Source organism: Mesoplodon bidens (genome assembly GCF_964165515.1).
Source record: "Mesoplodon bidens genome assembly, contig: HAP1_SCAFFOLD_458, whole genome shotgun sequence".
In the NCBI taxonomy this organism is placed as follows: Eukaryota; Metazoa; Chordata; class Mammalia; order Artiodactyla; family Ziphiidae; genus Mesoplodon; species Mesoplodon bidens.
This window is the reverse complement of record NW_027671285.1, coordinates 208,920-353,098: the sequence shown is the minus strand read 5'-3', so window position 1 is coordinate 353,098 and position 144,179 is coordinate 208,920. Positions and strand designations below refer to the sequence as shown.

Genomic DNA, 144,179 nt, shown 5'->3' with positions numbered 1-144,179 from the left:
TACAGTGCCATGGGCCACAATACGAAAACAGTTCATATGCAGGCGTGGTGACCGAGCATCCCAGATCTGTCCACTTACATTTGCCATTTTGTGATGCTATCTTCAGAACATTACCTATGGGATTTCTGTAATATCTAGATCTATAAGAGAAAAACTCAATGCTACTGTTGTACTGCTTGATAACAAAGGCATCAATATGTCTTTTGTTTCCCATCTTTGAGGAATTTTTCCCATACTTGGGGAGCAAGGTAAAAGAAAGCTCTGGGTTGTTTCTTCACTTGTAGTTGTAAAGGATACTAGATATCTTGATTACATCAGGAATTCTTTAAATGTATGCTGAAAACTTGTTCAATATGTCATAATTAGTGTACATGCATATTTTATTGGGTTAAAATATCAACATTACTATAGGCAAGGAGACATTACATTAAGATTAAATGGAAGACTGTGTCTATATCACTTTTAGAGTTAAACATTGACAATAAGAGTATATAACAATAATTTCAAGGTTCTCACCTTTTTCATATTAGTCACCAAGTTCTGTCAATTTTGCATGTAATTACACATTTTCCATTCATATAACTTAGCTCACTCTAACATTTCATCCCCACTTTCACCACAGTTTTTTACATATTGTAAACATAAGTTACTTGTACTGCATAGCAAATAATGACTAAGTCATAATTATCCAAGACCTGTGTATGAGTTGATTTTTGGTTTGCAATGTGTATCTCACCACCTTCACATGAAATTCTTAGTTACACTTCAAGAATCAGCTTGTGTTTCACTCTTATTATCCTCACATTTACCTTCTACCTTGTCCTCCATGGCACTAAAAGTAATTTCAACATAAATCAAGTGTCCCTTTCCAAGAAATTTTGGATTCTGTTGTCCGATTGTGGGATTGGTCTTAGTCTTTATGTTCTACTATTACTAATGGGCAAATAATTTAACCTCTCAATTTTCAACTGTGTAACAGGGATGATAAATGCATTGTGATGATTAAATTAGGTAATGATTAAGCTTAGGAACATTAGAAGGTCTGATGACTACTGTTAATAGTGTTATACATCTATTTAGTTTATTGTAATATGATTATTGATTTTTCCTGTCTTCCACTTCTGAGACATTGTGAGCTCATTAAGGAAGATTCTGAGTTGTTCATGACTTGTTAGGGTCAGGCCAGTTTTCATGTAGTCTAAACCTAAGGCAATGCCTAGTGCTAAAATTGTGTTTACTAATCTTTATAATAAATAGACTCTACCTAATCAGATGGTTATACTGAAGGCTCAGATAGAGTTAATATTTTAGCAGAATACAAAATGTTATACAAATGTGTATATATACATATAATACCAAAATTTACTTTGCAGTTTTCCTCTCCAATCTCTAAAAAGAAGGAAAAAAATGATATTTTTCTTTCTTCATGAAAATTGGATGAGTAATGCTGGCAAATTTAAGACAAATTCTGAAAAACTTTTGAAATGGGCTCTCTGGAGAAAATATGCAAAAACCACCATATGTTCTGCTGTTTTTACCTTTCATGATTCATGAGCCCATAGGTAGTCGTTACAGACATAAACTCCATATGAAACTAGACAACTTATTTATTTTCAATAAGAAAAATGGTTAGTGCCTCACGTTAGCAGCTTTTAGGGCATTGAGGAAATGTTTCCTGAACTCTATTCTCCCCAGTACGTATACTCACCTGTGATATTATAAGAAAAACATTTTAGGGCTTCTCTGGTGGCACAGTCGTTGAGAGTCTGCCTGCCGATGCAGGGGACACGGGTTCGTGACCCGGTCCGGGAAGATCCCACATGCCGCGGAGCGGCTGGGCCCATGAGCCATGGCCGCTGAGCCTGCGCGTCCGGAGCCTGTGCTCTGCAACGGGAGAGGCCACAGCAGTGTGAGGCCCGCGTACTGAAAAAAAAAATTAATAATACCATACTAAGTACTCACAAATATTTGATAATTATAAAAGTCACATACATACTTAAGTATCCTAATAATATAGTCACAATTTTCAAACAGATTGAAGGTACTTACATATAACTGCTTATAAACATTAAATATACTTTTATGTACCAAGAAAATTATATGAGTAAAAAATGTAATGACTATATTTGAGTAATATATTTGAAGATATCCAGGGTGGCACAGCTGCCTAGAATATATAAAGTAGAGTTTTGTGCCAAATTCTTAATATTCTATAATATTCTAAGGAACTACAGCTCAAAAAAGAGAAAGAAATTGTGAGCAGGTGGTAATTTTACTCTTTATTATATTATTCTCTGGTTTCTTCCCTTTGGCTACCATTTCCTACCAGATGTGCTTTTGATCTTTACTTTTAATTTAAAATAGACTTTAATGTGATCTATATCTTTACTTGGCTTCATACCCCAGAAAAAAATGTAAGCTTATATACTATTTAATAACCATGATAAGAAAATATTGTAGAGTTAAAGGAAATAATAATAAGTTAGTGAAACATGTAGAAAATAATTCTTCAATAAATATTGTATACATTGGATATTTTCTTAAAAAGAAAAAAAATTGGAACCACAAAACCACTTTTAAATTTCAGGTTACAACATAGTTAATAGTCAACATATTTCTAAGAGTCAAAAAATACAATTATGTCACTGTATATCAGCCTTCCGATGGTAGATGGAATACATTTTCAACATTAAAATGGTCTCAGTATCTGTACATGATATGCCTCTAAAATATGTAGACTTAGTAATTTTATTCTCTTTTGGAAATAGTTTCATGACAGAATCATAATTTAATTATTTCTCTTAAATAGTGGAAGATTGAGGAAAAATCTTCTTAAAGAAGTCACAACCCTTAACAGGGTTTATTTTCTATTTAGATTAAATGTAGATAAGTTAGCCATTATTTTAATCATACTTTTTAATGCAAATATTCATAAATTAGAAAGCCAAATATAAAAGCATATAGTGAACGTAACAGTGGCCAACTGTGTTAGATCCCATAACTATCCAGAAATAAACAACCATTCCTTGGCCACAGGGGACATGGAGCAGAGGTAAATGGAAGGAAGGATTCCATATCTAAAGCTTGAATAGAATGATGACAAATGTAATGTCTGAGTGTTACTGAGCCCTAAATAAAAATGTGACCCAAACTAAAGGATTAAGGAAAATATCCCATAGAAAATAAGAATGGTTTTTATCTTGAAACTTGCAAAAATTTTTTTCAATATAAATTAATGGAAGGGAGTGATTTATGAGGGAGTTCTGGGACAGGGCATTCCTAGAAGTTGAAGGATTTCTTATTGTTTAAAGGTGTGGCAAGAATAGGAAACATAGAAGCTGCTAAAATTACAATATGTTTTCTAACTCCTACACACACACAGAGAGACACACATACACACATATACACATACACACACACACTCCCCTTTTTTATACTGTGACCAAAATAAATGAACAATTGAATAGAGATAAGGAAGAAAATCTTTTTGTCATTTAGACATGGGGGTATATAACGAGATGACCACCGTGATTAGATGTTTATCTATTTCCGTGTAACAGATGCGATTTTAGACTAAACACACACACACATGTCCTTCAAAACAATAAAAAGCATAGTTCTCCTTGCACTGGAGATGCAATATTGGTTCCTAAAATGCTCAAAGAGCATGAACATCAGAGTGAAAATCCACTTCTATCATAGCACAATACTTTTGCAGAGCCTGCAATCCTGTCTTGTTGCACGGCCTCAACTTCTCCTTCTATATCCACCCACTCCTTTAAATTTAGAAACACCGACTGTCTAGAGCTGTCCTGACATTGCAGTGAGGGTGCATGGACCCATGCATCCCATATAGTGCATTTATGAGGGAGTTCTGGGACAGGGCATTCCTAGAAGTTGAAGGATCTCAGTATGGAGGTTCCTGAAAAAACTAAAAATAGAACTACCATATGACCCAGCAATCCCACTACTGGGCATATACCCAGAGAAAAACATAATTCAAAAAGAAACGTGCATCTCAGTGTTCACTGCAGCGCTATTTACAATAGCCAAGACATGGAAACAACCTAAATGCCCATCAATAGAGGAATGCATAAAGAAGATGTGGTACATATATGCAATGGAATATTACTCAGACATAAAAATGAACAAAATTGGGTCATTTGTAGAGACGTGGGTGGATCTAGAGACTGTCATACAGAGTGAAGTAAGTCAGAAAGAGAAAAACAAATATCATATATTAACGCATGTATGTGGAACCTAGAAAAATGGTACAGATGAACCGGTTTGCAGGGCAGAAGTTGAGACACAGATGTAGAGAACAAATGTATGGACACCAAGGGGGGAAAGCCGTGGAGGGGTGGTGGTGGGATGAATTGGGAGATTGGGATTGACGCATATACACTATTGATACTATGCATAAAATAGATAACTAATGAAAACCTGTATAGCACAGGGAACTCTACTCAGTGCTCTGTGATGATCTAAATGGGAAGGAAATCCAAAACAGAGGGGATATATGAATACGTATAGCTGATTCACTTTGCTGTACAGTAGAAACTAATGCAACATTGTAAAGCAACTATACTCCAATAAAAATTAATTTTAAAAAAAACAGGCATTCTTGGGAAAGACCCTACTTAAGCTTGCAGCTATCATTAGTGTTCACCTGACAATTGTATTCAAGTATCCATGAATTCTGATCTGTTTGTTTAACAGTAAGTACTACCTAGTCAAATACCTTATCTTAGAACTAAGAAAAACAAGGAGCAGACTTGTGACATTTGTTTATAAAGTCTCACAGCAAATTGGAATGCATTATTGAGACAATAAAAATTTATAAGTAAATTGATACAATTTTTTAACATTAAGCATTGTAGATAAACTGAAAAACTCCTACATTAACCGTTAAAACTTATATTCAAATTTAAGTAACTGTGTTATAATTTTTTAACCTGATTATTTCTTACCTAGTACTGTACCCTGTGATTGGATTACTCCCATCAGATAAGTCAGTTTTAAGAAAACATAATTTGATAACAGTATGTAATGGCTGCTTCTATGTATTGATACTATTTTACTAAGGCCTTTAAATATCTCTGGGAGGAAAATCTACTTTATCAAAATAATAGCTCGATGGTGCATAAATTTCGTTTACTCTTTGTCTGCAACGTCAGTTATGCTGACTTTGCTATTAACATAAATCTCCATTACTTACAACAGTGCTCAGTCTATGCAAAACAAATTACATATTCTGCTACCTCATTATCCTAAACTAATGTCAGCCTTGAATTCTCCTGGATAACAACCTTTAACTGTGTTAGGCAAATTAGGTAAGATAGCAGTGTATAGCTGACTTACCAAGCAATAAATAATAGCCTGTTTTATTTTGGTTGGGCTATGTGATTTAAAAAAGAAAAGGTTTAGAAACACCCCATAAAGCAGTTATTTTCTGCATTATACTGATGTTCTGAAATAAAGGTTTAGTCAGTACGTTTTCAGAAGAGGGAATGTAAGCAAGACTTCCACTTAAAGGTGACAGATTAAATACATTAATTTGGCTCCACTTACCCCCAAATTCAAATGTAATGAACATAATGTAATTTTTTAATGCATAAACTTATAAGAACAAAAAGCACGGAAGGGATAAAAATAACAAAAGGAGCAACAGCAAAAATGATCCCAGGTGGAAAGCAGGACTAGTGACAGTTACTAGCTCACTATGTGTTTTCTAAGTGGGAATGAGCATTCTCCAATTCTTACGTTTCTTTCTATGAAAATGAGATATCTTGTTTTAAAATCTGCTCTTTGATACATGCTTACTCCTTTTCAGAGAACTAAAGTGCTTTGCATCATTTCTCAATCAGGGCCCTTGGTGTCTCTTTCTCTCACCTGGACAAGTGTGAGTCCTGACCTTTTACAAGGTCTATATAGACACAGGAATCTTACAGAAAAATATACTCTAGCTTTGTAGAGAGGCACAAGTGATACTCTGTTCTTCTACTTGGTCACACTTTTGTCTTATTTCAGAACTTGGTTCAGATCCTGAGTGATCAACAGAAGTGCTATTTTATTTTGCCTTTTCAGTTACTTTACTTTTCATCATAAAAATGAATTTAATTATACTTGTAAAGTTAATTCTGTATTATTTCTTCTTTATATTTTCTCTTGTGTACAGGAATAATAATAACTACTTTTACAGCTGTTAGATGTACCAGCGGTTTTAAGCACACACACATAATTTACTCTTCACAACTCTGTGAAATAGATGTTATTATTTCCCAGATTAGGAAGATAATATAAAAAGTATAACTAACCATTCCTAGGTTACAGACCAAATAAATGATAAAATAGGGATTCACACTCAAGCAGCCTAATTTCAGAGTTCATGTTTTTAAATTTACTTTATATATCACATAAAGTTTTTACTAAAGTCTTCATTAAAATTGTATACAATATAAAATAAAACAAAATAATTTTTTTCAAACTACTGATGTTGTACTTACTTTTTATTAAAAGCCAAGAGTCAAAGTTAAGTGATTTTTCACAACATAAAGCAAGTTCAGAAAAGGACATTAAGTATGTAATAATATATAGGAAGTAGTTTGTTTTGTATTTTATTAACTGTATTTTATGTGCACATAATAACTACCTTTATACAAATATATTAAAAAAGTAAAATAAATATATTAAAAACCTGTCAACAAATCACATGATTAACAATAAAGTCCCCTGAAGTACTGAACTACTTATTAATTATAACTGCAAGAGAGAAAGAGTGGGGGAATTGATTTCTGAATTAATATACTAATTAAAATTTATGAACTAGACTTCTGCTTCTGGCAATATCAAATAAAATAGCCAGACTTAACCTCCACCACAAACAAGTGGAGAATAGGGAAAAAAACACAAACAAAAACAAACAAACAAAAATAGACCTTGGACAATTGACAGCACAGGCCTGGGATTCCCCAAAGTGAGAAAATAAGTAGTGTGAGAAATAAAATTGTCTAGAGACACATTATGAACCACAAGGCAGAGAAAGAGATCCCAAGTAGAGCACAGTAATATCACTGAGCTAAGCATAAAGAGATTGAAGTTCAGGAGCACTGAGGTAGTTGTAAGCTGTAAGGCATAGTTCGACATAGGAGGAACCTATATAGAAAAAGAGCACCAAAACCCTGAACAGTAATTGCACTGAGTCTTTGCAGAATACTAAACTGCATATGTGGACAATGCAATGAAAGTTTATGAGATTAGGAAAAATGACAGGATGGTGGTAAACACTAGAAAATTCTCAGAGATTACATGGGGTGCAGAGATATGAAAGATCCAACCAACATTACTGGAGAATCAATTGTCATAACCTAGGACATTCCGTAAAGTTCCCAGAAGGTTAATATTTTAGTAGTAAAATAATTACAGTAGTAAGCCTAATATTTCTAGCCTAGAAATAAGACTACTAGTAGTAATAAGCCTAAATTTGCTCCAGCGTAAAACCTATTTTACCCTCAAATTAGCAATGCTTCAAAATAAGTCTTGAGAAAAACCAACCTGATATGTGAATAATTTAATTGCCTTCTAGAAAAAAAGTCAGCACTCTTTAAAGGAGGAAAATAAATTTTAGACATTCAGCAATGTAGTAGTTATACTGTCCTGCATCCAATTAAGAAAATTCCTAGACATGCCAAGAATCAGGAAAATGTGACTTATAAGCAGGAGAATAATAGTCAATAGAAGAACTAGAATTGGAAGAAATGATGAAAGTACCAAAGAAGGACTTTGTGTATTTGTGTGTTGTAGGACTCAAGAAACTAAAGGCAAATTAGAATGAGGGAAAGTAGCTATAAGGGAGATATTATCGAAAAGAAGTTATAAGATGATATTAAAAGATTAACACACTTGAAGAATATCAGTAGGGTTTATCCAAAATAGAGTATAGAGACAAAAAATAGATTAGTGGTTACCAGTAGGGAGGAGAGGGAATAGTGGGAAGAGACTGCTAAAGGGTACTAAGTTGCTTTTGGTGTTGAAGAAAATGTTTTGAAATTAAGTAGTGGTAATATTTGCACAACTTTGTAGATACAGTTGACCCTTGAATAACACAGGTTGGAAATGTACAGGTTCATTTATATATGGATCTTTTTTCAATAGTAAATACTACAGTACCACACGGTCCATGGTTGGTTGGATCCGTGGATGCAGAGGAACCCTGGATACAGAGGACTGACTATAAATTATACACAGATCAACCCCTCGTTGTTCAAGGGTCAACTGTATGCTAAAAACCGCTGGATTGTACATTTAAAAGGGGTGAATTTTATGGTATGTCAAATTATCTCAATATAAAAGTAACCAAAAAAGACATTAAAAATACTACCTAACAAAACTCTTCTTGAACTTAGCCACAAAAATCCTTAACGACATATTAGAAAATTAAATCCAGCAATACATAAATGTATTAATTCCCCATGAAAAGATAAGTTTATTTCCAAGAATGCAAGGTTGGTTTCACTTTTGAAAATCAATCAATGCGATTTTCATAGTAATCAGACTAAAAGCGCCAATCATACTGTCATCTCTGTGGAAACAGATAAGGCGTCTGACAAGATGTAACACAAATTTGTCATAAAAATCTTCAGCAAATTAGGAATAGATGATGGAGTTGCATATTGTCCCTCCAAAATCATGTCTACCCTAAGCCTCAGAATGTGACCATATCTGGAAATAGGGTCTATATTGATAGAATTAGTTGAGATATGGTCATACTAGATTAGGGAGGGCCCTAAATCCAAGTACTCATGTCTTTATAAGAAGAGAAGGGGATACACAGTGACAACACACACGCAGGGGACAGCATTGTGTGAAGACGGAGGTAGACATAAAAGAGATGCATGAACCAGCCAAGGAAGAGCAAGAATTGTCTACAAGGGGCTTCCCTGGTGGTGCAGTGGTTAAGAATCTGCCTGCCAATGCAAGGGACATGGGTTCGAGCTCTGGTCTGGAAGATCGCACATGCCACGGAGCAACTAAGCCCTTGCGCCACAATTACTGAGTCTGTGCCCTAGAGCCCGTGGGCCACAACGAATGAAGCCCAAGTGCCTAGAGCCCGTGCTCTGCCACAAGAGAAGCCACCGCAATGAGAAGCCTGTGCACCGCCATGAAGAGTAGCTCCCGCTCGCTGCAACTAGAGAAAAGCCCGCACGCAGCAACGAAGACCCAATGCAGCCAAAAATAAATATATTAAATAAATAAATTTTAAAAAAAATAAAAAAAAGAATTGTCTACAACCACCAGAAGGCAGGAAAGAGTCAGCCATGAGATGATTTCTCCCTCAGCACCACACAGGGAGCCAACCTTATATTCATCTTGATTTTTTTTATGCTTATCCAGTTTCTTTTTTTTATTAGTTTCTGCTTTATAACACAGTGAATCAGTCATACATATACATCTGTTCCCACATCCCTTCCCTCATGCATCTCCCTCCCTCCCACCCTCCCCATCCCACCCCTCCAGGCGGTCACAAAGCACCGAGCTGATCTCCCTGTGGTATGCGGCTGCTTCCCACTATCTATCTACCTTACGTTTGGTAGTGTATATATGTCCAGGCCCCTCTTTCGCTTTCTCACAGCTTAGCCTTCCCCCTCCCCATATCCTCAAGTCCATTCTCAAGTAGATCTGTGTCTTTATTCCCGTTTTACCCCTAGGTTCTTCATGACATTTTTTTTTAATTCCATATATATGTGTTAGCATACAGTATTTGTCTTTCTCTTTCTGACTTACTTCACTCTGTATGACAGACACTAGGTCTATCCACCTCATTACAAATGGCTCAGTTTCGTTTCTTTTTATGGCTGAGTAATATTCCATTGTATATATGTGCCACATCTTCTTTATCCATTCATCCGATGATGGACACTTAGGTTGTTTCCAGCTCCGGGCTATTGTGAATAGAGCTGCAATGAACATTTTGGTACTTGTCTCTTTTTGAATTATGGTTCTCTCAGGGTGTATGCCTAGTAGTGGGATTGCTGGGTCATATGGTACTTCTATTTTTAGTTTTTTAAGGAACTTCCATACTGTTCTCCATAGTGGCTGTACCAATTCACATTCCCACCAGCAGAGCAAGAGTGTTCCCTTTTCTCCACACCCTCTCCAGCATTTATTGTTTCTAGATTTTTTGATGATGGCCATTCTGACTGGTGTGAGATGATATCTCTTTGTAGTTTTGATTTGCATTTCTCTAATGATTAATGATCTTGAGCATTCTTTCATGTGTTTGTTGGCAGTCTGTATATCTTCTTTGGAGAAATGCCTATTTAAGTCTTCTGCCCATTTTTGGATTGGGTTGTTTGTTTTTTTGCTATTGAGCTGCATGAGCTGCTTATAAATTTTGGAGATTAATCCTTTGTCAGTTGCTTCATTTGCAAATATCTTCTCCCATTCTGAGGGTTGTCTTTTGGTCTTGTTTATGGTTTCCTTTGCTGTGCAAAAGCTTTGAAGTTTCATTAGGTCCCATTTGTTTATCTTTGTTTTTATTTCCATTTCTCTAGGAGGTGGGTCCAAAAGGATCTTGCTGTGATTGATGTCATAGAGTGTTCTGCCTATGTTTTCCTCTAAGAGTTTGATAGTTTCTGGCCTTACATTTAGGTCTTTAATCCATTTTGAGCTTATTTTTGTGTATGGTGTTAGGGAATGATCTAATCTCATACTTTTACATGTCCCTGTCCAGTTTTCCCAGCACCACTTATTGAAGAGGCTGTCCTTTCTCCACTGTACATTCCTGCCTCTTTTATCAAAGATAAGTTGACCATATGTGCGTGGGTTTATCTCTGGGCTTTCTATCCTGTTCCATTGATCTATATTTCTGTTTTTGTGCCAGTACCACACTGTCTTGATTACTGTAGCTTTGTAGTATAGTCTGAAGTCAGGGAGCCTGATTCCTCCAGCTCCGTTTTTCGTTCTCTAGATTGCTTTGGCTATTCGGGGTCTTTTGTTTTTCCAAACAAATTTTGAAAGTTTTTGTTCTAGTTCTGTGAAAAATGCCAGTGGTAGTTTGATAGGGATTGCATTGAATCTGTAGATTGCTTTGGGTAGTAGAGTCATTTTCACAATATTGGTTCTTCCAATCCAGGAGCATGGTATATCTCTCCATCTATTTGTATCATCTTTAATTTCTTTCATCAGTGTCTTATAATTTTCTGCATACAGGTCTTTTGTCTCCTTAGGTAGGTTTATTCCTAGATAGTTTATTCTTTTTGTTGCAATGGTAAATGCGAGTGTTTTCTTGATTTCATTTTCAGATTTTTCATCATTAGTGTACAGGAATGCCAGAGATTTCTGTGCATTAATTTTGTATCCTGCTACTTTACCAAATCCATTGATTAGCTCTAGTAGTTTTCTGGTAGCATCTTTAGGATTCTATATGTATAGTATCATGTCATCTGCAAACAGTGACAGCTTTACTTCTTCTTTTCCAATTTGGATTCCTTTTAATTCCTTTTCTTCTCTGATTGCTGTGGCTAAAACTTCCAAAACTAAGTTGAATAAGAGTGGTGAGAGTGGGCAGCCTGGTCTTGTTCCTGATCTTAGTGGAAATGGTTTCAGTTTTTCACCATTGAGGACAATGTTGGCTGTGGGTTTGTCATATATGGCCTTTATTATGTTGAGGAAAGTTCCCTCTATGCCTACTTTCTGCAGGGTTTTTATCATAAAAGGGTGTTGAATTTTGTCGAAAGCTTTCTCTGCATCTATTGAGATGATGATATGGTTTTTCTCCTTCAACTTGTTAATATGGTGTATCACATTGATTGATTTGCATATATTGAAGAATCCTTGTATTCCTGGAATAAACCCCACTTGATCATGGTGTATGATCCTTTTAATGTGCTGTTGGATTCTGTTTGCTAGTATTTTGTTGAGGATTTTTGCATCTATGTTCATCAGTGATATTGGCCTGTGGTTTTGTTTCTTTGTGACATCCTTGCCTGGTTTTGGTATCAAGGTGATGGTGGCCTTGCAGAATGAGTTTGGGAGTGTTCCTTCCTCTGCTATATTTTGGAAGAGTTTGAGAAGGATGGGTGTTAGCTCTTCTCTAAATGTTTGATAGAATTCACCTGTGAAGCCATCTGGTCCTGGGCTTTTGTTTGTTGGAAGATTTTTAATCACAGTTTCAATTTTAGTGCTTGTGATTGGTCTCTTCATATTTTCTATTTCTTCCTGATTCAGTCTGGGCAGGTTGTGCATTTCTAAGAATTTGTCCATTTCTTCCAGGTTGTCCATTTTATTGGCATAGAGTTGCTTGTAGTAATCTCTCATGATCTTTTGTATTTCTGCAGTGTCAGTTGTTACTTCTCCTTTTTCATTTCTAATTCTATTGATTTGAGTCTTCTCCCTTCTTTTCTTCAAGAGTCTGGCTAATGGTTTGTCAATTTTGCTTATCTTCTCAAAGAACCAGCTTTTAGTTTTATTGATCTTTGCTATCGTTTCCTTCATTTCTTTTTCATTTATTTCTGATCTGATCTTTATGATTTCTTTCCTTCTGCTAACTTTGGGGGCCTTTTGTTCTTCTTTCTCTAATTGCTTTAGGTGCAGGGTCAGGTTGTTTACTACAAATGTTTCCTGTTTCTTAAGGTGGGATTGTATTGCTATAAACTTCCCCCTTAGAACTGTTTTTGCTTCATCCCATAGGTTTTGGGTCGTCGTGTCTCCATTGTCATTTGTTTCTAGGTATTTTTTTATTTCCTCTTTGATTTCTTCAGTGATCACTTCGTTATTGAGTAGTGTATTGTTTAGCCTCCATGTGTTTGTATTTTTTACAGATCTTTTCCTGTAATTGATGTCTAGTCTCATAGCATTGTGGTCGGAAAAGATACTTGATACAATTTCAATTTTCTTAAATTTACCAAGGCTTGATTTGTGACCCAAGATATGATCTATCCTGGAGAATGTTCCATGAGCACTTGAGAAAAATGTGTATTCTGTTGTTTTTGGATGGAATGTCCTATAAATATCAACTAAGTCCATCTTGTTTAATGTATCATTTCAAGCTTGTGTTTCCTTATTTATTTTCATTTTGGATGATCTGTCCATTGGTGAAAGTGGGCTGTTAAAGTCCCCTACTATGAGTGTGTTACTGTCGATTTCCCCTTTTATGGCTGTTAGTATTTGCCTTATGTATTGAGGTGCTCCTATGTTGGGTGCATAAATATTTACAATTCTTATATCTTCTTCTTGGATCGATCCCTTGATCATTATGTAGTGTCCTTCTTTGTCTCTTCTAGTAGTCTTTATTTTAAAGACTATTTTGTCTGATATGAGAATTGCTACTCCAGCTTTCTTTTGGTTTCCATTTGCATGGAATATCTTTTTCCATCCCCTTACTTTCAGTCTGTATGTGTCTCTAGGTCTGAAGTGGGTCTCTTGTAGACAGCATATATATGGGTCTTGTTTTTGTATCCATTCAGCCAATCTGTGTCTTTTGGTGGGAGCATTTAGTCCATTTACATTTAAGGTAATTGTTGATATGTATGTTCCTATTCCCATTTCCTTAATTGCTTTGGGTTCCTTATTGTAGGTATATTCCTTCTGTTGTGTTTCTTGCCTAGAGAAGTTCCTTTAGCATTTGTTGTAAAGCTGGTTTGGTGGTGCTGAACTCTCTCAGCTTTTGCTTGTTTGTAAAGGTTTTAATTTCTCCATCAAATCTGAATGAGATCCTTGCTGGGTAGAGTAATCTTGGTTGCAGGTTTCTCTCCTTCATCACTTTAATTATGTCCTGCCACTCCCTTCTGGCTTGTAGAGTTTCTGCTGAGAGATCAGCTGTTAACCTGATGGGGATTCCCTTGTGTGTTATTTGTTGCTTTTCCCTTGCTGCTTTTAATATGATTTCTTTGTGTTTAATTTTTGACAGTTTGATTAATATGTGTCTTGATGTATTTCTCCTTGGATTTATTCTGTATGGGACTCTCTGTGCCTCCTGGACTTGATTAACTATTTCCTTTCCCATATTAGGGAAGTTTTCAACTATAATCTCTTCAAATCTTTTCTCAGTCCCTTTCTTTTTCTCTTCTTCTTCTGGAACCCCTATAATTCGAATGTTGGTGCGTTTAATGTTGTCCCAGAGGTCTCTGAGACTGTCCTCTGTTCTTTTCATTCTCTTTTCTTTATTTTGCTCTGCATCAGTTATTTCCACTATTTTATCTTCCACCTCACTTATCCGTTCTTCTGCCTCAGTTATTCTGCTATTGATCCCATCTAGAGTATTTTTCATTTCATTTATTGTGTTTTTAATCGATGCTTGATTCATCTTTAGTTCTTCTAGGTCCTTGTTAACTGTTTCCTGCATTTTGTCTATTCTAGATCCAAGATTTTGGATCTTGGAAATAGAATCTTGGATCATCTTTACTATCATTATTCTGAATTCTTTTTCAGGTACGCTGCCTATTACCTCTTCATTTGTTAGGTCTGGTAGGTTTTTATCTTGCTCCTTCACCTGCTGTGTGTTTTTCTGCCTTCTCATTTTGCTTATCTTACTGTGTTTGGGGTCTCCTTTTTGCAGGCTGCAGATTCGTAGTTCCCGTTGTTTTTGGTGTCTGTCCCCAGTGGCTAAGGTTGTTTCAGTAGGTTGTGTAGGCTTCCTGGTGGGGGGGACTAATGCCTGTGTTCTGGTGGTTAAGTCTCGATATTGTCTCTCTGGTGGGCAGTTCCACGTCTGGTGGTGTGTTTTGGGGTGCCTGTGGCCTTATTATGTTTTTAGGTAGCCTCTCTGCTAGTGGGTGGGGTTGTGTTCCTGCCTTGCTAGTTGCTTGGCATAGGGTGACCAGCACTGTAGCTTGCTGGTCGTTGACTGAAGCTGGGTGCTGGTGTTGAGATGGAGATCTCTGGGAGATTTTTGCTGCTTGATATTATGTGGAGCTGGGAGGTCTCTTGTGGCCCCGTGTCCTGAAGTTGGCTCTCCCACTTCAGAGGCACAGCACTGACTCCTGGCTGCAGCACCAAGAGCCTTTCATCCACCCGGCTCAGAATAACAGGGAGAAAAAGTAGAAAGAAAGAATTAGTAGAAGAAAGAAAGAGAGAGGGAAAGAAAGGAAGAAGGGAAGAAAGGAAGGAAGGAAGGAAGAAAGAGAGAAAGGAGGGAGGGAGGGAGGAAGGATGGAAAGAAAGAAAGGAGGGAGGGAGGGAGTGAGGAATGAAAGCAAAAGGAAGAGTGAATGGAAGAAGGGAGGGAGGGAGGAAGGAAGGAACGAAAGAAAGAAAGACAGGAGGGAGGGAGGGAGGAAGGAAAGGAAAAGAAAGTGGGAAGAAGAATGGTGGGAGGGCGGGAGGGAGGAAAGAAAAAGAAAGAAGGAAAGGAGGAGCGGAGGGTGGGAGGGAGGAAGGAAAGAAAAAGAAAGTGGGAAGAAGAACGGTGGGAGGGCGGGAGGGAGGAAAGAAAAAGAAAGAAGGAAAGGAGGAGCGGAGGGTGGGAGGGAGGAAGGGAAGGTAGGAAAAAAAGAAAGAGCAGGTAAAGTAAAATAGAATAAAGTATGAAATATAGTAGCGTTATTAAAATTAAAAAGTTATTATTGAAAAAAAAAACGGACAGATAGAACCCTGGGACATATGGTGGAAGCAAAGCTATACAGAGAGAATCTTACACAGAAGATTACACATACACATTCACTAAAAGAGAGCAGGGGGGAAAATCAAAACTCTTGCTCTCCAAGTCCACCTCCTCAATTTGGGATAATTCGTTGTAAAAAGAGGAAAAGGGCGAGAAGTCTGAAATCTTGCTCTCTAAGTCCACCTCCTTAATTTGGGATAATTCGTTGTAAAAAGAGGAAAAGGGGGGAAAGTCTTAAATGTTGTCCTCAAATTCCACTTCCTAAATTTGGGATGATTCGCTGTCCATTTATGCACTCCACAGACGCAGGGCACATCAAATGGACCGTGCAGCTTTATTCCGCTGCCTCCGAGGCTGCACAGAGGGATTTCCCTGTCTCTGCTCTCACAGCTCCCGGGTCTCAGCCTTGGACCTGGCCCCGCCTCTGCGTGTAGGTCGCTGGAGGGCGTCCGTTCTTCGCTCAGACAGGATGAGTTTAAAGGAGCCGCTGATTCGGGGGCTCTGGCTCACTCAGGCAGAGGGGAGGGAGGGGCGCGCAGTGTGGGGCGGGGCTGTGGCGGCAGAGGCCGGCGTGACGTTGCAGCAGCCCGAGGCGCTCCGTGCGCTTTCCCGGGAAAACCGTCCCCGGGTCCCGGGACCCCGTCAGTGGTGGGGTGCACAGGCCCCCCGGAAGGCGGGGCGGACAGTGACCCGCGCTCGCACACAGGCCCAGCGGTGGCGGCGGCAGCAGCAGCCCCAGGGTCCCACGCCCGTCTCCGAGGTCCGCGCCTTTAGCCGCGGCTCGCGCCCGTCTCCGGTGCTTCCCCAAGCAGCCCTCTTAATGCCCTCTCCTGGCACACCAGGAAACAAAAGGGAAAAAAGTCTCTTGCCTCTTCGGCAGCTCCAGACCCTTTCCCCGGACTCCCTCCGGGCTAGCCGTGGTGCACTAACCCCTTCAGGCTCTCGTCCTTTCGCCAGCCCCAGTCCTCTCCCTGCGCTCCGACTGAAAGCCGATACCCGAGCCTCAGCTCCCAGCCCCGCCCGCCCCGGCGGCCAAGCAGACAAGCCTCTCGGGCTGGTGTGTGCCTGAGGGCACCGATCCTCTGTGCCGGAATCTCTCCGCTTTGCCCTCCACAACCCTGTTGCTGTGCTCTCCTCCGCTACTCCTAAGCTTTCCCCCTCCGCCACCTGCAGTCTCCGCCCGCGAAGGGGCTTGTAGTGTGTGGAAACCTTTCCTCCTTCACGGCTCCCTCCCACTGGTGCAGGTCCCGTCCCTATCCTATTGTCTCTGTTTATTCTTTTCTTCTTTTGCCCTACCCAGGTATGTGGGGAGTTTCTTGCCTTTTGGGGGGTGTGAGGTCTTCTGTCAGCGTTCAGTAGGTTTTCTGTAGGAGTTGTTCCACGTGTAGTTGAATTTCTGATGTATCTGTGGGGAGGAAGGTGATCTCCGCGTCTTACTCTTCCGCCATCTTCCCAAGCTCTATCTTGATTACTTCAAATTTTTGGCAATTATGAATAAAGCTGCTCTAAAAATCTGTGTATAGGCTTTCATGTTTTGCATTTGGATAATTAACTAGGAGTGTGACTGCTGGATTGTATGATAGGTAAGCCTATATTTAGCTTCATAAGAAATTTACAAAGTGCTTGTACCATTTTGCATTCCAACAGCAATTAACGAGCTTTCCTGTTGCTCTATATCTTCACCAATATTTGGTGTTTTCCATGTTTTGGAGTTTAGCCATTCTGATAAGTGCTTAGTGGTTTCTCGTGAAATGAAGTTTTCTTTTTTTTAATAAATTTATTTTATTTTTGGCTGCGATGGGTCTTTGTTGCTGCGCGCGGGCTTTAGTTGCGGTGAGCTCGGGCTACTCTTCATTGCGGTGCACGGGCTTCTCATTGCGGTGGCTTCTCTTGTTGCGGAGCTCGGGCTCTAGGCGCGCGGGCTTCAGTAGCTGTGGCACGTGGGCTCAGTAGGTGAGGCTCACAGGCCCTAGAGCGCAGGCTCAGTAGTTTTGGCGCACGAGCTTAGTTGCTCTGTGGCATGTGAGATCTTCCCAGACCAGGGCTCGAACCCATGTCCCCTGCATTGGCAGGTGGATTCTTAACCACTGCGCCACCAGGGAAGCCCAGAAATGGAATTGTATTAATTCTGTTTTACTTTAATTTGGATGCAGACCCTATTTATTTATTTATTTATTTAGTAATGTAGCTATAGTCTAGTACCTGAAAACGTTTATCCTAGAACCAGATTGTCTAGATTCAAATTCTAACCCTACATTTTGCTCCTTGTGAGACATAGGCTAACTACTTAGCATGTGCTTCAGTAGCCTTATAGATAAGATGGAGATAATAATACCATCTACCTCACAGAATTGTTAAAATTCAGTTAGATTATCATGGAACATATAAATAACAATAAGAGTATCTGGCCTATAGTAAACTCTTTTACCTTTAATTGTATATAATAATTTCATTCTTTTCTTTTATCAAGGGGAAGGAATTTAGAATGTAATTCCAAATATTGATAGAACTAGGGTAATTATTTTAATTTTAAATTAATTAAAAAAACTCAGTTACATAAAGATAGAATTCCTCTATTTCTGCATCATTACCATATTTAGCTTTCAGCACACTATTTAAATTTCAATTCAGTAACTTCACAGTTGTACGTCTTTTTACAAACTTTCAATATTGAGAACAGTGGCCTGAAGAATTTTTAAGCTGTTTTTTTTTTTTTTTTTTTTGGTGGGAGGGAGAAGAAGGATAAGTTTTAACCCCACTATTTTGTAATTTAGTTTGGTCATGACTCTGATTTGATGAAACTGAGATCAGTATGATAAATGAAATTGCAAAGTTCAAGACTTTGCTCCACTGTTTATTGTTAACTATTCAAATGAACTGAATTCTTAAAATTTCAGTTGTTTCCAGAACATGCCGCTTCTGAAGCATCTTAATCTCAATGTGTAAGCAGATTGTTATTATTCATCTAATCCATCAACCATAACTGCATTGTCAGTGGTCTGGCCCTAGGAGGGCACAAAGTTCATAGACTTAATTATTACAAACAGTATGTCTTCTATTTTAATTTTCTAGTGGAGGGTAACTCTGGGTCAGTCATGCAAGGAACTGACTTAAGTTCCATGTCCTTGAAAAATGTTGCCACCTCAGTTTAAATTAATGGTCTAACAGCTTCGACCATTTGGGGAGCACTCTCAGTAGTCATATGGCCTAAATTTGACTACTTTCATATTAGCATTGTTAAGACATTATGGGAATTCCCTGGCAGTCCAGTGGTTAGGACTCCACGCTTTCACTACTGACGACCTGCGTTCAATCCCTGGTTGGGGAACTAAGATCCCACAAGCCATGCAGTGTGCCAAAAAAAAAAAAAGAGTTAATTAAACACCAGAACACAGTCGTGCTTGTCATGGGCATCATGTTTAAGAGTTCTTCTCGATATACAGACTGCCAACAAACACATGAAAGGATGCTCAACATCTTTACTCATTAGAGAAATGCAAATCAAAACTACAATGAGATATCATCTCACACCAGTCAGAATGGCCATCATCAAAAAATCTAGAAACAATAAATGCTGGAGAGGGTGTGGAGAAAAGGGAACACTCTTGCACTGCTGGTGGGAATGTGAATTGGTACAGCCGCTATGGAGAACGGTATGGAGGTTCCTTAAAAAACTACAAATAGAACTACCATATGACCCAGCAATCCCACTACTGGGCATATACCCTGAGAAAACCATAATTCAAAAAGAGACATGTACCAAAATGTTCACAGCAGCCCTATTTACAATAGCCCGGAGATGGAAACAACCTAAGTGTCCATCATCGGATGAATGGATAAAGAAGATGTGGCACATATATACAATGGAATATTACTCAGCCATAAAAAGAAATGAAATTGAGCTATTTGTAATGAGGTGGATAGACCTAGAGTCTGTCATACAGAGTGAAGTAAGTCAGAAAGAGAAAGATAAATACTGTATGCTAACACATATATATGGAATTTAAGAAAAAAAATGTCATGAAGAACATAGGGGTAAGACAGGAATAAAGACACAGACCCACTAGAAAAAAAAAAGCGTTCTTCTGTCACATCAAAATTTTCTTGGACACCAACCACCACATGATAGATCTAATTGGATGGTAATATATATACATATATGTAGCTGAGCTCTCTTCCACTGCAATAGAAACGCCATAAATGATTTAACTTTTTCATAGAATTTGTCCTGTGAATTCTCAGCCTTATCTTCATTACACTGAATAATGGTGTTTGCCTTTGATAATGCTATTTTTGGTTATGGAGTGTGGGGCATGATTTTTCTCCTGCATTCAAGAGATAATCCTTTATAAACTCTCCATTCCTAAAAAAAGTTTTAACGGAGAAAGGGTATTTTTCAATTCCTATGTGATTGGATTTTGCAGCATAATCATTTATTATACATTTAATATTAATGTTTTATAAATCTGGGGAATTTCCAACTCTGCTGAGAAATTCCACTGGGAAAAAGAAAAGAAAAAGAATAATAAAATAAAATGTCCCTGTACTACTCAGTGCTCCTTTCTTGGTAGTGGAAAACACATTTCTAAGAAAAGTGGAAACTTTAACAACTCAAATATCTTCAAGATAAATATTGCCCTAAAACTTGCCTTATCATAAAACCATACAAAAATTAGACAGATTTTAAAAAAGGGAGTCAGAATTGTTTATCTAATTGATCAGAGCCAAAGGGCCAGTGATTCTTTTTTAATATTGAAATAATATAAAAAATAAGGTGAAACATACCTTGTGGTCCATAAGTCAAAGGGATTCCTTAAAAGATATTGTATTTATCATAACTAAATTTAAAAACTCTAGTTTGCAAACAATATTGAAAGCAGAGAGATTAAGAAAAATTACCAATTTTTGAAACCTTTTGGACATTTTTAAAAAAATAATAACAAATGGTATTTTATTAAATTTTAATAAACTGTGTACAACATAGAAATACTTGCCATATACACCATTCTTGGACATTTTCTTACAATTGTAAATATTCAGAGCACTTTACTATATTCCACAACAGCATTTTTTAAGGTTTATTTTTCATAAAGGAACAACTGTGTAAAAGATCAAGCAGCATCAATTGTCTGTTTCATTGCCCTCCAAGGCAATCTGTGGAATTAAATAATTGCAATTTTGACCTCTACTGCAAATGATCAATCAGCTGAGGCTTCTACTAAAAGTCCTTAATATGACAAAGACAAAAGAAGAAAATACAATTGTCAGATGAAGTGGCCAGAGATTTACTGATCTTATTTTTTAAAGTCTTTATTTGCACAGTAACAAATATAAATATTTGATTATTTCATTAAGTTTATCCAGTGAGTACTTATTTATCAGCTAAGAGGCCCTAGGCACTAATCTAGCCATTTGGGATCTAGAAGTAAATAAAACATAAAGAGACCCCTTTACCTTATGGTACAAGAATTCTTTTGAGAAGACAGATATTTATGGGGAAAAAAAAGTAAACATGTTGTGTGTTAGATTGTGATGAAAGTTAGGGGGACAAACATAAGTTAGGGTAACAGTCCCTGTGGTGAGATGTGGTGAGCTATTTTAATAGAATAATGTAGGGTGACTTCTCTAATAAAGCTACCTTTGAAAAGGCATTGGAAGAAATTAAATGAACAAGCCAAGGCTCCAGGATAAACTTGGCAGGCAGAGCGGATACCTAAAGCAAAGGTCCTGAACCTTCCTGCTGGTCCAGTGGTAAAGAATCTGCCTTCCAATGCAGGGGACACACGTTCGATCCCTGGTCGGGGAGCTAAGATCCCACACGCTGCGGGGCAACTAAGCCCGTGCACCTCAAATACTGAGCTTGCGTGCTTCAACTAGAGAGCCTGAGGGCCGCAAACTACAGACCCCATGCACCCTGGTGCCCGTGAGCCACAACTAGAGAGAAGCCCACACTCCACAACGAAAAGATCACGCCTGCTGCAACTAGGACCTGACGCAGCCAAAAAAATACGGGAACTAAATAAATAAATAAGTAAATAGACAAATAAATAAAGAGAAGACCTAAGATAGATAAATAAATAAATGAATAGAAGGCCTAAGATAGATAAATAAAGAGAAGGCCTAAGATAGATAGATAAATAAATAAGTAAATAAGTAAAGAGAAGGCGTAAGATAGATAGACAGGTGAATAAAGAGAAGGCCTAAGATAGATAGATAAATAAACCAATAAATAAATAGATTAAATCAATCAATCAATCAATAAAGTAAAGGCCCCAAGGGGCATTGTGTGTGCCTGGAAGTGTGAGGAAGTCAATGTAGTGGATGAAGACAAAGTAAGGTGGTAGGCAGTGAAGTTGGAGGGGTCACCAAAAGGACAACTGGCAGTGACTTAATTTGCTGTGTGTGTATGTATTTACCTTGAACCAGGAACTCTGCGTTCAGGCCACACACCTCAACTCTCCATCCCTAAGTGATACTTTAGAATTTGTTTTTTAATGAGAAAGAGGGAAGAGAAATAACAGGTGTGTATCTATTTGCGTGTGTGTGTTTATTCTTTCCTAAAAACAGTACTAAATTCTTTGATTTTATTATTTAAAAGAACTGTTAGGAATTTTTATTTCTATTATACAGTTGAAGAAATGGTCCACAAATTCTGTTTTTTTCTGCTTCCTAAACATATCCTCTTGCTACCTGCCCAAACAGTCATTCTGGGATCCCAGGGTGGCCAACAAAAAGTGCTAATGTATGCCTTCAAAGAAACACAAGGTAGAAATGACTTGGAAGTTGGCCCCAGATTTATCTGGGTTTGAATTCTAGTACTGCTACTCGTTGGCTAGGTTAACTTGTTAACATAGTCATGCAAATATCCCAGGCACTTATTAGTTTCATTTGCCTGTAAAATGAGTATAATAATATCATGTATGTAAAGATTAACATATATAAGGAAGCTAGCCTAGAATCCCCAGATGAAAATAATAAATATTAGTTCCCGTCTTCTCCCTTCCTTCAATTAGGAGATGGAGATCAAGTGGGGATTCAACCTGGTTTGGGGAAATTGATGGACAGAAAGAAAGCATGTGCAGGACCTGCCTTGTGAGGCAAAGCTCACTTCCCAGTGGAGAGTGGAGGTGTGTGGTCTGATCCCTTGAAGAGTTCCTGGTTCAAGGCCTGAAAAGAACTGAAGGTAAGGAAAGGGTGAGAAAGAGGGAAAGGGAAGTAGCAGCTGTGTATCTATTAAAATAATTAACAGCTAACGCTATTAAAATAATTCAGGGGAGGGCTTCCCTGGTGGCACAGTGGTTGAGAGTCCGCCTGCCGATGCAGGGGACACGGGTTCGTGCCCCGGTCCGGGATCCCACATGCTGCGGTGCGGCTGGGCCCATGAGCTATGGCCGCTGAGCCTGCGCGTCCGGAGCCTGTGCTCCGCAACGGGAGAGGCCACAACAGTGAGAGGCCCGCATACCGCAAAATAAATAAATAAATAAAAATAATTCAGGGGAGATTTGAATTTAGAATTGGTAGAGGTGGAGGTGGGGATGGTGGTGATATTCTGATGGTTGAACTAGCAGATGTGAAATAGGAAGTGAAAGAAAGTGAGGGGTTAATCATGATTATCAGCTTTTTGCCAAAACCCCCCCCCAAAAAATCTGTAAGGCGTCTGTGGGACTATGGAGTGAAGCAAATTGGGGCAGAGAAAGATCCCTTCTGTTGAGTAGACAACACAATTGATATGACTCAAAAGTTTGAAGGAGAAGATTCAGGAACACAAACAAATTGGTATGTAAATCTGTGAGACCAAAAGAAAAAAAAAAGAAACAAACAAAAAAAACCGCATTAATTGCTTATACAATAAGATGAAATCATTTTTCATTTTATATTTACTCACTCAAATATTGTTCGAATTTAAGAAATGCTAAGGGTTTATCCATTTTGAAATTTTCCATTTAAAGAAAAAAATAATATTCTCACAGACATATTCATCAAGAATGAGATGACCAGAACTTGAGGAAAGTAAAAATAATAATAATGTTTTGTGAATTTTATGCAAGTGAACTTTCTCGAGATGCTTTTGACTATTAATTTCTCTTCCTATTTTCTCTGCCCTTAGATTTGTTTCATGAACCACTGCTGAGAATGAGCTTAATGAGTAGTTTATTGGAGTTGGAAGTCACAAGAAAAACATACCAGGAGAAAATAAGATTTATGAATATGTACATCATTGCACTCTAGATTATTTCACTTATTAGTCAATACAATCTATTATAATTATAAACTATAATAATAACTAAGGAAATTTAGATTCAAAGAGGTCATGTAAAATGTTTTAAGGTCTTGTCTTAGTTTGCTAGGGCTGCCATCACAAAATACCACAGACTAAGCTGTTCAAAAGACAGAACTCTTATTTTCTCTGGAGGCTGAAGTACAAGATTGAGTTGGTTTCTCCTGAGCCCTCTATCCTTGGCTTGGAGAGGGCTGCCTTCTCACTGGGTTCTCTAGTGGCTTTTTCTCTGTGCAGATACATCCCTAGTGACTCTTCCTCTTCCTATAAGGACACCAGTCACATTGCATTAGGGCCCACCCATATAACCTCATTGAATCTTAATTTTCTCTTTAAAGGCCCTATCGAGAAATACAGTCACATTGTAAGCTATTAGGAATTAAGACTTCAACAAAAAAATTTAGGAGGACAATATTAAGTTCATAACACTCACATGGCTATTAAAAAAATAAAACTGAGATTTTCATACTCTCAGACTCCAAAATCCACCCTCTTTCCAATATACTGTGCACTGTTTGACATTAGACCTAGGCCTGAGACTAAAGATAGAGGTAGGAACACAGAGCTGATAGGGAGCAGAGATCATTCGAAGAGGCTTATGTAGTGGAGTTATATAAATTTTGATACTTCAGTTATTGCTCACTCTACCTTGAGTCAAATTACCTGTATGCCATTTAGAGCTTTTTGGTTTCTTTTTTAATTAATTAATTAATTTTTATTGAAGTATAGTTGATTTACAATGTTGTGTTAGCTTTAGGTATACAGCAAAGTGATTCAGTTATACATACATATATACCTAATTTTTTTCAGATTCTTTTCCCTTATAAGTTATTAAAAATTATTGAGTATAGTTCTCTGTGGTATATAGTAGGGCCTTGTTAGTTGTATAATTTATATATGGTGGTGTGTATATTTTAATCCCCAACTCCTAATTTATTCCCTCCCTCTTTCCCCTTTGGTAACCATAAGTTTGTTTTCCATGTCTGTGGGTCTGCTTCTGTTTCATATATAAGTTCATTTGTATCTTCTTTTTTTTGATTCCACATATAAGCAATATCTTATACTTGTCTTTCTCTGTCTGGCTTCACTTAGTATGACAACCTCTAGGTCCATCCATGTTGCTCCAAAATACAGCTGGATTAAAATCTCAGCAAGGCTCTTCGTTAATCGCTTACCAAAGGTAGACTCCTTGACTTTTAATTTACAGTTCTTCATCTCTAACTGGGAAAATCCTGTTTACTTTTCAGAGCTATTGTGATGTGTAAATGAAGCGGTAGGCTGCAGCAGGGTAGCTTTTCAGTAAATGCTATCTCATCCTGTCACTAGAGATTCTGGAAATTTTTAACCCTTGGGTCAAGCGTCTCAGTGTCTTTCATGACTACAAATATACTTTGAGTGGCCCCAACACAAACTATCAAATAATAAGGTATCTTAAACCTGTTACAAGTTTGTTTAATATAGTGTTTGAGATTGGAACAAAAGAACAGTTTCAATATGGAACCATCTGTAGAAGTGAAAGGAAGTTTGTGCCAAAAATATTTCCTCTGGCTAAGTGATGAATGCTTTGATCTAGAAGTTGACTTAATATAAAATTGCCTAATTTGTATGCTGAGAGAGAGAGGAGGTACAGAGCACTGTTAGAGAAGCGTTAGATTTTCCTGAGTTTAGTGTTTTATCAATTGATGCAATTAATTGTTTCTAGTCTATGTGTGTATGTATATGTATTTTATGTGTATATATATATATATATATATGTTTCTAGTCTATGTATATATACACATATACATCATAAGACTATATATAAATACATATTTGTAGTATATATAAAATATATAAAAATATATGTAAGGAAATATAACATTTTCTTATTGAAAAGGGGGAAATTAGTAAAGAACAATTATTGTATAGTTAAACTTATGTAATATATGAGTATACCCTAGAAAAAAGATCAATTCATATTTGTCTGATATATACATATGTATAAGACAGTTATTACTTGTCCTATATAGAAAGAAAACTTACTACATTTGAGATAGTATTTAACATGTTTGGAATGACTCCAAAAATGATTTGAAATAACGTGAATATTAGATGAAAATTGCCCTTTGAATATATTACCTACTGTGTGTAATTGTTACTACTGTAAGAAACTTATCACTAGTATTATAAGCATCCTTAATTGTAAGTTATTGTTTTAAACCCAATTTTACATAAGATAATGCATTGCAGTGCATGTTGGTGTCAGTCCTTCTGATTTCAGACAGATCTTGAGTGCAGATGGGGACTGAGGAATGAGTTGAGGACACAGAGCTGAGAGTTCAGAGAAACCAAGACTAGAATTCGTAGGTCAGAGGAACAGTGACAGGGCTGCACAGAGAGAGAATTCCAGATGGCAGCAGAGTGCTCCCCTCCAGCATTTGGCTAAGTGCTGATCAGGGCATGTGTCTGAGGTTAGGGAAAACCACCTCAAGGATTGGGTGTAACAAGGCATGGCATTCACACAAAGACAGTCATAGTGCATGTTCTCACCCCACCTTCCCGACTGGAAAACCTCAAAGTTTACAGGGTGCTGTACACAGAAGGGTTTTGCCTCAGTAGTGGGAAAAAATTAGCCTAAAACAAAACTGCAAAAGTTCCAAATAACAAATCTTATAAACCAGATCCAGAGGATCAAAACATTCCTAAGGAATTTTAATAAATCTCAAAATTAAGCATAAGAATGTTTATAGAAATAAATATATCTAACACTCACTATGTAAAATTCACAGTGTTAGAAAACCAATGAAAAGTTACCAAGGAAGTGTTAGAAGTAGTAAGCACTGATATTAAAACAATTATTATACCTGTACTGCCTATGTCCAAAAGGAAGTAGAAACAAAGAAGATAAAAAGTAATGCAAAACAGACTTTCAAATTTCTAGAGATGAAAATTACAATGTCCAAGATGAAAATAAATTGGATATAATTAAAGACAAACTAAATATGGTCAAAAAAAGTTTAATGAACAATAAGCAAAGGGGTAAATAAACTGTACTATATTCATAAAAAGTAATAAAATGACAAAAAGGAATGAATTATTGACATACACAACATGAATAAATCTCACATATGCTGACAGAAAGAAGACAGACAAAAAGGGTATATATGGTGGAATTGAACATATACGAAATTCTAGAAAAATGCAAATTATTGCATGGTGACAACAGATTAGTTGTTGCCCGGGATTAGAGGGGTAGGTAGAGTTGGAAAGAATACATTAAAAAGACCACGAGGAAACTTTTTTGTCAACAGATCTGTTTATTATTTTGATTGTGGTGATAGTTTCATGGTTTTATACATACATCAAAACTCATCAAATTGCATACTATAATATGTGCATTTTATTATATAAACAACTTAATAAAGCTGTTTTAATATTAATTTACATGAAAGTATGAAAGAGCATGTAATGGATTTTCCTATCTCTTCAAACTTGTGTTTTAAAGACTTGAAATTACCACTGTAATGTTCAAAGGAGCAGTTTTACAGGGTTCACCACTGTAAAAATTTATATAGCCTCATTTTTCTTCAAATTAAAAAAATAACATTGATTTAATGGCAAGAATGAGGTTTCATTTTTTATTATCTATAAAATTGCAACCACGTGTGGTAAAAAAAATCTCTCTGGGTCTCTTATGTATTTTCTGATCTTGAGAGTAGAGGCAGTGACTTCTAATTTTCCAGATTATCTTTTCAAAGACTCACCATTCAGTCTAAGAACTGAACATGACTCTTAACTTGATATCACTTTCATGACTCTGGTGACCTTTCCTCTTTTCTGATCCCCTCAGAGGTAACCACTATCTTCAGTTTTGCATTTAAAATTTGTTTGCTATGAATTTAAGCTTTACCAAATAAATTGAGAGAATTTATGGGTTATTTTTCTGTTTTTTTTGACATATCTCCTAGTGTTAAATATGCAAGAATAGTTAGGCAAACAACTAATAACAATGTCTGCATCATAGTGTCATATTTTCAGTTTTTAAAAATTCGATTGTGCCAAATTATTTTCTTGGGGCTTCCCTGGTGGCTCAGTGGTTGAGAGTCCGCCTGCCGATGCAGGGGACACGGGTTCGTGCCCCAGTCCGGGAAGATCCCGCGTGCCGCGGAGCGGCTGGGCCCGTGAGCCATGGCCGCTGAGCCTGCACGTCCGGAGCCTGTGCTCCGCAACGGGAGAGGCCACAACAGTGAGAGGCCCGCGTACCGCAAAAAATAAATAAATAAATAAATAAAATAAAAAAGGCTCTGCTTTCCCCCATTTAAAAAAAAAAAAATTGGGCTTCCCTGGTGGTGCAGTGGTTGGGAGTCCGCCTGCCGATGCGGGGGGCGCGGGTTCGTGCCCCGGTCTGGGAGGATCCCGCGTGCTGCGGAGCGGCTGGGCCTGTGAGCCATGGCTGGTGGGCCTGCGCGTCCGGAGCCTGTGCTTTGCAGCGGGAGAGGCCGCAGCAGTGAGAGGCCCACATACCGCCAAAAAAAAAAAAAAAAAAAAAAATTTTTTTCTTAATCTCTTGGATCACCATATTCACCCAACAGAACACTAATGTGTGTAACAGTTGCGCTACTTCCCTGCCATCTCTTAGTGATATCTCTCTGTGCTTTCAATTTGTACGTTCCTTATCATTAGTGACACTAATCACTTTTTCATATGGTAATGATTCTTTAAATTTTTCCCCCTAAATCCCTGATTTTTTCCCCATATTTTTCTATTTTTAATTAAAAAAATTTATTGGAATATAGTTGCTTTACACTCTTGTGTTAGTTTCAGGTGTACAGCAAAGTGAATCAGCTATACCTATACATATATCCCCTCTATTTTGGATTTCCTTCCCATTTAGGTCACCACAGAGAACTGAGTAGAGTTCCCTGTGCTATACAGTAGGTTCTCATTAGGTATCTATTTTATACATAGTATCAATAGTATATGTATGTCAATCCCAATCTCCCAATTCGTCTCACTCCCTGCTTCTCCCTTGGTATCCATATATTTTTTCTCTATGTCTGTGTTTCTATTTCTCCTTTGCAAATAAGATCATCTATATCATTTTTTAGATTCCACATACATGTGTTAGTATACAATATTTGTTTTTCTCTTTCTGACTTACTTCACTCTGTATGACACACTCTAGGTCCATCCACGTCTCTACAAATGACCCGTTTTCGTTCCATTTTATGGCTGAGTAATATTCTATTGTATATATGTACCACTTCTTCTTTATCCATTCCTCTGTTGATGGACACTTAGTTTGCTTCCGTGTCCTGGCTATTGTAAGTAGTGCTGCAGTGAACATTGGGGTGCATGCATCTTTTTGAATTATGGTTTTCTCTGGGTATATGCCCAATAGTGGGATTGTTGGGTAATATAGTAGTTCTATTTTTAGTTTTTTAGGAACCTCCATACTGTTCTCCATAGTGGCTGTATCAATTTACATTCCCACCAATAGTGCAAGAGGGATCCCTTTTCTCCACACCCTCTCCAGTATTTATTGTTTGTACATTTTGTGATGATGACCATTCTGACTAATGTGAGGTGATACCTCATTGTAGTTTTGATTTGCATTTCTCTAATGGGAAAATGAAATGTTTTATCTGGGCATTTTTGTGTGTGTGTGTGTGGTATGTGGGCCTCTCACTGTTGTGGCCTCTCCTGTTGCAGAGCACAGGCTCCGGACGTGCAGGCTCAGTGGCCATGGCTCACGGGACCAGCCGCTCCGCGGCATGTGGGATCTTCCCAGACCAGGGCATGAACCCGTGTCCCCTGCATCGGCAGGCGGACTCTCAACCACTGCGCCACCAGGGAAGCCCGCGGAAAAGCTTTGATGCCTAAAAATGTCTTCTCATCTACTAACTGATGGTTGGCACTCAACTCTCATCCTTTTATCTCGGAATCTCATCCCTTTAGCTTAAATCTTTTTTTCCCATTAAAATTCAAATACTGGTTGTGCTTTAAGATCGTAGTCATTTTTACCTCAGCCTGAATGATCCAAAAGCAAGTTTTGATGATGTGCAAGAGGGAAGAGAACTTGAGGGCATAAGTGTTCTGCAGAGGGTATTAGGGAATAGAGAAGACAGAGCAATAAGTAGACTCACAGGGGAAACTCAGAAAGTGGAGCTTGATGAAACAAGCAAACATCACGGTTTTGCTAAGGTCTATTCTAATTAGTTGTTATTCGTGTGTAAAAGTTTGCCTAAAAAGCATAACCTATGAGTGATTTGTGCCCCTGCATATTACGGATGTATAATAAAATTCTAACAGTGCAAGGAACACACAGATGACCACATGGCCTCAGCCATGCTCCATTTTGTAGTCTGCCCACTTTGAGCATCAGAAAATGGATTGTAGAAATCTGGTTCATCTTATTTTAAACTTCTCATTCCCCAAATTTGAAATAGTATTTATTTAAAAACCAGGTTCTTTATAAAGATCGCAAAAACACTATAAAGTATTCATTGAAAAGAACCTAACATTTACTACTGTAGTACATTATGTACAATTTAATGACTATTTCTACTGAATATACATGTATGTATTACATAATCTAACATTTATATTAAGTATAACTATAATATGATTTTTTTTTAAATTTATTTTATTTGTTTATTTTTGGCTGTGTTGGGTCTTCATTGTTGTGTGCGGGCTCCCTCTAGTTGTAGCGAGCAAGGGCTACTCTTCGTTGCGGTGCGCGGGCCTCTCATTGCTGTGGCTTCTCCTGTTGCGGAGCACGGGCTCTAGGCACACGGGCTTCAGCAGTTGTGGCACATGGGCTCAGTAGTTGTGGCTCGCGGGCTCTAGAGCGCAGGCTCAGCAGTTGTGGCGCACGGGCTTAGTTGCTCCGTGGCATGCGGGATCTTCCCGGACCAGGGCTCGAACCCGTGTTCCCTGCATCGGCAGGCGGACTCTCAACCACTGCGCCACCAGGGAAGCCCCTATAATATGATTCTTGTGTCAACCCTGACAAAGCTGGTGAAATCCTTTGCTACAAAAATATGTCTCTGCCTTATATTTTTGTTTCAGTATTAGTTTCCACATTTGCCAGCAAGATACTTTTCATCCTACTAAACTAATAGGCCACTTAGTTGAATACTGGATAAAATACAAATGGCAGAGAATTCTCCATTTCTGTTTATAATTTTAAAAGTTTCAACTAAAAGTGCAAAGCTTTTATCAATTTCTGTAGCTTGCTCTCTTCCTAAGCCTACTTGATTCTTCCATCAATATTTAAGTTTCTGGTTTTAAATAACTGTGACTCTCCTTTAATGTGTTCTCTGTTAAAGGCTTTCTCTCCCTTTAGAATTGTTAGTAGGAGAAGTGGTATTTTTGTGGGAAGAAAACTGCATCTTCTCTACTACCCAGCTGTCAGGACTATAGAGCTACATCCTCAGTTGTATAATCAGAAACCTGGCCTGGCATCAACTAGTGGGATTAATAACCACTTTTTCAATGCCTTGCAATTAAAAGATTTACATCAACTTCTCTTTGTTTTAACAAGAGCATATAGAACCCAGTGTGGGTGTGGCTCATGATTCTGCTTCTCTGACTCATGATCTTAGACTTCTTGCTTCCAACTTCCTAATGAATGTGCCCTTTAGCAATTGCTGGGGGCCAGGTTTGTTTACTGCTACTCCTTTCCAACAGTTCAATGCCACGAGGCATCTCTTGAATGTATTTCTTTGCTACAAAGTATTTCTCTCCCCTGCCCTCACCCCACTCTCAGGTTCTGTTGCTTATTTAAGATTTGCATCTGTAAAGAGTCCTTTGGGTTTGTTTCCTTGGTGGACTGGCTGTCTTCCAAGATTTTGTTGTTAATCTTGTCTGACCTTTTAAAGATGACCTTTTGGTGTTTTTATAAAACTTCTCAAGAAAAGGAAAACAGAAGTGCTCATCTAACCCTCTTCTAAAGACTATGCAAAAAAGCCAGTTGTTTTAAAACATTATGGCTGGTGATATAAATGGCTGCAGCATATTATATCTACACCTGCATGTTTTTAACTTCCAGAAACTAAAAATCAGCTCTGCAACATGCAATCAGCCATGAAGAAAGAAACAAACAAAAACCCAGTATTGAAAGTTTTTTGCCTGATACCTGAATGTATTGGTGAACAAGCCTGCTACTTCTAGTATTTACATAAAGACAGTAGTCAAATAACCAATGCACTAAAACAAACAATTCTTCTGTGAGAAAAAAAGAATGATGCTACTTAGAGTTGATGGACATGAACTTTAGGAATTTTAGAGCTGAAAATAATCTTGGAGGCCTCCTTTTATAGATGAGGAATATGAGGTCTATGGTGGTTAAGTGAATTGTCCAAGCCAGAGATGGGACTAGGGTCAAAGTTGAGGTCTTCTGCCAGGATGTTGAGCTTACTCTTTGAACTTGCTGGGTGTTTACATATTGCATCAACAGAGCCCATATGTACTGGATTTTCTTCCATTTACCAATAGAAGCAAGTTAGTGCCTTTACAGGTATTGTAGTATAAAATCAGCCCATTCAGTCAAACTAGTCAAAAATTAGTCAATCTAGGAGTCTCAAAGAGACAATGCTTTGCAGGCTTTTTCTTTTCTTTTCTTTTTTTTTCCACTGGAAATGGGAATTAGATAGATAATGCATGTTTGTCTGTCTGTATGTATGTATATATATATATATATATATATATATATATACTTATATCTTGTTCAAATTTAAAAGAATACAATTTTTTATAGTCTATGTATGACATAAAAATAGAACGTCATTAATCAAATACATTTGCAGTATTTATTTTTGTAAGTAACTTCCTTTCTTTATGTATCTATACAGTTTTAAAGATAATGGGACAACACAGAAATATTATTCATTTTCAAGCTAACACTGATAAATAATGTTTTGTAAGTGCCCTAAATTATGTAAAGACTAAAAGTTCCATTGTTCTATCTATTCTATGGAAAGTGGTTGATGTTTAGCTATGAAATAATGTATCAATCTCAGGAAACAATTCTTAGGTTAAAAAACTCATTTTCCCCGTGATGTCTTTTCACAAAGATTTAATTCAAAGAATTTGCCTTTGTAAGATCTCCATCACTTTTCACCATTGTTCCCATGCACGTTCCTGTTAAGAGTGCCTGATTCTGTTGCTAAGCAACCTTGCAGTCTTGTTGGCTCATGATGATGAACTAATAATTATTTAAAATGTGTCTGTTTGGATAGGGTCTTTTAAAGAATGTCATGATACTTTTGTGTAAGAGGCTGGGTAAGAGGGTTCTTCATTTCAACTTACAGTTCGACAGGAATATAAGTGATAGAATGATGTTTTCCAGAAGAGTTGGAAGAATGCCAAGAGTACACTAAAAAGCACTAGGTCTTACTTCCTCCCGGTATGCTTTTTTTCTAGAAAAGGGTAAAAGTCAGTCAGATGACAAGTCAAGAAATTTACCAAAGGACTTCAAAGAAATATGAGGAACATCAATATTCATTTTATTGACTAGATTAAATTATTATGTTTTTCCTTCTCATCCCAAATTCTTAAGAAAAATTGTCAAGCCATATTATGTTGAAAAATAAGTCCCATGTAAGCGAGACATGGGTATTTGAATTTTATCAGGCTTCCAGAGAAAACTAAATTGTTGATTAAATCCTCATCCTGCTTGCTCTTGTCCCAGACATCCCTCTCCGGTTCAGGAATATCCACCTTTAAATAGCTTATTTAACCATATGGGACTGATGCCAGTAGCCTTAATATTTTCTGTACGCTATACTGCGATATATAAGGGGACTACCATCATATCTCTAGCATGTAGTGAGAGTTAGTAAATAGCATTCCCAGTGTGTATCTGGAAAAACAAAAAGGTTGTTCCTTTAAACCATCTTTTTTGGTGATAAAGCAAAGAATCAAAGGTATTTCATTACTAAAGAATCCGAGAATGTCCTAACTCTAAGAGAAGAGCACTTCTAATGTCATCTCAAAATCCATCCAATCCAGAAGCAGAGCTGATGGTGCTACCAAGAGACAGAGTCTCCTTGTGGTGACACCACCTTCAAAAGTTTTGCAAGGTACCCCCAAACATCACCAGTTTTCTTTACAACCTTGCTTGTCTCTAGTATTTAAAGACACATCTGATACTTATTGATTCTATTTATATTTTGAGGGTGATCCCTTCTTAGGGATATCATCTCATATGCAAAGTTAAAAGTATTGATCATTTTTCTCTCCTAAACTTAAACTATTATAATTTATGTTTAAGGCAGCCAAATTTAACAGCTTTGGGGCCATAAAGGTGAGTGTTTAAATCTTGGTTCACTGTTCTGGAGGTGGTATATGGCCACTCCAGGTATCAGTTTTCTTACTTATAAAATAGGGTTTGCAGTGCTTTCTTCACAGATAAAGGATTAAATTTGATATGCTAACATAGTGTCTACCATATAGTGTACATTAAATGTGAGCCCTCTTTCCTATCTCCACTGGGTGTGGCCAACTTCTAGTTTTCTAGGATTTACTAGAAAATTTCATACCTTCTAGGAATATATGGCTTCTGATCATATTCCCTTACCATCTTCATTTTACTAAACTAAAGGCTCTTAATTTTTTTGTAATTCCCACATTCTTATTTCCTATCTCAGCTACTTTTCTGTTAATTTTTTAGAATTCAGTTTATTTTAGCAGGCATGAATTGAGGTAAGGGGAATTACAGTAGGTCCTGTGGTTACAAATGTCAACAGGATCCCTGTTCTCAGGTACCTTACAGTCTAGTGTCAAGAGTAGTAAACAGACAAAAAATTGCAATTTGACCTGATAAATTCTGTGATATTGGTAAGCCTGTGACAACACAAGGGAAATATCTAAATCAGATTAGGGAGGATGGGAGATTAAAGGTAAAGGAGCTTGCCGTACTTGTAGGCTTTTCTCTAGAGTTGGCAAACATCTTTACCTGTGTTCAAGGTTTAGATTGACCAAGACAGCCTTCACATTCCTTTCAGCTTAATAAAACTTTAGACAGGTTTCTTCCTGACTTATAGGCCCTTGACCTCCCCTTATTTAGAACATTCACTCTAAAAAACATGCAAATTCTTTTTTCACCCCTTTGACACGTAAATCTTCTTCTAGTAATCTTGCCAGATTTACAACCCAGGAATGTCTTTCTCACGGACATGGGAGCCATTTTTCGAAATGTAATCATCAAGAAAGATAGCACCACATTCTCTGTGGGAGGGCAAGAGTCTAACTTCAATAAGTGCTGATTAGCAAACACAGATGGCCTAATCACATTAACCAGTCTCCTCCTAATGTCCTCCAGTACCAGTCCACTAGCTCACTCCAGAATTGGTAAACTGTCCCACCTTTTGTTTCAGCAGAGTTTAGTCCAATCTCTCTCTCCAATTGCAATCGTTTTCAATAAACTTTCCCTTGCCTGTTTAAGTCTGTCCTTGGACAGGATGCATCCAGGTTTTGTACAAGGGGGAAAGACTGATTTTTGCCCAATAATCTACTCACTGATGCCTGGCACTTGGTCAACTTTTGTAATTGCTGATTAAAATAAGTCCATCATGTCAATGTCTAGGGGGAAATGTTTTCAATGGCTCTAAACACTTTGAGCAGTGATCAATGAAATCTCTGAGTTCACCATCTTCTAACTGGAACTAGAATTATTTTTCCAAAAATATATTTCTTTACACTTATGCACAAAATGAGCCTCTGCCTCAAAGAGACTGTGAGTAGGCTCAAGTATCCACTCGTCCTAATAGCTTTATACTCGTTCTTTTGGTATTTCAATTATCTCAAGTGTTCAGAATCATGAATAAAGTTGGGAGCAATTCATGATGATGTTAATCAACTATAAATTACTCAACAAGGGCTCCCCTTATTATACTCTCCATGAAGCTCCCTAGAGGATCAGCTCAGGTACTGGCCTCATGCACAGTCTACATTGAGAGGATTTCCAATAATTGATGGTTTTAGCCAAAATTTTGAATTCTAAAAATGGATGGAAATGTGGAAATTCTAAATCAATCATAGCAAATTACAAATTATCATCAAGAAAGACTGCATAATAAAAATTTCTAAAGGTTACTGTAGAAATTAAGCTTAAATTCAAATTTAATTCTAAGGTAAATAAAAATATGTACTCCATTTTCTTTTTTTCATTATAAAATTTATAAAACCAGAATTTTCCTTCTAATGTGCGCATTGGGTGTACTTGCTTTTTCTTTCCAAAAAAAGTTTCACTAACTTAAGGACATATACAACATATGGCACCTTAGAATTAAGGAAATATGGGAGAATGATTTTGATTACCTCCTCATGCTACATGAAAATTCATTACTTCAAACTTTCTTGAGCAGTTTTTTAAAAGATGCCAGTTATCTAACTCATACAAACACCCATATACATATGTACATCTTTCTTGTTGGGGAACAGACTTATATTAGTGTAAATAAGTGGTCATTAAAGTTAATGGGTTCATTTTATATAGTTATAATTTAAGATATAGTAGAAATTGGTTTGAACATGATATATACCTTTTTAAAATATATTAGAGACTTATAGAACCACCTCACAGTGACTGTATTTGTCCATTATGAGGTTTAGAATATACTTTACTACTTAAATGAGTTGAGTATGATATTTTATCATTATACCTTTGCTTTTATCATATATTGTGGATGTAGAGTCTTTGGTCAGAAACACCCTCTATATTATAAAAACATCATTATAGAAAAATGCAGTATTCTTTTAATATATAATTTAACATGAAACTAGGACAGATTTTCAGCAGAAGAAGGGAGCTGCATATATTTGGCTTTTACTGGCAGGCCTGTTTCTGCCCAGTAATTACCCAGTCTTTACGTACATGTTACAGTTCAGTGCTTTTAAGGAAATCCAGCTTTCTTTGCTCTCTGATCTTTTCTGCTCACAAAATACTTAGCAAACACATAGCTATTAGCTCCATAGGAAGTGGTTGTATATATCAGGTATTTTTCACAAGCCCACTTAACCAAGGTACCAAGTAATTTGACTAGAATCCAAACCAAATCAGTTGAAGAGCTAAGTGTGCAAAAAAATCCTGTAACACACTACATTCCAATGAGCCACAGTTTTATTAACACTGCATCACTTAGCAAACTCAGATGGGGTCTTTGGGTCTTTATGTTGAGTTTCTTTAATTGGCAAATGCTTAAGAGCACACTTTATTTATTTATTGATTGATTGATTAAAGAATCATCTTTTTTTTAAATTTATTTATTTTTGGCTGTGTTGGGTCTTCATTGCTGCACGTGGACTTTCTCTAGTTGCGGGGAGTGGGGGCTACTGTTCGTTGTGGCGCGCGGGCTTCTCATTGCGGTGCCTTCTCTTGTTGCAGAGCACAGGCTCTAGGCACGTGGGCTTCAGTAGTTGTGGCACACGGGCTCAGTAGTTGTGGTGCATGGGCTTAGTTGCTCCACGGCATGTGGGATCCTCCCGGACCAGGGCTCGAACCTGTGTCCCCCGCATTGACAGGTGGATTCTTTTTTTTTTTGCTGTACGCGGGCCTCTCACTGCTGTGGCCTCTCCCGTTGTGGAGCACAGGCTCCGGACGCGCAGGCTCAGCAGCCATGGCTCACGGGCCCAGCCGCTCCCCGGCATGTGGGATCTTCCCGGACCGGGGCACGAACCCGTGTCCCCTGCATCGGCAGGCGGACTCTCAACCACTGTGCCACCAGGGGAGCCCCGACAGGTGGATTGTTAACCACTGCGCCACCAGGGAAGTCCCTAAGAGCCCACTTTAAATGCAGTTACCCAATGACATCATGATAAGAAATGCTATAGGAATATAGGCATAGAAAAAAAAATTATCATCACTCACATATGCCCTGAGCATTTTCTGCTGAAGAGAGAATCTGAACTCCATAATGAGGGTACTAATACATTACATGCTTCTGACAGTAAGTTCTTATCACTTGAGAAATATCATTAAACATTATATCTCTGCAGCTTAATCCTTCTTAACCTGAAATATACCTTTAGAAATAATATTTTAACAGTTTGAGAAAATTCAGCTATTACATAGCTATTTATCTAAATATTTACGTGAGATAATTATGAAGGCATTCTATTAATAATTTTGTGAAGACACTGTAATAACAATTTAGTCTTAGAATTTTAGAAAAAAAATAAACCAATAAAAAGGTACTTCTTCTGGTTCAAACTGTACAAATGAAAATTCTGAAGCTAAGTAAATTGGGCAAAGTATGTTGCTGTTTCATAAGTTAATGAAAGTAAATTTATTTATTAAATTTTTATTTATTTATAGTTTCATGGGTTTATCACACATAAGGTTCAGGTGTATAATATTATATTTTGACATTTATATAAACTACAGTGTGCTCACCACCAAAAGGTTAGTTGTCAACTGTCATCATATTGTTGACCCCCTTTACCCATCTTGCCCTCCCTCCACCCCCTTCTCCTCTGCTAACCACTACTCTGTTCTCTGTATCTATTTGTTTCAGTTTGGTTTCTTCATTCATTTTGTTTTGCTTGTTTTTATATGCCACATATGAGTTAAATCATATGGGATTGGTCTTTCTCCATCTGGTTTATTTCACTTAACATAATACCCACAAGGTCCATCCATGTTGTCCCAAATGCCAAGATTTCATCTTTTTATGGCTATTCTTCCATTGTAAGTGTGTGTGTATCTTCTTTATCCATTCATCCATCAGTGAACACTTAGGTTGTCTCCACATCTTGTCTATTCTAAATAATGCTGTGATGAACACAGGGGTGCATATATCTTTTCAGATTAGTGTTTTTGTATTCCTTGGATAAACACCCACAAGTGGAATAGCTACATCATATGATAGTTCTAGTCTTAACTTTTTGAGGAATCTCCATGTGATTTACCATAGTGGCTGCACTAATTTACATTCCCACCAAAAGTGCACAAGGGTTCCCTTTTCTTCACTTCCTCTCCAGCACTTATTTCTTGTCTTTTGGATAATAGCCATTCTAATGGGTGTGAAGTGATATCTCCCTGTGGTTTTGATTTACATTTCCCTGATAATTAGTGATGTTGAACATTTTTCACATGCTTGTTGGCCATCTATATACCTTCTTTGGAAAAATATCTATTCAGTTTCTCTGCTCGTTTTTTAATTGGATTGTTAGCTTTTTTGTTGTTGAGTTGCTTGAATTCTTTATCTATTTTGGATATTAGATACATGATTTGCAAATATCTTCTCCCATTTGGTAGGTTTTCATTTTGTTGATGTTTCCTTTGTTGTACAGAAGCTTTTTAGTTTGATAATAGTCCCATTTGTTTAGTTACGCTTTTGTCTCCTTGCCTGAGGAGGCATATGCAGAAAGATATTGCTAAAACCAAAGTCAAAGCGAATACTGCCTATGTTTTCTTCTAGGAGTTTTATTGTTTCAGATCTTACATTGGAGTCTCTAATCCATTTTGAGTTGATATCTATGTATGGTATAAGATAGTGGTCTAGTCTCATTCTTTTGCATGTGGCTATCCAGAAAAACTAAATTTAGATGCTCTCCATCCTTTCATCAAATTTTCAACCCATTCAGATTAATCTGCAAAACTGCATCAAGAGGTTTGAAGGTAGAGAACTTTTTACTGTCTAGCTGATTTTTAAGAGTGATTAGGGCAGAGTTATAAATCAAATTACTGCAAAAAACGTTCTGGCTAGTCCATGTCAGTCACTTTCCTAAATTTCAAGGTTATTGACTGCTCAACTTATCTTATGACTTTAAATTTGAAAGCCTCAAATTAGCAACAAGTTCTCATAGGTTTCAAAGCAGTAGGGGTTTTACAGAATGATTCTGTTAAATTAATCTTTTCCTCATTTGAAACGTAGATGATTAAGATACATATTAATTTATTCAGAAAAGTCATACATTTTTTCAATGGAAAAAATCTTCCCTTCTGTGCTCCCTAGGGCTATTTGTGTGCAAAATTTAACAAATATTGGTTCAACTCTTTTTTTTTTTCTGATTCAAAACTTCAGCATGAGTGATGATTAGTTGGATGGCTAACGAGACAGTAATCTCCTCAAACATCTTTTAACCCACTTGTACATTCTACATGAAGCAGCAGCTCAGTAACTGTTGAATGAACGAGTGGACAGATCCCACTTGCCCAGAAGACTGAATTCTTCTTTAAGAATCTGAGGTTTAATTTTGTGGTCAAATGTTTAGAAATGGAAATAGAACTCAAAGTTCCACTTGACTTATAACGTGACTTCTGTCCTCAGCAGATTGTTAAAAAGGTTAGTTCTACCAGTGGCTTCAGAAAACATACAAAAGGTGTTAGCAGAACCATGATATTTACGGTATACATTTGATTGTTTCAAGAACTGAGCGAACAGGTAGTACTTGTAAGGGCAATCAGGTGCCAGTTTCAATGGTCAGGCCTGAACTGCAGGGGTTCCACACTCAGCCCTGCTGCTTGTTAATTCTGGCTTCACTCATTATGCTTCCCGATGCTGCCACACAGCTCCTTATTTTGAGGTAACAGGTGATCTGACTATGCTTTTTTGTTTGTTTGTTTTTCTAACGTTACACAGAAAGCTAGAGTCAAAAATTTGTGTGTAGTCTGAGAATGATACTTTGGATATATTGCTATTTATGATAAGCCCCGATTTACATGTTTACCTCGAACTGGAAAAAAATTGCTAACTAGAATTTCCCCCGTAAAAGGAATTACTGACAATGTCTTCCTCCTTAACCACATGGACCTATATCAAGGCTGCTTATCTGTGCAAGATACCAAAGTTGTTACCACAGGACTATGCTATCAGAAGCAGATTTTCTGCCAGTGGGCTGGGCCAGCTTTTGCAAACTACAGGAAACCTGGGTTCCTAAAATAACCTAAGGGACACTCCTGATCTAAACTCAAACAGAATGGGGTTAATACATAAATCCTTGCAGGAAGTTTGGACACTGAAAAGATCTGTCACTGAGGATGGCGATTCAGCTTAACAAATGAGGCAATGAGACTGATGGAATACGCCCTTTCCAGAGAAGTTACAAGGATTTCCGTTGATACTATCAGTATTTCCACAGTCCTCTGTTTCCAGGAGGTTATATATAGTATCACAGAAGAACCCTGAGAACAGATAATCAAGCCTTTATAAAGAATCAGAGAAATATATTAAATGTCTCTTAACAAGGAGAATTGAACTTTTTTTACTAACAATAACCATTATTATCATTATAGAATTATTATATTGTTCTTAATATTTTATTATTAATTAAATATTATCTGCAGGGAAGGCAGATTGGCATCACATAAGTGTTACGTCACTGAAAACTAATCAATACACACACAAAATAATGTGCTAAGGCTACACTAGGGAGTCTCACTTCTGATCTCAAGGTTCTGCCACTTTATCCCAATTTCTCAACAAAACTCTTTATCAAACTTATTGTATCTTATCCCGCACTATATCGGAACTGTTTTAAAAGGGATCTTGTTAGTCATTTTCCTTAAAAAAAAAAAAAAGAGAAATCCAAGTCATGCCTTTTCTATGAAATCTTTGGAGGTTGCTATGACAATGTTATTTGTAGCTCAGCCCACAATTCATATTCTTCAGCTTTTACCCAAAGTAACCTGGTTCTGCTTGCTAGGCATCATCTTCTAAGACTCCAAGAGATATTGCCAAAGCTTTCTCCAGAGACTAGGATTGGAAAAATGACGGCATTATTAAATGCTGAACTTTACAAAAATCATTTCTATTTTGAGCACCCTAACATAGTTATCTTCATTTTGCATAATCCTTTTTTTTTAACAAGGATGTATATTTTTACATGGTTGCAATTACAGCAAACACAGAGTTTTGTGTTATTCCTTCACCATTTCCAATAACGAAAGCATTTTTCATATATTACAATTGGGGGATTATTTTAATGTTAAAGAATACATGATATTTAATGGATACAATCTATATTTAATTTAATCTGCTTCCTATTACTAGCTATTTGTCTTCATTTTTTTCCTTATTACAGATAGATTCACAAATAATATTATTATGAATATTTTTTTCCTCTACAGAATTGTTTCTTTGAATGAGACAGGGGTTATGGTTTGTTTGGCTTGTATCGACAGTATTTATAAAAGTGTAAATCTGAATGTGTTTAGGTGAGGCAAGTACAGTAACCTGTATTCCCATTGCCTTCCCCCAGGCCAACATTGTACATTTAGATTACCTGCTTGACCCTGAAAGCATTTGAATTTTTGACTCCTGGATTACTGGCTCAAAGGCGTAAGTATCTTTATGACTTTCAATAACAATGATCATTTAACTCTTCTAAACCAGTTATACATGTATTTCAATGTCACCAACTTTCATTTATTTGAGTACTTTCCAAACGTTAGGTGCTGTATAGGCATTGGGGACACAATGAGCAAGTAAGACAATGAACAGGGAGTTACAATGCAGTCTGAATTAATAGAACTTAGAATAGGGTACTAAGGGAACCCATAAGAGAAGCAGAAACAAGTCTTCTCCAAATCGGGTCATTACATGGGGAAGTGGTAGCAAGTAGAAGAACGGAGGAAGGAGAGAAGTCCAGGCAAAGAGAGCACCACGTGCAATGGCCTGGACAACATAAAGCAAGCATATTTTAAGTATTATGAGAATGGAGAGGGTGAGGTTAGTGTTGAAAGACATGAATATATATGAAAAAGCATATATATATGATTTTATAATGTAGTCATCATTAGGTATCATTTAATAATTTTTTGTCAAATTTACTAACTATATAAGCATGTTATACGTGTAAAGTAGATTTAGTATGCATCGCATCTAAGAAAATCCGATTCCTGACATAATCAGCAGAATGAAAAGTGACACAGAGATTAGAAAACTCCCCAGCACTTGAGAGAAGAGAGGTTTGTGCAGTTTGATGGCAGCACAGGCCCATGTGTAGGAGAAGGGGAGGTGATGGAGCAGCAGGGATAGGTTAGAACAGTTGGAGTGCCTGGAGGGCCAGGCCAAGGAGTTCACTTTGTATTAACTCAATGGTCAATGAAATTACATAGCCATTTTAGAGGAAACAAAATTATAATTAAAACTGTAGAGGAAACACTCATTCCTTTCACTAAAGCAAAATGCAGAACATCCTGGTGTCAGCACTGGAAAACAATCTCCAGGTAATTGAAGCAGGAAAACCACATCCATTTAGGGGTTCTCTCATTTTCATTATGACTGCTACCACCATAGCAGCCTCTAGGCTTCCATTCTAACACTTTTGTCCAGGTATGGAGCAATCAAAAACATCTTGCTTTGTTTCACTTTAGTACAAATGATATAGAAAAGACATCAAAAGAATTTATTAAGTGATAAGAGAGAATAACTGGGAAACAAAGCGTGTGTATGAAATATATAAACAGTCTAGTTTACAAAGAACTACTTTATTCTTTATAGAACACTGTTAGCCCATAGTCCATGTTATTCTACATTGGACACCAAGTATCTGTTAACCCTATGAAATAATATGTAAGACATTATGTGCACTTATATAGTCTTTGTATACAGGATGTGATGGAAGAGGACCTCTACCAATAGATAGAAAAGAAGTTCTTGTAATTGTGTGTTATGCAAGCCAAAAGCGGATGGGGTAATTTGCCAGAAATAATACTATAAGGGATATAAATAATTTGGTCCAAGTACTCCACTCTCTGGGTTGCATTATTCAAGAGTAAATTTTAGAATGTCTGGAAGCAGAGGTCTTACCCAGTGTTCAAGACATATGAGGTCTCTGAGAATTTCTCTGAAATCACACTGAACATCTTGTGTACATGTATGTGTGTGTGTATATCTCCTGGGAAGTCTTTAAAAGGCTCATAAGCTCTTTTGTGGCACTTCTTCAATTCACTTCTGTGCTGGACCTCCCCATTTATGAAAGCAGAAGTTTCAGCCTCTGAGACTTTGGGCACAAGTCAGCAGGTGGTGACAGCTTTCTCTTCCAACACTGCATCTTTTAAGCATTCTTAAGAAAGCAAGCAGCCATCAGTTATGAACATCATTCAGGTGACGTTCTGTATGTATGAACTGTATTTGAGATTAAAAGACGGGGAAGAGATGGGAAGTGAGTAGACATGAGACTATTATAGGGCTCAGGAGAAAAGTGGCAGAATCTAATTACGATGGGATGAGTGGGAATACAGAAATGAGGATGGGCAGAGGATGCACATCTTGGTATTTGGTATATACCGCAGGGTTTTTTTTCACCAAGTTGTCATTCTGTGTTTGGAAAACAAAATTGGGGGGAAAATGAAATCAAAGAGTAAGTCAGTGCTTGGCATATAATAGGAATGTAATAAATTTTGGAAAGACTCACACTACCATGGTGAAACTTTTAGTACTAAACATATATTTAGGATTAAACATATATTCATTTGCAGAACAGACAGAAGTTGGACTTTTATATTACTAATGCTTACAATACTTCAACTTCTGGTCATCTTATACAAGTTCATTAGACCACTGATCGTTGTTGCAATGGAGTTCTGAAAGTTTAATTTTGAGATGTGAATGAGAAATGAGGTCATGGCATAGATGAAGACAGGCAATGAAACTATAAAATTGGTAAGCTTGGTCTATGAGAACCTATATGAGCAAAGAATCTGAAAAAGAATAGATATATGGATAGGTATAACTGAATCACTTTGCTGTACACCTAAAACTAACACACTGTAAATCAACTATACTTCAATAAAATTAATTTTTAAAAAATTAATTAGTTAAAATTAAAAAACATTAAGCTTGGTGAAGTGTAGTTGACCTCATTCAGGAAAGTAGAAGTAGGCGCTGGTTCTGGAGGATACAGGAGTGGTTTGAATAGAGAGAGGGCCAACTTTACTTCCTAACAGTAAGTTAAAATTAGGGGAATACAGAGATTATAGAATAATAATCAGAAAGTGGCCTAAATGTAAGAAGCAGGCTGGCTCTTCTTATACTAGAGAAAGAGAAAGCTAAATTTGTGGTGGAGATGGTAGGGGAATCATTTGAAACAATCCAGATTTCAATTGAAGTGAAGAGGTCAGAAAATATTAAGGATAAATAAAGCTTAGTTTATTCATTAGGAACATGGAAATTAGGAACATGGAAGTTAGAGTTAGTAAAAACCAGTCTCAAAATGGTAATTCTCTAATTCTGAACTAATCAGAAAAAAATATGAACTATAGTGCACATTAAGTCAATGTTGAGGAAAATGATGTATTTATTGGAGTACAATTCAGTTGTTATTTTACAATGCTTTAACAAAAGTACACACTAAATACATAGAATTTATATATACTATAGTATAAGTATACTTTTTAGCATAGAAAATTACAAAATTATCTAATCACTTAAAAGAAAATAGCATTATCCTTCTCACAAAGTTCTGAAATTAAAGAAAAAAATTATGAAGATATAAACTATTCACTGAAGTTTCTGAAATAATCAGAAAGCTTGAATCAAAGAGAGATTGCATTTAAGGAGGATGTGTTATTGTTTAATTCAATGGTTAAAGAAACAGAAAAATTAAATGGGAACACTTTTCTGTTAAACTTTCCCTTCGGGCAGCTGGTATAAATAAGGGAGCTAGCATGGACCCTCCATTTCCCTTGAACAGGTGTTAACTTCTTCCTGTTTAGAGGGTTTCACTTCATGGTTAAGAGCATGGCCTCTGGGCTCAAATATTTTGTGCCTGAATCCTGGACATGTCACTTGTTAAGTTTGCAACTTTTGGCAAGTTGCTTACTTTCTCTAAGCCTCAATATTTAACTGTGTAATGTGGATAATATTTGTGAGGGTTAAATGCCACTGACAAACGGTAACTGGTATACATTTAAGCGCTCAATAAATTTGTCTATCAGGAGGAGTTTGGACATCGAGGGAGATGGTAGATAGATTCAGAAGGGAAATGTGAGAATTCATTTAGAGTGAACAGTTTCGAGGAAGATGACAACTGAAAGGGGGATCCTCCTTCCCATTCAGCTGCTAGAAAAAGAGGTGTGTTTAACAGAACAGAGAAAACAGGCTGAAATCCGGTGGCCCTGTGGGCACTGGAGGAGGGGAAGCATGTTAGGAGTGTTTCACACACAGACCGAAGAAGCTAAATACTACACATCCAACAGAGCTGCGGATATCTATTTCAGTATGTCTGTGGGTCTATCTGTACAATGTTTCTCTTGAAAAGTCAGCAAGCGTTGTGAAGATAGAGCTCCAATCCTCTCTGACACTTGTTTAGGGGAGGGGAGGCAGCAGAGAAATCTCAGGGTGGAAGACAACCTACAAATACCTGCAGGGACATACATGACTACTTTCCACTTTCCTCCTGGTGTCAGAAGGCAAACAAGCTAGCACCTCTGTCTTGGACTTCCCAGCCTCCAGAACTGTGAGCAATAATTGCTGTTGTTATAATCTACCCAGTTGGTGGTATTTTGTTATAGCAACATGATTGGAGTAAGATAGCATCTTTCTACCCTAGAGGAATAAGTCCTAGACTAATTACCTAGTAAAATTTGTGCATTACCTCAACATACACCAAGTGATGCTGGATGAGGTAAAATCCAGAAACAAGGTTGCTGAAGAGTTCTGTCATGATCTACTCTCACATACTATCACATACCTCAGAGATACTACATATTTACTTGTGTTAGGAGCTTCACATGGCAGTGGTTTTCTTCATGGCAGTGTGAACACCAGCATCACTGCTACTTGCTACTCCTAAAGGAGCTCGAATGCCTCACTCCTCTTCCTTGGGAGCTATTCAAGTTTTCACTTGGCTGATCTTCAAGCTACTTACCATAAGTGTCCATTCTCTTGATTTTCAGGAACACTCATTACTATTATATCCCTCAGGGCAATTTTAGAAGTTTAAAGCAATGAAGAGTAGCTTCTTACGATAAGAAAAAAGAATAAGGTGGGTTGTTGTTCATTTATTGATCATTTATGAGTAGCTGTCATATGCCAGGCATTGGGGCATTGTGCTTTTGACGTCAGAAGCAGTCCCTGCTTTCAAGTGGTCTCTGGTAAAGCTGGGAGGAGTTTCAACTGGACAGAATAGTATAACATAATGAGTAGATAAGTGCCAGGACAGGGTGCCAGGGTGGGAAGGAGGACACAGAGAAAGAATGAGTTCATCATGAAATATTTTTGAAGAACAGGACACCTGATTTGTGTTTTGAAGGAAATGTAGAAGTGTGAAAGACAACAAAAAAGTTTCAGAAGTGAACATTCTAGGCAGAGGCTACAGCAAGATTTAAAAAGCAAGAGGGCACAAACCACAGAGCTGATCTCCCTGTGCTACGTGGCTGCTTCCCACTAGCTATCTATTTCACATTTGGTAGTGAGTGTATATATGTCCTGTGACCACCTAGAGGCGTGGGATAGGGAGGGTGGGAGGGAGACGCAAGAGGGACGAGATATGGGGATATATGTACATGTATAGCTGATTCACTTTGTTATAAAGCAGAAACTAACACACCATTGTAAAGCAATTAGACTCCAATAAAGATGTTAAAAAAATAAAATTAAATTAAAAAAAAGACACGAGGGCATACAGAGCAATGGTGGGCCTAAAGAACTGCCAATAGGTACGTATGGCTGGAGTGTAAGATCATTTGAGCAAGTAATGCAAAGGATACCAAAATGTGCAGTGGATAATCTAAGGTAAGGATATATCACCTTTCTTTTTTTCACCCTAGAAATATTTACTGAGTGACTCTTATGTGCCAATGATTGTTGTAGGTTCTGCAGTGAAAAAATCATGACTCTACCTGCACGGAATTCGCATTCTACCTAGGGAAGAGACCGAAAATAAACCAATACCAAAATATTGATATATTGTTTGGCAGACGGGAACAAACATATGGAGAAAACTATATCAGAGATGGAATGGAGCATGTGTAGGTTAATGTGTGCACCTGCATGGGGATGCACAACAGCTGTTTTTTATAGGATGATCAAGGTCTCACTGATGTGGTGACATTTGACCAGAGACTTGAAGGTAGTCATATCCTATCTATTATCATAACCTCTAGTATCATATTCTATTTATATGTGTATGGATTACTTTTCTAGAACATTTCCAGAAGATGAAATCGTAAATGCAAGGGCCTTTGGATGGGAGAACGTTGAGTGTTGAAAGTACAAACTAAGAGGCTGGTGTTCCTGGTGTGGAAAGAGTGAGAAGAGCAGTGGATAAACTGGAGAGCTGGTGGTGGCGAAGCGGGTGCAGAAAAGATAGGGCTTTTTAGAGTCTCTTTAAGTACTTGTTCCCTTGTGGCTCTCCACCTCTTAGACAGAATCAAGGAACTGTCTAGCCCCAGGCAGTGGAGAATAGGCATTTGATAGTTTTTGCTAAAGAGTTAAGCTTAAAAGCCTAAAATCTTTATGGACAGAGAGAAATTTTGCTAAATTTCTTCTTTACTACATCAGAGTAATAGATGGATAAATCCAAAGAATTTTCCACAAAGGGAAAGCACCATCAGGATTTGCGTATTTTTTGTTTTGTCTTGTTTTTTAACAAGAGGGAAGGGAAATTACCGTTACTGTTTGTAATCTAGAAAGACTGGGGTAAAGAGAGGTTAAATGGCTCATTCACTGCAAACCTGGGCTTAAGAGGACAGTCGAGAGTGTTCAACATGATGCCCTCGGGCAATCACTTACTCAGAGGAGGGCCAATTACTTTTTAAATTAAATTAAATTTATTTATTTATTTATACAGCAAGTTCTTATTAGTTATCTATTTTATACATATTAGTGTATACATGTCAACCCCAATCTCCCAATTCATCCCACCACCACCACCCTTGCCCCGCTTTCCCCCCGTGGTGTCCATACGTTTCTTCTCTACATTTACGTCTCTATTTCTGCCTTGCAAACCGGTTCATCTGTACCGTTTTTCTAGATTCTACATATATGTGTTAATATACGATATTTGTTTTTCTCTTTCTGACTTACTTCACTCTGTATGACAGTATCTAGGTCCATCCACGTCTCTACAAATGACCCAAGTTCATTCCATTTTATGTACGTACTACGTCTTTTTTATCCATTTGTCTGTCAGTGGGCATTTAGGTTGCTTCCATGACCTGGCTATTGTAAATAGTGCTGTAATGAACATTGGGGTGCATGTGTCTTTTTGAATTATGGTTTTCTCTGGGTATGTGCCAGTAGTGGGATTGCTGGGTCATATGGTAATTCTATTTTTAGTTTTCTAAGGAACCTCCATACTGTTCTCCATAGTGGTTGTATCAATTGACATTCCCACCAACAGTGCAAGAGGGTTCCCTTTTCTCCACACCCTCTCCAGCATTTGTTGCTTGTAGATTTTCTGATGATGCCCATTCTAATCGGTGTGACTTTCAATACGCTTCCCTGGGGCAGTAGTGATTATCTTCCCAATAGCTTGGGCAGCTTGGTGAAGAAGATCAGAAGCTGACTTCAGCTTTTCATAGCTCTCCATCTTTCTACTTCCTAAATTCCCATTCCTTTTACTTGAGCAGTGGTTCATCAAATATGTAACAGCAGCAGAAGCTTCTCCTAGAAACTTGTTAGAAATGCAAATTCCCAGCTGAGGCTCCGGAAATCATTGTTTTGACAAGCCTTCTGATTCTAGCTAAAGCTTGAGACCCATTGCTCTTCTTCTGATCTGAGAGAGAGCGAGGGGTGGGGGAAAGAGAGAGAAAGCCCAGGAAAGAATGCTGGAAAGTAAATTCAGAGAGCTTTTTATATGGGGTTTTTACTGTGGTAACTTACAAATGGTTGAAAAACACCCACAAATTGAAACATGTAGCTACTTTAAGGACTCTTTAGCAGAAATCAATCTTATTCCCGATCTATTACTTAATAGGTCATTTCCTCATGGGGATGACTAACAGCAATTCAACAGGAAATGCTTTTTATATTTAAATAACACTTTCTGTTCCAAGATGTCAAAATGTTTGACAAGTGGTCAAAATGCAGCTCACTAATATTCTCAACCCCATGGTAGTAAATAACCCACATCTACCATCACTGCTGTTTACTGGTGATTGCTTTTCTGGGAAAGTTGAAGCGCCTTTGCTATCTCTGTAGAAAGTCAATGACTAAAGGAGGAAACGTCCTTCATCTTGGTTCCCATAGGAAACCAAATTGATAAATCACTCACTGACTTCTATTATTGCATCTCAAGGATAGTTAACAATGCTCATCAAGGAAAAATCCCAAAGAACACTCTTGCCCTATCTCTGATTAAACCTGATTTTGGAAAATCATCTGGCTCAATCTACATTTAATTACAATATGAATGCTACTTAATTCCCTATTACTTCTGATTACACAGGATCAATGCCACTTGAAGAGTAAGAAGCAAAGGTTCACTACATTGGGGTCTCCTGGACAGCCAAGCCTGTGCCTTAGTCATTTTGACTCCCTAGTGACCAGCTTGGTATCTGGAATAGTATATGCGATCAGTAATTATTTCTTGAATGTATGATGTATGAATGAGTCAAGATATTTTGAGAGTTGGACTCATGGGTCAAGAGGAGAAAACGTGGTTTAAAAAAACCCACTGAATTCTCAGAAGCCGGTGCTGCAATGAATGCTAATAACAACTTGACAATGTCCTCTGTCATTGCAAATAATGTGATACCAACATCTACTAATCAATCAAAAAAAGACTTTCAGAATTCAAATTTGGATAGGATTTTGAGCTGGGGATTCCTCTCACCCACCTTTTCTTATGATAAAACTTGGAACTGTAGTGTCAATAGATAATATGCCAGGTTTTCACTTAAAATTGGAAAATTTAATCTAATTTCGGAGGCATGAAATAAAACTGATGGGCAAATATTAGAATTTCCATCAATGAAAAAGCTTAATTTCTAAAATGCTGAAGGTTAGTTTATCAAAATACTGAAATTGCCTCATATCATAAGTCAAAGCACCCTCTCTTTACTAAATAAGGAGCTACAAAGTTGTACAATTACGGTCAATAATTTTTTTACTTGGTTTGAAAAAAGGTTGCTTGTTTTAAATAAAACAAAGTTCAACTGAAGTGACTATAATATCATCAGTCTTGTAAAACTCCTTGTGTTAGATTTCTTCTATCCCCAAGATGCCAACCATGCATATTAAACGGACTCTTGTTTTTTGCGTATGATTTCTGTACATCTTTCCTATATGAATTTTCATGTTAAGTACCCTTTCTTAGAGTGTGGATTGTAACCACTCTGTTTAAAACTCTATCACCAGTACCTAGAACAGTGCCTGCCACATAAGAAACACTTAATAAAATTTCTAAATTATCTTGATTAAAATCCATACTCATCCTAGCCTTAAGCACATGAAGACAGAAATAGGTTCCAACTGCATAAGAACACGTGACTAATCCAGAGTAAATGTTAACTATACGTACAAATTATCTGTTGATTAAAATACAGAACATGTCTGAGATTTGGAATTCCTTCCTAATAGCCCTGAGTCGGAGCTGTGGTGAAGGCTTACTGGGGGCATGGTACCATTTTCTGAGGACACACTCGGAAGAGGAAGAAGTTGATGAGACAGCATGCAAGATTTTCCAGGCTCAAAATGGAACTTGACTCATCTGCATGGAACCACCCAGCGAAACACAGAAGAGCTCACTCTTCTGCTGGATTAAGCTCACCCTGGTGGAACGGAATGGAACAGAAACAAGAGACTGAGGTCGAGGTTTTGAGGATCTTCACTCCACTTACCTGCTGTCACAGGACCAGGCAACGGACAAGAAGAAATGTGGAACTGTTGCTGTGTACCTCTAAACAAATACAGTCACCCTACGTAATAGAATGTGTCCTAAATCTGACCAATTAGAATAATTCCTCCATTCTTGGTGGAGTAGCTCTGATAGAAATGGACAGAGCTGGGCTCGGGGTGGGAAGGGGGTGGTTTCCTTCTGTTACAAGCTCTAAACTTTCTTCAAGTTTCCTATGATTTAAGCCTAACTACAATTTATGGACTTTTGAAAAAGAGTAGGTACTAAAATTAAATAAGCTGAGAGTGTTGAGGGTGAAAAACATGATAACAAATTTAAGGAAATGTAGAATTATTACTATGAGAATTACCAGAACTGTGTTTGTTCCAAATATGAGCCTGCTATAGCATTTTAATTATGAATAGAATTAAACAGAAATTCACTTGCTGTCACCATCTGATAATATTACCAGAGACTTCCCTTAAGGAAATTTAAAATTATTTCTTCTATGTAAATCTCTACAAGTCCTTAATTTCAACCTTATTATAAGAAATAAAACACAGTAGCAACAAGCTGGCAGAATTTTGACAATTCTCCTGCCTCCCTCCATTCCGCCTTCTTTTCCTCTTTCCCTCCCTCCCTTTCCCTCCTCTTCCCTCACTCCCTTTCTTTCCACAAAGCAAGTAAATGGGTACATAGAAAATAGTAGGGGTCACACGCTTTCATTACAGGGGTTGGGAATGTGGACTCTCACAAAAACAGACTTGATTTTAAATACTGTATCTGTGCCTTACTAGCTGTGTGACCATGAATAATTTAATCATTCTGTGCCTCAGTTTGTCCGGCTGTAAAATAGGTGCAAACGGTACCTACCTCTTAGGATTGTTGTCAGGGGGGATTCCAACTGGTTTTAAAATAGTATTTAGCACAGAGGAAGCATAATAATTATTATTTTTCACTTCTCTGAATATATAAAACATTTAGTATTGGGATTCATAGTCTCAAAATCTAACACTCACTGATGTGAATATCTGATTGGCTAAATGGAGAAAAACATTGTTATAGTAATTATTTCTTTAGTTTCTCATTTTGTTTTTTTAACTGAAAACCAGAATCACAATTTCTTGGTATTATCTGTTATCAATGAACAGTATAAGACTATAATATTATTTTTGACAAGGCACTGAATATTTGAAATGAAGAAAACTAAGAAATAGTAGTAAATAAAACTTTTCTTGTACTAATCCCAAGTGAAAGATGAAATTAATGATGATATATATGTGAAAACTCTGGAGAAGTTATACGGAAAGAACCTCAAGTACTTGAGGCACACTTGAAATTCAAATGACATTAAATGACTAATTCTTAAATCAAGAACCCTTCACTAAAATTAAAAACACAAATGCTTTCTTTTTCTTGATTTCTTGTAGGAAGTGAAAGAGTACTCGGTAGGTGTCAGACTATTTTAAAAAGCAGGTCATAGAGATGATATTTCAGGAGTGTAAAAATACTAAGGCGGATCTCATAAATGATTGGTATATTATTTAATTCAGGTTAGCATCAGAATTGTCAATGTTTGTTTCTTAAGCAATGCAATCCTTTAGGTAGGAAGCATGGTTCTTTGGAGAAGTTGAGAGACACAAGATACACAAGCTGGAATATGGTGCAAAAACAGACAGTATCGATTTTTTAAAATTAAACCTAGGAATTATTTAACATGGCCATTTCTTTGGGTTGAAGAAAGAAAATCATATAGATTTTCCTGGTTCAGGCTCCAGTGAGGTCTATAGGCAAATTTGCAACTAGAGCAAGATTCAGACCTATTTCCAATTTTGTGCTTACCTCTTAAATATGTCCAGTTCCTACAGCATAGAGGAAAGCACTAGATTGGCCATGGCATGAATGGCCAGGTTAGGATTCTGGCCCTGCCACTTAATAACTGTGTACGGCTTAAATAGGCAATTTGCTAAACTTCATGAATTTCAATTCCCACTCTCCAACCCCCACCCTGGGCAAAATGCGTAGAATCCTTTTTCTACCAACTCTAGAGAGTTAGGATGGTCTGAGGAGAAAATGTACATAAAAATGCTTTGAAAATTATTTAATGCTTTAAAAATATTATTTATCATTATTATTTCAAGATGAGGGAAAACTCCCCCTCCGCTAATATATTCAGCTTTTTATGGCCACCTAGATCTTCCAGAAAGCTACATAAAAACTGAACATTTTAACAATACTCGGCAATGTTTAGATGTTAAAAAAAAATTATCCAAACTGGCACATTTCTTCTTAAACAGTTCTAAAAGTAATACATACATAGTGCAATGAATTTGGAAATACAGAATGAGAACGGGAGGAAGTAAAGGTCACCCTGACTCTCTTATTTCTTGAGTTAACCATTGATAAATAATTTTTACATTTTCTTTGGGTCTTTTTTCTCTATGTGTGTGATATTCAAAACCAAGTTGTGAATATGCTGTATTTATTATTTAACATTCTTCTCTTCTCACTTGACATTTTACAAAAAACAATTTTAATTTGTTAACTTCTGTATTGTTTCCGATTCTAAGCATCATAAAATACTTAATAGTGAAGGTTACCTATGAGCTATTATGTAAAAAAAGTTCAGCATCTACAACCTAAATAAATATATTAGAAATTCATAGGCTTTAAAGCAGTGATCCCCAACTGTTTTGGAGCTAGGGACCGGTTTCGTGGAAGACAATTTTTCCACCAACAGGGTGGGTGGGGGGAGGATAGTTGGTTCAGGCTGTAATGCGAGCGATGGCGAGCCATGGGGAGCAGCAGATGAAACTTCGCTCGCTCGCTCGCTCGCTCGCTGGCCGCCCACCTCCTGCTGGGCGGCCCATTTCCTCACACAGCCAGGGGGTTGGGGACCCCTGCTTTAAAGGATATCCCTATGTTTTTATGTGATTGACCATTTCAAAAGTTTCATAGACAATTCCACTATTTATATTTAATTAAAGACCATGAAACTTGTTTTTAGTATTTTTAAATAAAAGATAAAGATGACTTCATTTAAAAGCTGATAACAAACCTCTAGAACACGTCCTTCTACTTAAGTGAGGTGTTAGATAAAAAAAGCACTATAGAAATATAGATTATACTTGACTTTAAATAAAAATCTGAATAAATACTATAGAATTGTTATCTCCCCTTTATTCTGTTAATAATTGCTTATAGGAATATTATGGAGAATGATTGAAGCTTAATAGTCATATGTCAATTACCAAGATCACATTTGTGTGGTACAATGAATTTGCAAAGGTAGACTATCAAATGTATTTTATTGTCAAAGGTGGTCTGCCAATCGGCAAGTCATTTCGTAAGTTATGCTCTAAAATATATCATTTACCGATACCCAAGAGACATCTCAGTATGTCATTAATAGTGCAGAAACTCTAAGCCAGGGATATTTTTGTCTTTATAATTAATTTGAGACAGCAGCTAATAAAAACCAGAATAATAACACTAATAACCTTCCAATTAATTTTGACCCTAAGCTATAGCAATTTCAACAGAAGTTAGTATATTTACATACCAAATTAAGATTCCTAAACTTGTATTACAATTGATGCAATGTTTTTATGAAATACTACCTATATAATATTTCATTAAGATAATAAAATGAGAACAATATAGAAATGTCATAAATGTTTGTGTCCTAGAAAGGATTTAGAGGGAATTTCTGGTAGTATAAATTAATACATGATTAATCATATTACTTTTATTTATAAAGCATCCAAACATACACATCTGTAATCTTATATGTCTTTACCATCAAGAGAAATATATTCCAGAATTAATTTTAAAAACACTGCTTTTACTGTGCTTATGTATTCTAGTTGAGAAGTCTGGACTTTAAGCACTTTTAAATTATAGAACTAATCAGAAAGCAGGAGGAAACCAACAATACAACTGATGGCATTTGTTAATATAAACCTTTGTGTAAAAATGTTATGAAACTAAGAATGGAAAAAGAATAGAATTATTAAGCAACAAATGGCTGTTTTAAAAAATCTAGTTAATAGTATATACTACCTGGGTTATTCTTTTACTTGAAAAAATTACAGTATATTAGGTTGTCCTAATTTGGAACTATGTAACTGCCACTCTCATGTTTCTAGTTTTACTAGAAGAGTGCATTTTTTTGGTATAAGCGTAAGAAAAAAAAAAACTGGAACGTTCCATACTGCAGTTTCCTTCCTCCCTTTCCCCAACAGAAAAAATAAGAAATACTGTACCTAACCAACAGATCTGATGATTCCAAAAGGGACAAGTCTCTATTCTGAAACACTATTCAAGTCAGAACATTCCAAATTATGATTTTGTGAGACACTGGAAAATTATGGCATGAAAAATAGAAGAATATTTCTAATGCACTATAAAATGTATTCCTCAAAGCAAAAGAGCTAATGGAAGGCCAGAGCACTTAATGGATAAAATATAATCAAATGAAACAGAAGCATGTTCCAAGCTGAAAGGCAACAATCTCACTATTCTCACATAATTGGATAGTAGACATAACCCAGTAACATCAGGTTTAAAAACATTTAAATATATATAAATACACATATGTATAAATAACATATATAGCACCTGAAGTAAATACATATTCATATTCATATATTAAAGAATCACTTTAAAATTTAAAAATATTTTTTTAACTATTGAAAAATAAACAGCTAGTGAAAAAATAAGTTTTCTTTGCAAAACTTGACTCTGGAAACAAAGATTCTTCAAATGCTTCTCCAAGAACTTGTCTGTTTATTTTAAATATAACCAAAGAAAAAAATAAAAATAAATAGATATAATCAAATATTTGAAATAGAAGGCAAATGTTCATGAAAGCAGACATATATACATGCATATATATGCATATATACACATAATTGGATAATATAATGAATATATATAATACACATAAAATACAGATCTTCCTTAACTTACTATGGCATTGCATCCTGATAAACCCATCATCAATTGAAAATATCATAAATTGTAAATGCTTATACTACACCCAATCTACCAACCGTCATAGTTTAGCCTAGTCTACCTTAAATGTGCTCAGAACACTCACATTAGCCTAAAGTTGGGCAAAATCATCTAACACAAAGCCTATTTTATAATAATCTGTTGAATATCTCATTTGTTTTATTGAATACTGTACTGAAGGTGAAAACCAGAACGGTTGTAAGTGTGTCAGTTGTGATCGAGTCGCTGAGTGGGAGGAGTGGCTTGCTGCTGCTGCCCAGCATCACAAGAGAGCATCATGCTGCATATCAGGAGTCTGGGAAAAGTATAGTTTCTACTCTAAATTCAAAGTATACTTTGAAAAAGTGAAAAAATTCCAACTATAGTTTCTACTAAACGAGTATCACTTTCGCACCATGATAAAGTTGAAAAATCGGTAAGTCGAACCATTGTAATTTGGGGAATGTCTGTATATAAATCTTTGTATAATATATGTGTATATGTGTTTGCACGTGTATATTTAAAACTGGAATTTAGACTGTTTGCTACATCTCATCTTAGAAGGAGACTAGGCCCAAAATCTATGCCTCAAACCTTTGGTGAATAGCTAATGAATTCAGTATTCAAACAGGGATTAAAAATATTGACTTGGAAATTCAGGACAAACTTACTACTAAAAATGTTTTACACTTTTTACTTAAAAGAACATAGTTAGGTACACATGATTAGACTCTACCAACTAAAATAAATTATTGCCGATTTGGCTAGAGTTGTTGATCACCACAAAACACTCTCTTGCGGACAACTATGGCTTACATATTAAATGGGAGGCTTTAGGCAGTTTTTGTACTTGTTTCCTTAGACCTAAATGGTCCACATAATGATAAAAAGTCAAATAAGAAAAAAATGTAAAATTATGTGCTTTTCAAGCTCAACAAAACTGTTGTCATACTAAAGCTCGCCTGTGTACTAATAGTGTAGTTTTTATAGGCAGGTGTTTCGGCTACTAAAGTTTTCACGTTAATTGAGGCTCTATTTTTGATTTCAGTTTAAAGGTGTTGCTAGTGATTGAATCTACTCAGTAGTGCACTTTTATGAATAAGACTCTGAATATTAAAATTCTTACATGTACTCTCTCAATTCATTGAGATTCAGTCAAATAGAAAGATATCATATACCAAGAAGATTCCTTTGTATATGATGTACAATGGGGTAACAGATTAATTTTCCTTTTTGGACAACTTAATGATATTGATTAACATTAAAAAACTTCAACAGCTACATATTAAAAAAAAGACTGGGGTACAAGGCAGATAATTAGTAGTATTACCTTTAAAGGCTTTTGTTAGAGGAAGTGAATGTTAACAACTCTTTATAAATTAAAGTTGCCCTCTCCCAGGGACTTCAATACTGTATCAGAAAAAAATAAAATAAAATTGTCAACTATTGCTTTTAAGAAAGTGAACAATTCCCATTTTCTATAACATTACTTCTGAAATCAACACCCTTGATATCATTTCTGATAATGAGCCAGTGAAAAGAGTGATTAGACAAATGGTACAATTCAGAAAGAAAATAAGATGCAGAAAGAAATTCAGAAAGAAAATAAGATGCCAACTGAGTTTTCCCAGGTCATCCAATCAACTCCTTGCAGAGTTAAAAATAGAAGCTAAGACTAATTCCCACAGCTACTGCCAGATCAGAGCCTGACAACTTTGCATTGTGGTAGCTTCAACCTCTCCTGCTACTGGGATTACCTGCGTTGAGACGTCTTCCTATGAGGTTCAGTCATTTCAAGGTTTGCTTTAAAACGGAGAGGGGTAGGAAAAGGTTCATAATTTTAGGGAAAATCTGTGGTAATGAGATCTCATTGTAAACTGCTCTTGAGAATTAGAAAGATAAAAACTGGAAATATTTACTAACCCTTACTATGTCTCAAACACTGCAGTAAGTTCCCTTTTATGTTATCTTCTTTAATCTTCGCAACAACCCTGTGATTTTCCTGTTTTAAATATCCAGAAACAATTCACAGTGGTTAAGTAACTTACCCTAAGTCATAGAGATAGAAAACAATAGAGGTAGGATTCAAACTAGGTGAGGTTCAAAGTTCAAATTCACTTCCTGAAAAACATGATTAGAACATAAGTGGTAGCCAAAACTCCCCAAAATAAATTAAAAAATTAAAAGTAAGAGAGAAAGGAGGAGAGGAGGGCCTAGTGATCTGCATACCTTAAAAATAATGTTTAGAACTTTTTGATTGATCTTTAAAATGACCAAAACTAGCTGCCTGAGAGCTCTAAGAATAAAATTATTAACAAACTAAACAAAAAATATTGATTTTTATACTCACTTTGAGATCACCCAATTGCTTTCCTTTCATAACACTGTACTGCCATTTTATTTCATTTTCTATTATATTTATTAAGGGATAATTTAAAGACAAGTATTTTGCCTAACAGGTTAATGATTTTCTGTTCTTCTAAACGATGACCAAGATGCCGATCCTCCTCCCCTTATTCAATGGACTAATTAGTGTCAGATCATTTTAGTGTCATATTTAATTTCTGTGGTGAAATAGTGATTTCACAAACCCTGTAAAGATGTTTATAACATGCATGCAGGTGGAAAAAATTTTCAACTGATGTAGATTTTGCTTTCTCTATGATTGTATTCTTCACAATCAATGAGATAGAAAAAGACACAGAGATAAGAGAACTGTTGACTAATATTTTCTTATTAAAATGTGTATCTTGGGCTTCCCTGGTGGTGCAGCAGTTAAGAATCCGCCTGCCAATGCAGGAGACATGGGTTCGAACCCTGGTCTGGGAAGATCCCACATGCCGCAAAGCAACTAAGCCCATGTGCCACAACTACTGAGCCTGCGCTCTAGAGCCCGCGAGCCACAACTACTGAGCCCATGTGCTGCAACTACTGAACCCGGCGTGCCCTAGAGCCCGTGCTCTGCAACAAGAGAAGCCACCGCAATGAGAGGCTCGCGCGCCACAACGAAGAGTAGTCCCCACTCCCTGCAACTAGACAAAGCCCAGGCACGGCAACAAAGAACCAACGCTGCCAGAATTAAATAAATTACTTAAAAAAATAAATAAACTCTGTATCTTGCATTTTCAGTTTTCTAAAAGTTCAAATCCATGGTGGTTGAAAAAAGAAGAGTAATGTCATATGTTTTCTTGTCCTGGGTAAATGGATTGTGCTTGGTTGAGTGTCTTTTTTTTTTTTTGCCAGAATTTCTTTTTTATTATTTTTAGATCTACTATTACTTATTTGAATTCTACTCACTGTTTTTTGTTTTTTCATCTTTATTGGAATACAATTGCTTTACAATGGTGTGTTAGTTTCTGCTTTATAACAAAGTCAATCAGTTATACATATACATATGTTCCCATATCTCTTCCCTCTTGTGTCTCCCTCCCTCCCACCCTCCTTTTATCACCCCTCTAGGTGGTCACAAAGCACTGAGCTGATCTCCCTGTGCTATGTGGCTGCTTCCCACTAGCTATCTATTTTACGTTTGGTAGTGTATATATGTCCATGCCACTCTCTCACTTTGTCACAGCTTACCCTTCCCCCTCCCCATATCCTCAAGTCCATTCTCTAGTAGGTCTGTGTCTTTATTCCCATCTTACCCCTAGGTTCTTCATGACCTTTTTTTCTTTTTTCTTAGATTCCATGTATATGTGTTAGCATACGGTATTTGTCTTTCTCTTTCTGACTTACTGGTTGAGTGTCTTGAACTGCTCAAACTTTAAGGTCCATCATCTCTAATTTCCACCTTACCAAAACCTCAGACAAGAAACAGGAGAAAGGGTAGTGCCATCCATAATTCATTCCCACCACACCTACAAAAATAATCACAAGGAACTTGTGTAGAATACCAATTCTTTTGTATTAGGAAGGCAGTTTTCAAAATTAAATGGCATTGGTTCATTTGGTTGTTTAATAAATATCTTGCAGATGCCTATCATAAAGCCAAACACCAAACTGACCATTTAAGTTGCAGGAATTTGTACGGTCTTGATATTTTACTATTTTAAAGTAACAGTTTACATTTGAGTGCTTACCACAATATGTAATACCAATAAACTCCCTAGAAATCTAAACATTTATAAAATACACCAAATGCTACTGTCTCATGCCTTGCTTTGCAATCCTGGATTGCTTTCTACTATGGAGATGATGTAAGAAATATAAGCTAGATATCTCTTCTATGGGATCACCAGCCATGTCTCAACTAACTTTTATCAGTGGAGACTCTCAGTACATACATAGTTATTTATTATAAAACTCTTCGGTACTGATCATTAGGTAATTCTGGTAAATGTGGGCACGTAATAATAGTTAAGAATGTCAGCCCCATTTCATTTCAGCTTGATCCACTGCAGGAAAGCACAAATTAGATGAAAGCAATTTCCCCAAGAACAACTCACTTCCTTGAGATGAGACATAAACTTGGGTGAACAATGATTTGTCACAATTTATTTTTGAGGGTAGTGGTTTAAAAAAAGTGCTAATGTAATCTTTTCAGAATGAATTCTTTTTAAAATGCATTAATTCTCCAGTGAATATAGCTTATAATTAAAAACCTATACATGTAATTTTACTTTCCTAAATTTTTACATATGACCATATATAATAAATATGGAAATCTTAAAATCTTCATTATCTTTAAAATTTGATGGCCTTTAAATCTGAATTTGGATTTGGTGAGTCTGACGGATTATTCTTAGTGACTCTATTGGGTACCACCAATTCAGATTCAACATTATTTCTGCAAGTCTCAGAAGCATTAAGTTTTGTGAATGGATAGAGGGTATTAACATCCTGGTGGTTTTTCACTACATTGAGATGACCAGAGAACCTGAGTGTGAAAGATCATGGAGAGGAGTGTAAGAAATGGCACTAAAGGTATCACTGACTTCTCTCTATTTACTCAGATTCTGCAGTATACAACAGAAGGAACAAAGCAGGTTGTGTTGCTGCTACTGTTGCAATGGCCAAGGATCCTCAATCTCATAGCCACTGCAGTCCATTGTTTAAGATGTGAGCTTGTTGTTGCTTATTCAGGCAAAAGTCAGAATGCTTATTTGTTTTATGTCTGTTTTTTAATGAGGGTTTGATTAGACAGCAATAAAGACAAAAGTAAATAGGAGAAATGTTTATTAATAGGTCCCTCCATCCCTATCAACCAAAGAAAAGGCATACCTTAAAATATTGTAGTGAAATGTCTAGGGTGAGTCTGTCTGTGTTCTTACCACCCTTCACCTTTAAGTAGCTTTTCAAAAATAAGTTATAAACATGTTGCTTCATCCTTGCCCTTTTAGCCTGTTAATGTCTAATTTAAGTAAAGCAGGATGCAATCCCCAGCAAGTTATCTGTTTCTCCTTTCTTGGACCATGCAAATCAAAAGAGTCTTCTTCTAAGGAGAGTAGTGAAAAGTTGTGCCAATTGTGTTCATACTTCAGCTATTCCAACGTCCTTTAGTTTATCTTAAATGAGACATTCTCATCTTTGGGCTTTAATTATTCTGTTTAAAAATAAATTTTAAAAGATACTCTGAAGAGAAACTAAGAAAAAAAACAACAAAATAAAAGATTTACCATAATGCAGGTACATAAATATGAGCTAAAAATACTTTTAAATTAAAAATTAATCTATTTTATTTTAAAAATTAATCTCATTAAAATTACAGATTAGGCTGGATAGAATTGATCCATTGCTGAAGCTTAAAAACAAACTAGCTATAAATGTTACTAGTTTTCTACACCGTTGTTACAAGACTTGACTGACATCCGTGATGTACTCTGCAATATTTTTGAAATGATGAAATGTGTGATCCAGAGACTTGAAATATTTCAATACTTGTGTATAGGAATTTTCTTCCATGAACTAGAAATGAAAAAAGTGAGAATGTTTCCTTGCTCAAATCACATTAAGTGGATTCCCTTACATTACTTGCATTCATTTTTAAGATAGTCATAAATGGTTACATAAAATACAGGAATATTATCTGTTGAAGAAGTTGATGGTTTTTATAGTCAATGTATGTATTCAAATGATAAATGTTTCTGCATAATCTCTGACCCAACAATACCATTCCATGCCACTCCAAGAATTCTTCCATCAAAAGTAAAAGCTCCAGGACATAAAGACATGAACCTCTATGTCCATTACTACATTTCTTGAAATCATAAAACTGTTTGGAACTTAATAAATGTTTATCAATGGGTTTTGACTGAATGAAATTATGGCTCACTCATAGTACACATTACTGGGCATCTACTAAAGGTAATATGGTAGTGACATATGCTAGATATCATTAATATAATAGAAACACAATGTACTAAAAGTGTTTTGCAACTAAAAATCACTATACATTGTATGGCTTTAAAAAGGAATGAAATGCTGCTACATGCTATAACATGGATAAACTTTGAAAACATTATGTTAAGTGAAAGAAGCCAGACACAAAAGGACAACTATTATATGATTCCACTTATATGAGGTAGTTAGAATAGGCAAATTATAAACCCAGAAAATAGAATAGAGTTAACCAGAGGCTAAGGGGAGGGGAGAAATAAGGGGTTATTGTTTAGTGCGTACAGTTTCTGTTTGGGATAACAAGAAAGGTCTTAAAATGGATAATGGTAATGGTTGCTCAACATTGTGAATGTACTTAATACCAATAAATGATACACTTAAAAATGGTTAAAATGGTAAATTTTACATTATGGGACATTTTACCAAAATAAAAAATAAAAATATACTATAAAATAAAGTAAAAATTTACCTCATACTAGGCATACTATGAAGTTTGCATAAAATTGCACTTATTTTAGGAGCTTATATGGTTATTATCATATTTGGGGACATGTAAAGAAAGCAACAGCTTAAGTAGTCCTCTTGAGTTCTTTCTCTCCATCTTTCCAACCTGGTGTTTTCTAGATTAATGGTTTTGTCACGCCTCTCTTTGAATACTAGCATCAGTAGGAATGCTAGCTAGTACTGGTTTCCTTAAGTATCAGCTAAAAAGTTTAATGTATTTTTATGCTGGTAATTGTTCTAGAACCTGGGAGGGATGTCATTGTTTTCTTAACTTGCCAAAAGCAAATATAGTACTGTAGACAGCATTACTAGAAAGAAATAGTAACTTTGAAGTAGACATATGTCCATCCTAAGCAAACTGAATATATTTCAAAGCAGACCACACCACTCAACTGCTGGCAATGTTCTTCCACATACTTGGCAGTATACTACTCGCAGTCTGAGAACTGTTTCTTTTTTTTTTTTTTTTTTTTTTAAACTTATTTATTTATTTATTTATTTTTGGCTGTGTTGGGTCTTCGTTTCTGTGCGAGGGCTTTCTCTAGTTGTGGCAAGTGGGGGCCACTCCTCATCGCGGTGCACGGGCCTCTCACTATCGCGGCCTCTCTTGTTGTGGAGCACAGGCTCCAGACGTGCAGGCTCAGTAATTGTGGCTCACGGGGCTAGTTGCTCCGCGGCATGTGGGATCTTCCCAGACCAGGGCTCGAACCCGTGTCCCCTGCATTGGCAGGCAGACTCCCAACCACTGCGCCACCAGGGAAGCCCTGAACTGTTTCTTTTTTGTAAAAAATGATTTTGATTGGAAAACCCTGAATAAATCCTTTGGAATGTGTAACATTTAGAGCTCCTTCTGGGATTCCTTTTCCATGAATCAAGGTTCTTTGATTCACTATCCTCCTTGGCACTTGCTTCCTAGTCATCTCAGCAGCCTTTGTGCCAGTGCTAATGAAGAGCTCCCACTTTAGGTCCTAAAGCAGGGAGAACAATAAAAGGAGAACCTCATTTCAAGTACCAGAAATGTCTGGGCTATAAAGGACACACATATTGTCAAAGTAAGCCCAGAGTGGGGTGACATCACCAAGGTCATTCCTGGCTCCATGTCCCCCACAGGAGGAACAACTAACAATTATTTGGAAACAGGACACTATTTGAGAGAATCCTAGAACATGGAGGTGAGGCTGAAGCACCCCCGTGCACCACAGAGACCAAGACAGACTGCATTAGAAGGGTGAGAAAAGGAGCTTGACCACACTGCCCCTCCCCCAAGCCAGTGGAGCACCATGGGTGAGGTCTCCCCTGAACCTCTGGTTCCTCCAGTAGGGGAAGAGAACTGGGGGACAGCAAGCACCACCACTAGCATTGGGGTTGCTTTGTGGGAGCCACTGCTCTAATCTGCTCCACTGGGTTTGCAGGGGAATCTGCAGGGTTTGACCACTAAAAGTTGGACTGTGATGAAGGGGGAAGGGGCATGCAGCAGCCAGCACATGGATTGTGACCGATGGAATTCATACCTGCAGTGCCCAAGTAGTGATCACAACTGGCACCTTTGCTTATCTACAGAGCCAGGTTGGTGGGACACTACAACCGGGGAACTCAGCAGGGTACAGATCCACCTGATATGCATCTGGCCCTTGAACCTGGTTTGCCCATACCCAGGGAAAGAGCAGAGTCACAGCCCACCCACTGTGGCGAGTGTCTTCTGGCCATCTGACCAAAAGGGCTGGCAATAAATCCTGGAAGCTATTTGGCCCAGTCGTGCTCCAGCCAAGAGGCAGGCAGCCAGAGCTCATCACTGGCTCTGGTACAAAGCAGAGCCAGTATCAGGTGTGGAGGGATCCTGTACCATGCACAGGCAGGGAGATTAATTCATATCCAAGGCTGAGAGGAGCTCCCAGCTCCTCCCAACTGGGGAGCCTGTTTGAGAAATTAAGAGTCGCCTGGAGTGGTCCCTCCTCATCCCACCCAGGCAAAGGAACTGGGACTAGCCCCATCCCATCTGCTGTGGAGAGTGTCTTCCTGGCCCATCTGACTAGAAGGATTGGTGACAACTCCTAGAAACTGTGCGGCCCAGCAGTGCTCAAGCCTAGAGAAGGGTAGACAGAGCTGATAGTCTGCAAAGCAAAGCCAGTGGCCTTGTTCAGCCACAGAACGTGGAGTGTGGATCAGCTTGAGTTAAGACAACAAAGAGCTTTACTGGCTTTAGAGCTGCTTCTCCTGCTGCACCCAGGCAGGAAATCTAATTCATAGCCCTACTCATCACTGAATACAGCCTTCAGCACGTCCAACTGGGGAACCTAACCAGAGAACATGGGAAGCTGTACAGCCCATTAAACAGCCCTAGATACAGTGGCACTTGAACAGACAGCACAGCCTGTGGCCTCCCCCTTCTGCAGGGCAAAACCAGTGCCCTCACCTGACCAGGGAATTAAGTGCACACTCTGGCCTGATTTGGGTTCCCAAACAATGAACTATACGGGCTCTGGGTCCTGTCCAGAGCCAGGTCCTATACAAGCTCTGATTCTCTGCCAGGAAACTAATTCATAGCCCCATGTACTACTACTACTGAATATAATACCCAGTTAAGTCTGGAGGAAGAGCCCAATTATTCAGATATGCAGATACCAATGTAAGGAATCAAGGATCACAAAAATTAGGCAAATAGGACACCACCAAAGGAAAGTAATAAAACTCCAATAACTGACCTTAAAAAAAATGAAGATCTGGGCTTCCCTGGTGGTGCAGTGGTTGAGAGTCCGCCTGCCGATGCAGGGGATGCGGGTTCGTGCCCCGGTCCGGGAGGATCCCACATGCCGCAGAGTGGGCTGGGCCCATGAGCCATGGCTGCTGAGCCTGCACGTCCGGAGCCTGTGCTCCGCAATGGGAGAGGCCACAACAGTGAGAGGCCCACACACCGCAAAAAAAAAAAAAAAAAAAAAAAAAAAAGAATATCTATGAACTGTCAAAGAATTCAGAATAATCCTCCTAAGGAAGTTCAGTGAACTACAAGAAAGCACAGACAGCTAAGTGAAATTAGGAAAACAATGCATGAACAAGACAAGAAGTTTGACAAGGAAGTAGCAACATCAAAGAAACAGGAACACTAGATTTTAAAAATACAATAACTGAACTGAAGAATTCAATAGAAAGTTTCAAAGGTAGATTCGACCATGCAGAAGAAAGAATCAGCAAAGTGGAGGACAGGACTTTAGAAATTACCCAGTGAAAGGAACAAAAAGGAAAAGAATAAAAAGAGTGAAGAAAGCCTATGGAAATTATGGGACACAATAAAGTAAACAATGTTCATGTATGGGAATTCCAGAAGAAGAAAAGAGAGAGAGAAAGGGGAAAAAAGTATATTTAAAGCAATAATGGATGAAACCTTCCCAAACCTAGGATGAGAAATGGACATCCATATCCATGAAGTCCAAACAAGCCCAAATAGGTTGAACTCAAATAGGGCTACTCTGAGACACATTGCAATTAAATCACCAAAGTCAAAAACAAAGAAAGAATTTTAAGACCAGCAAGAGAAAAGAGAGAAGTTACATACAAGGGAACCCTGGGATAATTGGATATTCACATGTAAAAGAATGAAATTGGACCAATATCTTATACCACTCACAAAACTAACTTGAATTGGATTAAAGACTCAAATGTAAGACCTGAAACTATGCAACTGCCAGAAGAAAACATAGGAATAAAGCTCATTACATGGGTTTGGTAATGACTTTTTGGATATGACACTGAAAACACAAACAACAAAATAAAAAATAAACAAATGGAACTACATCAAACTAAAAAGCTTCTGCACAGCAAACGAAAACAAAAACAAATCAACAAAGTGATTGAAAAGACAACCTATAGAATGCGAAAAACATATTTGTAAACCATATATCTGATAAGGGTTAATATCCAAAATAAATTAAAAATTCATACAAATCAATAGCAAAAAAAAATACCCAATTAAAAAAATGAGCAAAGGAGCCGAATAGACATTCCTCCAAAGAAGACACACGAAAAGCCAACAGGTACATGAAAAGATGCTCAATACCACTAGTCATTAGGGAAATGCACATTAAAACCACATTGAGGGGCCTCCCTGGTGGCGCAGTGGTTGAGAGTCCGCCTGCCGATGCAGGGGATACGGGTTCGTGCCCCGGTCTGGGAGGATCCCATATGCCGTGGAGCGGCTGGGCCCGTGAGCCATGGCCGCTGGGCCTGCGCATCCGGAGCCTGTGCTCCGCAACGGGAGAGGCCACAACAGTGAGAGGCCCGCATACCGCAAAAAAAAAAAAAAAAAAAAAAAAAAAAAAAAAAAAAAAAACCACATTGAGATATTACCTCACACCTGTTAGAACAGTCATCCTCAAAAATGTCAAGAGATAACAAATGCTCGTGAGGATGTGGAGAAAAGGGAAGCCTTGTGCTGTTGGTGGGATTGTAGATTGGTAAAGCCAGTATGGAAAACATTATGGAGGATCCTCAAAAATTAAGACTAGAACTACATATATCTAGCAACTCCACTTCTGGGAATATATCCAAAGAAAATGAAAACACTAACTCAAAAAGATATCTGCACCCCCATGTTCATAGCAGCATTATTTATAATAGCCAAGACATGGAAACAATCTAAGTGCCCATTGATGGACAAATGGGTAAAGAGGTTGTTTTATATATTTATAGATATATACGTATTATATGTATACACACACACACACACTGAAATATTATTCATCTGTAAGAAAACAAAGAAATGCTACCATTTGAGACAACAGAAATGGACCTTGAAGGCTTTATGCTAAGTTAAATAAGTCAGAGAAAGAAAGGCAAACACTATATGATCTCACTTATATGTGGAACCTAAAAAAAAAGAAAACAATCATAGAAAAAGAGATCAGACCTGTGGTTACAGGAGACAGAGGGTCAGGGGAGGGGAAATTGGAGGAAGATGGTCAAAGGTACAAGCTTCCAATTGTAAGATAAATACATACTATGGACATAATGTACAACATGATGACTACAGCTAACACTGAGGTGTGATATATAGAAAAATCGTTAAGAATAAATTCTAAGCATTCTCTTCACAGAAAAGTATTATTTGATCTCATTTATATAAATTTGTGTGTTTGTGTGAGAGAGAAGGACAGAATACAAAAATGCAAAAAGAAAAGTTGTAAAGTACGAAGCTGCTTAGGTTTATATCTCAATCTATAACAGATAACAATTTGTTTAATTTTAATAGGTACAAAAATAAATATTAAGCATAGAACAAGCAAAAAGAAAAACTGAGCCCAGCGTAGATGTCCTTAAAGCATTTGCAAAGGAGGGCTTTATTAGGTCCGCGAACACCTGCAATTACAGGCAAAATTCTATGTGTGTGTGTTGTGTATGTACTTGGGGAGTGGACGCATAGCCTTTAGTGAATTATTAAAGGGGATGTTAAGACCCAAAAGTTTAAAAAGCACTGGAAAGCCTGACCACAAAACCATTTTAAACTACTCTGATTATGTTTTTATAGTTTTCCTTCACTCGTTAACACTTCAAAGAACAGCATGTGAATGTGGAAAGAATCTCTGCCATTTAGGTAAGATCTCTGAGTCTCAGTGTAAAATTAGCATATAGTGGAAGGATGAAATTATACACCATAGATGAAAGTACCTAGCAGAGCGCTTTAAGACTAGTACTTATTTATGCAAGACATCTTCCCCTGCTTACTTGTTTTCAGTAGAATGAAAGCATACTGAAAGCTGGTACAATGTCTTCTTTAAAGTTTTCTTTTGTAATGCTTACTATGCTTTTTGATACGGATGAGCCAATATCCACTTAAGGGCATGTAAGCTCACAATAACTTTTGTTGAATATAACTGTTTGAATGTACTTTCACTATATTATTATATAGGGATTTTAAACTAAAATGTACCTGCACACACTATTTAGAGCCTAACTTGGATATTTGAGTAGGTGGATATACACCCCTGGAAAATAATAGCTAATTTCTTCACTAAAATCAAATTGCTGAACATCTACTTTGCATATACATAGCTAGGCACTGTATTATGAGTTTCAGGTAATAAAAAGTTGTTAGTCAAAGACTCTGCTCCCTAGGGTTATTTTACAACAGCAAATCATGTTCAAACTAAAGGATAGACCAAAATAGAAAGTGCCACAGGCATTTAGACAAGGGAGAAACACATCTGAAATGAGAAGGAAGGTGGGTATGGGGAAGGGTTCATGGAAGAGGCAGTGTATGCTGTGAGCAAGGTTTCAACGTGTAGCAGGGTGAGTGAAAGGAACAAATGAAGACATATAGTCGTGATATCATGAGGCACAAACTAGAAATAAACAGCACTTGTTCTAGGCTGGTCATGAGGTAATTTAAGGGGATTAGTGAGAAACTAGATAAAGAGATATCTCTTTATGTATTACTTATTAATAATACTTTTGAACACAAGTATTTAATTTTTTAAAAAAAGAACAATATTGGGATAGGAGACTAGGAGGTACAAACTATTATTATAAAATGAGCTATAAGGATATACTGCATAGCACAGAAAATATAGCCAATATTTTATAACTATAAATGGAGTATAACCTTTAAGAATTGTGAGTCACTATATTTTACACCTGTAACTTATATAATATTACACATCAACTATACTTCAATTAAAAATGCTATTTTAGTGAATAAAACACTAAGCAGTAAAATTTTTAAAAAAGAACTTAGAAGAGAACTTAAAAATAAAGACATAAAGAGCAGGTTGAAACAGCACAGAAATCTGGCAATTAAGAGGCCATTGATAACTTTCAAAATAGCACTTTTTCTACCCATTCTCAGTGGAGGCAAAGCCTTATGAATCCTACTATTTCTTTTTCTGTTTTTCAAAATCTCAGGATAAGTCTATTTCAATTGTAGCTAATGGCAGTAAAGCAGCACCAGAAAATGCCTTTTGTAAAGAGAGGGCAACTTTGTGAATCCTAAGTGGGTACTCAAGTCTTAAATTACTGATAACACTGACCACCCACCAGACTAAATGTTTTTTTTTACGTGATTGGAAAGCAACAGATTGATTTCAATTCTATCTTGTCATATCTACAAAAAAGTTCCTACAGTTCATTTAGCAACTAATAGAATACATCCTTCTATTTGGTATTACTCCTCCTTAACACGGGGCAATTAATTTTTCCTTTCTCTGGGAAACGTTTTTAACAAAGGAAATAGAGTCATAAATTAGTTTCGGTTAGGAAATCATACAACTATTTCTACCTAGGGCTTTGAATTTAGAAATTTTCCTCAGAAATTGTTTAAATATAACGAAGTCCAAATTCAGAAATACCTTAAATTTAATTATTTTAGTTGCACTAAAATAACAAATTCTATTTTCTATCTTGTTTTCTTTCTTCCCTAGAAGGCTTCTCCAACCCTAATCCATAACTTAATGCATTCATCTCACCTATAAAGTCACTGGCAGGTATGATGCCGGCTTTGGCAGCTCCAGTCTCCTAATCCTGACCCATTTCTTGCCAAAGAACTCAGTTTCTTCAGAAACAAAGTAACAGACATTTCAATTTCTAACCATCATTAGCATATTTTCATGTACTAATACTCAACATAAAAACACCTTTCAAAATTACAGAAATTTTTACTGTACTTAAGATCAATTGCACTAACCTGTATTTCATAAACCTTGGGCTACTTTCTAAAAATGAATTATTATTTTAATATGTTTTTCACTTATTATTCAGAATAATTAATTCATATAATTAAATATTTTACAATTAGGTAAGAAAGGTGGAAAGTAGTTTTGCTATTCTTGTTCTTTGTTCTCTCTTCTAGTTGGTGTGCCTGAGCCAAAATTTTAGAATATTGAAAATTTAATATTTCAAACCCAAACCACATTTAAAGATAATAATAACAACCAGCCAAAACAATATCGGTCCAGAGGTTTGCATGGTCCGGGGAACAGTTCTCTGAGGGGGCCATTTGGAGTGGGATTTGCCCACCCCCCTCCACTCCTTCTGCCTCATATACTGAAGATAGAGACAAAGAAACCAACTCAACTCTTTCCAAAGTGTATCTATAAATAGAGAATTTGTAATCAGAAAAACAATAACGATATATAATAGAAGTAACATGATTTTTCAGAACCAGTATCTTGTTCTAAAGCAATATTTAAAAAAGAAGGTAAGAAGGTTAGCTATAAACCCTGGACCTCTTTTTCATTGGTCTCCTATTTTAATTTGTTAAAATAAAATCCATGGCCTTTTGAGTCAAACTGTCTCTTTAATTTCAGATTTAAAGATAACAAATCTCTTTTTAAATGGAATATTGGCACACAGACACCACACAGTCTGGCTTATTGCAACTGTTCTCTGTTGGTGAAGTGGCACATTTGTAATCCCCACCATAGCAATCTTCACCATTTCACAGAATATCATTCAATTGTACATCCCTAGGTGGGCAACAAGAATGGGCACTTGAGCTCAGCAGCAAAGCGTTTGTGGGGAAATCCTAGGTCAGAACCCCCAAAAGGGGAGACTAACTTGAGGATGCCCAAATAACCTGAGGTTTACCTTGGCCACCTCCCCTGGCTTTCTGACTGCCTGTGGGAAAAGCCTCTCTGGAATCTCTTTTGAGGTTATTGGGGGAATCCTAGGACAAACACACTGCTTGCTTTTGCAGGAGGACTTGCCCCATACCCTACCCAGCTAGGTGTCTCACAACCTAGCTGGACTAAAAAAGCTTCAAGAAAAACGGGACAGACTGACATTTGCATTTCTACTTCCACCTATTCTTATGCACGTGGAGCAAAATATGTAGGTATAGCCCTCTTTCTCACACCCCAACAGATTCTGCTGTCCTCGAAACCCATCTGGTAGCTGCAGTGACTACAATGAAGGGAGTTATCGGAAACCATGTTGGTACTGGGTTTAAAGGATTTTTCATGCCATGCATTTTGGGGAAGGACACAGATAATAGTCCAAACATGGTATAAGGCAATGTCCTTTCTGGGTCCTTGAAAAATCAGTCACGGAACAGAGGTGGTGGACAGGAGCTGACAAGAGCTGGCTTGTTAATGAGCACAGCATCCCCGGGGTGGGGGGTGGGGGAATCCATGAAATGATTGACAAGAGAAGATGGTAAATGAAGGGAGAAGTGGGGACAAGTGCTGCTCAACCCAAGCTGAACTCCAGGAGGTAAGTTTCTCCTCTAATTGGAGATTCTTTCTAAAGGTTCAGTATTGAAGTGGGTGTTTGACGTTGAAATGTGCAGACCCATTCTAATAACTGGAAAGGGAGAAGACTGAGGAAGGCAAAAGGAGAGGGAAGATTTCCGATTACTTCTCTAGGCTGCTGACAAGAACCTGCTGCTCGCAAACCAGAAATTAACCAAGCGAAGGTTGAAGGTAGCAACGTAAAAGTGCAACTCAAATTATTTTACATTCTGAATCCTCTTCAATATCGAAGCGAGTGTGGCACAGCAATGGTTGATTATCTTAAGATTACAGAGGCTGACCGCCTTCTTTGTTTGCCCAGTAACACCGCTCCTCCAATAATCTCAAGCACTTGGCTGATTAATATTTCAATTCCAGTTGCTGCTCCTTTTCCCATTGCAGAAGGCGGCAGGGATATTCCCCTTCTTCCCTCTGTATTACAAACCCCATTACTAACCAAGCAGAAAGCACCGCGCAGTGTGGCCGAGGCTAATAATAGCCGGGCTGCTTACCTTCTCCGGAGGGATCGAATCAGCGCATGTCCCCGCGCCGGCTGCCCCGGGGCCGCAGTGCCGCCGCGCCGGGTCTGTGCTTGGTCAGTTCGGCCGGCCCCCACCCCACCTGCCAGCTGCAGCAGCTGCTCCCGCCGCTCCCGCCGCCGAGCTCCGGCCGCAGGAAGTCATCCCCCGCGCCGGGCCGGATCGCCACATTCCGCGCCAGCCGCGGGGGGAGAGGGGCCTCTCCCTGCTGCGGGGACCAGCTCCTGGAAACTGCGCTCAAAGATCGCTACCCTTCCCGGTTGTAGGGTTATTTTCTAGGAATGCTTTTACAGAAGAAGCGTCGCCGGCTGGTGGACCGAGAGAGAAGAGCCAGAGTGACTTTCTCTGCAGAGCGCCTTACCTCTGAGCGCTCCCCTGTCACTCCCGCGGCATGCACAGCTCCATTCCGCTGTGTGGGTTTTCCACCCTCTTCATCTTCCTTATCTGTATTGTTCATTTCGCTGAATTTGAGAGTGGGATTAGCTTTGAAGATATCATTCAAACACTCTGAAAATATTTTAAATTGGCGACTAGTTTTTCTAAGCCCCTGTAGCAAGCTCCACTTTCCCTCAACACACACACACACACACACACACACACACAGAGTTACTCGCACGTACACACCCAGCCAAACCACTCACAATTAGGAAAGCTGGGACCTCTCGCCCTCTTGCCTACGTAATGGAACAGGAAACTCCCAAAGGAGTGGGGAAGTAGGACCGGCTAGCGAAAGCACTCGAGGAAAGAGAGAGGGGTCGCCCCAAGATTTTGTTGCTGTTCAGTAGTGTCCTTAGTGGACAGATGTTCCCCCTCTAACCCCCTGGCCCCGCCCCAAGTGGAATGGCTGGTCTGGTGACCGCTGTAACATTTGGAAACAAAGAAGCTGAAGCCACATTAACAGGTGGCTGCATCTCTTTCTTTCCCGAAGGATTTATCAGAATTGGCTTTAGGAATAATATTAGCATATACGTATATAATAAACCCTTTCCTTCTCTCTTTAAATTGGCACCAGCTATTAACAGGTTTCTCTCTCTCTCTCATTTTCCTCCCTCCCTCCTTCCCTTCCTCCCTCTCCTAAGCTGACCAGATCATCAGTTTCCGGACTTAAGGGGGAAAAAAGGCCAAGGATGTGCTCTCTTTACAGCTGAACCAGGGCTTATTTTCCCAGTGTTGAGCCATTCCCAAGTAGAGAGGCTCTTTGACACTAGGGTTCTCTGTGAGTGAGCTTCTCACATTCAGCTTGCTTTTGGAATTGCCCATCACTAGGTCCAGGCCAGTTTTATCCTTGGATTTGTCCAGCAACCTAAACAGTATAATTGCACAAGGCCAAGGCAGTACTTTTATTCTAGGAAGAGTTCCCAACTCTCTGTTTAGCAGTTCCAAAATTAGGAGGTAGTGTAGCAAACAGTTTCAACAAGGCTCAGTAAGAATTCTTGACCCTAGAATGCGGGCTTTTTAAAAGCTGGAACAACCTAATTCATCTCTCTGAGTTTCACTTTCATAAAATTAGACCTCACCAAAGAGCAGGGGATTCTTAATATGTATCAAAGTGTATGTGGAATCTGGATGGGAATATTACATCTTTAATTTCACTAACCTCTAGCTGCAATTTAGTATTTAGCATGTCCTTTAAATCTAAATGCAGACAACAAACCACAATATTAGGAGTACCTGTGACTATATCCCCAGCAGATACCACAGACAATTTCCTAAGGCAGTTTTTAAAGTTATCTCAAAGTATCACTACTCTGATGTTACAATCAAATCATCATTACCTTTTTTGTTTTATCTAATAGACTATATCTATTTTAGAATGGTTTTAGATATACAGAAAAATTAAGGGGATAATACAGAGTTCTTATATATCTCATTCCCAATTTCCTCTATTATTGACACCGTACACTAGTGTGGTACCTTTTTTACAATTAATGAGCCAATATTAATACAATAATATTAACCAGAGTCTGTACTTTATTCAGATTTCCTTGGCTTTTGCCTAGTGTCCTTAATTCCATTTCAGGCTTCCATCCAGGACACCACATTACATTTAGTTATCAAGCCCCCTTAGGCTCCTCTGGGCTGTGGTAGTTTCTCAGGCTTTTCTTGTTTTGGATAACCTTGACAATTTCTTTTTTAAATGTATTTATTTAATTTATTTATCTTTGGCTGTGTTGGGTGTTCGTTGCTGCGCGTGGGCTTTCTCTAGTTGCGGAAAACGGGGGCTACTCTTGGTTGCAGTGCGCAGGCCTCTCATTTCGGTGGCCTCTCTCGTTGTGGAGCACGGGCTGTAGGCGCGTGGGCCTCCGTAGTTGCAGCACATGGGCTCAGTAGTTGTGGTTCACGGTCTCTAGAGCGCAGGCTCAGTACTTGTGGCGCACGGGTTTAGTTGCTCCCTGGCATGTGGGATCTTCCCAGGCCAGGGCTCGAACCCGTGTCCCCTGCATTGGCAGGCGGACTCTCAACCACTGCGCCACCAGGGAAGCCCCAACCTTGACGGTTTTGAGGAGCAGTGATCAAGTGTTTTGTAGCATACCTCACTAATGTAAACTGTCCAATGCTTTTCTCATGGTAAGACTGGGATTATGGTTTATTGGGAGGACAACCAGATAAAGTGCCTTTTTTATAACATCTTATCAAGGGTACATGCTATCAACGTGATTTGCCTGTTGATGTTGACCTTGATAACATGGCTGAGGTAGTGTCTCAGATTTCTCCACTGTAAAGTTACTCCTCCACCCCTTCCACACTACACTTGTTGGAAGGAAGTCACTATGTGAAGCACAAACCCAAAGAGTGGAGAGTTATGATCCACCTCCTTGAGGACAGAGTATGTACATAAAGTATTTGGAATTCTTCCACACAGATTTGTCTATTTTCCCCTAAACATTAATTTATTCAATTATTGATATTTATTTATATCAGTATAGACTCATGGATATCTATTTTATCCTTTGGGTTATAATCCAATACTACTTTATTTTGTTGTTTGAATTGTTCCAGCTTTGGCCATTGGGAGCTTTTGCTTTCGGCGCCTGTGCTCCTTTGACATACTCCCTTTGGGGTGTGTGAGTTTGTGTGTGTCTGTGTATCTGTGTTTAGCATGCATGTTTGTGTGTGTGTTTAACACTTCCTGACTTTCTGGTACCACAAGATGCTCCAGGCTCATTTTGTGTATTTCCTGACCCAGTCCTAGAATCAGTCATTTCTCTGAGGAGCCCTGATTCCTTTTATTGGAGAGTAGTAATAGAAACCAAGATCTGGGCTCTAGATGTGCTGTTGCTAATGGGCTATTATTTGATTAGGCTCTCTTAACTGAGGGAACAAAGAAATATATATGTATACTAACCCATGTATATACACATATCAGTAAATATTTCTATATATAACTATCTATATCTATATTGAGCTGAGTGTATACTGATGTCTGCAACTATAATGCATTAACGCTGAGATTAGTTTAGCCTTCTCCTCTTGTTTATCTGTAAATTCATACTTCAATATTGAGAAATGTGGCTACCACCATCCACCATCTATTTATTTAATTGTTCAATTTCAGTACACATGTATCAGAGTTGTGAACCCATCTCCCCAACATCACTATTTTTAAGTATAGTAGTTAATAGAGTCTCTGTTGTATCTCGTTATTTAATGAGTTTAAATACCCATTCGTTTCTATATCACAAATTTGGTTTTTAAAATATTCTAATGACTGCACTTAAAACATAGTAACTAGTTTCTTTTGAGATTCTATGTATTATATTTTATGAATTTAAAAGTGTTATTTTAAGACTCTTTAAATGGGCTACTCCATATTGTCAAAGGGATCCACAGTAAAAAGAAGGTTAGGACCCCAACCTCACAAAGATTATTGTCAGTTTATAATGAGATGATGTGAAATTGTCTGGTGCAAATGTTGGAAGCTCATGCTTGATAAGTGTTAGCTTTGTCCACTTGGGCAGGCTTCTTTCTCCTTTAAAGTTCTAAATACCTTGGAAGAGAGAACATGCTAAACCTTATGGTTAATAATTTAGAATGTAGTGGAAGGATTTGCTAGGTATCAGTGTTGGAGGTAAAGGTCCATATAAGGTTGACGGAGGATGAGTGATTCCACTGCAGAAGTTTGTACTTGATATAAATTAATATAAGTGCAAGCAATGTATTTTAAGTTCATTCTAGAGGAGTAGTTCAGAATAGCTTCACAGAAGAGAAGACCTGAGCTATCTTGGGAGATGTTTAAACAGATGAGGAATGGAGCCGGAGTTGGGAAGGCAAAGGCAGTGTAGCCTTAGAATGCAAATGTTCACAGACATGATCTTGTGGCTTATTCACCATCCTTACCAACCTAATAAGGACACCTGCTGGTAGCTGCATCATCATCATCATCACCATCAACATCATCACCATCATGTTAATAAAGAATGGATATATTTGCCAGGTAGTCAAACCAGCTCTTTGCACGTAGCACCTAGATGTTTTCTACGATCCACCTTATGAGTTCAATCCTTGTAATTATTCTCATTTTTCACATACAAAAATGAAGACTTAGAGAGATTAAGTAATTTGTTCAAATCTTGGTGTGTGCCCTCTCAACTCCATGCTCTTTACCTCTGTGCTTAACAGGCTAGGATGATTTGCCCATATTAAGGGCTCAAATATTGGTTGATAAGTATAATAATCTCATAAAAGGAAAAGTGAAGTAATCTACTTTGATGTTTATGATGCAGTTTGGGGAATGCACTTAAGTGCCAATAGATGAATAATAAAAGTTAGAAACACACAAAAATAGAGAAGAAAAATTCATATGTGTATGTCTGCTGGGAACAAAAAATCCTCCTGAATGTCTAACTTCTTAGTAAATATCAGGATATCACATACACATCATTAGGCAGCATCAATGGAGGATCCTCTGTACCCTGCAAGAGGGCACTGTTATAGATGCACAGAAAGAAAATTCATATTTCCTGTACATTATAAATAAGGACATACTATGATCACTCTTTAAGAATGAAGTAATTTGAGTTTTTAAATTTTCCTTATCAATTGGTGTATATGAATCATGTTAGGTGAAGAATTATTGGTTGATTGGACATTTTATGTTTTAATTCTTTACAGAAAACAGTAAACAAATCCTTTTAGGCTTAAAATATCACATTCAGCAAATGAGTTATTATACTGAAGAAAGTGATGAATTCAGTAAAGTGTCTGGAATCTAAAATAAGAAGTAATTGAAGGAACTGGGAATAGATGACATGAAGCAAGACCAGGAGAGAAGTAGGTGGTCGCTCTAAACTATTTTAGGAGTTGTCCTATGAAAAAGGGTTTAGACTGTCCCACACTGAAGATTTTAGACCAAGTAGACAGGTTTAGGTTGATAAAAGGATGAATATTTTGACAAGTAGAACCTTTCAACTATAAAATGGACCGACTGCATTTTAAACTCAAGAACTCCCTGTTACTGAAGTGCTTTAACAGAGGTTGAAGTTAAGCAGTTGGAAAAGTAAGAGCCTTTACAGTGAGAAAATTCTATGATTCTATGGTTTTCAACTCATAAATTTGTGTAGTTCATCCATTTTACTCATTGTATACACTTAAGTATATTGTTCCTTGAAATGGCCATTCAAAGTTGTTTCCTGTGCCACACACTATGAATGTTAGGGTTGGTCCTGTGTAAATCTTACCCCCACTGAATTAGTATTAACCCTAAGCAAGCAGCTTTCTTACATAAGGAAACAAAAAAAGAGGTTCAGAAATGTCCAAACTAAGTTTTTATAAAACTGTGTTATCAAATCTAATTTATCAAAAAACTTCAAACAGGGGCTTCCCTGGTGGCACAGTGGTTGAGAGTCCACCTGCCGATGCAGGGGACACGGGTTCGTGCCCCAGTCCGGGAACATCCCACATGCCGTGGAACGGCTGGGCCCGTGAGCCACGGCAGCTGAGCCTGGGCCTCCGGAGCCTGTGCTCCACAACGGGAGAGGCCACAACGGTGAGAGGCCCGCGTACCGCAAAAAAATAAAAATAAAAGGAAGATGCAGACCTGTATGCTTCAGGATTTTCTCACCAAAACCCCACACAATTTCTTTACTATTCCAGCCAAGTATGGCCTAGCCCTACCCTCATCCCTGTTTTTCTTGGTTTAGTAATAAAGAAAGAGATGGGAATAAAGAAGAGATATCAGGTAGAAAGATATAAAATAGTGGGGAAAATAATATAAGTGAAGTCAAGTACCACCATCATTTACTAGAAGTGAACTTTCAGCACCAGCATTAATATTTTTTCCTGTTATATCTGTAAATGATAATAACTAATATGTACATAACAATTTTCAATTTAAACAAATCTCATTTTTATAACTAACTACTTCGCAACAAGTAACATGCTAAGGCAACATCAATAGATGAAAAACGGTAGTCCCTGGCCCCAAGGAACGTTGCCCAGGAGAACACAGATATATGTAAACAACACAATCACAATACAGTGTAGCGAGTGCAACAATCAGGCATGCAGAAGTGCAAGGGTAGCAAAAAGGAGCATGTGATCACAACACTAAAAAGAAGACTGCACAAAAGACATAATATGTAAACTGAGGTTTGAAAAATGAAGTGGGTTTCCCAGGTGCCCCATAGGGAGAAAGGAATTCTTGGAGGAGGGAAAAGCATAAATGAAGACAGTGAATTGTTCATATAATCCAGAAGTGAAGTAGGCAATGGCAGGAGAAATGATTGGACACAGGCGTCATGAATACTTGCATGTCTGCATTTTAGCAAGTCAATTCTAAAGGAAACTTTGAGGATCAACTCGGGGGTGGGGGGCCGCGGGGGGGGACAGAACTAGTCATTGCTGCCAGAAACACGGGAACCACTTTCTACCAACCCACCAAAATAACGATTTCAAAGGCAACATGGGGGCTTCCCTGGTGGCGCAGTGGTTGGGAGTCCGCCTGCCGATGCAGGGGACACGGGTTCATGCCCCGGTCTGGGAGGATCCCACATGCTGCGGAGCGGCTGGGCCTGTGAGCCATGGCTGCTGAGCCTGCGCGTCCGGAGCCTGTGCTCCGCAACAGGAGAGGCCACAACGGTGAGAAGCCCACATACCGCAAAAAAAAAAAAAAAAAAGGCAACATGGTATCACAGAAAAGGTTTGTTTTTTTGTTTGTTTGTTTTTAGTTCATTAGGTCTCACTTAAAATTCTGATTCCACAATGCACTTGCTTTGGGATCTTGAACAACACTCATAACCTCTGCAAGTTTCAGTGTAGTAAGTTTATGTGATTACCTTCATCTGTAATATCCCTGTGTTGCAATCTTAATGGAAACTCAAGTTCAGGTCAAAGACAAGTTTCTCTGTGACCTCTCCTCTGAATTGATTCAAAAGCCGTCTCGCCCGTCCTCATTTGGCTTCTCTTATGAAATCTCATAAAAACTTCTATGACCTCTTTCGGGTTTTTTTGTTGTTGTTGTCTGTTTGTTTTTTAATTTAAGTATAGTTGATTTACAATGTTGTGTTACTTTCAGGTGTACAGCACAGTGATTCCTTTTTCACATTCTTTTCCCTTATAAGTTATTACAAAATATTGAGTAGAGTTCCCTGTGCCAATAAGGAGATCCTTGTTGTATCTATTCTATGCCTTATTTGAATGACCGTAGCACTCATTGTGTGTATCATTTTTATGTCTCTGGTTGCTTTGTGACTGAAAATGAAAAATTTCTATTTGTTCATTTCCTTCCTTAAAAATGTGTTCATTTATGTATTTCATATTTATTGACTACATCTTAGACACCGTGTTAACTGCTGGTTCTAGATGTTAGTAAAATATAGACCTTCCTGCTCAAAAGGTCACAGTATTTGTGGGAAAACGAAAAAATGAACAACCTATATCTCAAAGAGCTTTGTACTTCCCAAAGAGAACACACCTAGTAGGTACAATAAATACATGTATCATACATAAATGTATAAATAGTTAATGGGATTAAAAACTAGAGATAACTGCTTTTCGATTCTGAGGAAATGATGATTATATTTCACCAGGAGCTCAATACCACTCTGAGAATGAGGGCTTAACCCCCATCCTGACTCACTGCATTGCTTTTCTGTATAAAAATACACAAGTCTGTATATGCGCTCTAGAAAAAGGCTTATCTGGCATGAATTTCAGATAGCAAGAAGAAAACTTCAAGAAGTTCAGAGAAGCATCCAGAAGCTCAGATGATTGGCACTAATACAACTTGCTTGACAGGAAAATTGAGCTGTAAATCTCACAAAATTAGATGATCTTTGAAGAATTTCAAAACCTCCTGCTATTAATTGGAAATCCTAGAAGAACCGCTTCTTTTAAAGCATACGGATAATATGCTTTACAGCTTAATATTCAGAAGCCTATGTTTTGGCTAAGTGAGCTTCAGGAAAGAAGGAAACTTGTGGTTCAGTTCCATCTACTCTGCAACCTCTGGTCAAGACATCTACTTCTGTGCTCAGCCATCTTATCATCTGTAAAATGGAGGCAACTCTAAGAAAACATAGTTACAGAGATGTTGCACAGTTTCATGTGTCATTGTCTTCATTTGTTTCAGAAAACCAATAACATCTAAGCTACTACTGCAAAGAGTGCAATGTTACTTGGGGTCATCTAGTGCAGCTCTGTCAAAGTAAAGAAAGGGAAAGGGGCCTAGAATAACTATAATTTTCCCAAGAGGACACTATTATTTTATGGTAACTCTGGGACAAGAACCCTGATCTCTTTGATGCCATTCCATTGTTCTTTCGTTGGGTTCTGAACAACCCAGAGAAAGAAAGAGAAATGAAACTCCTATGTGCTGTGTCACTGGTACAGGACGTGGCAAGATTGGAATTGGAGCACTACATATTAACAGGTATTTGGGGAATTCTTCAAACTAATTAAGATATATACCAGGTCCATAAAAAACAGTATGTTTTCTGAAGGTGATTCTGTGGCATGAACAGAACTGGTAACTGAAGGTGTCTGTGTGCTGCAGTTCCAAACAGCATGGATGAATGCTTGTTTTCTGGCACCTTGAAGACTCCATCCCAACATACACATTAAAATAAAATTAACATTTCAACTGGGTCATATTTAATTCTGCATGCTCTTGTAAGTCAGCAAAATATTCCATATATCATTTAAGTTGTCACTCACTTTCTTTTTTTTTTTTTTTTGCAGTACACGGGCCTCTCACTGTTGTGGCCTCTCCCGTTGCGGAGCAGAGGCTCTGGACGTGCAGGCTCAGCGGCCATGGCTCACGGGCCCAGCCACTCTGCGGCATGTGGGATCTTCCCGGTCCGGGGCACGAATCTGTGTCCCCTGCATCGGCAGGCGGACACTCAACCACTGCGCCACCAGGGAAGCCCCATATCTGATTTTCGTATTAGGACTCTTCTAATTTTTTATATATATTGGAAAATAACTGATGTCTTTCTAAGGTGTATATCTTTGATTATGTTTTCTATTTTCATAAAGCTTCTTGTATTCTCTACTCAAAACAGGAGTAAATAATGGCTGCATATAACTAATCATAATCAGCCATTTTGTCCAGATTTTTAGATGTGTTGGTATAAAGCTACCATAGTATTCTTTTGTAATTAAAAAAAATTCTGTTTTATAGCTAGTCCCATCACTATCATATTTGCCAAATATTGCTTATTTTATTGGTGTTTGTAAAGAGCAAGCTTTTGGTTTTCTTTGTCACGTTTACTGCTTTTCTTCTCTATTTTTGACTTTTCTCTTGATTAATTTTGTCCTTCCACTCTGGCATTTACCTTGTTCTTTTTCTATGTCTACTGTCCATTTCCTGTAGCTTCAAGAGCCATTTTCCAAAACTCAACGAGCTCTGCCGGCTGTGTCATGGCCACTTCATCATATGCCATTAAAGCTTAATCTCATACACGGTGTGAAGACTCGGCAGTCTTATTTTGCTTTCAAAATTGTTCTATAGCCTTGGATCCTTCTTCTTCTCCTAAATTAGCACTATCATCAGGGAAAATTCTAGTGGGCCTAGAATTCTAGGCTTCCTTTCCTGCAGTTTCATAATCAAAGAAAAAAACATGTCCACCCTTTTTTGATGTTGATCGAAAATTTAGCAACACTTCTTTGCACTGTAGTCAAATCCCCAAATATGAGCAAGCCTTCATGCACACAGGCTCACTGAAATGTCATAACTTTAAACTATGTATGACCTTGAACAATGACCTTTCCAAATACTCCACACTTTTTCTAGGTGTTCAGACTTTTTCATTCCTACAACATCTTTTACATATGGTCGATTTGTGTCATAAGTTCTTCCTCACTCCCACTTCTGAGTATATATCCAAAGGAAATATCATAATTTGAAGAGATATCTGTACTCCCATGTTTATTGTAGCATTATGCACAAGAGCCAAGGTATGGAAACCACCTAAGTGTCCATAGTAGATTAATGGAGAAAGGAAATATGGTATATATATAGAATAGAATATTATTCAACCTTAAAAAAGAAGAAAATCCTATCATTTAAGTCAACATGGATAAAACTGGAGGCCACTATGCTAAGTGAAATAAGACAAAGACAAATAGTGCATGATGTCACTTATATGTGGACTCTAAAAAAATAATGAAATAAATCAACTCTTCCCTCCCTGGACATTTTCCTCAGCAGAATCTAGCAGCCTCTACTATGAGTCTTATCTCTTTTCTTTTTATTGTTTGTACCAGATCACAACCCCAGGGAACCTATGTATTTACTGATGTATATCTACATTATAGTTTACCGTTGTTCTTTTCCTTTGTAATCCATTCCTTCCACTTCTGGCCTCAGAACCTCATTTTTACTTTGGAGAAGTCCTTGTGATTCAGGTAGGCTGTGTGTCTCCTTCCTAGGCTGTGTGACTTGGGGCTGGCTAGACACAGTGTTTCACATATACTCTATATGTCTTAAGTACTTATTTCTCTGTTTTCCATCATTTTCCCTCCAAATTTTTGTGTAGTTATTTTTTAATTGACATTTGTATTCCTTTCTTTTGTTTGACTAAGGTACTGTTCAACCAATCTTCTGAGTGCTTAATTTCAACTTTTTTAATTCTAGAAGTTTCTTTTGGTTGCATTTCACAGATAATTTTTGCTTAAATTGTACATGTTGCCCTTCTTTTAATACATTAATCATAATTTTAAATAATAGTTTCATTGAGATCTATTTTACTTTCCATATTATTTAAACTGTACAATTTAATGTGTTATGCATCTACCACCACAATCAATTTTAGAACTTTCATCCACCCCCCAAAAGAAAAAGAATCTATTATAGGTCACTCACTCCCCCATTTCTCCAAACCCTAGGCAGCCACTAATATACTTTGTCTCTACAGATTTGTCTAGACTGGACATTGCATACAAATGGAATCATACAATTACTTAGCATGTTTTCAAGGTTCATCCATGTTGTAGCATGCATCAGTACTTGATGTCTTTTTATGGCTGAATAATATTCCATGGTGTGGATATTACTATGTTTCATTTATCCATTCACAGTAAATGGCCATTTGGTTATTTCCACTTTGGGGCTCTTATGAATAATGCTGCTGTGGTTGGATTTACGTGCAAGTTATGTATGCAGGTCTAGATTTGTTTTTTAAATTAACAGACTATTTCGGAGCAGTTTCTGGTTTACAGAAAAATTAAGCAGAAAGGACAGAGTTCTCGTACCTCCTTAGCTCTCTACCCAGTTTCCCCTATTATTAACATCTTACATTAGCGTAAGATGTTTGTTACAGTTAATGAACCCATATTGATACATTATTACTAACTAATGTCCATGGTTTACATTAGACTTCACTCTTTGTTTTGTACATTATATGATTTTTGATAAATGTGCAATAACCTGTATCCACCATTACAGAACCATACACAGGAAGTCTCTTTGCCTTTAAAATTCCGCACTTCACCCATCCTTTTCTCCCTCCCCGCAACCTCTGGCAACCATTGATCTTTTGACTGTCTCCACACTTTGGCCTTTTCCTAAATTTCATATAGCTGCAATCATATAATATGCATGTAGCCTTTGCAGATTGGCTTTTTTTCACATAGCAATATGCATTTAAGCTTCTTCCATGTCTTTTCATGGCTTCATAGCATTTTCTCTTTATTGCTCAATGCTATTCCTTTGTACCGATATACCATAGTTTGTTTATCCATTCACCTATTGAAAAACATCTTGGTTGATTTCAAGTTTTGGCAATTATGAAAGAAACTGTTATAAACATCCATGTGCAGGTTTTTATGCGGACGTAACTTTTCAGTTCCTATGGGTAAATACCAAAGAGCATGATTACTAGATCACTGTATGGTAAAAGTATGTTTAGTTTTGTAAGAAACTGCCAAGTACCCTGCTAGCAGCAAATGAGAATTTCAGTTGTTCTGCATCATCAACAACTTTGGTATTTCATTATTTGGATTTTAGCTATTTGAATAGGTGTGTAGTGGTATCTCGTTATTCTAATTTAAAATTCCCTGATGACATGGAATGTGTAGCATCTTTTCATATGCTTATTTGCCATGTGTCTATTTTCTTTGTTTAATCATAGTTGTTTTGTTTTGTTTTTTAACCAATGCCTACTAACCCTTGTCCTCCTGTGTCTATTTATATTGTCTTTTTTCTTTCTTTCTTTTTTGAGCTTTTGATCATTGAGTCTTTTTCCTGGTATGTCCAATTATTTTTTATATTAAAATTGGGCTTAACTTATTTTAGGAAACTATAAAGATACCTCCACATTCTGGATGTTGTTATTGTTCTCTTGAAAAGATTTCCTTTTGCCCATGGCAGACAGTTACTATAGGGACTGGAAACCTTTGTCCATTCTCAGTTTGAGCTCATTCAAAGCCTTTTTTTCCATCTGTGTGAAGGGTGCTCTATTTCTGTCTTGTCCTTCCTCTATGGGTGTTGCCCTTTGGGATTAACCATGTGAAAGTTTGGATTCTCCCTATTCCCAACTACCCTTGTATTTGTTAGGCTTTAAATGTAATGCTTCCCGCAGCCCTGTGAGACTAAGGATACGTGTAGCTTGTCATTCCATTAGTTGTTGCCTTTAGCTTGAGCTCTTGCCGTTTGGCTTCTGTGGTTACAGTCTTTTGAACTCCTTGGCTTTTCAGCTCCTAGGCTGTATGAGTTGAATCAGCAAATGCCCCAAGGAGAAAAGCTGCACCAAATGTCAAGCTTGCATCTGTGTTTCCCTTCTCTCCAGAACTTGGCCCACATGTCTTGGTGTCTCTCTAACATTCGGATGCTGGCGAACAGATGTTTTCTTACTGTATCCAGGTTTTCTAAAATTTCTTTAGACCTCACCTGATCTTATGTTATTATTGAAGTATCATCTCAATTAGCCCTAGGAAGAAAGTTTACAATTTTATGTTTTTTTTTTAATTTTCTATATTACCTCAGTTTCTGTAGAGACCTTTTACCTGATAGTTCAGTCTAGTTCCTGTGTTACCAGTAAGATGGAGATAGGTGGAGTCTAAGAATATTGGGGGGAAAATCACTGATGAATGATATGGCTCGTTCTTTTGTTTTTCCTCTCCTTATTTACTCTGGCAGCCTACATTTGCCCTTCTTGATTTGACCCAGTTGCCCAGATAAGCAACCCACTCTGGCAAAGACATGACTTTACTCTCATAAATGTCTGCATGTTAGGATAAGTTAGATGATGAACACCATGCCAAAGTTCTTTCTGTGACCAGTCAGAATGGCCATCATCAAAAAATCTACAAACAATAAATGCTGGAGAGGGTGTGGAGAAAAGGGAACCCTCTTGCACTGTTGGTGGGAATGTACATTGATACAGCCACTATTGAGTACAGTATGGAGGTTCCCTAAAAAACTAAAAATAGAACTACCGTATGACCCAGCAATCCCACTACTGGGCATATACCCTAATAAAACCATAATTCGAAAAGAGACATGTACCACCATGTTCATTGTGGCAGTATTTACAATCGCCAGGACATGGAAACAACCTAAGTGTCCATCGACAGATGAATGATAAAGAAGATGTGGCACATATATACAGTAGAATATTACTCAGCCATAAAAAGAAATGAAATTGAGTTATTTGCAGTGAGGTGGATGGACCTAGAGACTGTCATACAGAGTGAAGTAAGTCAGAAAGAGAAAAACAAATACCGTATGCTAACACAGATATATGGAATCTGAAAAAAAATTCTTCTGAAGAACCTAGGGGCAGGACAGGAATAAAGACGCAGACGTAGAGAATGGACTTGAGGACACGGGGAGGGGGAAGGGTAAGGTGGGGTGAAGTGACAGAGTGGCTTGGACATATATACACTCCCAAATGTAAAACACACACTAGTGGGAGGCAGCCACATCGCACAGGGAGATCAGCTTGGTGCTTTGTGACCACCTAGAGGGGTGGGGTAGGGAGGGTGGGAGGGAGACACAAGAGGGAGGAGATATGGGGATATATGTATATGTATAGCTGATTCACATTGTTATAAAGCAGAAACTAACACAGCATTGTAAAGCAATTCTACTCCAATAAAGATGTTAAAAAAACAAAAAGTTAGAGAGTAAAAAAATTCAAAAGAATTGGCCACATGCCTCCAATAGATTCTCTAACATTTAGCAGAACAGAATTCACACTGAATCTGGTTTATGAGTAAAAGACAAGTCAACTTTAAAGTGGATCAGAGATGACAACATTTCTTTTCCATGTGGCTGCTTTGGAGCCATATTTCTGCTGACCACTCAAAACCTTCCTCTTGAGTATTCTGTGATATATTAGAACCAGGAATAAGGGGTGTTAGTGCTGGAAGGGTCAGACAGTGGTCTGCGATTTAATTCACATATCCTTTCTGCACCAGACTCTTTAAGATCGTTGAGTTATCCTAAGAATTTTGAAGCTGTAGAATTCACGACAGTACATTACAATATGCCAATATTACTATTCTCCTGCTCTGACATTCTCCACTGATGGACAGATGAAGGAGAAGGAAGGGCAGTCAGCAGTAACTGAGAGTAAATGAAACTGGAATATTGTAATTCAGTATCATTTGAGTGACTGAATTGGCTGGCCCAGTGTTCTCCAGTTAAGGGTGAGGGAAGATTAATCCTGCACATGACACCACTACTGTATTTATACAAGTCTACTGGGACAGTTGTTTGCCTTGATTTGTTTTCTTCATTCATTTCCGTCAGACAGTTGTGTTGACTGATTTTCCTTTTTGATGTATGAAATGACTGTTTGACTGAATTTACCATTTACTTTACACTAGTGCACTGGAAAAATGATACATTCGTCAAATTGGATTGGCAGGTATGAAAATGTTTACCCCAGAACTAGACAGAAATATAATATTGCCTTCTACAGAAATGTAAGTCATATGCCCTGGATTTGGGGGAAATGTTCCAACTTTAACTATTTTGCCAAATTTCAAAAATGTAGGGTAACTGATCCCATAGTAAAAATAAGAAGATCTGTGAAGTCCAGATAAAAATAGTTTTGTGTGACTCTGACAATCACATAACACAAAAGAAAAAAGTATTATGAGATAAATTTTAGTGATTTTCATACTTATTAAGAGGTGTTTCTATGTTAAACTTTTGAGTCTTATTCTAGAAGTTCTTTAGGAACAAACACTTCAAATATATTCATAGAAAACCCTCTTTATTTATAATTCCATTCTTCCAATATTTATAGTTACTATGACAGGCCATTTCTCCACATCCCATCCCATGATTCTCTGCTCCTATTGAACATTTGGAAATTGGTGGCATGAGCAGGAAAGTGAAGCAGTTTTTGAGATTACTGAATAATGCTGATTTTATAAAGACTGCTTTCTTCCATTGTTGACAAACTTATTATGGTACCGATGGTTGGATACTACTCTTAGAGATGAAAAAGGTCTTAAGGAATCTTCCATATTCCATTCACCAATCTGTGTTCTTGTTCAAAGCAAAATTAATTCCTTTCAAAATTAACATATTAGCTTAATAATAATTTTTATTCTTAAAATAATCTATCTGGGAGAATGGGAATTTTTGGTGGGAAAAAGTGACAGAAGATGGGACGAAAAGAGAGTTCATAGAAAGACAAAACAGCATTTTTTAAATGGTGGGTACGAACTCCTGTTTCCAACTATATCAGTTTACCTTAGGAAAACATACTAGAAAGGCCAGATAAATCATAAGCAACATTTGACTGTGAGCGTTAGAAAGCTACTGAGGTAGCCATGACCTAGAAAAGTAAAATAGAGAAAGAAACTCACTGAAGTGAGAACAATATTCTGCACATGCTTTTCTAGCCCAGTCATTTAGAAACTACTGATGAAGAGCAAAAGGCTGAGAAACCAAATGTGGCTCCTAAGAGGTAGAAAAGCCAGTAGATCTTAGGACAGTGTCATAGGACTAAGGAAACCAGAACTGGAATTGAGAAATAACAAGGCAGCTAGAATTTTAAGGACCAAAATCACAGAGAGAGTAAAGATTCAGAGAACGGAGCTGGATTCAGCAACAGTGTTCCCTTGCAGTATTTTCCATGTATAATAGGTAGACAAGGCAAGATGCTAAGAAGTCAAACAAAAGCTAACTGAAGTCAAAGCAAAGACTTAGTTGGTTCATAATGCTGAAGAGACAAAATTGGGGTTCAGAACCTATGAAAGATTTGTGGCCCAATGGTAAACTAATGATATGAATTAGGACACTGAAATCTCTACATGTGTGTGTGTGTGTGTGTGTTAGGAAGGTTGAGGCAACATCTACATTGAACCTTATAAAGAAGGAAAATGAGTATGAAGTTGGTCCAGTGACTGAGGTGATCTTCCCCTCTGCTCCCTACCTAAGAATAGGAAATTCTCTCCTCAAGAAAATACAGTTGACCCTTGAACAATGTAGGGGTTAGAGACACTGACTCCCTGTGCAGTCAAAAATCCACATATAACTTTATGGTCGGCCCTTCTTATCTGTGGTTCTGAATCTGAGGATTCAACCAACCACACATCATGCAGTACTGTATTACTTATTGAAAAAAAATCCATGTATAAGTGCATCTGTGCAGTTCAAACCCAGGTTGTTCAAAGGGCAACTGTAATGTCATTCAGATTCTATACAACTTGTCATATCCCAAGTCTGGTATTCGCTGAAGAGCCACCAAGACTACCAAGAAAAGGAGAATTAGAATAAAAAACAAAACAGAATCAGAATCATAGATGACCTAAACATCAAAGTTCATACATATTTTGGTAAATATTATCAAGTTCAAGAAAATAGATGACAAGGTGGAGAACTTAACTTGACGACTAGAAACTATAAACTGATTGAAGTTGAACTGATAGAATTAAAAACTATACGAAATTTAAAACTCGGTACTGGATTGGACACAGGTAAAGAGAGGTAAGTGAACTAGAAGACAGAGTAGTAACAATATTAAGACTAAGGCATGGGAAACGAAAAGAATAAAAAGTAGACAAAAGAGCATTTGAGACACATGGGCCACAGTAAATATTTTTTATCATATGTGTAAACTGGAGTCCAAGGAAAAAAGGAGAGAGAGATTGGGATGAAAACAATATTTCAGAAATATTAACAGCTGAGAGTTCTCTAAAACTAAAAAGAATATAAGGAGCCATAAATTCAATAAGCATTAAAAAAGGCAAAAAGAACAAATCCAAAGAAAACCACACCTGAGATCACCACAGTACAATTCATGAATAGCAAAGAAAAACATGACATCTTAAAAGCTGCCCGACGAAAAAGAGAGAGATTACTTTCAAAGGAACAATAGGATTAAGATTACAGCTTTCTTCTCAACGAAACTGACTGGATACTAGAAAATAATGGAATAACATTTTTAAGTGCTAAAGAAAAGAACTGCCCACTGGGAATTCTAGAGGCAGAGAAAATGTTGTTTGGAAGGAAAGATGAAATAAGGAAATTTGCAGACAAACAAAATTTAGAAAATATGTTCTCATCAGAACTGACTGAATTAAATTATAAAGGGAGACCCGCAGACTGAAGGAAGATTATCATAGACGAAAATAAGGACTTTATAAAGAATTATGTATAACAGAAGGAATAAATAAGTGGATAAACCTAAATAAAATCTAACAGCACAAAAAAGTAATAATAAAATATATCAAAAATTAAAATGCATTAAAACAAATGGAAGAGAAAAAGTAGTAAAAGATATTTAAGATCTCAGCATTGCTTGAGAAGCAGTAAAAGAGCTAATAAGTCATGGTACATGTGTAACTGCTACTTATGTACAAATAACAAGCTAATACAAGGGAAAATGGAATTTGAAGAAATCTAAAAGGAAGAAAGAAGAGCAAAAGGAACATATCAAGGTGGGACAGATAGTAAACGAGGAGTAAATGGTCTACAAGAAAATACCTTAACTGTAAATATTCAAATTAAAGGACAAGGATTATTCAAACAAAAAACGTAATTCTATGCCACCTACAAGAGACAAGAGTCAGATTGAAAATTAAAGGATTCAAAAATTATGTCCTAACAACAATAAGTAAAATTGAAGAAGATTTTTTAATGTTAACATAAATTTGAAAGCAAAAAGTATCACTGGCGATAAGGCAGGATAATAAAACCCACTGTTACTTTACAAGGAATATATTATAAATCTAAACTTCAATGCAATAGATGAAGGGAAATTCCAAAAAACTAAGTAGAAATAGAAAAATCTAAATTACCTAGATCAGTAACATAGAACCACAACAACAAATCAGCAGATTAGAGAAGATCTGAATACCAACATTAAAAACTTTGGCCTAAATTTACATAAAACACTGCAACAACAATGATGGAATATATATATCATGCAGAAAATTTTAGGTGCACATGGCACATTTATAAAATTGACTATATTCCGGTTATAAAACAAGACTCCGAATAAGCAAGAAATTTAAAAATATATAACCAATATTTTACCAAATAGTTGGATATTAAAAACATACTTCTGATCATTATGTAAGTCAAAGATAAAGTCACAATGGGAATTAGAATTTTATTAATTGAATGATAATGAAAATATGCCATAACAAAACCTGTGGGTTGCAAATAAAGCTGTGGCCACAGAGAAGTTTATGTATTCAAATTATATTTTCTAAATGTAAAAGGGAAAGGAATAAAGCAACTAGAAGATAACCTATCACCCTGAGGTAGGCAGCTCCTGAACTGTACCTGGTGGGGAAGGCAGGGCAGAACTTCAGGAGGCCAGCTGAGAGCACGGTGAACGCCACGTCAGGAGCAGTCTCCAAGAAAGAGCATTTAATGTACAAAGGGATGACTAAAATATATTTAAGAGCTAGCACCCTGACTCCTCTTAAGGATGACTTAACTTTGCTGGGGAAAAAATAAGAAGTGCTCGATGTAGAAGGTGAATAGCTTTATAATTCCCAGGAGAATCTTGGTACCAGGACCACACAATGAAGAACTTGGAGTCCCCGTGGCTAATCCAGCAGAGAGAAAAGGAGAAACAGAGATGCGAGAGAAAATAAAGGGAACTCTTGGTGGAATTTGGTGCTGCTGCAGGCCCAAGTCCAGGTATGTGCTCTCTAGCTCCCCATCTTAAATAAAAGCCACCATGTTCCTCAGTCTTTCAGGTACTTAGAATTTCTCTTTAGAACCTGAAAATGGGGTCAGGTTTCCTGTCTGCATTGCTACAGTCCAAAATAGAGGCAGGATGGTTGAAATAGTTCTCTATCTGGCAGAGGAGGCCTTGAAGCTGTGAGCCACTCACTGCAAACCAGCAGGACATGAAGGATTCTTGAGCAGACCTGAAGCTACTGGGAGGCCTTTCAGGTGTTAAATCCCATAGTAAATACTGTACCTTCATTGGCCCCTTCTCCCTCTCTGTCCAGTCTTCCTCCACACCCATGGGGGCCCAAAGGGGTTAAATGAGCACTCTTTGACTTGTACTTGGTGGTCCCAGAACTTGACTTGGGCTTGGAGACTTCCATGAAAAGTCTGCCTTCCACCTACTGGCTTGGGTTTCTTGGTCTCTCTGCTCCAGGCTAATCCCTTCAACCTGCTTTTTCCATTTCTGCCAATAAGCCCCCTCTCCAGACCTTCCTAATGCTCTTCTGGGGTGGGAGGAGACTTACTGAGGGCAATGTTTATTTCTAGAGGGAGAGGTGACCACATGACCTCACAGTGGTCATCCCCTTGATTACTCAGTTTCTGTCTAGATTAGTCGTGGGTGTCTGTGCACCCCAGCCTCACCCCCAGGAGTCTTTAGATCACTGTCCTTATCTCAGCCCTGAGCCTCTCTCTATCCTCCTTCCCTCTCTCTCCTTACCCATCTTTACCCACAGACTCGCAGACTTTCTGGACCTCTGAGGACGACAAGCACTTCACAGAACCTCTGCTACAGAACCAAACATACTGAAATGACTCTTTACAAAGCTATTGAAACAACAGAAAAAGAATACATGAGGATTGTTTCTCCTGAGGGTTCAATTACCTAGGGGGCCTTTAGCAAACTTTGATTGATAAATCTAACCTTTCCTTCCTTGGCAATAGTTGATCACACTGTGAGGAAAACAAGTTAGAGAAAGGAAAAATAATATTTGGATTTCAATGAAATAATAAAGATGCAGGGACTATCTTTGACTTTTGCAAGCTGAGAAGAGGTTTACATTTTGATTATTTGATGGCAGGAATCCCTTTTAAAACAGGGCCAGTATGCATGATGCATTTAAAAATCAACGTTTTCAAATAGAGCCATAACCCCCACAAGATTTCCTGATTTCTCTGGGGTCAGATAAACCATCACATTTCACAGTGGTGCCCTGTATATGAAAGTGATAAACATAATCTGGAAGCACGGCAGTGGCTAAAAATATGGAGCTGGAAGGCATTCGTTGAAATGATTTTTTGCTTTTAATTCATTGCATAAAATGCTAATGTCCAAATTCAGGCAGGTAGATCTTACCAACCATCAAGAGCTTCAACCCTGCTAACAGCTAAGTGTGCACTTTTAAACCCTACTTTGACTGCTCCAGAAACTTACTAGGTTTCTTTAATGCCTCTGTTACTATTTCCTTTGTGTCATTTTGCTTTTCTTTAAAAACATAGCTGTGTGACCTTGGGGAAGTTATATTATTTCCTTGAGACTTGGTTGCCTTCTCTGTGAATATCTGGGTATAATTTTAGTATTGCTCAATAGAATTTTTGGTGATAATGAAAATATTCTATATCTGTACTATGCAAAGCAGTATTCAATAGCTACATGGAGCTAATAAACATCTTTGAAATATGGCAAATGCAACTGAGGAACTGAATTTTTAACCTTATTTTAAAATTTGTTTCCACATAAAGAATGCCACGTGGCTAGCATCTGTTGACAGATGCTAGACAGATCTACATAATATTTTAAGAACACTCTCCACTCAAAAACTCTACTATTCATTAAGTCAACCTAAATAATTTTGCCCTCTGACAAACAGAAAATAATTTATGCTTCCCTTGAAATTATCTGTCAAGACCTTTAGCAGTTAGGGGACATTATATTCTTAAAATTGACTTTGCTTTATGAAACTTTAATAATGTTGGAGTTCTCTGCCCTTGGTACCACCTTTGTGATGATGGGAAATACTGTGGATGATCAAGGACTATTTCAAGAGAACATGGAGAGAAACCGTCTGGATTTAATTTCATTATGAGGATGTCAAAATGTTAAATTACTTAAAATAAAACCCATATTGTTTTTATGCTAAGTTATAGTCTACATGTAGCTGGAAAAATGTTAAAAATATTTTTAAAGAACTACACATCTGGGCTTCCCTGGTGATGCAGTGGTTGAGAGTCTGCCTGCCGATGCAGGGGACACTGGTTCGTGCCCCGGTCCGGGAAGATCCCACATGCCGTGGAGTGGCTGGGCCCATGAGCCATGGATGCTGGGCCTGCGTGTCCGAGCCTGTGCTCCGCAACGGGAGAGACCACAACGGTGAGAGGCCTGCGTACCGCAAACAAACAAACAAAAAAATTAGAAGTATCTGAAATAAGCCTAAATTCAGAGTTAATCAGATTGGCCTGCTTTCTCAGGGGGACTGGAATTCACTGCTCTTTCCCCTCAACTCCCTGATGTCAGTGGCACTTTCCACAGATGAGGTGGCCTTCTCTGCCTACTGCAGAAGCTCAGTTCCCCCAGGCCCACTCCCTGTTTGAATCCCACCCTTGAGGCCAGGTGCCACCCTTCCCAGAACATTCGTGGTCTCATTTCAGTTTTTGACCTGCTCAGATTGAGTCCCTGTAGACTCTTTCTCAGCTTGAAACCTGATCTTCAACCCCTTTCCCTGACCTCGATGGTTACCTTCCTACTTTAGGTCTCAGGTGCTTTAGCTATAAAATGATATAGTTGCTCTTAATTCTAAAGTCTTCTTTCTAAAGCTCTACAATGTGGTGGCTCCTTGAAAATGTTTCTCTTTGCTGGTTTTAATTTTGTAGAGAATTAAAACCACAGCTACTCTAAAAGACAGTATGTTACATTGGATAAGGAAAGTGTGTTTTTGTAGTTAGATTAACAGGGATGGAAGACGACTTAGTATGTTTTAAGATACTCATGATCCATTCTAGTGAGAGTCAGGGGAAGAAGGGGAAGAGAGTTAATAAAATACCAAACCATTGTGACAAATTAAGTTAACCAAGATGTAGCTGATTAGTTACTACTTGAATAAGCCACACATATCCAATTCAAGTTTTCCTTTATTTTTCTAAGAAGGGATCCCAGTGAACTGAGTCCCATGTTCAGGAACTCCACGTTCAATGGCTTAGTCTTTAAAAACTGTTATGTTGCTGGAAGAAGAAATATTTCCCATCAAGTCCTAATTGATGTTTAGCTATCACGCACATTTGAAATAAATTTATTACTTTGCCTGATCTCAGTGTAATACATTCCAAAGGGGCAAAGAGCACACGAAAATTTATGGAGTCTCCATCTTCTACACTAAAGTGTGCAATAAATTACATAATATTGGGCCGTGAAATTCACAAGCCATAGAAACCACACCATTAGCAATGTATACAGTGGTAAACAGCAGGTAATGATAATCATATAAAACAAAATAGACTGTGTGTGTTGGCACTGCTGCCAATAAAGCAATCATTAAATGCATTCATAGGCATCTACGCTAGGTAAGCTCTTTGAGGGTAATTGCTATGAATTCTACATACCTGTCAGGATATTATATATAGTCCAGTTTCTACGGCCTTTATTCAGAGACGCTGAGAAACGGTTACTGTGGGTAAATTCAGACCTTTTCTCAATATAGAATTTGGTCAACATGCATTCTGAACAGCAAAATTTCACACTGCTTTCAATTTCCTACAGTAATTGCCACCTCAACAAATGCAGGATTAAGTATAATGGATTATAAGAAGTTAGAAAGGAAAGATGGAAGAAAAGAAGGAAGGTAGAAAAAAGTTGCGTATGGAGTACATCAACATTTACATAAAGAGTGGACCTAAAACTAACCTGAGGTTACCCTAAACTATTAGCGTATGATATAGAAGCATAAATGAAAAAAAAAAAACCAGCAAGGAAAACTCAAAGATTCTTTTTTTGTTTACTTTACTGCATATACACGTCCGTCTTAAACAATCTATATGCTTATATCCAATAAGAGCATTGTTTTGCAAGGCTATTTGGGTTCTATCAGCAGGTAAAGGTCGGACAACTCAACTTTAGCAGAGTTAGCCTTCAGGTGAATAATTGCTTCTTTCAGGTTGTGAGCATTTCAATTTTCCAGAAATGTTTCCCCAAAAATGAAAACTAAAAGAGTCCTAGGACAGCGTCCTTTAGAAGTTTTATAGTATCAAGGTTTTTGGAGGAAGAGTATCCTTGTCGATTATCAACACAATGATTCCAAGCAGGTCAATTTATGCTGAGAATATTATATAACAGACCCCACTTCACCTCCATTATACTGACAATGATCTTCCTTACTTCAACCTTGTGCTTCTTAGTAAAGTTGAAAATACTGAGCCAAGAACAGACAGTGACAATGCCAGAGACTCAGATGTACCTATAGGTGCCTTCAGACAACATCAGTCACCCAGGCTAAAGTCCTGGTTTAAAACAGCCCAACATGAATGAATCTCAAAAACCATATGCTGAGCAAGTGAAGCCAGATCAAAAGGGCACCTACCATATTATTCAACTTACATGAAATTCTAAACTGGGCAAAATTCATCTCTAAAGATAAAAATCAGATCCGTGGTTGCCTTGGGGTGGGAGATGGGGATACTTTTGCAAAAGCCTAGGAGGAAACTTTCTAGGGTTTTAGAATTGTTATCGATCTTATGGGGGTGGTAGTTATACAGATGTGTACATTAATTAAAAGTCATTGAACCGTTGACTAAACATGTCTGCATTTTATTGTGTGTAAATGATACCTTAATAAAGTTGATTACAAAATGAACCAAAAACAAAACAAAGAAGAAGAAAAACCTCTCAAGACCTCAAAGGAAATACACTGTTTTCTTCCAGGGTACCAGATTGGAAATGAGGCACTGGTCTGTTCTACCCTCAGATTATCCCGAGGATTATCTAGTCTACTTGAAAGCACTAGAGTCCCCTATCAGAAAAACTCACCCCATGTTTAATTACTTTGATTTCTTCTCTGCCTCTTCTCCCACACGGTGAAGTCATTTACGGAAGAAAAACCAGCTTTTTCCAACTTTGCATCATCACATATTCTTTCCAAAGCTACTATTTATGGAACAAAATTTGGCTACACTTTGTAAAAATCTAGTTTTTTGAGCCTTACAAATCTTAAAAGTTAACCTATTGCCTCCTTTGGAATTTGGAAAAAAAATTATTTTGAAAATGAATAGCTGAGATTTGACATTTTTGTGTTTTGTGATTTTCTCTTCCCCTAAGAGAGAAGTGAGTAGGAATGAGAAACACATACATAAAGAAAAAACAAATTATCTTGCTGCCTTTGCATGGTTATAATTTATAGGAAGCCCTTTTCAACAATAATCTATTATCAGAATCAATAAAAATAATCTCCATGAAGGCCAGGCCAGGATATTTGTCTCTTTTTCAGCAGATTGCAATACAAACCACATTCATGGATATGCTTCTTCATGATCTTTGTAATACTGTAACAGCTGACCATTTCCTCATGCCTCTTCACCTTAACTTAAACCTGGTTTTTCATTAATGACCTCACATTTCCTTCTCTATCACTTGGTTGTCGGCCTCTTTTCCAACTCCAACTCCAACTCGCATTTCACTCTGGAACCAAAGGAAGACTCACACCTTCCTGCTTTTTAGTGGTACCGCAAGGTCATTACCATATTGTGATCACCCTGAAGAACAGCCAGACAATTGTTATTGCAGAGCCATCTGACAGTTTGTAGCTCTAAAAATTAACTAAGGACCGCATTTGTCAAAAATACCCTAGTTTAAGATTTTGGTAATATAGCAACAGTAATTCCGAAGTCATTTATGACGATCAGTGTGGGAAGCACCCTCCTTCGGGAAGATCCTTTGCCATACAATACACTTTCCCTGTCAGGTAATAAGGAAGCACGGCCGTGGAAATTAAACTTTTGTGGAAAGAAATACTTGGCTTCGAGAAGGCTTGAAGTTCATACATTTTTCTTGAATTAGATTCCCCATTAATTACATTATCCACAGAGAGGTAATTATCAGAATTATGTAAGCAATTAAGGAGATGCTACTCCACATTCTTTCAGCTTGTTGACCTTTCTCACTTTATTTCATGTGGCTATCTGAAACATCAGTGATTTACATGTCTTTCTTTTTTTTTTAACAGATTTCTGTGTGTGTGTGTGTGTGTGTGTCCCCATGATGAAAACATCATTAAAATAAAATATCATGAATAGACTCTTAAGAAGCAGAGTCTACTTAAAGTCCTGGAAAATGTGAAAGCACTAATATTCATGGACAACTCTACACTCTGAATGCTACTCCAAATTTTATTGATCTCTATTTTGTCTAGGAGTTTTTCAAATTTTCTACCATGATCATTTGTTAGTTTTATAATTACATAATAAAGGCATTACATCATACAATCTTTTGTTATCCATTGCAGTTTTAAAACTATTCCTTTCCTTGTCCTCAGCAGATATGTCATAGATTATTAGTACACAAGCAAAGACTTTCAACGTAACAGTACTTTATAGTGAGAAGAACTATACTGAGCTATCTCTATCCTAAGACAATGCACTAGGAAAGCACTAGGAATTCTTAAGCACTAGGAATACAGAGACAATCAAGGGGCAAGTCCCTTGCCTTCGAGTATACATAATCATTATAGCAAATGCTTAAATAGCACTTAGTATATAATTCACCACAGCAGTCTTATTATACTCCTTTTAAATAGGTGAGCAGAGGAAGCCACAGGGAAGTCATAGGGTCAAGCCAGAATTTGAACCTAGGTAGACTAGTACACTGTCCACGGCTTTAACTACTATGATAATATATATATATATATATATATATATATATATATATATATATATATATATATATATATATATATATATATATATCATATATATATCTATATAACTCCAAGTATTCCGAAGTTACAAAGCACTTATCTACCAAAACTCAAAAAGGAGCACACAAAATTGCATAGAAAATAAACATGTAAAAGGTCATAAATAAACCACAATATAACCTGCTCCACATAATATACTGACTGCAGTGTCCTGGGCCTCTCCCATCCTTAGGTAGCTGGAAATTACAATAAAATAATACTTTTCACTTTTGGAAGCCACACTATCTCTCATATCAACCAACCAATTACTTCCTTATAGAGAATAGGAAATTAACCTGAATATCAGAAAAAAAAATATATATATAGCATTACTGATGTAGAATCTTTATTTAAAGACAATAACTTCAATAGCAGAGGGAACTTTACCATTGCAGGCTTCAGATAACCTCTATATTTCTCAGATTTTATGCTAAATCATAAAATGCCATATTGTGTCTGAAGCTATTTTTTCAATAGTCCATTTTCTTAAATGGACTAGCAAAGCAGTAAATACTGAGGAAAATTTTGGCTCCCAAATCCTAAAGCCATTCTGATTATGCCTGGGTCATCATGGGGACATCATCGGAACTACCAGAGGACTGGCAGAAATACCAGTGGTCTAGCCAGCTTATAAATTAGAAATTATACAGAATCCAATTTTATTTTTTTGTTAAGTAATTCCTATGAGGTTTTTGGGATGTGAATGTAAAGTCCTTTGATGTGTAATCTTTATCCATTAGATAGGGAACAATGCCAATCCCCATCATAAATACGTTCACAATCTGACACTGAAAATCCACTGTAGGGCATAGGACCTGCAAATAGGATATGAATCACACACATCCATCCACTCATTCAGACAATCCACAAATATTCATTTTTAAGTCTACTATATGCCAATAATGTACCGGGCTCTAAGATGCTACACCATGCTAAATGCTGAAACAGACATACTCAGTTCTGGCCCTCCTGGAACTTATGACCTACAGAAGTGCCTTCATTGTAAATGGTCAGGACTCAGCCAATGCTATTATCATCAGCAGGTGACCAAATGATAGAGCTTGCTTTCTAAACAAGCTCCACACTCTTTGCTTTCAACATTTTTGCTTTCCTTCAAGCCACATAATCCAGTGGTCAGTTTCTCCCAGTTAGTGAGGTTTGGGGAAAATGTACCCAGTGAACAATTCCTTGTGGCCTCACTCTTTCCTCACACTCTCCTCTGTGCTCTTGAGCTAAAGAGACCTGGATTCAAGTCACTTGCTCTAACCTTATTATTTTAAAATAGGGCTGCTCCTGCTTTGAGGATTTCCACGGGATCAACACAGTAGCAAAGCAGCACTGAATCAGAAGCAGGTAAATTTCAAAATGACAGCTCTAAAAATATCCACTCTCCTTTTGTTCTCCTCCTATCCCTTTGCTCTGAACACCTCTGCTCTGAGGCTTTGCCTTTACCCTTCTCTGATTACTGCTCCAAAAGGGTTTCCAAGAACCGGGAGTATTTATGGTTTCACTTGCTCCCAAGTCCTTGGTGGAAAAGGATGCTTGCTTTCTGATTCTTACTAATTCCACACTCACATTGTTAACACAAAAATCATCATTTAAAAAAAAATTTCCTCAGCTTCATATTTCATCTGGGCCAACACTGAAAGAATATTTTCAAAGAAACAATATCCTCTCTCCTTTGCTCTTCTGAGTTTCACGTTTTTACCTCCAGTCTCATTTTCAACCCTTATTACGGGATGCATCACCAAAATAGAAGAAAGTTCTTTCTGCTTTCCCTGTACCAGCCAATTATTCTACTTTGTTCTGTCTCTAACGAACAGAATGCGAAATCAACACAAAGCCTGATTATGCGACCTCTTCCAAGGGAAAGGTCTGAGAGTTGTCTATTTACTAATGAAGCTCAGTGTGTATTAAGGGTTGACTGAAGCAATCATCAGGAATTTTCATCCCTTAAATTAGTGTTTTCCACCAGATGCACATCGTTCATTTCAGATAATATAACTTTTAAGTTCAGGATACAACTGGACAAAAGAAAAGAAAAAAAAGTAACCAACACAACATTTGCAGTAATAACACAGTAACAGCTATCATCCTTCCCTGAGGAATTCAGCCTACTTTATGGACACAATTTAGTACAAACTCATAAGAAAGCTAACAAAGCCCAAAACCACTTCACAATAGTGTAGAGAGGTAAAGGTCAAAACTTATTACTGCCAGGCCCAGCAGACAATGGCACCTACCGAAAAGAGCACAGGACAGGAAAACCTGGAAGCCTGTGTTCCAGCTTCGGTTATTCCTGTAAGCATTGGTATGATCTGAGTGAACTCAGCCTGCCCTGCTTTTTCCGTTTATAAAAACCTACATCATCCTCTCATTAGAATGAAATGCCGCATCTGAAAAGTTGCAGATCTCTTTAGGAAAGAAACAAAACTCATGTTTCTAACCAAAATGGAATAATTCAGTCAATGGAGACATAATAAAAAGCTGCCATAAAGCAACTGTTTACTTGAAATCTATCTTTTGTGGTGTATTTATATGGGTAAGGAGTGTAAGGATATCATAAGTAGAGTTACCAATTCTTCCAGAAATCAAGGTCATTGAGTTCAGATTCCAACTTTGACCTTGACCCAGGCTTACAGAGATGTAACATGTGCCAATACCTCATATCCACCATACATGGGAGAAACAAGGTATGCAGACAGATCTTCTTCTAAGTATCCCATATGTAGTGGTTTTAATACAGGGTCTCAGATTCGTTGCCATTCTTCACATCCAGATGTGGGCATTTTCCCTTGAATTTGGGCAGGCTTTCCATGGCTTCAAACAGTAGAGCAGGGGTCAGTAAATTATGGCTGGTGGGCCAAATCTAGGCCTCTACCGGCTTTTATAAATGAAGCTTTATTGGAACACAGCCATGTTCCTTAGTATATGTATTGTTTGTGTCTGTTTTCACATCACAGCAGCGGAGCTAAGTAGTTGCAAAAGAGACTGTATGGCGTGTAAAGCCTAAAATATTGACCGTCTGACACTTTATGGAAAAAGGTCTCCAACGCCTGCAATAGTATAAAGTGATACTATGTAACATCTAAGACTAGGTCATAAAAGGTCATGCAGCTTTTGCATGATTCTCCTGGAATGCTTCAACCCTGAACGCTCATTCTTGGGATACTCTATCTTGAATCCTAACTACCATGTTATGAGAAGTCCAAGCCACATGGGCAGCCATCTATAGGCACTCCAGGCAACAGTCTTTGTTGGGCACAGTGTTCAAGTCATCCCATCTCAAGGGCCAGACATGTGAATTAAAATTATCTAGATGATTGCAGCCCCAGCCATTTGAATCCTCATGAGCTGAGGTTTCAGACATCAGTCACAGAGTAGAGACAAGCCATCTCCTCTGCGTACTGTTTGAATCGCTGACCCACAGAATCTGGGCACATATTACAATTTTTGTTTATTTCACCACTAAGTTTGGACTTCTTTATTATGTAGCAATAGATAACTACAGCACTGTGTCTGTACACAGGAGATCTACATTTCACAGAGCACATACTTTTAGATGTGAATGTTGACTGCTCAATTTCTAAGAAGAACGTATACACACATATAGGTACAAAATAGTTATGTATATGTAAATATTAGACCTATATAAACTAATCTATATTATCCATAAAATGAGGGGCCCTTGATAATGGCTAACATTTCTTTTCAGTATTTATTGTGTTCCAAGAACTGATAAATTCTTGCATTGTATGAATTTTTTTAACCCTCATAGCAACTCGCTGAGAGAAGTAATGTTATCTCTATATTATAGATGAGAAAACTGAGGCAAAAACAGATAACATGCTCAAGAGTACTCAACAAGTAAATTTTAGAGTCAAGATTGGAACCCAAGTTCTCAAGGTTTAGATCCCTTACTCTTAGTCACCAAGCTATATACTGAGTAAGGAGATGAAAGCTGAAGCCATTACCTCATGCTCAAGAAGGTAGACAGAAACTTAGCAGGCATGGTTGAAAGAAAACAGGACTTGGAGTCATAAGTCCAGAGCCTGAGTTATGAAATGAATTCTCCTCTCATCTAGATATAGGTTTGTTTTTAGAAAATGAAAAAGATCACTGCATATTTTGATGGTTAATTTCTGTACTTAATGATTACAAAAGAATGGAATTTTACCAGGGAGCTATTTTGCAATGACATAACTTATTGATTCAAATTCAAACCTTTATTATAAATTCTTGATTCAAAAGCAAATCTTTATTAAGTCTCCGTTGCATCAGAAGTCTTTCCCATTCTTCATTTCTTTTAAAACCCTTTCCTGTCTACTCTTGGCCAAAGCTTGAAGCCTAATTTAACATTGGAAATAAAATAATGAAATAGTCATAACACAGCAATTCCAATGCCTACTGAAATGGAAGCTCTAAATAATTTTCCAGATAATTTAGGAAATCAAAAATATTTACATCATAGATGCAAAGAGAGAAGTTACTTGTGTAATAAAATAAATGGTGAGGCAAAAAGTTTCTGGTCAAGTAGATTTGTTTAAATATGAACACTAATTTAAGCTCTATCCCGGTGCTAAAACCCAGTGACAGGTTGCATACAGTTTCTAAAGGGATAGTTCAGTGCATTGGGTCAAATTCATGACATAAAATGTGGTATTATTAGTAGTACTAGAAGACAGAGTGTGACTGTCTTCTTTGGGACATAGATAAAGACCCCAAGTTAGACAATATCAAGCACAAGTTATGTAGAATAAGATATTATCTCAGTCTTTGGAACATGTCATCCAGGATTGAACAAGAGGCAGATTTATTATGAAGTACATGAAGCCAGAGACAGTAAGCAATGAGTGGTAGTTGGTTAAAATAGACAGGTTTTAGAAGTAGAGGCAGGGATGTAGAAAACAAACTTAGGGTTACCAGGGGATTGTGGTAGGGAGGCTAAATTGGGAGATTGGGGCTGAAATATACACACTGCTATACATAAAATAGATAACTAATAAGAACCTGCTCTTCTTATTAGCACAGGGAACTCCACTCAATACTCTGTAATGGGCTATTTGGAAATGACTCTAAAAAAACCTAAAAGTGGATATATGTATATGTATAACGGATTCACTTTGCTGTACACGTGAAATTAACACAACACTGTAAATCAACTATATTCCAATAAAAATTTTTTTAAAAATAGGTTTTAAGAACCATAGTCAGGGAGCAGTGTGGATTGGAAAGACCTGGCAAGAAATGTTTCTGCATCCTCAGACAATGCTCCCCAAGCTGGCTATTGCAAGGGTGAGCATTTAAGAGATCTTTGACCTAAGGAGGACAGAAGATTAACAATCAACCCCAATGTGCATGAATTATTCTCCTCTGTGTTATCAGAAATCAGATGGCATCCTAGAGCAAGGGTCAGCAGATCTTTTCTGTAAAGGGTCAGATAGTAAATATTTTGGATTTTGTGTACCATACCTCTCCGTTGCAACTGCCTATCTGCTGCTGTAGCACAGAAACAGCCATGCACCATACATTAATGAATGGGTGTGGCTGTGTTCAAGCAAAATGTTATGTACAAAACCAGGAGTCAAGCGAGATCTGATCAGTGGGCCAGAGTTTGAGGACCCCAGTTCTGGGTCAGTGTTCACAGCTGAATGAGTCATGAGGCCTTAAGTTCCAGTTCTCATTGTACTAATTTCTACCTGGGTGAACTTGGGTTCATCCTTTTATTTATATGGGCCACTATATTAGTCAAGCTTCTCCAGAAAAACAGAACCAACAGCATGTGTATACAATGTGCCCATATATATTGATAGATATAGATCTAGATATCAATAATGATACCTAGATCTATATCCATATCTATATAAAGATAGAGAAAGAGAGAGAGAGATTTTAAACAATTGGTTCACACAATAATAGAGGCTTGGTCAATTCAAAATCTGCAGGTTAGGCTGTCTAGAGACTCTAGGAAGAGTTGCAGTTCAATTTCTGTAAGTCTTCTGGCAGAATTCCTTTTTGCGACAGGGAGGTCAGTCTTTGTTTTATTAAGAGCTTCAACTGATTGGATGAGGCGCACCCATACTATGGAGGATAATCTGCTTTACTCAAAGTCCAACACCAATTTAAATATGAATTTCATCCAAAACACCATCACGGAGACTACCCTGGTGGCGCAGTGCTTAAGAATCCGCTTGCAAATGCAGGGGACACAGGTTTGAGCCCTGGTCTGGGAAGATCCCATGTGCCGTGGAGCAAATAAGCCCGTGCACCACAGCTACTGAGCCCGTGTACCTAGAGCCCATGCTCTGCAACAAGAGAAGCCACCACAATGAGAAGCCTGCACACCACAACAAAGAGTAGCCCTTGCTTGCTGCAAATAGAGAAAGACCACGTGTGACAACGAAGACCCAACGCAGCCAAAAATATAAATAAATAAATAAATAAAAATTGTAAAAAACACGAAAACACCATCACAGAAATATCCAGAATAATATCTGACCAAATAACTGGGCATGGTGGCCCAGACAAATTGACATAGAAAATTAACCACCTAAGCCATAGTTTTGTCATCTTTTACTGAGAAATTTGACTTATCTGAACTATTTTGATAACTAGAAGATACCTTCTAGAGGTAACACCCTCAGGTTTTTACATGATAGGCAGCAGAGGGAAAGAGCCCATTTGTCCAGTCCGATGACACCTAAAGGATAAAATTCTGTCTTCTCTTTCCAACCCACAAGGATGAATGCCAAAAATACATCACTTATATCTGCTTTAGCTAACATAGGATAGGTCTGGAACAGACCTATGCTCCCAGTAAGCCTCATGAAATGCTATTTCATTAAGGGGAGACTTTACTTGCTAAGATTAGAAGCAAAAGAGGGTGGTGGATGAAACACTGCCCAAGGATATAAGTTCATGCAAGGAAGCAGGAGAGAGAATGGGTATCCGAAGATGTGCGCTCTAAGCCAACACTAATTCCAAAGCATCAGGTTATAATTCAGGGAGCACAACTGCTGGGGTTTTTTTTCCCCTCTTTTTTTCCCCCAAAGAGGGACAAATCAAGCATACTGACAAAGGAAGAGCATTAGTCACCACAGATAAATTCCTTTTTAGAGGTGATCTCACAAATAATTTGGCTCAGTGTAGACTATGATTTGGTTCCAAAAACCATAAGCTAGAGCATTTCATTCCAGGTCCCTCCTCAAATATCCATGATAGGTAGAAATTTGGCATCGGTAGTTCTTGAAATCTCCCCAGGTGATTATAATATGCAACCAGGGCTGAGAATCTGGAGATGTAGAGAGAATTTAAATTGAACTTTAGTTAAACAGTACAACAAGCTCTGACTCTACTGGCTGGAGCTAGAAAAGGGATATGCATTTACTGGGATGAGAAGATAAAGAAAACCAGGGAGTAAATCAAATGCTTTACACCTGTGCTTAGCTAATTGTTACTCAGATAATTCAGACAATCTTACAGCACCTGAACCCTGAAATTCCTTAGTTCTGTTTAAAAAAAAAGTAACTCTTCAAGTAACCGAACTCTGAGAATCATGTAAATCATAAAGAAAAAGAAGAAATCTCATTTTTTGAATTAGTTGATTTCATATATACTGTTTCACTTTCATGATATTAACTAGTTAGCTTTCTTTCCATTTTATGTTTGAGGAAAGTAAGGCTTTAAAAATCTTAGTAATTTTCTCAAGGTCACTTGTTAAGGGTGTGGTAGGCAGCATAATGGCTCCTAAAAATGCCCTCACCCTAATCCCTAGAACCTATTAATATGTTACCTTACATGGTGAAGAGGACTTTGCAGATATGACTGAAGTTACAGACCTTGAGATAGAAAGATTATCCTGGATTACCTCATGGAACAAATCTAATTGCATGAGTCCTTAAAAGTAGAAAACCATTCCCAACTGTAGAAAGAGAAAGAGAGAGATGTCCTAATAGAAGCAGAATCAGAGAGATTCAACATTTTGGGTTTTGTAGGTGGAGAAAGGGGACTCTGAGTCAAGGACTACAAGTGACCGCTGGAAGCGGATAAAGTCCAGGGAACAGAAACACCCCTAAGAGCCTCCAGAAAAGAATGTAGCTCTGCCAACACTTTTTTTTCTTTTTTAACCATCTATATTGGAGTATAACTGATTTACAATGGTGTGTTAGTTTCTGCTTCATAACAAAGTGAATCAGCTATACGTATACATATATCCCCATATCTCCTCCCTCTTGCATCTCCCTACCACCCTCCATTCCCGATCGCACCCTTGTAGGTGGACACAAAGCACAGAGCTGATCTCCCTGTGCTTTGCGGCTGCTTCCCACTAGCTATCTATTTTACATTTGGTAGTGTATATAAGTCCATGCCACTCTCTCACTTCATCCCAGATTACCCTTCCCCCTTCCTGTATCCACAAGTCCACTCTCTACGGCTGCGTCTTTATTCCTGCCCTGCCCCCTAGGTTCTTCATAACCATTTTTTCTTTTTTTTAGATTCCATATATATGTGTTAGCATACGGTATTTGTTTTTCTCTTTCTGACTTACTTCACTCTGTAGGACAGTCTCTAGGTCAATCCACCTCACTACAAATAACTCAATTTCATTTCTTTTTATGGCTAAGTAATATTCCATTGTATATATGTGCCACATCTTTATCCATTCATCTGTCGATCCTGCCAACACTTTTACTTTACTCAATTGAGACCAATGTCAGACTTGTAAGGTAATCAATTTACATTGTTTTGAGTCACTATATTTGTGGTAATTTGTATGAAAGCAATAAAAAACTATTACAGGGGTCCTACAGGAGCCAGGCTATATATTTATACTTAAGTATTTCTGAAATGAATTTAACCTTGTGATTGACAGCAGCAGCAGCTTCCAAGGGATCCCACCACACACCTGAGGCAAAAGCAGCCTAATACAAAGCAGTGACAGCAGCAGGTCACTGCCCCACACTTGGGGTAGAGGGGGACTTGATCTACTGTAGCAGCAGCATAGCCTGAATGGGAACCCATCCTCCTGTGGCACTAGTCCCATCAACATTAGTCTAATCTGCTAGCACCTGCTGCGCCAACAGGCCCAACATATACAAACCCTCCAACTCAGCAGCATTAAGTGAGCCAGACTCAGTGTTTCCTGAAACTCATATCCAATGGCACTGGAAAGCCCAGATATCACCTAATGTTATGAAAACATAAAAAAAAAACAATAACAGAAGACTGGGAACTTCAGAAAGAAAAGGGGAACAATGGAATGGGTGAAAACAAATGGGGTAAATATAAGAGACTATCATTAGCCTCATGAGTTTCTTAAATACTATCTGATGGTCAAAGCAAATATTATGACACCATCTGATGTGGTTCTCAATGTAGAGAAAGGAAATACTACAGAAAATCATACTTTAAAACTGGGGAATATTAAGAGACTAAATGGAAGTAAAATTTTGAAACTTCACTTGAAGTAATAAAACACTGATTCCAGTAGGCTATGGTAAGTTACATATGTATACTGTGATGCCAAAAGTAACCACTAAGAAAACTATACAAACAGTATACACAAATGATTATAAATAAATTAAATTAAAATGGACTTATTAAAAAATGTTTAAGTAACCCACCAGGCAAAATAAGAGAAACACAGGATTGAGAAACTAAGGTAAAAGACAAAACAAAAAATAAAATGGTAGACCTAATCTTTAACATAGCAATAATTACATTAACTGTAAATGATCTAAATAACCAAGTCAAAGACAGAGATTGGAAGAGTAGATTAAAAATTCACAAGCATGATCCAACTATATACTGTCTATAAGAAGTTTACTTTAAACATCATGATATAGGGAGTTCAAAGTAAAAGGAAGATAATGATATATCATGTGAACGTTAATCAGAAAAAGTAGGAATGGCTATATTAATATCAGATAAAGTAGACTTCAGAGCAAAGGAAATTATTAGGGGCAAACAGGGTCATTACATAAAGATAACAGGAATAATCCACCTAGATGACCCAATGATACAAAATGTGTGTGCACCAAACAACAGAACTTCAAAATACATGAAGCAAACACTGAAAAAAGTAGTAAAAGGAGAAAATTTTAAATCCACAATTATTATTTGAGACTTCAGCACAGCAATTTATAGAACTACCAGAGAGAAAAATCAGCAAGAATATGGAAGAAATGAAAACATCATCAATCAATAGGATATAACTGACATTTAAAGAACACACTCAGTAACAGCAGAATACATATTCAAGTGTCCATGGAATATTCACTCATATACTATATACTGGGCAATAAAAAGAACCTTAGCAGATTTAAATTGTAATGTGCCTAAGTGTTGGATGCTAAGACTCAGAGGTTTTCTTATTTCTTTCATTTATATATTCATAAAAAAGTTAGCAGATTTAAAAGAATTAAAATCATAGAGTATGTTCTCTAGCCATAATGGAATCAGACTAGAAATCAATAACAGAAAGACAACAGGAAAATCTTCAATCACGTGAAAACTAAACATCACAATTCCAAATAACTCATGGGTAAAAAAGACAGCATCAAGGAAATATTTTTTAATGCATAGAATAAAAGGAAATGGAGATATAACAGATCAAAGTTTGCAGAATGAAGTGAAAGCAATGCTGAAAGAGAAGTCTATAGCACTAAATTGGGAAAGAAAGTGTTTCAAAGCAATAATCTAATTTTCTATATTACAACAGTAAAAAAGGAAGAGGAAAAAACACTAAACAAGCAGAAAGAAGGAAATAATAAAGATGAAATAGAAATCCATGAAACTGAAAACAGGAAAATAGGGGGGAAAATCAATGAAACAAAAGGCTGGTTCTTGGAAATAAACAATCTAATCAATAAAGATCTAGCAAGACTGATAAAGATAAAAAGATGGATGGCACAAATCACAGATATCAGAAATGCAACCAGGGATACCATGGCATATCCTGCAGGTTAATGAGGAACAAGTTGTTATGAGCAAGTCTACACTATAAATTGAAAAATGTAGGTGAAATGGGCCAATGCTTCTACACTCAAAACTACCAAAACTCAGCCAAGATGAAATAGATAATCTCAGTTTTCCTGTAACCATTAGAAACACTGGTTTTTCATTTAAAAACTCCAAAAAGGAATATTCAGGCTTAGATGTTTCACTTTTACCCAAGACATAAAGAATTAACACCAATTTTACATGATTTGATAAGAAATAGAAGTAGAAGGAACAGTTCCTAATTAAATTTATGAAGCCAGTATTACCTTGATACCAAAACCGGACAGGGATACGATAGAAAGAAGAAAACTACAGACCAATATTTTTTATGAAATTGGCTGTAAAAATCCTCTGCCAAATATTAGCAAATTAAATCCAGAAATATATAAAAAGAATAATATACCATGACCAAGTGGCATTTATTCTAGTTATGCAAAGTTGGTTAAATATTTGAAAATCAAACAATGTTATCCACCATATCCAATAGATTAAAGGGAAAAGTCATGTGATCCTATCCAATAAGGCAGAGAAAGCACTTGACAAAATCCAATCCCATTCATGATTGTAAAAAAAGAAGAAAAAAGAACTCCAAGCAAACTAGGAATAGAAAAGGAACATACTGAAACTCATAAAGATGATCTACAAACAACCTATACCGAGATTATATTTAACCGTGAAAGACTGAATGCTTTCTCTGTAAGATCAGAAACAAGGCACAGATATCTGCTCTCACCACTTTTATTAAATGTATTACTGGAGGTTCTAGTAAGAAAATAAAGCAAAAATAAATAAATACATACATTTAAAAGTTAAATTTTTTAAAAGTTCATTTAAAAGATAAAAGGACTATTCCTACTATGTTGAATAGGAAGGAATATATCCTACTGAATGTTGAAGAGTAATATATCCTATTATATTGCCTAAGGAAAAGTAAAACTGTCTGTGTCTGAAGAGGACATGATAATCTAAATGGAGAAAATACCAAGGAATCCACAAAAAGCTTGAGAAATAATATTAGTTTGTAAATGTTTTAGAGTACAAGATCAACACAATTTTATCACATTATATATTAATAACAAATGTGTAGAAGCTTAAATTAAAATATGTGATGCCATTTACAACTGACCTAAATAAATACTTAAATACAAGCCCAATAGGACATTTATAGGACCTCTATACTGAAAATTACAAAATGCTGATGAAGAAAAATTTTAAAGTCCCAAACAAATAGGGAGACATACCTTGTTCATGGATTAGGAAACACAACATAATAAAGATGTCAATTCTCCCCAAGTTAAGAGGCTTAACACAATTACTCTTAAAATGCCCTCAAGGTTTTTGCGGATATAGACAAGCTTTTTCTAAGATTTGTATGGTAAGAAGAGGCTGAAGAATAGCTAAAACAATTTGTAAAGGAAGATTAAAATGGGAGGAATTAATCCACCCAATTTCAAGACTTTGCAGTAATTTTGGAGGGTAGATACATAGATCAATGGAATGGAATAGAGAACCCAGAAATAGACTGACATAAATACATTTAACCTGTTTTTGACAGCAGTGCAAAAGCTATCAAGGAAGAATAGACATTTCAAAAAATGGTACTGAAACAGTTGGACATCCCTTGACAAAAACAAACAAAAAATGAACCTTAACCTAAACCTCCACACCTTACACAAAAATTAAATCAAAGTGGATCATAATCTTAAATGTAAAAGCAGGACATTTTTAGAAAAAAAAATAGAAAATCTTTGGCATCTAGAACTAGGTGAATAATTCTTAGACTTGACACCGAAAGTATGATCAATAAAAGCAAAAACTGATAAATTGTATCTCATCAAAATGAGTTAAAAATGCTTCATAGAAGATCCTTTTAAGTGGATGAAAACTCAGATTACACAGTGGGAAAACATATTTGAAAATCCCATATGAGACAGATGACTTGTATCTATAATATACAAAGAACTCTCCAAACAACTTAAAAAAATCCAACTAGAAAATAGGCAGAGGACAGGAACAGACATTTCATGGAAGAGAATATACACATGGCAAAGAAGCACATGAAAAGATGCTCAACATCATTAGCATTAGGGAAATGCAAATTAAGACCATAATGAGATATCAGAGAATAACTAAAATTATAGTGACAACATCAAATGCTGGCGAGTACGTAGAAAAGTTATATCACGTCACTGGTGGGAAAATAAAATGGTTTAGCCACTCTGAGAAACAGCTTGACAGTCTCTTTTAATCCTAAAAGTAGATTCACCCTACAACGCAGTACTTGTACTCTTGAGCATTTATCCAAAAGAAACAAAAACTTAATTAAGTTCCCACAGAAACTTACACATAAATGTTCATAGCAGTTTTATTTATCATAGCCAATAACTGGCAACTACCCAAATGTCTTTCAATGGATGAATGTTGAAACAAATTGTGATAAAATCTTATGATAGAATACTACGGAGCAACGAAAAGGAACAAATTATTAATATATGCAAAAATTAAAATGAACTTCAAGGGAATGATGCTGAAGAAAAAATGTTTAAAAGCCAATCTCCGAAGATTAAGTAATTCATGATTATGTTTACGTATTATTCTTAAAATAACAAAACTGTGGAGATAGAGAACAGATTAGAAGTTGCCAAGGGTTAGAGATGGGGGTAGAAGGTACAGTGGGGAAACTTTGTGAGGTTTTTGTGGTCCCAGTACAAATAATACAGCACTCTTGGTTTTAATCCCTAAAGATTTTTAAAAACAATTCCTAATAAGAGTTGTCCAGATATTTAGCAATGGCAGCAGATTACAGGTATAGCTCCCCAACATGACAACTTCAAAAGAGATTGTACTAATTCAATGCATATGTTAATTTTAAAAAGGCCAGTCACAGTACTTAAATGGTATATATCTTAACGATATTATTCTAAGTATCTAGCTGTACCAGATGGACTAGCAGGATTTTCTGTACATTCAATCTTATTTAAGACAGTAAATCTTATAATAAGAGAGTTAAAAAAAGAAAAAGAAAAACAAACAAACCTCAACTACAGTTGGATATTCTCATAGGAAGATGAGGTGAAAATATGTAGCAGTGGTTCAAAAGCTTAAGCAGTGGCACCTAAATTTGGCTGCATATTAGAATCATCTGAAGCACTTTTTAAAAACCCTCACACTGACTGTTGGTCATCCTAGACCAATAAAATAACTTTAAATCTCCTCAGACGATGCCAGTGTCTAGCCAGAACTGAGAACCAGCAGACTAAGCAGAAGGGGATGTTTCTACAAAGATTTCTTAACAATAAGTCCTTTCACCCAATCAGATTTACCTTCCCACAAAGGGGTAAAGAAGGCTAGATGCTGACCATACTTGCTTAGCTTTAATTAGCACTTGTGACTCGCCCAAATCCTAGATCATGTTTCCCCTAAATTTCATGTTATTCCCTAAGTTTTTCAAATCCAGGGCTAAGGGGTTTGCCAGGATGAGGTTTTAAGTGTTCACACAGGGGAAGTCCCTGGCAAACCAGGACAGCGGTCACTACATTGAATTGTAAAGCATCCTAAATAACCCTGCCACTGCTCCCAGATACTAGTCTGTGCCAACCAGTGGAGAAAAGGCATTCTCCATTACTACCACGGCAAATGCTGCTGTACTTGCCTTGGCTACTCCCTATCTTTTCCAGGCATCACTCCCCTTCACCTGCTGGTGGACACTTTGGCCAGCTGACAATGCAGATATTTTCAAACTTTAAGGTGAATAAAAATCATATGGAGGGCCTGTTATAACAGAGATCACTGAGCCCCACTAGAGTTGCTGATTCCATAGGGCTGGGATAGGGCCCTAAAACTTGAATATCTGACACATTATCAGGGGACGCTGGTAAAGCTGGTCAAGTTGTTACCGAATGCAGGTTCATGTGTCTGAAGCACAGTGAGGCCAAACAAACCTAAAGGTTGGAGTCTGGAGAAGAGAAAGGTTTATTGCAGGACCGAGCAAGGAGAGGGGTGGTCCGTGTTCCAAAACCCCTGAAATCTCCAAAGGATTTCAGCAAAGTATTTTTAAAGGCCAGGTGAGGGAGGGACATCCCAGGGCATGTGATCAGCTCGTGCACAATCCTCTGATTGGCTGATGTTGAGGCCACAAGGCAGGTAACATTATCCATCCTTAGGTGCCAGGAGGTCTGAGGGCTACGTGCTCATGATCATCAAGGAGTTCATTTCTTCCATTGGGTGGTGGTTTTTAGCATCTGAAAACTCAAGAAATATGCCTGAGATACTATTATCTGAGTACTTCAGAGAGAAACTACAATAGAGGATATGGCGGATGGGTCTGTCCTAGGAAGGCCCCATAGGGTACTGCTTGGTTACAAGGTGACCATACTTTGAGAACCACTGCTCTAGTGGCTTGGAATGTTAAGAAAGCAATGGAAGAATCCCTTCCCAGATCTAGATTCTAGTATCACCAGCTATTTTGGTGGGAGGAAGGGTAAGTTTTGTCCTTGCTTGGACTTCTTGTTCATTTATATCAAAGCCTATTTGAGGCAGTGCGTTCGGCAGTCCTGCAGATCTGTCTTTTGCTTCAACAGTGTTTGGAATGAACAGACCCAGGGACGCTCCTTGCTCCAGCCCCCGACCACCTTCCAACCTTTCTTCCTTTCGCAACCTTTGGAATCAGACACTCAGCTATCCTCAGCCTCCAGGACAGGCCAACACCAGTTTTTGAGCTTAGCTCCTTATCACTGATCAACCACGAGTTCACAGGTTCGTCAGAATTATTCCACCGAGGTGGAGGCCGCCGTCCACCGCCTGTTCAACATGCATCTGTGGACACTTACCTCTCTCTGAGCATCTATTTCGACAGCAACAATGGGACTCTGGACAGTATGGGCCACATTTTTCGCCAACTGGCTGAGGAGAAGTGTGAGGGTGCCCAGCGCCTCTTGAAAATGCAAAACCAGTGCTGCGGCCGCGCCCTCTTCCAGGATGCGCAGAAGCCTTCTCAGGATGAGTGGGGTAAAACCCAGGATGCTGTGGAAGCCGCCATTCTTAGGGAGAAGAATCTGAACCAGGCACTAACGGATCTGCGCGCCCTGGGTCCTGCCCGTGCAGACTCCCAGTTCTGTGATTTCCTGGAGAGCCGCTTCCTGGAAGAGCAGGTAAAACTCATCCAGAAGATGGGAGACCACCTGACCAACCTCCGCAGGCTGGCTGGTCCGCAGGCTGTGCTGGGCGAGTATCTCTTTGAAAGGCTCACCCTCGAGCCAAACAGGAGTCTCTGAAGTCCAGCCGCGTCTGAGGAGACCCTCTGGCGTCAGAGCTTCTGCCTGAAGCCCCGCTCTGCAGCCACTAGGCAGCTTTGTAACCGCCCTGGAGCCCTCTCCCAAGCCTTGGACCAAATGGAAACAATAATGCTTTTTGCAGAAGGAAAAAAAAAAGCCTATTTGAAATACAAACAGAATAAAGTGAAAAAAAGAAATATATACATATATTCACGTTCTTTTAACATATGAATTGCCCCACTTTATCTGTGTGAAATAAGTTTGTTCCCATTATTGGGCTGGTTCTCAAGCTTTGCTGCTCGTTTGAATTACCTAAAGAGCTTTGAAGAAAAACATTGGTGTCTGGGTCCCAGCCCCAGAGATTTTGATTCAGTAGGTCTAGGGAGGAGCCTGGGCACGGGAAGGTCTCAGAGTTCCCCAGGTGATTCTAATGTGCAGCAACTTTGTGAACCACCTCTTGGCTTCAATGCAGCTAGTCATCAGATATTAAATCTAAGACACATGGACTACTAGTGCGTGAGCTCTGTCGCTAGGTGTATTCCATTTTCTTTCTCCTGGAAGATTCGTGCCAGGGAAAATGATTGATAGTTGTGTTACTTCTCTGAAATGGATGGAAATTTCCAATTAGCGTGAACAGGGGAGGGTGAATGGGTGAATGCAATAAGGTGTATCATTTACGTATTGCCCTATGTGTATGGCTAGAAGCTTTTGCAACTGAGGTCTGCCCTACTTTTCATGCTAATGGTAATGCTTGTCCTCCTAATGCAGCCGTAAACTTTATAAGCCCATAGGTAGACAGCATCACAAAATATTTACCCCTCCCCACTGGCCCACTCTCAAGCTTCACTCCCCTTCCCCAATACACAAATGTACATCAATGCGCTTGAGACCAATATCAACATACTGACCTTCAATTCTTCTACTCTGCAGCTTCCCTCTTATCAGGAGATGTCAGCATTTAGTGCAAGGACAAATGCTTGCCTCTTGAGGAGTAATGTAGACAAAGCCTCCAAGAGACAAATAGCCCTCAGGGAGGGGGAAAAAGTCTTTCAAAAAGGTTGATGCCCAGAGGAGGCATTTTCAGTCATCTCAGCTTAGAGGTCAAATATCCAAAATTAAAAACGTTAAAAAAAGAAGAAGAAAGCAAGGAAGAAAAGAAGGAAACAATTTTCTTATCTCATAGTAATAAGGCAGTTTTCCTTAAAAAAAAAGACTTAAATTCTCTTTCCTAATCAAAATGTGCTTTTCCATCTTTAGACTATTCCTCTTATATCCTGTATTATTCATGATGTTTAATTCTTGAAATAGCACATGGCTGAAAACAGAAGCTAACCTCTTGTTCACTATGAATTGAATCTTCTTTTCCTAGGACCCGTCTACAATGTACAATTTGGGGTTGGCCAACATAATTATTTTCTCTGAAATACGTTACAGCATTTTGCCTTTTCAATATATAGTTATACAATACATTGATAACACAACATATTTAATATAGTCAATATAGTAAATACAGCTATAACACACATGATATGATGCCACTTTGGTGATTTTCTTCATCCATGTAATTCTGAAATTTGACAGTATAGTTTTCATATTCTAATGAGCTGAGTATTACCTTTGCAAGGATAGAAAAATAAAATAAATTCATAATATTCTTGTGTGGTTTGCCCCTGGGGTGGATTACCATAATGGGGGGATATTTGAGCCTTTCCCCAAGTCATTAAAAATCCTCCAGCGAGCAGCCCCTTGTCCTCTCCAGGGAGTGGGGGGAAAGGATCTTTAATCATAATAATCCTGGGGGGAGAAATCTCGGAAATAAGACATCTGCTTCTGTGCCTTGTTGTTTTGCAGAATAGCAATGATTGCCTTAGCAGCTTCTATTGCCATATGTATACAATAAGTAAATGAACAGAAAATTGAATGAACGCATAAAAGAAGGATAAACCCACCCAGCTTAACAAACCCACTCTCTCACCTGCTGTGCCCCGAAACATGAAAGAAAGAATCATGGGATCATAAGGATTAATAAAATAACAGTCTCTGTTAACAATATTGACAGGAGGTATAAGGATAATTTGTCTGATGTGGGACCAACAGCTTAACTAACTGCTTAATTCTTTTTTTTTAAGGGCAATTCATTCATTTATTGTTTAAAGATTGTAAGACATCTGAATTTTTGTAGCACAATTTAAATGTTTTACTTTTTTGATAAAGCAGAGTATAATAGCAAAAACAATTAGTTTCCAGTAATATCTATATCTCTATTCAGAATTAAGTCTTCCACAGACATGTAACCTGGAAACAAAAGCCTGTTACAATAAGCAAAGCTTCAACGGAGTGGCTACTTTTCGGGCCAGGGAAAGGTTCATCCCTATAGGAGGATGATGTGCTATGTAAAATGGCTGCAAGGTCACAGCCTTGAGGGCGTTGGAAGTCTACTATCCTATTCCACATTACGTAGTTCAGGGAACTTCAAATGTCTGTTCATCTGCAACCAAGCTGGCAACCTTTAACTGCTATTTCAAGCAGGTAAGAAATAAATGAAAAGAAATCCCTACATTGATGTTCCTTGATTTACACTGTTAAATGGTTCATTAACATGTAATTCTGGCTAAGAATTACATTTGAGACTCCTTGCTCAGATTTTGGTTAACAGTACAAATCTTTCAGAAATTCATGTTTTTATTAATCAATAATTTGTCAGCTAGGATACGTTCAGGCATCAGCTGCAACATCAAAATAGGTGCACTGCCTCAGCGCTTTGGAAAGACATAATCTAAAACACTAATAGCAGACAAAATATCTGTTACTAGACAGCATATGTGCAGTACAGCAAGACAAAAACATATTCATATGTGCCACGGACCAGCCTCAGAAAGAGGATTTCACCGCCCAGGGTCAGAAGGGACGGGGTAAGGAACTGAAGTAGCACCGACGAATGGGGTCAGAAGGACCAAGACAACTGACGGTTGCAAGGCAAGTTTTATTATGCTACAGTTGCAGATTATATAGACTAGAAAAGGGAAGGTTGCCAGACGGTGGTTTACATTATCTAATGACTGTCTCGGCTCAAGGTTAACTTCCCTGGCAGAAAACCCATAAACCCAGAATCATCCAAAATAACCTGCACGTGCAGGGTGGAGACAGATTGGCTTGTCTCATTTTACATACTTTCTGATTTCTGGGCCCTGGTGATTTATCTCCCGTGGAATGGAACAAGGAGGGGAACAAGTAGGGACAGTCCCTTCGAGCAGCGGCGGCATGCCTGGCATGTCTGTAGCCTGCTCTCAAGGCTGATTGCTTCCCACAGGTCCCCCTTCTTTATTTTTTAATTTTTGCTGCAAAATAATTCCATGAAGCTTAGTGCCGAGAGTAGTATACTGTAGCATGAGGATACGAAACAGACATGAGAAGATTATTATCAATAATAGGCAAATTATGGCCAGGGTAATAACTCCTGACAACCCTCTAGTAATCCACGACTAAGGGTTTAACCACTTTAAATGATCCAGTAAAGTTTGAATTACATCTTCTGGTGAAATATCATCAAGATGTGCATGTTGTATATCCTGAATTTCAGCATTTAATTTCTTAAGATCAAGACTAATATTATTATCTGACCAAACACTCAGCAGATGCATTTTTACTTTTTCCCATTCCCAAATACAGTCATTGTACTTGTAAGGAATAACACAAATCCACGTATACTTTGCATGACAAGCTAAACGCATCCTCAATTTTAATGCTGCCATCTGATCTCCAATCCTCAAAATTGCGTTTTTAAATTCATCTAACTTGTTATTAATCTGTAAATCTATGTGACTTTGTAAAGATTAAGCAAGACTGGTATTTTGAGATAATTGATTAGCAAAGTGAGCATGATTAATACTCTGTGAAAGAGCAAGACGGGCAGTAGCCGCGGTAGCAGACAGAGCAGCCAAGGCAAGTAAACTTACTATTAGCCACCCAATAAAGCGTCTCCTTCTCTGCAAGGCTTTAGAGAGTTCCACCCATGCCTGTACTCCAGTATCTTCATACCAAGGTTCTCTCAGATGTACAGGCACCATAACATATATGGGTTGCCTTAGTATAAGCACAGATTGTGTTCCTGCAGAAGGGAACATACAACTGCTAAAAATACAATTAACACAGCTAATATTATATCCTCCTTTGGAAGAATTACCAATGTTAATAGAACCAATCAAAAGTGTATATGGAGGAGCAACACAAGTTATAACAGGTGTATTGGAATAAGTTAGAGCTAGTTTCCATATATCCCAGTTCTTTTGAAATGTGATAAACCTATCTATGATGGGAATAGAAGAGAGAAGAATTGACCCCTTGGTATGATCTGTAGTACACCATATTTGGTTATTATTCCAAGATGCATTGCAACATTCAAAATTGGATCCAGCAAAGTTAATGGTCATAAAAGGAGGAAATTGAGGTTTTGATTTTCTGTTAAGAATAGTAACCTTATGTCCAACTATAAGTATCCCTTGTCCTCCAAGTAAATGCTTCATACAGAAATAATTTCCTGAATCTTCACCTGGAACCTTGGCTATAGTAATAGCGGAATCCCAAAGTGGCGAGGCATATGAGATTCGACCTCTAATATTAATAGCTTGCCCATTTTTATACCAAATGATGGTATCCTTAAGATCCTCTCGTCGGCTGGTAGCCGGGCCTGTAAGAGTAATGTTGGTTCCTGTAAAATGAAGGTTCACAAAAGCAAAACAGTGTAATAAATGAGTGATAACATGTTTAGTAGCTTCTCGGGTCTGTGCTGTAGCACAGAGGAAACCAGAATAAGTATCAATAGTGACATGAACAAATTGTAATTTCCCAAAAGACGGGATATGAGTAACATCCATTTGCCATAAATAACTAGGTAATAATCCACGAGGATTAACACCATAATGTGGAACAGGAAGGTGAGGTAAGCACTGTGGGCATTGCTTAACAATTTGTCGGGTGGCTTCACGAGTAAGGGAAAATTCTTTGCGTAACGTAGCCGCCGACTGATGGTGTAAAGCATGCGACTGCTGTGCTGCTTGTGAAGCAGTTTGATCATAACTTACCATAATATGAGGGTGTCCAGGACATGGACCATGAGTATCAACAGTATGAAGATAATGAATGCAATACCTTAGCCATTCTTGACAGCATGACGAACGGAAAGGAGGAGGACGGTAATTTGGGATATGTCCTGCTTTAGGGAAAAGAGATTGAGGAGGAAGAGTAACTTTAACTTTATTTTTGGGAGGAAAACGCACAGGATAAAGATCACGTTTAGATCGAGTTAAAACATCTGCAGTCACATTAAGTTTAGACAATGGACCAGGCAAGTTAGAATGAGCACGGATATGCAGAGCTGCAACACGGCCATCGTGGGAACGAATAAGCTGTTGAAGCAAACGAAAAGAGGATGATAATTCAGGGTCATTAGTATGTCCTCTGGTCGCAGTCTCCAGAAGAAATAATAAGCTGATAAGATATTTACTATCAGAAAACAAATTAAAAGATATAGAAGGCAAATGTTTAAAAGCCATCATGACAGCATACAGTTCAACACGTTGAGCTGAAGTCAAGGAAGTTTGTTTAATGAGTTTTGTTCCGTCGTCAGTGATTACAGTAGCCCCTCCTGAAGAAGAACCGTCTGTAAAAACCAAAGGTACATGAGGAATAGGCTGTTGCCTAATTATAGAAGGAAAGATATAACAGTTAACTTTGTCGAATTGGATCAATTTATCAGCAGGGTAATGGCATTCCAAGGCACCTGAAAATCCTGCAAGAGCAAGACCCCATTCATTACTATGTTGAAAAAGCCAATTTTGTTGACTAACTGAATAAGGGATAATAATTTGAGAAGGTTCTATACCCAGAAGTTGTAAGCATCTAGTTCTACCTTGCATTATTAGCTTACTACTAAGTTCAAAATAAGGGTTAATAACCTTAGAGGATGTAGTTTTCATATGAATCCATTCAATAATGCCAACAGTTTGCCATAAGATGGCAGTAGGCACATGAGGTGTTGGACAAGCAATTAAAGAAATTGGCAGGTGAGTATGCATTCGAGTTAACTGTGCAGAGCTGATAGCTCTATTAACTACTTGTAAAGCTTGAAGTGCTTCTGGAGTCATAGAGCGTGAAGTAGAAGGAGCTGAGTCACCTTTAAGAATATCAAACAAAGGCTCTAATTGAGCAGTAGTAAGTTTTAAGGAAGGCCTTGGCCAATTAATGTCTCCAAGTAATTTTTGAAAATCCTTTAATGTTTTTAAATTATCAACTCGAATTTGCAGTTTCTGAGGCCTAATGGTAGTGTTATCAATATATTTTCCCAAATAGAAAAATGGAGATTGTCTTTGAATTTTTTCTGAGGCAATGACCAAGCCAAATGATTGTAAGGATTGTTGTAAAAATTGAAAAGCAGTCTCTAATAAAGAAATATTATCAGTGGCTAAAAGTATATCATCCATATAATGTATGAGATATAACGTTGGAAACCTTTTTCTCACAGGAGTTAAGGCCTGAGCCACATAGTTTTGGCATAATGTAGGACTATTTGCCATGCCCTGAGGCAATACTTTCCATTGAAAGCTCCTCATGGGCTCCTTAAAATTTAAGGAAGGCAAGCTAAAAGCAAAATGTTTTCTATCTTCAGGAAACAAAGGAATAGTGAAAAAAACAATCTTTTAAATCTATAACTAAAAGATGATAATCGTGTGGTATGGCTGTTGGAGAGGGTAGGCCTGCTTGAAGAGCTCCCATTATTAGCATAGTTTTATTAACAGCTCTTAGATCCTGTAATAACCTATATTTTCCAGATTTTTTCTTGGTAATAAAAATAGGAGTATTCCAAGGACTATTGGAAATTTCTAAATGCCCTAATTGTTTCAGTACTAATTGTTCTGCAGCTTCTAATTTCTCCTTTGTGAGGGGCCATTGGTCCACCCATACAGGGTCATCACTCAGCCAAGTAATTGGATCGGCAGTGAGTGGAGGAGAATCCAAGGCCCCTAAGAAAAACACAAACCTTGTCTATCATATTTTATTTTCACATCAATAGGATAGACAGGTCCTTGTTGATTTGTTCCCAGCCCTTTTGTGGGAAGAAATCCTTGATCCAACATCATATTAGAGACTTGAGAATTTGGACTATAAAGTAATACTCCCATTTCTTTTAATATATCTCGGCCCCAGAGGTTTAAAGGCAGCCTAGGCAAAACATAAGGCTGGAAGTATCCTGAATGGCCCTCACTATCTTGCCATAATAACTGACTACTTTGCATAGGAGAAGAACTCTGTCCTATTCCTTGAAGTTCTGTAATAGTAGGACTAACGGGCCAATGTTTATGCCAGTGAATCTGTGTCATAACAGAGACATCAGCTCCAGTGTCTAACAAACCTGAAAAAACCTTTCCATTAATGGTTCATTTCCTTTCTGGATGTTCTTTCCCTATCTTCTGAATCCAGTAGGCAGCATTAGATGATCCAAAAGCCTTTGTGTCTCTCTTTTGATGTTGTAAAATTTGTCCATGAGGTACAAAGGGCAAAAGTAGCAATTGTGCAATTTTATCCCCAGGAGAAATCATTATTATATTTTTAATAGTTTGTGCCATGATTTTTATTTCTCCTTCGTAGTCACAATCTATGACTCCTGGCATAATAGTTAAACCCTTCATGGTGACACTACTTCTTCCCAATAGTAGTCCCATCAAACCCTTGGGTAAAGGTCCATAGATGCCCGTAGAGAAGGCCTGAGGACCCATTTCAGGAGTTAATACATATCGGGCGGAGGTACTGTGGTCCAGTCCTGCGCTTCCTGCTGTTTCTCTGGAGAGCAAAGATATTGTATGTTTTTGTTTTTGGTTAATGTCTGATTGATAGTTTGAGGAGGATACACAGACATTGCCCCTATTATCTGTTGGGGCCGGGGAAGGCCCCGGGAGGAGTTTCCCGACAGTGGTGTTCCATCCTTGTGGGCCACTGAGCGACCAACAATCGCGTGCCCAACGTTTTCCCCTATTGCATTTAGGGCATAAACCAGGGATTTTCTGACCATCTGGAGGGTTTTGAGTAGGGAAGGAAGGACCAGGGTTACAGTGAAAAGATCTACATTCTCCAGCAAAATGACCTGCCTTTCCGCATTTAAAACTAGTCTTTGTTCTCTTTGGATTGTTTTTAAACCCCACTTTAGTTAATGCTGAAGCCATAGCAGCACCCTGTATATAAGCAGGCCCAATGTCTGCACAAAGGCGAATATAATCCTCCAATGTTCCCCGTTTTCTCCAAGGTCATATCGCAGCCTGACATGCATTATTAGCATTTTCAAAAGCAAGTTGCTTAACTACAATTGTACCAGTGAGTCCATCCACAATGAGTCTCCCCACCGGCTGTAACAATCTATCTACAAAATCAGCATATGGTTCATCAGGTCCCTGTCTAATTTTTGAAAGATCCTCAGTTTTGTGTGTAGAAGATAATTTCCTCCAGGCTTGTAATGCCAAATGATTTATTTGAGGATAAGCAACAAAGGGATAAGTTAATCGAACTTGTAAAGAAATATATGGTCCTTCCCCAATCAGCATATGATAATCAACTGGAATATCATGGGTAGCATTCTTTTCTGCTTGTTCAGCAGCCCGTTCATAAAAATCAAACTTCCATATTAAATAATCTCCACCATTTAAACAAGCTCGTGCAATAGACTGCCAATCAGCAGCGGGAAGAGCTTCTCCTGTAATAGTGTCAACCATAGCAGTAGTAAAAGGAGCAGTGGGCCCATATTGAGCACAAGCAGATTTTAAATCTTTCAAAACTTTAAAAGGAAGAGCCTGATGCTCCCTAATAGCCTGTTGAGGATTATTAGGATCAGGTCTTTCCGTGACAGGACAACAGAAAATAGGATCTTCTCCTCGTTTTATTGCTGCTTGTACAGCACGTTGCAAGGGACTGAGCAGTTTTACAGATGGAGAATTTTGAGGAAGACAGTCCTTACTAATTTGCAGCTTTTTCACTGACTTATCTATTATAGCCATTAGAAAATCATCTTCAGGATACTTCTCTCTTTTATGTTTAAAAGCCTCATCTGTTAAGTCAAAATGTTCCTCTTCATCTGAAATATTTAAATTTATTAGCTCTTTTGGTTTAGGAAGTGGCGACACAGTAGCTGATAATACAGTCGTTTCTTCTGTCAGAGGCTTATGTTTTTCTGACTTTACATTCAAATCAACACTATCATGAGAAGAACCTAAACATATTTTTATCAGATTCCACAAACTAAATGTAACAACGGCAGTATGAGTAGGCCCTCGAGACTCATAATAATTTTTTAAATCTTCTCCAACTTTCTGCCAGATTTCTATGTCACAGAGCCGCCATCAGGAAACCAGGGAGATACATCATGGATATGCTGCAAAAATTCAGTCAACTGTGAGGTAGAAACTTTATTACCCCGAGCTTTAAGCATCGAAAGTAAAACCGGAGCAAATAATTCACGCTCCTTTGAGCCCTTTTGCCCCATCTTATTTTACTTCTGACTGTTGCCTTATGCCTCTGTTAGTTTCACTTTTACTCGTGTCCACACATATTTTGCATAAGGGTTCTCTTACCTGCACTTTCTTTTTCTTTTCATTGGCTTCACGCTTCAGGTCCCTGTTCAGGCGCCACTTGCCGCGGACCAGCCTCAGAAAGAGGATTTCACCGCCCAGGGTCAGAAGGGACGGGGTAAGGAACTGAAGTAGCACCGACGAATGGGGTCAGAAGGACCAAGACAACTGACGGTTGCAAGGCAAGTTTTATTATGCTACAGTTGCAGATTATATCGACTAGAAAAGGGAAGGTTGCCAGACGGTGGTTTACATCATCTAATGACTGTCTCGGCTCAAGGATAACTTCCCTGGGAGAAAACCCATAAACCCAGAATCATCCAAAATAACCTGCACGTGCAGGGTGGAGACAGATTGGCTTGTCTCATTTTACATTCTTTATGATTTCTGGGCCCTGGTGATTTATCTCCCGTGGAATGGAACAAGGAGGGGAACAAGTAGGGACAGTCCCTTCGAGCAGCGGCGGCATGCCTGGCATGTCCGTAGCCTGCTCTCAAGGCTGACTGCTTCCCACACATATGTTGGCTTGTTTAAGCCTCAAGCCCTCGATCCTTTGATGAAATACAATAATTTCATTCCTATGGTTTTCAATACCAAAAACTCAACCTCCAGGAGGGCTAAAGTCTAATTTGTACTCCAAACCAAGTAGCAGTGCAGTTCGCTACTACTGAGGCTGAATCCATAAAGACTTCAAGACCACGACCAGAAGACAAGTTATTATATATAATACCCTAGAAGGCCTGAAACATAATTATCATATACATAGCTGGTCCTTCAGAGCTTTTCACCTATAACATGTTTTTTGATGAAAGTTATTTAATGTACTGGAGATAACTGTGACTTACTGATCAAATATTTGAATACTTATACTTACCTGGGATTTCATTTCTGCTGAAAGAAAAAGGAAAAACAGGACTCACCTAAAAAAAACAAACTTTAGAAATGAAAGTAAAAATCTTATCACACACTCTCACTTTTGGAAGCAGCATAGAGGGGCAGTCAATGGTAAAACACTGGTGAAATAGGTCAAAACTCTAGGCCAAAAATCCATTATTATTATCGTCAGTGACAGTACCACAACTGTGCCCTTCATAATTAATAAGCACTCCTAACAATCTTCATTTGGCACCAGATGATGTGTTGAAGAGAAACACTCTGGGAGGTTTTGAATCACACTTGGTATTTTGTTAGCCAAGTTACAGGAGAATTTTTAAAGTGGGGGGAAGGGAAGAAGGAAACGGACCAGAAAAAGAATTGAAGCCATCATCTACAGACCAACAAAGCACTGAGAGTTCCAAACGTTATGTCAGACACTAAAGTGACTGATAGAGGCTCAAGTGGTTTATAAAACCTATAAAAAGACTACACCAGCAAAGTCCCCATTTATCGGTAGAGTTCAGAAACTAAAACAAGGAATATTTTAGCTTAAAACCTTATCTCAAGAGAATCATATACACTTCACATGAATAAAAATACCTGAAACCAAACATTTTTAAAAGCTCCAATACCCAAAATATAAAGAAAAAAATTAATTCAGAAGACTCAATCAATCCGTGATAATCACAAAACGGCCGGGCAATCTCTATCTCCCTTCCACATTAACCATCCATCCCCTGGAAGACCAAGGGAGATCAGACCTTCCAGACTTACCTTCCAGACTCACCTTCCAGACCTTCCAGACACCTGGCTGCTGCAAAATTCGATGGAGACTCCTTGTGGAACAGCAGTTTCGCATCTCTTGGGTTTCTCCCTATCGTGATCATGCAGGAAGCAAGTCTGGCTGTGCTATTTCTTATCATTGTCTGTCACCCATCTGCACCATGATATTGAAAAAGTAGTTCCCTTTCCCCCAGAAGGTTGAGGCTCAGCTACAGGGGTAATTCTCCTGGGCACACAGTCATTATTTAGGCCGACTCAGTGACTTCAACCGGCTTAATCATGTGATCAGGTTTGTTGCCAGCTGCATAATGCTCCCACATCTGTAGGTAGAGCCGCTCTAGTTCCATTGTATATTGTTTGGTGTTGAACAGAGGGCTAGATGTTCTCTGCTTCCAGACTTTGCCACGAATTTTCTTCAGGTATTCGAGATCAGTTCCCAGTTTCACAGCTATCTCTTCATATTCTTGCCGATTTTTAGCAATCAGCTCAAGACAGCCTAAACAAGTGAGCTGGGAACCTGCAACTCGGGAAGCAAGAGTCTCTCCTGGCATAGTCACCATGGGGGTCCCTGCCCAAAGGACATCCATCCCTGTGGTGTGGCCATTACAGAGTGGAGTGTCCAAGCAGACATCAGCCAGCTGGCCTCTCCGAACATGTTCCTCTTTAGGAGCAACAGGGGAAAAAATGATACGGTTTGGGGGAAGGCCCATATTTTGTGAGTACTGTTGAATATTAGCTTCTCCTGCTGCTGGAAAACGCAACAGCCACAGTACACTATTGGGAACACGCTTCAGAATATTTGCCCACATCTGCAAAGTAGATGGGTCAATTTTGTATAACTGATTAAAGTTACAGTACACAATGGCATCTTCCGGTAACCCGTACTGAGAACGTGTGGTTACAATAATGGTACGGGGAACCTCCTCTCCAGTGGCAGCCTTATTGTTGATCAGGGTAGTTGCCAGGCCATTGCTAATACTGAATCCATTCATTGTAATCTGAATTTGTCCTCTGTTAATCATTTCAATAACTGCTTCTGCAACAGTATTCATAGGAATGACAGGCATATTAAGAGCTGTATTACTGCTGTCTGCGTTGTCTTCTCCATCAGGACATTTCATCTTGACTATTTGCACATCTGATAGACTATCAAGAAATGCTTGGAGGTCGATGCCATTCAGCACAATCCGATTGTCATAAATGTGCCCATTGGACTTAAAATCGATGACGGCTTTTTTCTTCAGGTGAGGGAACATATTAGCATGATCACCAATAAAGAACGTATGGGGCATATAAGCCAGTTTCTCAGAATACTGCTCAGCAACTTCAGCAGGTGACGTTTCCTGATCAGTGATGATATAATCCATGAAAAGCACGCCACTAGTCCCAGGGTACCCCAGCCACATTGCCTGAATAGGAGCTGGCCTGAGAGCAAAGAGTTCATTTCGAGCACCCCTGGTATAACCATTCATATTTACAAGGATGTGTATACCATCTTGATGGATGCGATCAGCTGCTTTCCCATTGCATGGAATCTGAGAAAGATCAGTGAAATGATTGGCTTCTGCCATCACCTTCGCTCGGAAGTTTGTGCCATCATGTGGGCTCAGGGCATAACAGAATATCTCAAATTTATCAGGACTGTGCATGCCTGGAATAGACTGCATAAGGTGAGAAGTAGGATGGTTCCCAAAGTCAGAACTCACGTATCCTACACGCAGTCGACCATCACTGAGCTTCAAGTCTGTTATATGTTCATACGGTGGTTTATGAAGGGCACTTATATTAGCCAAGCAGAGGTTCCCATGCCTCTCAGCAATAGCCTTCCTGAAGCCATGAGGAAGAGGATAGAGCATACTATGATGAGGCTGCACAGAAGGCAACCTATTCTTCTCCAACTGGTCAGCCACAATGCTGACCAACTTCTTCATTCGCTCATCATAGTCTGTCCAATCACAGACAACCTGCAGGCAATGAGCCAAATTACAATAAGCGTCAGGAAAATCAGGTTGAAGCTTCAGAACAGTGCGATAAGAAGCAATTGCTTCTGGAATATTCCCTGAATCCTGGTGAATGGAAGCCAGATTGCTGTGGGCATCCGCAAATGCAGGGTTGATCTGCACGGCACGAGTATAACACTCTAAGGCTCCCTGAACATCCTGCATCTCCCATAGAGTGTTTCCCATATTACAGTACGCATCAGCAAAGGTAGGACTGATTCGAATAGCCTCCTTATAATGCATCAGAGCTTCGTGCAGTTTTCCCTGCTGCTTCAATACACTTGCTAAATTTGAATGGGCATCAGCAAAGTCTGGGCAGAGCTCTAATGCTTTACGATACAAGTGAACCGCGTCTTCACTGTTTCCCTGTTCTCCTTTGATATTGGCTAGGTTATTCAGAGAGTCTGCATGGGTGGGACACAGCCGGAGAGCTGTACGATAACAATCTTCTGCTTCAGCAACACTGCCCTTCTCTTTGAGAGCGTTGGCTAAGTTGCAGTAAGCATCAGGGAAATGTGGTTGCAATTCAATAGCTCGCCTGTAGGTGTCTATTGCGAGATCCATCAGGCCTTGCTCATAGTATACACAAGCCAGGTTGCCATGTACCACTGCATGATTTGGACTCAAGCTTAGGGCACGAAGGTAAGCTGCCACAGCTCTGTCAAAAATCCGTGCCTCATTGAAGACATTTCCTAAATTGATATAAGCATCCAGAAAATTGGGGTCAAGGGTGACAGCCTTTTCAAAGTGATGAATTGCAAGCCAAATCTCCCCTTGTGCATTGAAAACACAGCCAAGATTACTCCAAGCTACTGCAAAGTTCGGTTGCATCTCAATTGCTTTCAAATAACATGCCTTGGCTTCTTCTAAGCCACCCAGGGCTTTGAGCAGGTTCCCCAGGTCACTGCGAACACAGTACAAAGAAGGATTGTACTGAAGAGCAGAGACGTAAGCTTGTACTGCTCCTTCCATGTCGCCTGCTGCTATCAAAGCGGCTGCCAGGTTAATATAACCATCGATGAAATCTGGTTTGAGACGCAATGCATGCCGGTAATGCTCAGTTGCTTCCTGCAACTGCCCTCTTTCCTTGTACACATTCCCCAAATTCGAATAGGCTTCTGCCAGAAGAGGGTTCTGTTTAATTGCCAGAGTACTAAAGTGGGCAGATCTGTCCAGCCTTCGACACTGGAAGTGTATAGATGAAAGTAATAAAAGTACACCAGTATTGCCTGGCTCTTGTCTCCAGAGCTGCATGCAGTGTCTCTCAGCTGTCTCAAAATCTCCTGCCTGATATTCTCGATGTGCCAGCTCAGCTAACCCTTGGAAGGAAAGCATACGTTTCGTTGGTTCTGTGCTGTCGGCCACGTTGCCCACGGAAGACGCCATCTGGAGCTTCTGGAGAGAGTGAAAAAAGGGAGTAATTGAGTCCCGCTGCCGCCACTACTGGCAAGAATGTTTCTAGTGGTAGCAAACACGAGCGCAGCAGCCGTACCACTGCTTTGGCACGCTTAAGCAGCGGCAACAGTTACAGGCACCGAACCTTAGGAACTATGGTTGGCCATCTACCTCTCATGCTCTTGAAATCTTAATTCTTAACCCTGCCCTCTTCCCCCATTTTTCTCCTAATCAGGGAATAAAAATTACCTATCCATTTGCCTTAGAAGAAATCAAAAGTCAGTAGGCCAAACACTTTTCAAAATATTGTTTTCTGTCCAGTTGGAAATGAAATACATGATTGACTTTTCTTCATCATTCATATAGTCAACGTGGAGAACATTAGGGCCGTGAATTTCAATACAGTAAGATGAGAAAATTTTAAATTGGCCTTCCCAAACCACTAATAAGTAACCGATGTTGTATAGAATGCTAAAATCTTAGAGACTGAGTTTGATATTTTAAAAGTTCTGCAAACATGAGCTAATTTCTCCTCATCAAATTTCTCATGCCTCAAACCTGAGTATCACTTTTTAAAAGATAAATTTATTTTTATTTATTTATTTATTTTTATCTTGGCTGCGTTGGGTCTTCAGTGCTGCGTGCAGGCTTTCTCTAGTTGCGGCGAGTGGGGGCTACTCTTTGTTGCGGTGTCCGGGCTTCTCATCACAGTAGCTTCTATTGTTGTTCCACAACTCTATGGGTTCCTTTTTAGGTCCTACGAAGAACCCTAGAAATTAGTTCATGTCATTATAGGTTTTTGCAAAATTGTCAAAAGTGAGATATTTTTATTTCCATCAGGTAAGTCCAGCGTCTATTTCTTTGTCAATTTTCCTTCTATCATATTCTGCTATGTTGGATCATATTGGATTGGTCACAGGCTTTCTTGAAATCTGGCTAAGGAGATGTTTTAAGTGAGGCTATTATGTGATTTTCAGACACCACCATATGTAACTGACTATATAATATCCCATTACAGGAATAACTTCCAGTACTCTTACTGACTACTCTACTGACTTAACTAGCACAAGACACAGAAGCGTAAGGACAAAAACCACCTTACAATATAGCCATGTCTTGCACTTCACAGCTCTCAAAGCATGTGCGTTTGAAGAAGAAAAAAAGAACTGAAAAGTATAAAACCAGAAGTTATTCTGTGGAAAATTATTTCAATCATCAGGCATGTGAAGGATAAGTCAAAGATTCAGTTTTCTTCAATGCTTAGTCAAAACGGAAATTTCCTTCTGTCAAGAATATACCCCAGGGCTTCCCTGCTGGTGCAGTGGTTGAGAGTCTGCCTGCCGATGCAGGGGACACGGGTTCGTGCCCCAGTCCGGGAAGATCCCATATGCCACGTAGCAGCTAGGCCCGTGAGCCATGGCCACTGAGCCTGCATGTCCGGAGCCTGTGCCCCACAACGGGGAGAGGCCACAACAGTGAGAGGCCAGCATACCGCAAAAAAAAAAAAAAACCCAATATACTCCAGGGGCTTCCCTGATGGCACAGTGGTTAGGAAGTCACCTGCCAATGCAGGGGACACGGGTTCGAGCCCTGGTCCGGGAAGATCCCACATGCCGCGGAACAACTAAGACCGTGTGCCACGACTATGGGGCCTTCGCTCTAGAGCCCGTGAGCCACAACTACTGAGCCTGCGAGCCACAACTACTGAAGCTTGTGTGCCTAGAGCCTGTGCTTTGCAACAAGAGAAGCCACCACAATAAGAAGCCTGCACACCGCAACAAAGAGTATCCCCCAGTCGCTGCAACTAGAGAAAGCCTGCGCACAGCAACGAAGACACAACACAGTCAAAAATAAATAAAGAAAGAAATAAAAGAATATACCCCATCAATAATGTGTGTAATGGAATGGTGTGAATGAGTATTTTATCAGAATTCCTGTAATGCACAAACCTATAGCAGTACTGAAATCAGTAATGCATTTATAATAGTAAATATTTATGAGGAAGTAATCCATAGAGGTTTTCTCAAAGTTAACAATGAACATTAATGCGACATTATCAATAATAAATTGTGATGCTGAAATAAACTTTTCTAAACTATTAATAACTAAAAGCAAACTCTAATCAACCATGTGAAAAGAAATCTATGTCTATAAACTACAAAGTTTATTTCTTAAAATTTTATTTCTAAAACAGGAGGCAGTTAAAGAATATATAGCTACAAGAGTGGGGAAAAAGTTTTATAGAGACACATCTGGCAGTAGTTAATTTTCAAATGTCATTTTTCTAGATTTTGTGACACCTATAGTATTGATATTTCAAAGCATTTAACAAATTGTAATTTGAAGATTTGCTACTTCCAGGTAGAGTAAAATATTTTGAAGCAAAACAACATTTCCACTGAGAAAAATTTTAAAAGCCAAATAAAATAGTCAGCATTCAATCAAAAAGTTCTAGACATACCAAGAGATAGAATCATATGACTAAAATTCTAAGAAAAGAACAGATAATACACAAATATTTATATAAGATATTGTGTATATTTATCAGGAAAAGTCTTTATCAAGAAAAGACTTTTAAATCATCAAAATTAATATTACATTTTATTTATTTGTATATTTTATTTATATATAGATATTTAGATATTTATATAAAGAACTTAAAGTTAAAGCTCTAGTTAAGGCAGTGACAAAAGCAGTAGCAGTGGCAGTGAAAAGAAATGGTTATATTCAAGGATATTTTGTCAGTAAAAGTCCAAGATCAAATGTCTGACTGCATACATGGGATGGATAGACGGAGTGGGAAAAATCAAAGTTAACTATAGAGGTTCTAGTGAAGATGGGGTTGCCATCACCCAACCCAAGGGGTTGCTATCATGCCCAAGGTCTAGGAGACTCAAAAGGAAGGTCATGGTCGAGGAAAAGTTAATTGCTGGGAAAATAAGACTCCCAGTCTCTCCAGCTCCTTACACTAGTTTTTTTTTAAACATCTTCACTGGAGTATAATTGCTTTACAATGGTGTGTTAGTTTCCACTTTCTAACAAAGTAAATCAGTTATACATATACATATGTCCCCATATCTCTTCCCTCTTGCAACTCCCTCCCTCCCACCCGCCCTATGTCACCCCTCTAGGTGGTCACAAAGCACAGAGCTGATCTTCCTGGGCTATGCGGCTGCTTCCCACTAGCTATCTATTCCTTATACCAGTTTTGTTTTTCTGCTCATATACGTAGCAGCATTTCATTCAAGGGGAAAGTCATTGATCTGACTGGTCAAATTAAACACCATAGTTCAAGGCACATTTACAGTGGTTAGTTCCTCCACAATTTAGAAAGTAACGTTCACAATTTCCCTCTTCCTACACTGTGGAACACATTGGCCATTCCTCCAAAGTTTCCACTCCATAGAGTGGACCAGAGATGACATTAGCCCAGAACTGAGAGCTTGGCATGAGATGGTGTCAACCCCACCTAGAGCTCTGGCATAAGTTATGACCCAACCCAGCTCTACAGAGAGTTCTGCATGGAATCTTGTCTCAGCCATAATAATGTGATTCTGTTTTTCATTTGGTTTGCTTCTTTGCTTAACTTTCCCTGGCCACTCTGACAAACAAAATTTCAGGCAATCCTGGGCCACTCACTAACTTTATTCCATCTAATGTTATCCAGATTCCCAAGAAAATTACTAACTATAAAGGGGGAAATTTGGAACATGGTGAGTTTTAGGTGCCTGAAATATACAGGTAACTGAATCCAGTTAAGTAGCAAATTATTTGGATCTCAAATATGCCAGTAGAAGAGCAGACTAAGCTCAATTTAATGTACTCTTACTGGAGACACATGTAAATTCTGGGTCAGTTTTCAAAATGTTAAAAGCACATAGCTGAGATTAAAAGAAAGAAAGGAGCACCTGCATGTTTCAGAAAGTAACAGAGAAATTAAATCCAGAGAAATAAGAGCAGACTGATGTGTATGCGTTCTGTTCCTTAGTAGAGGCCTTATGTACATAGGGGCTGGAGCTAGAAATCTAACATTACCTTGAGGCCAGGAATTTAGACTCAGGATGGAACAATATGGAGAAGTTAGTACAGATATCCTACAGAACTTTCATGAGGAACTGCTTAGTCCATTAAGAGGGCCAAGGGAGGTGGTGAGGAAGATTGATATCTCTTGAAAACCTTCAGGTACAGAAAACATCAGCACCTCTGAAAAGTAGGCCTGTCCTTCCCAGGGTTGTGATGGCCAGGTTGTCACTAACCTGTAAGGCCCTGTATGAATCAGAAACTGCAAGGAGAGGAATTCAAAGAAAACCAGATGCAGGATGGGTGTGGCAATAAATCCTAGGACCCTATCAGAAACAAAATTAAAACCACTCTAGAGGGAAATTTTAACAAACCAGGGCAGAGAGTATCCTAACCAGAATAAAATAATAATTCTGAGGAAGTTCCTTTACTTATTTAAGTAAGATTCAATGCATTTCCATGGCCAGGCCCTTTAGAAGAATTCTAAAACATATACAAACAATTCATTTACATCTTATATATCCCACCATCCAGAGCAAAATTCACTTAAGAACTGTACTGGTGGAAATTGGGCAGCACTATGGAGAAAATAAAATGTGTTTACCATCAAAAAACATGAAGGTAAGAAAGATAATGTCTAATTTTTTAATTATCCTGTGGTTTCTTGAAATCTTTTGGAAACCCAAACTAGAGAAACCTAGGAGGAAATGAAGATTTAAATGTTTAGAGATTTATCAACTCATCTATAAAAGCTTTATTAATCTCTTCTTTTAATAACATTCCTGAGAGGTATAAATGTGTCCAGTGATAGGGTTGAATAAGCCTGAGAGAATTTCAATTGTTTACTATTCTTGGTCAGCTCTTAAGACCTTTCAGGAGCATTTTGATTTTCATGGCCTCATCCAACAAAAGCAGGATATTTTACAGAAAGTCCTGGGCCACTTTTCGGCTTGCTTTTGTGTTTATGCTTTTGGTTTTTTCACATCGGGCGGTACATTAGGCTACCTATTGCATACTCCCTCATTCATGCATGCATTCACTCAAACAATATTGACTGAGTTGAGACATTTAATTAACACTCAATAAATGATGTTTAGATGAATGAATGCGCTTTCTATCAAAGTAAGTGTAAGTACTGAGAAAAATTACAGAATGTATGATCCCAGCCCCACAAAAGCTTATAACTGTGTTGAGGATATAACATATGCTGATGAAATAAGTAATATATCATATTGGACAGGGTCTAAGTTCAAAAATGAGTTTTTATAAATAATCAGAGCCTAAGGAGCACAAAGAAGGGACAGTTCATTATGGCTTGAATCTATCAATAAATGTACATTTCAGATGAGATTTGAGATTGACCTCAAAGAAGAGGACTTAGATATATGAACAGAGAACAAAAAAGGCATGGTGATAGCATGTGCATAGATAGTGTGGCCAATATTTATGTTCTTCATTAAAGATAGTCAGAGATAACCCAAATGTAACTGTTTCCATGGGTCCATTCTCAGTATCCAAACAAAACGGCAAATCCTATCTTAGTAAAACTAATGAAAAACACAGTCTTTAACAAAGAGATTGTGAAGGAAAGGGGGAGAGAAAGGCTTGCATCCCACACCACACAACAAAACTTTTTGAATTATTTGTTTAATTGTCTCCCTCTGAAAATTTCCTCTCCCTCTCTCGGTACGTGTCTCTTCTCCCACATCTGGCCACACTCTACCAGCCATCTTTCCAGATCTTTCCAGAACTCTCCATCCTAGTTTCATTAGGCCACAATTTAAACATCTCACAGGTCTCCAGGATGCATCCCCATCACTTATTCCACAAAGACAAACAAAGGACACTTCTCAGGATCACGTTTCTTTGAAGGAAGAGGTCATGAGGAGTGACTATAAATAATATAAGGTGGAGAGCAGTGACTTAAAATACCATTTTTCACCTTAGAATGTGAATACAGGGAACTTTGGGAAACTAGAAAATCTAGAAAGGATTCACTGATAATTATTTATGTTCAATGAATAAAATAAAATGTAATAATACGGCTGAACTCTGACAGATTCACTTTTTCAAAAGTTGCTTTCACACACCTTCACTATTGGGATGTTTGATAAACACACCTTTCCTTCTTTACTTTCTTCTTTCTTTGCAGATACTGGCACCAAACTTTCAAACAATAACAACCTTCCCATAAGTCCCTTGCCAGGCAAGATTAAGGTATAACAATCCAAACAAAGTTTTGAAGAAGATAACTGCTTGAAAGCACAGGAAAAGAGCTGGGTTTCTCTTATTCAACAGTCACATAATGAGTAATGTGCGAATTGGTTTAAAAAGTCTCTCTGCATGAGGGGCTAAGGTTAAGATTAGAACTTCTGAGGCCAGAAGAGCAAAATGACTACAACAATCCACATATTTTCAAGAGCTGCCCTTTGGATGTGAGGCATTGATTTTTCCCACTATTTTTTCAGCAACCCAACTGGTGTCTTTATTAAACGACATAAGAGAATACAGTGTGGCCAAGAAGGCTTAGATTTCCTTAGCCCCAAGTCAGATATTCTCCAGTGACTGTCCACTCAAATGAAAAAGAGAGATTTACAAGAGGAAACTGGATACAACTGAGTGTACTTTAATTTTACCTGAATTATTTGTTTTGTTTTCAATTCTCCGCTGAAGTGCCTACATTAATATATCTTTAAGAGCATTTCCTTAAGTTGAAGTATTCATTCAGTATATTCATTTACTATAATTTAGAAAAGCCAAATGATTTAGACAAATTCATTTCTATATTGCCACAACAGTGTATTGTGAACTAAATGACACCTGGCAGTTCTTTACTCAGATACTAACTCAATTAGAAGGCAGAACAAGGATACCTACCCATTCAGGGAAGGATAGGTCACTTAGCCTCTGTAGCTCTCTTAGGTCTCTTATCATCACAGTAACAAATTGAAGACTAAAAACCATATGATTATCTCAATAGATGAAAAAAAAGCTTTTGAAAAAAATTCAATATCCATTCATGGTAAAAACTCTCCAGAAAGTGGGCATAGAGGGAACACATACCTCAACATAATAAAGGCCATATACGACAAGCTCATAGCTAACATACTCAATGGTGAAAAGCTGAAAGCATTTCCCCTAAGATCAGGAACAAGACAAGGATGCCCACTCTCACCACTTTTATTGAAGGTACTTTTGGAAGTCCTAGCCACAGCAATCAGACAAGAAAAGTCAATAAATAAAAGGACTCCAAAATGGAGAGGAAAAAGTAAAACTGTCACTGTTTGCAGATGGCATGATCCATAGAAAATCTGAAAGACACCATCCAAAAATTATTAGAGCTCAAAAATGAACTTGGTAAATTTGTAGGATACAGAATTTATATCTAGAAATCTACTGTATTTCTATACACTAACAGTGAACTATCAGAAAGAGAAATTAAGGAAACAATCCCATTTACAATTGTGTAAAAAAGAATAAAATACAGAAGAATAAATCTGCCTAAGGAGGTAAAAGACCTGTACCCAGGGAACTATATGACACTGATACAAGAAATTAAAGATGACACAAACAGCTGGAAAGATATACCATGGTCACGGATTGGAAGAATTAATATTGTTAAAGTGACCATCATACCCAAGGAAATCAATGGATTCAATGCAGTCTGTATCAACATATCAAGGGAATTTTCCACAGACCTAGAACAAATAATTTTAAAGTTTGTATGGAAACACAAAAGGTCCTGAATAGCAAAAACAGTCTTGAGAAAGAAGAACACAACTGGAGGAATCATGCTCCCTGGCTTCAGACTATGCTACAAACCTACAGTAATCAAAACAGCATGGTACTGGCACAAAAACATCGATCACTGGAACAGAATAGAGAGCCCAGAAAGAAACCCATGCACTTATGGTCAATGAATCTATGACAAAGGAGGCAAGAATATGCAGTGGAGAAATGTCTGGGCTTCATTAGGGATGGTTTCATCAATTAATTTGTTTTCTTAAATGGACCATACTTTTCCATGTCTTTGTATACCTTGTGATTTTTTTGGTTGAAAATTTGTCTTTCAAATATTATAATGTGGTATCTATGGAAATCAGATTCTCCCACTTTCCCAGGGTTTCCTGGGCTTTTGATTGTTGGAGGCTGTAGTAGTCTGTTTGTTTAGGGACCTTTCCAAACTGTTTTTGCAATGACTGTTTTCCTTATCGTATGTATGCACCGAAGTCTCTGTTCCTTTAGTTCATGTTTAGCTAATGTTTTGACAGAGATTTCCTTGAATTCCTGCACCTAAAACAAACAAAAATAAATACACACAAGCACATCCACATGCACACCCAAAACCACACACCTCTGCCCATTGTGCAGATTGCTGGATCACTCCTTCAACATTTAGCTGACCTGCATTGAGTTCAGGGCTCAGCCCATGGTAAAAGCTTAGAGACTCCTCTGGTGTTTTCAGAACATGCATCTTATCTCGAGTATGCATGTGGCTTTCCTAATTTCTCTGGACACATGTGTACTTTTTGTAGGTTCTAATTTCCCAAAGAATCTCCCCCAACTTTGGCTCCTGCATCTTCTGTGGTCTACTGTATTTCAATGCACAGTCTTCTGCCCCAGCCATCTGTGCTTTGTTAGTTCAACTTGCACTTTTTTGAGCATTGACCGCTGCTTTTCCAGACTGTGTTCCAAGTTAGCTAAGACAGAGATAAGCATCTTGTGTCAGTCCTTCAGGTAGCTCCCAGACAGGTTAGAACAGATACACATAATAATCTGAGAGTACAGTCTCTTCTGCTCCCTCCTGAAGCAGGATTGAGGGTCCCATTCTAGGAATGGTCTGCTGTTACTTTAAGACTATCACTGCATTAAGACTCCACCACTTTAAGACCATCACTACACTAACAGTGGATGGGGCAAGGGCAAGTAAAAATGCCACAAAGCTTTCCTGCCATTTTCAAATTGCCTCTTCCCTGGTTCAGTATGTGTTTGGTTGCTATAAATCTTTGGCTGATTTCAGGACTAAGAGAAACTCAAAGAACCCCACAGCAAAAACCAGTATAATCAAACTCTCAGAAGCCAAATGACACAGAAAGAATCTTTTCTCCCAAAGGAGAAAGAAAAAAGAAATTTGTTACAAAGCAGGGATCCTCAAAAAGATTAGAGCTAATTTCCTCTATGAAACCACGGAAGCAAGAGGCCAGCCATATTTAAAGTGCTGAAAGAAAAAAAATTGTCCACCAAGAATTCTATATTTGGCCAAACTGGTTTCAAAACGTAGGGAGAAATTAACGCATTCCCAGATGAACAAAGGCTGAGGGCATTTATTTTACAACTTCCTACCACTGCCCTATGAGAAATGCTAAATTGAACCTTCAGGTTGAAATGAAAGGACACTAGACAGCATCTCGAAGCTGTAGAAAGAAATAGAAATCTCCAGTAAAGATAAATACATGGGCAAGTACTAAAGCCAGTATTGTGTTATTGGCTTGTAGCTCTACTTTTTATTTCTTACATGATTGAAAAAACAAATGTATAAAATAATCATAAATCCATGTTATTGGGCTCACAAAGTAAAAAGGTGTAATTTGTGACAATAATAATGTAAAGAGGAGGAACAGAACTGTAGAGGAACAGAGTTTCTGTGTGCTACTGAAGTTGGTTTCAATTGAAATTATATTGTTTTAACTTTAGAATGGTAAATGTCATCTTCTTGATAACCACAAAGAAAATATCAATAGACCATATGCAAAAAGAAATGAAAAGGGAATCAAGAGTTCACCACAAGAAAATCGGCTAAGCACAGAAGTCAGTAATGGAGTAAATGAGGGGCAAAAAATGCATAAGACATACAGAAAACAAGCAGGAAATAGACAGAATTAGTTCTTCCTCATCAGTAATTTTTGAAAAAGTAAGTGGATTAAGCTCTCCAATGAAAAGATAAACATTGGCAGAATGGACTTTAAAAACAACCATAATCCAAGTATATGCTGTCCGCAAAAATCTCACTTGATTTCAAAAGACACAAGTTGCTTGAAAGTTAAAGCATAGAATAAAATATCCCATGCAAATAGTAACAAAAAAGAAGGAAAGAGAGACAGAAAAAGAAAGGAAGGAAGGAAGGAAGGAAGATAGATCTGGGATGGCTATGTTACTATCACACAAAATAAACTTTAAATCAAAAACTATCACAAGAGGAAAAGGAGGCCACTATATGTTGATAACAAGTTCAATCTATCAAGAACATAGAACACCTATAAACATATATGTACCAAACAACCCCCAAATATGTGAAGCAAACATTGACAGAATTGAAGGAAGAAATAGATAGTTCTAAAATAATAGTTGGAGATCAATACCTTGCTTTCAATAGTGGAAAACACATCTAGACAGAAGATCAGTAGAGAGGTAGGGGGACTGAATAACACATTTAACCAACTAAACCTAACAGCGTATATAGATCACTCCACTCAACAACAGCAGAATACACCTTTTTCTCAAGTACACATGGAACACTCTCCGGGAAAGACCATATGTTAGGCCACAATACAAGTACCAATACATTTTTAAGAAATTGAAATCATACAAAGTATCTTCTTTAGCCACAGTGAAAGGAAGGTAGAAATCAATAACAGAACCATTGATAGCCATTTCCCATCATGCCTGCCACACATGATATAAAGCAATGAAGGGAAAAACATAATTTACCACTTAGAAAAGTGGGAAGGAGGACATACCATTGACACAGAGTGTATGCTGTTTCCCATTGTCAGGGATAGAAATAAATTAGCATCATTTATTCATTAGTGTGTTAATTTCTTGGTCAATCATTGGGCAGCCAGTGTTTCTGCCTGATGGGAAGATTTCCTATACTCAGTGTTGAGTGGAGCCAACCTTGAAAGGGACATTTTAAAGGATTATACTGTGATGGGCTTCGCAGTACCCTTCCTCCTATGCCAGTATTTAGGCTGGGGTATTTCCATGGAGTGTGTACAATCGTAGGCCCCAGTTCACCAGAATTTAGTTTAACTCGTTCTGTTAATACATTCCCTCAGTACTTTGTCTTTTGTATCCTTTTGCATTTAGTTCATTCTTTATTATCACTGCGAAACAACTTTGTTTCCTGTTCAGATGCCAAAAAGTGGATATCAATACCTCCTGAGTTTTACACATCACAGATCAGTTTTGGATATCAGGGACAGAGACAACAGCTATTTCCAATGACTTTGAGACATACTTTGAACATGTGATTAACATGTTGAGTGTTGAAATGTGTGTCGAGCTCATTACACGTGCTCTAAAAGGTTTCAAACTGCAAATATTTAAAAATCTCTATCTTTGAATCGTTTTCCTGTGCTGTCCCTTTGTGTCAGACTGTTAATATGCAGTCTGGCACCTTCAAATAATGTGGCTTTGTAACCAATTATTTACATGTTGTTTTATCCACAGAGAATCTTTTTTTTAAATAAATTTATTTATTATTTATTTTTGGCCGTGTTGGGTCTTTGTTGTGGCACACAGGCTGTCTCTAGTTGGGGCGAGTGGGGGCTACTCTTCGTTGTGGTGTGCGGGCTCCTCATTGCTGTGGCTTCTCTTGTTGTGGAGCACGGGCTAGGCGCTGGGACTTCAGTAGTTGTGGCACACGGGCTTCAGTAGTTGTGGCTCATGGACTCTAGAGCACAGGCTCAGTAGTTGTGGCACACGGGCTTATTTGCTCTGCAGCAGGTGGGATCTTCCCTGACCAGGGCTCAAACCCATGTTCCCTGCACTGGCAGGTGGATTCCCAACCACTGTGCCACCAGGGAAGTCCCCGCACAGAGAATCTTAAGGTCAAAACATACAACTCGATTAACTACACTTCCTCCTGTTCACATTTCCCTCATCTTTTCTTCATCTTCTGTCTATGTTTCCTTGGCCCTGTTTATATTAAGTGCTTTTGCCATTATATTTGATTGTTTGTATTCCGGTGAGTTACCACAATGCTTTATGAGACACGCTAGGATATAAATGCATTTAAGTAATATATATATATATATATATATATATATATATATATATATATATATACACACACACACACACACACATATATATGTAGTTTGCTTGAGTGCAGTGTTTTTCGTTTTCTGTACTGAATTCATTAGCATGGGTTGGTATAATATTTAGCATAGGTCGATATGTAATTTGTAAACTAATAAAGTCTTAAAAGTGAGGAAATAAGTCTTTCAAATTTAATTATTTATTTTAAAGAGCAGAATAGCATACATAAACAGGTGCCTAATGAAAACTTGTATTCTAATTTGGAACTCTCATGAACACCTATTCTTTTGTTCTTCTAATGGTATGATCGTAGGCCATTTGATTATTTTTATTTTTATGGCTTTAACTTTAGAATAATGAAATATTCGTAAATTTAAAAAAGTATTTTTCTTTATTTGATGGGGGTGGGATACTGGAGAAATGAAAGGTCAAACACCTATTGAGGAATCCATACTTGTCTATATAGTGTGTACTTTTATTTCAATAACTGATTTAAAATTCCTAAAAGGATGCTATAATAAGTTATTATGCCATTTTACAGACTGAATTAAGTGAATTTCAGGGAGGTATGAAACTTGCCTAAGGCTATCCAGCTGCCAAGTGGTAGAAGTGAGAATTAAATCCAGGTATACCTATCGCCAAAGTTTCTGCTCATCTCTTTACGTCATCCACTTTGAATAGCCAATGCTTTTCTGCTTACAAATATGACTGAGGTTTCCAGACAGTCAACATTGCTTTTTAATCAGATAGAAAAATTACTGTTGCTTCTCTAAAGACATATTCCTTTTCCATTAAGTGACTTTAGTTGTTCAGATAATACTTCCAGACAGTAGTCATCATACAGTTGGAGACTAAGAACAGAACTCAGGGATGTGTCTAGCACTCAGTAAAGACCAACTGGGCTCACTGATGGTACTTACGGTCATTTCCTCTAGACTAAAATAATCTTATTAATAAGAGCCTAATAATTCACAGTACTGCCCTTGCCTGATTGTTTGTTCTTCTCCCTCTATCACTCTCTCTTTCCCCATATGATTATTATTTTTGACAATTTTTGGTGAATTAAATTCAGGGATTAGTATTCAGGAGCGCTAGTCACAAAAGCAGAGAATCTTAGCTCACACCAAAGGAAGAAAATAGAGAAAAAGTATAAATTATATGAATACACACATATCACACATGTACCAACTATATGTTGCACTCCTCCAAAATCTATTTCGTATCTGCACATTTATTGTATATTAGCAGTAAGACAAGAAATGAGCATAATGCTCTGTTTACAAGATACAGAAAACAGACCCAAATATGGAAATTACTAGCAATGAGAATGGGGAAGAAAGACTACAACAAGGAATGTAGATGATATTTTTGTTTCTTAGCTATGATGCCAAATATTGAACTTTCAACTTGAGACAAGGAGGCCATAAAAAGTTGTATTAGTTTCCTAGAGCTGCCATGACAAAGTACCAGAGACTGAGGAG

General features: G+C 37.9%; 1 protein-coding gene and 1 pseudogene across 2 annotated transcripts; one reads left to right on the top strand and one right to left on the bottom strand.

Annotated features, from left to right (window-relative positions):
* Positions 1 to 75,862: 75,862 nt before the first annotated feature.
* Positions 75,863 to 116,139, top strand: LOC308611609 (ferritin light chain-like; annotated as a pseudogene). Its single transcript has 2 exons — positions 75,863 to 75,871; positions 115,456 to 116,139. The product of its transcript is annotated as a ferritin light chain-like (transcript).
* Positions 116,140 to 127,264: 11,125 nt separating this feature from the next.
* On the bottom strand, positions 127,265 to 130,747 carry LOC308611607 (UDP-N-acetylglucosamine--peptide N-acetylglucosaminyltransferase 110 kDa subunit-like). Its single transcript, XM_081260327.1, has one exon. The coding sequence runs from the start codon at positions 130,627 to 130,629 to the stop codon at positions 127,489 to 127,491; it is 3,141 nt and encodes a 1,046-aa protein (XP_081116453.1). The 5' UTR covers positions 130,630 to 130,747; the 3' UTR covers positions 127,265 to 127,488.
* Between the last annotated feature and the right edge of the window lie 13,432 nt (positions 130,748 to 144,179).

Coding starts and splice junctions, on each gene's coding strand:
- LOC308611607 (XM_081260327.1), bottom strand. CDS start 130,629: ATGGCGTCTTCCGTGGGCAACGTGGCCGACAGCACAGAACCAACGAAA.